This window comes from Mesocricetus auratus, unplaced genomic scaffold (assembly GCF_017639785.1).
Source record: "Mesocricetus auratus isolate SY011 unplaced genomic scaffold, BCM_Maur_2.0 Super-Scaffold_6730, whole genome shotgun sequence".
In the NCBI taxonomy this organism is placed as follows: domain Eukaryota; kingdom Metazoa; phylum Chordata; class Mammalia; order Rodentia; family Cricetidae; genus Mesocricetus; species Mesocricetus auratus.
The window spans coordinates 27,721,910-27,866,088 of NW_024429184.1; positions in this window are offsets into that span (position 1 = coordinate 27,721,910).

Sequence of the window (144,179 nt, forward strand, 5' to 3'; positions counted from 1 at the left end):
AGTTCTGGTCTTGAGTGGAGACATGGCAGTTTCACCTACTCTAAGTATTAGATTATTGTGCAATTACTCATCTCCTTCTTTAAGATGCAATGTACCTAGGGCTTTCAACCATGTTTTTATGAAACCACTCCTTAGGAAGTATAGTTGACCTACAGCCATAATAATAACCTGGAAGTAGTAATTATTTCCTCAGTGAGATAATGTACTTTTACTTCCTAGAAACTACTCTCCAATGCAATCATTCAACTAAGCTCTTAACACAAAGTTCTGCAAAATCTATCTACTGCTCAGAATCCTAACACTGAAAACCATAGTGCAATCACCTTTATACTCTCTTTCAGACACCAGCTAAAGCCTAAACCTGTTTTCCCTGACACTGTGGACTTTCTAGGTCTTTCTCTGGAGAAGCCCACCAACATCGTGACTAAAGTGAAACTGCTTGCAGATACTATTACTAAAAGGAAGCCTATTCAAAAGACATGGCTTTCTGTCTTTTTCTCTATCTCCCTCCTCCTTGACCCTCCAAAATTTACACCTTGCTGTACCTTTGTTTTCTCTCAAATGCTAAGTGTTCTCTAGGTGTCTACCGTATATCCTTAAATTTTCTTAACAGCCAGAATAAGAATCCAAAGAAGGATTTCCTAGTTTCCCTAGGATCATGGTGTCCAACATGGGGTTCTATAATGCTTCCAATGGCCAGATAAAGGACATCTGAAAGTTATTTGATACTTGTATAATTTTTGTTTCATTCTGTTATGAGACAGACAAAAGGATCAGGGGTGAGAATACTGAAGAGCCCCCAGAAATGGGCTTATTTTTGTTTGCTTTTCTGTTGCTGTGATAAATATCATGACCCAAAGCAACTTGAGGAAAAAAGGGTTTATCTGCCTTATAGGTCCTGATCCCAGCCCATCATTGAGGGAAGTTTGGTCATGAACTCAAACAGCAACCATGGAGAGAAACTGCTTAGCTGTTTGTTCTATTATGTTTCCTATACAGCTCAGGCCCACATGCCTAATAATGGTTCCAGATACAGTGGCTGTGCCTTTCTGCATCAATTAACAATAAAGAAAATGCCCTACAGGCTTGTGCTTGACCAATCTGATGGAGGTGATTTTTTGAGAGTCCTTCTTGAGGAGTGACTCTTGTTTACATCAAGTTGAACAAGCTAAGGGCCATAGGTAAAGCAACCAGGGAAGGTGAAACATTTGCTCTTATAATGGAAGTTAACACATTTCTATTAATCAATGAGCCTCCAAGTGGCCCTTGGCTTTTACCTCTCTTCTGACATGTCCTGCCTCCTCTGCATATGTCTGGTGACTCTGCCTTCCTTCTTCCCAGATCACTCTCTGTTCAGTAGTCCTGCCTATAACTCCTGTCTAATTATTGGCATTTATCTAAGAAAACGCAAGATTAGCAGTTACACTCACCTTTCCTATGGTAGATCATCTTATTAGGAGAGTATGAATTTTTCTTTACTTGAACCAGAATTTTCTGTTTTTGTCTTTGTTTGTATTTTGCTTTTTAGTGGTAAGTTGAATGAGAAAAGATTGACCCCAAGGACTAAGTAATTTTAAGAAATGAATTAATTGGTCTGATGCACCTAGTTTGGTGATCAAGGAAGCCATCAAAATGAAAATATAGATTACCATAGGGAAAAGAGTGGACAGTAGAATGACAGTTATTTCTAAATAATTTATGTGAGTTCAAATTAAAAAAAAACCTTGGGAGCTGGGCATTGGTGGCACACACCTTTAATCCCAGCATTCGGGAGGCAGAGACAGGTGGATATCTGTGAGTTCAAGGCCAGCCTGGTCTACAGAGCGAGTTCCAGGACAGCCTCCAAAACAATACAGAGAAACCCTGTCTCGTAAAACCAAAAAAAAAAAAAAAAAAAAAAAACTTTGGACATGCTCCTCTGTAGTGTTGCTAGCTATTATTCAATAACCTCTGAACACCGAACTGAAATGTCCCTGAAAACAAGTTTTTTATCAAGTATTCCATTTTAATCATTTTTAATCATGTCCTTTAAAGTCTGTGAGTTCAGGAACAGATTTATGTAACCACAGATACCCCATGCCATTTTCTACACTTTCTTCACTTTATTGTGGTTGGCAATGTTATATATAAGCAAAGAGATAATGCCATATTTCATTTGCTTCCAAATCGCAACTATCATTTAACCTGACAAATGTGTATAGCTTTCCAAGCACCACATGGCTTGTATTTGTGTATAAAAATTAGTTGAGCCCATATTGTCTTCAAATCCATGGGGTTGCTACTCAAAGGTGCCTCTGTGAATTTTGAAATGAAAGACAAGGAGTCACTGGCAGTATTTTCAGTACATTTATGAGCAAATGTGGGATAGCAGTGTGGAGATTATAGAGAAAGCATTAATGAATCATCCCCAGGTGATCTACTGATGACCCACAGGACTGCAAAATGAATCATATGACCTATTTTTTAATTAAAAAAATGTATTTTAAATGAATTATTTATGAACGAGTACAGCTGTAACCTTGATAATATTAAACTCTTCAGGGCTGTGGAAGGTATCTCATAGCAGTGACTCTTCACAGACAAACATACAGAATGCATTAATGTAGTTGGTTTAAAAAACACAAATTGGTCTCTGAAGAGGTGGAGATAAATGAGTCCATCAATTCGTATTGCCTTTTTGCCATAGCCAGCTACAAAGGCTTTGTAGCAAATGTTTTATTTGGGGTGACTTAAAATCTACAAACGTTAATGCTTCTGTCCTTCTGGTTCTGCAGTATGTTATTCCACACACTAGCACTGTATTTTCCTTGGGATAAAATTTATTTGCACAGCAATTTTTTACATCTAACAAAAACTGAAAATTAAGGGGATATTTGGAAAATGAAAGATATGTTTTCCAATTGCTAGTCAAAAAAGCTGTTACATTCATCAGGGATATGGACCAGTCAATATATGAGGCTACATGACAATCTAGTTATTTTTCTTATTTTTCTTTATATAAATGTGTTACTTGTAAAAGGAAACTCTAAAGATAGGAAGAAATCCTTGTCTAATTAAAAATATTTTAGTCAAAGGTTATGTCATATATGGACTAATGTAAGGAGAAATTTTAGTATGGAATGAAATGAAGAGAGGAAGTAAACATAAGAGTGGGAAAATTAGATAATCTAACGAAATCCAGAACACTTTCTTCCCCTTTTCTTTTGTCAGAATTTGTAATCAGAAAGGAATGAGGGAGAGCATGATATGGAAAACATGGCTAGAGGCTAAGGAGATGGATTAGTAGATAACATGATGGCTAAGAAGCTTGAGGGCCCAATTTAGATCCCCAGCATCTACATCTAAATGTGGTACAATCTCAGTGACACAGATATGTAACTTTAACTCTGGGATTTGGAGACAGGTGGATCTCTGAAGCTTTTTATCCACCTAGTCTAGCTGAAAAGACAAAATCCAGGTTCAGTGCAAAGTCTTGTTTGAAAATAAAATATAGAAAGCAATAGAAGATAACATTTGATATCAACCTTTACTCTCCACACATATAGTCATGGGCTTACACACTGCACACACATATACATATCACAAATACATCAAAAAATAAATGATAACTAGGACAGAATATATAGCTACTTCTAATTTAAAAACATAATAAATTAGAAACATCACTGATTGTTTTAAGTACATAGTCAAAATCAAAACATCCCAGAATGCTTCATATAAATTTCTTTCTTCACTCTTTGTAACAGAATACAGATTGTGATTATTATTTCGTTATAAATTATGCTAGATCTCCGAGAGGTTGGGTAACAATACAGTATGTTTAGAAGGCTTTAATGAGAGCAGAACTGAGATGAAGTCATGTAAGGGACCAGCCCATTCCCACTGCACTGAACAGCTTTCTTCTCATTAGTATTTTTTAAAGAAATGTGGGTCTATTTAAGGAAAAGCATATGTTCATAATGTTTGCAAGCAGCAGGTCTGCATGTACTCATAATTTTATTGTATGAAATTTGGGGACTAGAAAAATTGGGATGTTTGATACAGTTGCTTTTTAAGAATTTTATATTTTCTATTGATTTTTTTAAATTTATGTTTTTGATGGCACATGGAGATGTAGTGTGGCTGTGTAATAGGTTTGAGGAATTGCTTTTCAAGTTCTCAAATTAATCCAGGAACTAGGTTCACATTTGAGAGAAGGGTTGCCAGTAGTGACATTCAAATGTTATCTAGATTATCATAATTTCAACCAGTTTCAGACATGAACCCATGCATGTTTTAATCTTTGAAAGTAGAGATGTTTGAATTATAAGCAATTTTCACAGTTCATATGCATCATATCTTATAAGCTCCAGGTGTCTATATGTATACTGTAGGTATGGTCTGAACATAATCAGAATTATAAATTTAATTACTGTATTTTTCACATATTTAGAACTATTGATCTCTAATGTAAAGCCACTGCTAGCAGATGCCCTGGTTATTGATCAGTAATTGAGCACCCAATGACCAGAATGCTTGCAAGTTAGTTAGCACTAGTTAGATTTAACAGCTCAATTCTGCCCATTCCATTTTTGCTTTCCTTCCTAAGACTAAGATTTAAAGGACCCCTGCATAAGACAATGGCTGCCATAAAACAATCCCCTGAGAAAGCTTCTATTTACAACACAGTCGGGCATATCGATCTTTCAGTAAGACACATTCACTGTAATTTATCCTGTACCAATAACTGTGTTCACAGAGAGCAAAATATACGAATGAATTTACAGCTAATGAACTATATAAATGTCTAAGTAATTATTACGGACAGGCTTATCAGTCAATTAGAATTATGACTTTTCTCATCAAGTTTTTATACTATGTGAATACAAATTGCTGCTGTTCTATTGGTCCATAGTATTTTACAGTTATAAATATATAAAGACTCAATGAAATGTCAGGACCACTTAAAGACTTTAAGAAGGGATGCAATTATACATAAAGACAGACAAGATAAATATAAATATCAGTAAATGTCTCTGTAGGTCTGATGTCATATTGAAAGCCACTCTTTAACCCTGTCTTCCCCTCCAATCCTGGCTCTTTCCCCTATACCTACCTGTACCTCTTCCTCTCAACTTTTTATTTGGTTTATTTTTAACTTTATTTTACTATATTTTTTCTTTTATCAGGTAGCATACATTTGTAGATGTAACGATCAAGGAAAATTTTTATTACACATCCTCCTTCACTAAGAAATAAAATATGTCCATTATTCCTTGTAACTATATTTGAATTCCTTGGCTAAACTGTAGTTAGCCTTTTTTGCTATCCTGTCATTCTGAAGCATGTTAGTAACCTTGGACCAGCCCATTACAAGTGTAACATGAAAGAGAGACTCTTGCAAGACTTCCAGAGAGATGCATTTTAGAAGATCCTCTGAGAAGTCCAGTACAAACAAAATGGAGACACCAACAGAAATTCATCCACAATAGGATTCACACCTGAATAATCAACCCAGTAAATAAATATTTCCTTTATAGCTTTTATTTCATTTTCAAGTTTTTATGCAATAATTTGTATACAACTGTCTTTTTTACTTAGGTTTGTGATGTATCAGTCTTCCTTGAATACACATTATTTAATTCTTTCTTCTTGAATAAATATGTAAGATGACACATGATTAAGAATATGGAGGCTTAGTATAAAGATCTTTAGTTGAAGTTTTTAATTATACCAAGTTTTATTTTTTTTTTGTTTTTTTTTTTGAGACAGGGTTTCTCTGTAGCTTTGAAGGCTGTCCTGGAACTCACTTTGTAGACCAGGCTGGCCTCGAACTCACAGAGATCTGCCTGCCTCTGCCTCCCGAGTGCTGGGATTAAAGGCGTGCGCCACCAACGCCCGGCTCGTTATACCAAGTTTTTAATTAGATTATTTCTATAGTTCTACATGTAAGACTTTATATTTACAATTCAATGTGCATGTTTGTAAGATGGTCTTGGATAAGCATCTCTGCAGTAAAAGAAAAGACGTTTAATTCAGTAAAAATATTCTTAATTTTGATCATAGAAGAATTTATATTAATTGCTGATCTCCAGTTTGAAAGTGCACGTAAGGATGTGTTTGTGTGCATGTGACTTTATTTGTGTGTCTACACACATGTATATCCCTGTAGTTGTGAGTATGTATATGTGTACACACTTGTGAGTTTAAAGATAATCTTCTATACTCAGCATTTCTTTAGTGTCCACATAAGATAACATGTAAGAGTAATGTTTCACTAGACACAAATATCACTGGTGTGTATTAGGGGAAGTGAAAGTGGGGAGCAATGCACATTCATGAAAGAAGGTGATCCTTTTACCTCCACATATCATTGTGGATTAGAACTTGTCAGTATCAGTGCCCATGTTTGTAAGATGGGACTGGATAAACATCTCTTGTATAATAGTAATGGTGTTAAGCAACAAACTGTTCAAATATTTCTTTCCATGATCTTAAAGAACACCTAAGGGTAGACCAAATGATACTGTAATGAAGCCAGGGTCTTTTGAGGGTGTAGAACCTTCCTGGTACACCTGTCACTTCTGGGTCAATTCCTTATGGTTTGAGTTCAGCTATCATGATGTTCAATGACACTGAATGATTCTTAACACTAGGAGACACAGTTCATTGCCTTGGTCCCCTTGAATGACATGTCTTATCTATGTGCTCCCATCTCTGTAATGTTCGTAGGAATTTCAGCTTAAATTTTCTATAATTTGTACCACAGATCTGCATATGAATAAACAAAAGTCTGACTGATTAATTGGTATGGTCATGATTTAAAAACAAGGGGGAGTTGTTGAAGTCTTACAAAATTGACTCCTGAATTACAATTGAAATCTAGAAGGTATTATCCAGACTAAATTGGCATTCATGCTGTCATAACGTTCTCATAACTTAGTTTTTCTCATATTGGTATTTCTATCATTACAAATGTTAGAACACTGTTAAGGAATCCGTATTTGTTTTGCAGTTATTTACTTATGTTTTTGAGACTGGGATGCAACAAAATGTCGTAAATCGGGATACTAATGGAAAAATTCAGAAGGAATTGAAGGGAGAAGCAGAGCCAATCAAAACTGAACATTATAACTATATATATCTAATGTAACAAGGAACAACAGAAAACTATCAGCTATTCTGGGGTAGAAGAAAAATAGCCAATATGGAATGCTCGTTTAAATGAGATGATAAAACATTGGTCAAAATAAAAAATTACTTCTAAAAGACTCATGATTATGTTGCTGAAACTTACTAAGATATTGTAAGTTTAATTTTTTTACATATAACCTATAATATAATGAAGCATCCATTAAAATTATTTTCAATGGTGGGAATATTTTTGGTGAAAGTGTTAGGAGCCCAGAAATGTTGCTGAATAATTAAAGATTGCAGGTAAGCCCTTGTCTATTTTACTAGTGGTTGCCAAATTCATTTTTAATGCTTATGTGATTGGCTGTATATAAGAGCAAAGGATTACCATTCTACAATCCACAGCTCCAGAGAAGCTAGGAAACAAGGAGGAACCTAAGACATGGTCCACCAGAGGAGGAGAAAGGGACAAGAGCTCCTCAACAAATTTGGGTCATGCGGTAAGGGTATGTAGGAGAAAGAGGAACAGAGAAGAGGAGGTGGGGAGGATAGCATAAGGAATCAGGAAGATTGAGTTGCGGGAAAAATAGAGAAGAGCAAGAAAAGAGATACCTTAGTAGAGGCAGCCATTTAAAGAGATATCTGGCACTAGGAAAATGTCCAGGAATACACAAGGATGGCCCCAACTAATAATCTAAGCAATAGTGAAGAGGCTACCTTAAACACCCTTCTCCTATAATGAGATTGATGACTACCTTCAATGCCATCATAAAGGCTTCATCCAGTATTTGATGGAAACAGAAGCAGACACCCACAGCTAAGCACTGAGTCAAACTCCAGAAATCCAGTTGTATAGAGGGAGAGGTGATGAGTAAAGGGGTAAAGACCATGCTGGGGAAACCCACAGAAACAGCTGACCTGAGCAAGTAGGATTGTATGGACACCAGTCTGACAGATGGGGAACTAGCATAGAACCGAACCAGGATTCCTGAACATGGGTGTCAGTTGGAAGGCCTAGGCAGTATATGAGGCCTCTGGTATTGGAACCAGTATTTATCAATAGTGTATGAATGAACTTTTCCAGGCCATTCCTCATGAAGGGATATTCTCTCAGACTATATACACAGGAGAGGGACTAGGCCCTGCCCCAAATGATGTGACAGACTTTGATGATCTCCCATGGAAGGCCTCGCCATCCCTGAGGGTTGGATGGGGGATGTGATTGGGGGATCATTGTGGGGCATGGGAGGATGGGACAGAGAGGAAACTGGAATTGATATCTAAAATAAATTGTTTCTAATTTAAATAAAGATTTATATAAAAAGAAAAAAGCATACATTCAATGACATGTCACCATATCCATTGATTTCGCTGCAAATAGTCTTTTGTTTTTTATTCACAGGTTACCTATTTATATTTCAAGAATTATATGTATACCTCTCCACCTATGAAGCTTCCTTTGTACACCCTATCATAGAAGTCATTATTATATAATGATGTCATTGTGCACAGGAATACTGTATTCCATTTTTAGTATTCCTTTGTTCAAAATTTAATTAACATTTCCTCAGGAAATTCAGCAATTCCTGAGAACATAATTCACCCTTTAGTCATCTTTGTTTTATAATCTGTTTCCATTCACAAGACTGCAAAATTATCAATGTAACACAGTGAGGGAAAGAAAGATGACTGTAAAATATAACAAACATTTAGAACTCCATTCAATTACATAATTTTATGCCAAAATTTCAGACAGATTTTGTTTCTTTTTTTGGTTTTTACTAGACAGGGTTTCTCTGTATTGTTTTTGAGGCTGTCGGTCCAGCCTGGCCTCGAACTCACAGAGATCCACCTGCCTCTGCCTACCGAGTGCTGGGATTAAAGGCGTGTGCCAACACCACCCAGCCAGATTTTGTTTCTTAATGGTTTTTGGTGAAGAAAACATATTTTAATATACATTTGAATACTGTAGGTCTAAAAAGTTCCATTAGGGTTAGGGTTATGGTTAGGGTTAGGGTTAAGGTTAGGGTTAGGGTTAGGGTCAGTAAATATTTTACACTTGAGGTAGTCATAAGATATGTGTTTTAGCTAGTGTTACATTTAAAGGCACTAAAATTTTAGAAATTACATAATACTCCAAATATCATTCTGATGATCTGTTTTCAATTCTAAAACATAATTCTCCAGTTTTTGAAATATATACTGTGTAAGTTTTAAATTGTGTTTGTTAAATTTCATATGCTTTATTACACAATTATAATTTTTATCCTTTTACAATCCTTTAAACATGTACTTCTACATAAGATTCTTTTGAGCTTTTAGACAGTTGCATTTCTCCTATATTGTCATATGTGCATTATGATAGAGTCAAAGACAAAATTAAGAAACTAATTCTATTACCATAAGAGTTAATTCTATCAGGTGGGCATATAAGTAGTTTTATTTGAGTTATAATATCCCCAAGTTAACAGCTGGCTACAAAAGAACCAATGTTTATATTAAACTTTGGACTTAGATTTACATTCTTAGTATGTCATGTTTCATATTTAGATAACAACAAGTCACTGCCTTAGGATACATACCAGATTCAGAAGCCTCAGTGGCATCCTCATGAAAAAATGAGCAATTCTGAGAAACAGCAAAGTAAACCAATGAGTGGGCATATGATTTTTAAATAAAACAAATATATATATATATATTCATATTCTTAATTTAGGAAACACATCTTTTGTTCTAAAACCTACTATTTTCCTATAAAGGTGTTTGAATTCAAAACATCTGACATGTTCTCATTCTTAACAAAAAGTAAGGATCCACTTTGCCATACCTCATGGATGATATTGATACTAATATTGGTAGTTGTGTTGTAAGTTCAGCAGCAATGGTATAAAAGAAAGGTATTGCTGTCCCTCAAGTTAAATGTCAAAGAAAATACAAAAAATGAAGTAAACAATAAGTTACTAAACATGCATTTTATAGACTTAATTATATTAAAAGTAATTAAAAATAAAAAACAACATTAAAGAATAAAATAACCTTGCATGTTTTCTGGCTATGTTGGGCTTGTTGGTCACCTTAATGAGAAATAATATTTCCTTTTTGAATAATAGTTCTGGTGCTAATATTTGTTTTAAATATGCTGCTTTAGGAGAATAAGTCACTGCTGAATAATGTCAAGGATAATAAGTTGTTTGTAGTAGCAATTGAGGCACCAGTTGAAATTAGTAATTTAGAGCTAAATACAGAGAAAAATAAACATGGGTGATCCTGAATTACAAAATGTACAGTAATCTCAATAAAGAACAGGGCAAGAAGAAATGAGAACATTGTGGAAATTGGCTTCAGAGAAGCACTCATCTTTGGATATTGAACATTTTAGATAAGAAACCTGACACCTTGGCACATTAACATAGGTATGTTCTCAAAATTCCTATTTTCCAAAACTTTCAGCAAATGCAACTGCTTAACACAAATATCATGTCAGACTCCAATGTTTGTGGATGAGTGTATGCATTTCTGTTGATACCCTTCAACATGTTAGCTGCATGCATAGGACAAAATATGTCATTATATAATTACTTCTATGAAAGGGCATAAAAAGAATGCTTTATACAGACAGATCTTGAAATATAAATATGGTATCTCCTGAGAAAAAGAGTAAAAGACAATTTGCAACAGAGAAATAAATTGATATGGTGACATGTCATTGAACTTATCCTTTTGTATGCAACTAATTACATTATCCTAAAAAATGAATTCTACCACCATAAATAAAGCAATCTTCAACTATTCAGCAACACTTTGAGCATATCAATCAATCAAACAAACAAAAAAGATCACATGGAAGACAGAGAGAACCAGAAGTCACAATTTGTTCTGGGCTTGATAATTCATAGAAATGACAATAGGTTGCTTGAATTCTTCCTGTAGAAGAAGGTTTAGTTCATTGACACTTAGAACATCAGTAACCCAAGGACATTGGGAAGTAAAAGAAAAGGAGAAGGAAACACATTCCTTTAAAAAATGTTTCAATGGTATTGGAGAATTGTAACTGGAGTTTTTCTTGCCCCACCAGGTCCTTCTCAAGTTGTGCCACTCCCTGATTACTAAGCATTCAAATCTATGAACCTATGGGGCCATTCTTATTTAAATCAACACATATGTACCCTAGATTAATTTGGTCCAATAACTTTTCTGGTACTTTACGACAGTATCATAACTAAATTAGTGTGCAAAAATAAATGACAATTATCAGTCTAAATGGAAAATGACAAAGATTCCATCAGGTTGTAAAGAGTTAACTGTAATCACCTAAGGAGTATTTCAGCCAATTAATTGAAATTCTAATCAGAAGTGAATAAGAACTTTGAAATGAGGGCAGAGGGCACGATATAGATGAACAGACTAAAATACTGACCTCAAAATACATCAATTGATAAAAATAGAAAGTGTTTTATCTCCTCTGCTTCCTTTAATAACAGGGATCAGATCAAGAAAAAAAAGCTCCCTTTGCTCTTCTACTTCTTAAATCAGTAACTTCAAAGAATTAAGTCTCTGCTCACATCATTAAGAGATACAGGAGAAAGCTAAGTGAGCTTCGGCTTCAGTGTCCCTTTGTCCTTGATCAGCTAGAATCCTGATTCTATTTGTCTCTGTCAAGCTCATACATCCCTGTGCCAATATTCCAGAGTCCCTGCTTGGCCTGTGTTTCTGAGCTAACAGGATGTGCTTCTGAGAACTGACCACAGGAAGCTTGACAAGGCTGCCTTTCTGACAAGGTGAAAGATGTCATTGTACCTTCCATTGAGATCCTCAGTGCAAGGTCTTCAAATTTCAACTTTTATTTTTATAGTTACACACCAGGGACATCAGGCATACAAAAGGAATACTTGTAAACTGTGTGGAATTAAAAAAAAGTTGCTTTGGAAATATAGCTATCAATGTTTGTCTTTTGAAATTGCCTGCAGCACTATGTCAGGGACACTAAATATGTGTTTTACTGATTCATATGAAAATGACAAAAATAATTATGGCATGTTGAGTACAGTCCTCAAGAGATATTAGCTGGGAAATGGCATATATTAACAAAATGACTATTCACTGCCTAAGTAACTTTTAAGACAGGAAACATAAGCAAGACATGAGCAGAACAAGGTAGGAAATATTTTCATAACCATTCACAGAGAAAATTAATTTCTCTCAGTGATAATTGGAACATGTTTAATCTTTAAGATGAAGAATTGAACTAATGGCCTGGTCTTGACCCTGACTGAAAGAGTTGTATAGTAATGAGAGAGAGCCAATGAGATAGAGAAAATTAAAATTATTTCATAACTCATTTTTACATTATTAAAGCTATTTTGTACACTCTATTGTCCCAACATTGAAAGAATGCATTAATTATCTTTCATTGAAACAAAGGACTGTGCTTCTGACAAGAATTTAATGAATTTTGTTTCTAAGTTGTATTATGAAGATTCCAAGTGACCTCTATTAATGTAACAACTATTATTTTCCCATATAGATATCTTAGTGATATGAGAAAGTCAGATTTTCTGATAAACTACCAGAGTGTTTACAAATTCTGTTGTTTCCTCTGTCAGTAAAACTTGATATTACTGGAATCCTTACATTTTTAATCACAGCTGTAGTTACACTTACATAAATCTTGTGGATTATAACATAGAATACTTTATACCCTTGCTCCCCACCAATATTGCTACAGGGAACACTCTCAGAATCAGACTGGATAACCAAAAGGAGTATTTTTGTCATAGTGTGTGAGAGATACTTGAAGGACCATAGTTTACTGACAACTTACTCATGGGACGAGAGGTACTCTCAGTGTTTCTTAAAATATCTTCAACAGCAAAAATCCTTCAGGCTAATTTTCAGATAAGCATGGAAATCCTTCCTGTGATTTTCTTATGAAAACTTTACATTCTTCCCTTTTATCCTTCATTTTCTTTTTCTGTGCATTATTATATTTAAGCTTTCTGTGTCAGTGTAAAAAAGTAGACGCAGGTGATGAATGATAGATCAAAAATAATCTGGAATTTAGAACCACAAAAGAAATGGAAAATCCAAGTCCATCATCTCAACACATTTCCAATTTGACCAAGTTATAGTCATAAAACCTTTTGGATAATAGACCAAGTTTAAATTAAATAGTAAATGGAATTCTCTAGTACTTACTCTTTTGAAAATTAAGTATAATATCAAAGATATGTTATAAAATAATACTTGTTCTTGCTTGTTTAATAATTATTTCATAATATTCACTTCTCAAATGGCCTAATGTAGTATTCAACTCCCAATCTCCTTCATACCTTTCTGTTTTTTTATATAGTAATTTTTTTGTTTTGTTTTTTGTTTTACGAGGCAGGGTTTCTCTGTATTGTTTTGAGTAATGTTTTTTATTTAACTTTTTACCCACATTACTCTCAGTTCCCTCTCCCTCCCCTCCTCCCTGGTCCCCCATTCCTCCCAACCCCCATCCCACTCCATCTCCCCTCCACTACCCAGGGATGGTAAGGTGTTCCATGAGGGATTTTCAGAGTCTGTCATATACTTCCGAGCAGGGCCTAGGTCCTCCCCCATGTGCCCAGGCTGAGAGAGCATCCTTCCTTGTGGAATGGGCTCCCGGATTCCATTTGCATGCCAGGAATAAATACTGATCTACTCTCCAAGGTCCCATAAATTGCTGAGGCCCTTCTGTGACACCCAGGTTCAGCAGGGAGGTGTCTGGCTCAGTCACATGCTGGTCTTTCAGTCATCAGTCTGGGGTCTATGCATTCCCCCTTGTTTAGGTCAGCTGCCTCTGTGGGTTTCACCAGCCTGGTCTTGATTCCTTTGCTCATCACTCCTCTTTGCAACTGGGTTCCAGGAGTTCAGTTTGGTTTTTAGCCATGGGTGTCTGCCTCTGCTTCTGTCAGCCACTGGATGAGGGTTCTAGGATGGCATATAAGGTAATCATCAATCTCATTATCAGGGGAGGGCATTTAAGGTAGAGTTAATGCCAGTTGGTGTCATTGTTGTAGATCTGTGAATATCTCACTAGTGCCACATCTCTCCTCCAACTTATAATGGCTCCCTCTATTATGGTATCTCTCATTCTTCTCTCCTCTATTCTTGCCCTGGCTCAAGCTTCTTACTCCCCCATGTCCTCCTCTCCATTCCTCTTCTCCCCCTCTCTTTTTCCCATCTCTCTCTCCCTTCTCTTCCTCCCTGCTCCAAGCCCAATTAGGAGATCTCTTTTCATAACCTGACTACAGGTTACCATGCATATCTCCCTTAGAGTCCTCTCTGTTTCCCAGACTCTGGTGGTGGTATTGTAGGCTGGCAATCCCCTGCTCCATGTCTAAAACCCATATATGAGTGATGTTTGTCTTTTTATGACTTGGTACCTTACTCAGGATGGTTTCTTCTAGTGCCATCCATTTGCCTGAAAATTTCAAGATTCCATTTTTTTCCTGCTGAGTTGTACTCCATTTTGTCGATGTACCACATTTCTCTATCCACTTCAGTTGAGGGGCATCTAGGTTGCTTACAGATTCTTGCTATTATAAATAGTGTTGCTATGATCATAGTTCAGCAGATGTCCTTATTGTATGAGTGTACATCTTTTGGGTATATGCCTAAGAGTGGAATTGCTGGATCTTGTGTTAGGCTGATTTCCATTTTCCTGAGGAATCTCCATACTGATCTCCAAAGCAGCTGCACAAGTTGGCATTCCCATCAGCAGTGAAGGAGTGTTCCCCTTTCTCCATTTCCTCTCCAGCATAAACTGTCATTAGAGTTTTTGATTTTAGTCATTCTGACTGGAGTGAGATGGTATCTCAGAGTTGTTTTGATTTGCATTTCCCTGACAGTCAAGGGTGTTGAGCACTTTCTCAAGTGTTTCTTAGCCATTTCAGACTCCATACTGAAGGATACATCTTCACTTTAGTTCATTGGTAAAGAGCACTTGGAAATAAAAAAAATAATAATTGTTTTATCTAAATGAACAACCATTTTTCCTAGGGACTGTATTCTCTGCAGTTTTTGTTTTTCCACCATCTTTATAAGTGTAATATTTTAAAATATACATTTTCCCATGTTAGCAATGAACTAGAATATTCTATCTTTTGACAATGGTACTAGAACTTTCTCCGTACACTAATCTTTTGATTTCATGTGGTCATTAATACACATTCTATCAGATCCATATATCAAATCTTATGAAAGGAGTTTCTGTTTCTTACCAAGATGGAGTAACACTATTTGTCTCACCTCCCAACTTTGAATATCTAAAAAACAACATATGGAAACATATCTAAAGGATATTCATAGCAAAGATCAAAGGACAGTGATACCAGGGAAACAGGTGATAAACTAGGGAGGAAATTTGGTGTTTGTGGTGATTGATATATTGCTTGTGATTTATTAAAGCTTGCCTGACGGTTCAGAAAGCAAAGTCAGTCACAAACTATAAAACTTGTGCAGTGGTGGCATACACTTTAATCCTAGGACTCAGGATTAAGAGATAAATGGATCTATCTCTGAGTCCAAGACCATCCTGTGTTACCAGAGAGTGAATCAGAGCACAAGCCTTTAAACCCAGGATTCATGTGAGGTACTTAATACAGGAACAAGGTCTCAGAGCTGGCATTCAGTTTCCAGTCACATTGAGTATAGGAAGGCATTAAGTCTCAGGATTCTCCAGCCACGTTGAGGAAAACATAGCCATCTGAGATTGCAGTCTGAGGTTTGGTGGAGCAAGTATCACCTTTTAGTTTGAGGTAGAGGTAAGAACTAGTGTTGGGCTGCTTTGCTTTTCTGACCTTCAGCTTAAATTTTGAACCCCAATATCTGTCTCTGAGTCTTTTATTTATTGTGTTACAGATGGACAAGTACACAGCCTTGAGAATGCCTGGGGTTGCAGAATGTCAGGCAGGAGATATGGGGCAACAGTAAAACTAAGTAAGTTCTCAGAGCTGAAGATAATTAATCAATTTGAGGTAAGCAGATCAGAGACCCCATGAAGACAGAATTGTAATCACAGGAATTTTCAGAGATTCAATGAGAGTTCCTTTTAGTATTCACCAGTGCAAAAGTCTGTGACAAACTGCCCTTCAAGGAAATGATCACCCAGGGATCAGTAGGCATATACTCGAGCTCACATGACACTCAGATTGGCAAGTACCTACTAGTCTGACTTAAAAAACATACTTACAGATTTACAGATATGTGTGTACACATGTATGCATGCCTTGAGTCTTCAGAAAGTACTTAACAAAGTGAAATAAATATTCCTAGAGTAAGTGCTGCTCTGGTTCTCCCTGAGAAATTATGAGAACAAGTGTTCAGAGAGATAAAGGTATTTCTGACTAGCTAAACTCTGTTATGTAATGATATTTCAAGTCACACAAAAATTTACAGTAATTAGCTAGGTACAGTTTTCAATGTCTGGATTTTGATAAAAAGCTCCGCACAAAAGAAGCAAACCACATGTTTTATAATTAGAAAGATCAATGAATTAACACCTGCCCATTGAATAATTAACACAAAAGAACATATGGTAACATTCTTATTTAAAGGCATTTACTACTTTAAACAGGTAGTAGACATAACAAAAAACAATATTACATAGGAACAAGGAAAGTGCAACAATTACCCAAATCAAAGTTCTGTGCAAAAACATATGAAATGATGAATGAGAAATAAATATGTTGTTATTGGCATATTAAGGGATTGTTTCAGAAGAAATAGTACTGAACTTGAAGAAAAAACAATTAGTTGATAAAATGAAATAGAGAAAAGAATTATTTTTAAAAGAGAAATACATAATAAATTTAGAATATATTAAACGTCACAGTGATTCACATAATCGTTCTGAGCTGAATTATTTTTCCTTCCTTTCTTTTATTTTCTGTTTTTCAAGACAGGGTTGCCCTGTGGCTTTGGAGCCTGTTCTGGAACTCGATCTGTAGACCAAACTACCTTGAACTCACAGTCATCCACCTGTGTCTGCCTCCCCAGTGCTGGGATTAAAGCAAGGGACTGTATTCTGCATGGGCCTGGAATCAAAACCATGCCTCCTACATGGCAGGCAAGAATCCTATTACTGAACCACCCATGCCATTAACTATTCTCTTTCAAAAATAAGTTTGTGATTAGAAATTACTCTACTCTTTTATATTTAAGTATTAAGACTTAATCATTTAAAAGGTTATGGTTATAGTTATTGTAGTTGCTGCACTATATTGCTTGATAGCAATACTGTCTAGATGTACATTCCTTTAATATTAACATCAGTTTGGAGGCTGAAATTCAAGAGCAGCCTAGGCTATTCAGCAGTACCCTGTGTCAACAGTCTGAAAGGGGGAAGTGGGCAGTCTGGGCTGAGAATCATAAAAATGCACAGTTTACATGTAGTAAAATCTTATACAAGAAGTTCAATTACAATATTATGGAAATAAAACCACAAAATAAGCAAATGAAGAAGCTAAAATTGAATTATGCATGAGGAGCTCCAGTAGGTAAGATGGTAGATGAGGTCAGTCACCAAAGACTTCCTTGATAGGGTGAAACTTAATTTTTTTTGAGAGAGGTGACACTTAAGTTAAGAATGTGCTTATTCATATTTTCTCTGTTTTTACTATAGTTCCTTGGTTTTAGGGTATCAGAAGAGAAGCCTTTGGAGGGTCCTCACTCTTACCAGTCAGTAGTACTCATAAAGAGGCATGTTCTCATTCAAATGACTGACAGTAAGTGGGCCTTGGGCCATGACTCATACTTATTTAGTTAACACTAGCTGACAGCTGCACTCTGGAGGTCAGCCAAAGAAATTAAGAGAAAGAAGGGAGGCATCACATGAACTTTCTTTTTCCTGAAATATTACAATAGAACAGAGACATTAAATACAGTGTTTTTATAAGTTATGGCTCCATACAAACCACATGAATTTAGGATGTTATTCCACTATCAAAAAATGGTGAAGAAAAAAAGAGATTTCTCTGGTAACAATGGGTATATTCATTACTAACGACTCGTAAATTGGTCTTACAATAAAATGTTCTATGACAGTTATATTTTTCCAGGATGGAATCTGGATATGAGACAAAAGGGAGGCAAGTATTGTATTAAAAGCAACATAGTCTGGATATTTCAAATAGCAATACATTCTTCGCATCAGGTTTAAGTGCAATATCCAAAATGTCATCTTTACAAAAACTGTATTCTGTGATGGGAGATTGTTGGAAAATTCCATGCTTGTTACTTGTTGAGAATCCCTTATAGTATAGAGCTGGGGGTATGCACTGCAAAACACAACATGGAAGGCTCTTTTTCATAAATATTTTCAGAAATAAATAGAATTCTTTGTCTTATGCTGCCCTTATAATTATGATCAACTGAGTCAACAAAGGTAGAACAAAACCTTCCTGGCCTAACTATGTCAGGACTGGTGTCATTAGTCATTGGTGTTTTCCTTCCACTTCTACCCAATGGAATAATACATAGTCCTTCCAAATGATTAATTCCTGTGTTATTATACAATTAAGCCTGTATCTATGCTGGTCCTATTTCTGCATCTTTGTACAGGTTGTTAATACTCAGTGTTGCACTACTTATACTTTCTCAGATACATACTTTCTTTTCTTTCTTACACAATTATTTATTGGCCTAGCTGTGTACTAAGCACTTTTATCAGTGTAGGAGACAGAGTTAACCAGGGCATGTCATAGAGAGCCTTTTTCTGAAACCTTTAGTAAGAACAGATTACAGTAGTCTATGATGGGCACTCTGAAAGGGAAAGACTTCATGCCCAGCAGATAAACTTTCTTGCCTAAGAAAGGCAGAGTAAAAACGGCTAGAAAATGTGTTAACAACCAATAAAATGCTGTGTGAGTGACATAGACAATAATAAGATCATAAAAATGAAAGGGAGAAAATAAGGGAAAGAGGAAGTAATGGGAAGATGGGAATAAAAGCTATTGACTTTTGTCTTAAATATATGCAAGCTACTTGGTTTAACTAAAATTGATTATACTTGTTTCATATTTTCAAAGTTTGGTATGACTAGAATTATAGAACGGGCTGAAGAAATCTGTGACAAGGAATGAAAAACAGGTTTTGTGTTGGGCTCTAAATGAAGATGAATTATTATTATTATTAGTAGTAGTAGTAGTAGTAGTAGTAGTATTGTTGTTATTTTTATTACCAGTGTTTTAGTATTGCCAAAACTGCTTGCAGAAGATGTTTAAGATTCTTTGACCATAAGGAGGGAGTAAGTGAACAACCACAGTCATGTGATTTCCTTTGTCATCTCTATTTTGCTCTTCCATCTGTGTGATTGGAGTCCTACATGACTTAGAATGTTTGTTTCCATTTCAGAAGTTGTGGAAACTACAGTTGATTATCAGGCCTTACCCTAAGTGTTGCCTTCTCAAAGAGAAGTTGTGATAAGTAAGACAATGTAGCAAAGCACTAATTAGTCTTAGCCTATTGTTGTTATTATTCTTCTTCAATGCCTACAATATTATGATTATATACATTTTATGAACAAATCTGACTGACACTATTCTTTCATCCCTTGGGAATAAAATAAATTTAATAATTTATTTGGTAAATGTTCCTATACTTTTTCCATAAGCCATAGTTAAGGTTGTGTTTTTTTTTATTATGTTACTGAAGTTCAGAAATCTCAGTATCTACCTAGAATCAAAATTATGAGTCATAAACTCAGAGGTTAATTATGAGTCTTTATTACACAAAAGGCAATGAATTCATACTACACAAAACTTCTAAAGTGAGAAGCAGGTACATATCTGTCATTCTAGTAGATGAAGGCGGCAGCTTCAAAAATCCTGGACAACCTATAATATATAGACAATTTGAGATCAGCTTTGACAATGTAAGACCTTACCCCACACTAAAGAAAATAAATTAAAATAAAATAATAAGAGATAACTATCAATAAAAACCCATTAGCATATCAGCAGTTTATTTCATACCTAGACAAACTGGCTTGTGGGGTGCTTGGGCTAATCAGGGTGTTGATGCCATGAAGGCTTTCACAGTCTTGAGTACAAAACAATTTTGCTTTCAGTCTTTCATATTTAAAAAAGGAGATATTAAAAGTAATGACTGAATGTGACTATATAAAACTGCAAAAGTTAATAATAATAAGTTCAAGGTTCTCCCTAAATTTTTTTAAGGTAAACTATAGGCAGGTCAGATGAGAGCCTTCATTATATTACAGAATTAATCATCAAGGAATAAAAAATTGTTTACTCTTTTGCGAATTTTGAATAATGGAGGCGTTCAAAAGTAGAATCAGCCACAGATAGAATTTGACATGTAGTTTTCTCAGTTAATTGAAGCCAATTAGTTGAGAAATATTTTTCCCACAATTTTCAAAATGTCATCCTTGAGCTCCTCTTTATTTATCTGGCACAAGTCAGGGTGAAATAGACTGACCATGTGGGCTGACTAGAGAATCATAGCCATAGTGCCTGGATTCCTATCACTTCCATGCACTAACTATTCTGCTCTCTGCTGACAAAGCTGTTTATTTTTCGCTAAGTGCTAAATATTCATTTCATTTCTCATGTGCTTAATCCTCTTCAATCGCCTCCATTAAAAAAGGATTAGGCAATGCTAAACACAACAACAAATATTTTAAAATTTGTTTTTATTTTCACAAAAGCATATGCTTTCTGAATAACTCAAAGTTAAGGAAACAGCTTTAGACAGAGAACTAGGATACTATCTTAACTCTGACCTTGAGAATTATATTTGTTATATTTGTCAAACATAGTCACATATATAACTGACATAGGAAGAAGGTAATTCAAATACAAAATTAATGAGAAGCAGTAATATATTTCCACATTTTCTACATAAGTGTATCAAGGGTTATTCTTCAATATTTGTTATGTTGACACAGTAGTACACAAGACATAAAACTAAACACCTTATTACTGTCCTCTATGTCAGAACTACCTGAGAACATTCTTCTTGTTCAGCCAAGTCAACTGAAAATCCATGGTTTTATATATGTGCAGTATTTCCTTTGTCTTTCTTTCCTGTTATTTTTATTTGTTATATGTTTTATCTAAGTAGCTTGTTGATTAAATACATAGAAATATTTCTCAGTATTTGATTATAGTCTACTCCAGAGAACAGAGCTTTCCTAACTTCCTTTTAAACCTCCTTTTAGACTTTTCAAATTATCTGCATATCAAACATTAGACTATATGTGTGTGTTTGTGTGTTAGTGTATATATATATATATGTATGTATATATTTGACAATTAATGAGTAATGTAATTAGAATTTGGAAAACAATCATTTTGAGGTGATAATTTGATTTCCAAACTAAAATACTCTTAAGTAGCATACTAAATCTTGAAGCATCACCTATTGATTCTAGACTGGAAACTAAGATAACAATTCTAAGTTTTTGGATAGCAATCTTGTGTTGATGGATGGAACTTTTTCCCATTTCATCTTATCACTCTCCACAGTAAGAATTATGAATCCACAGCCAATCTGTAGAAGCTGTATGTCCATTGGGTTCTTATTTAGCAGCTTGAGTTCCAGCTCCACAAGTTAAGTCTTAATTGGGATTTTATTAAAATGAAGCTTTGACATACAGAGAACAACAATCCCCATAACCTGCTTGATTTCTGAGAACCAGGTGGGAACAATGCATTTTGCATTTAAATTTTGTGTTTGCTATTGATCATAGGCTATTAATTCAAAAAAAGAGTGGAAAATAAGTTGCACACTTTTCATTAAAGAATACACATGAGCAGTTCCTGGGTGTGTTCTTTGGACATTATTTCTTAATATTGATTGCCTTTTCTCTGTTTGGTTCCAATTTTCTGGACTTCATGTTGCTTCAGAAACACAATTCTTTCAGTTATTTTTTAATTTTTTTTCTTAAACCGAACTTATATCTAAGGTTTAACTCATTAGCCTCCTCCTTCAGCTTCCCACTATAGGGCTATAGACATATATTTGTATATATATAGTCAGCTCCCCCTTCGATGCATCTTTGGAATTTAAGTGATTCAAAAATATTTCAAATATTCACATTGTTTTAACAGGATGTTTTTACATTTTGTTTAGAAAATAGTATGTCTTCTGTGTATGATTTAACATTGGACAAAAAGACACTTCAGTCATTTGCTGATGTAAATATTCCACAATCAGTTCATTACAGTGGAACCCCTGGAGGCCCTGCTGTTTCTAATTGTCACTGTGATATACAGAAATAGGAAGGGGCAATTGCTTTAAATGAGACTAACTGTGGAGATGTAATGTAAAGGTATTCATTGGCAATCTGTCCAAAGTAAGCTACAGCCAACTCCTTTCTCTTATGAATAATATTTACTTTTTTCTTATATATTCACTGCTAAAACATATGCTTAGCTATCCTTGGAACCGAACAGTTAAATTGGACAAAGACAAATTTTAGTCAACTTAAAATTTTGAAAGAAATAAGAAACTAAAATATTGAAGCAAGTTAACTAAAATATTGAAAAAATATTGGTAAAGACGTTTAACTTATATGGAGTTCACTTATTGTTATTGCGCACATTAAGAAGATAATAGCATAGCTGAAAATATAGCAGAATCATCTGAGTACAATTCCCAGCACAGGAAAAAAAGTGATTTTGAAAATTAAGGACTTAACATATTTGCTAAAATATAAGCTGGAATGTAAGACTATTGATACAGTATAGTAAAGGGTTTCAGAGTGAGGTGACATGGTGAGTGTTTCAAGTATTTCTACTGAAAGCCATTAAATCTCATACAAAACAGTAACTTACAGCATAGACTTCTGTGATCAGATCATAGGGAATCTTATCTGTGTCCATTTATTTTGAATATTTCTGGAATTGCTAATGCTTATATCATGTGTAAGGAAATACTTTTACAATTTTTCATGAAAATAACTAAAATCAAAATCCAGTAGTAATTAATAAATAAAAATTTTTAAATTATATTTTGGAATTACATAGGTTTATGGAGTTTTGCGGAAAGACATTTATCTTCTCAAAATAAATTCTCCAGCTAGTATATTTTAAAATATTAAGTGGTTAAGATCAATATTTAGATCTTTATAATTTCATGGCTATAAGTTTTATTTTAACCTCAGTATTACTGAATGTGAAATATATAAAAATCATAAGACAAAAATTATAGATTCTGTTAAACACTGAACAATGTTTTCACATCATCTATATTTTACTCTATCCTATTAAAATACTTTGGAATTCTTTTACTTTTATAAACACATTATCATTCATAAATATATAAATATAATATTAACACAAGATTTATCAGCCTATATTAAATGATAATATTACATCCTTATTTCAGAGTTTTTTTAATTTGGGTGAATATGTGGCTTAAGATATTTAAATGTGGTACATTTACACAATGGAGTATTACTCAGCAGAAAAAAACAATGGAATCTTAAAATTCGCAGGTAAATGGATGGCACTGGAGGAAGCCATCTCTTAACTATTAACCCATAACTATTAAATTTTGTATTGCCATGAGGCCGTGGTTTACCCATAATCTGGCTTGTTAATCCTTTGAAGCTAAATGCCATCTGCTCTGGAGGCTTCTCTCTGCCACCTCTACCCAGCATTCTCTTTATTTTGTAGCCCCACCTATACTTCCTGCCTGGCTACTGGATAATCAGTGTTTTATTTACCAACCAATAAAACAAACATATATACATAATAACAGTCTAGATACTGAGCTGAGCATAAGCAAGCATTCAGGCCCACATGTGTTTATGTGTTTATGGTCTTAACTGTATATTTGGGTTGTTCCACAGAGCAGTGGATGAAACAGATAAGATTAAATCTGGGGAAACAGACAGTAGAAGTGGTCAGCTGGCTGGCTACCTGGTTTTATGGCAGGTATGGTTGATGTATTAGCAGGGGGTGCCTGCTGGAGTCAGGAACCTGGTATGTCACAGGTGAGGTGAGAGTAATGGGGTTAACAAAGAATATCTGTGGAATTACAGTGATAACCAAGACCTAAAAATCATACCTCACTGTCTCCTTCAATGAACTTAATTCACTGAATATAGTGTGAAAATTTACAAAGCTTTATAGATGTTCTGTTAGCATTAATATTTAAGTGTGTGTAGATGATTAGGGCTTTTTGATTACATCTTGTGTGTAACAAGCATACCCACAAAAAATGAATAAACCTGAATTCATTGAAAACACTTTCTTCCCCATTAAGAAGGTTATAGGAAAATTAAAAGTAAGGAGAAGAGACACAGCAATTTATCTGAACTATTTTCTCACTGTTGTCCAAAATAAAGAGCTAGCAAAATCTAACAATTAATAACCTGAAAGTCCAAGATTCTGTTGCTTTTTTTTCACTGAGTAGTACTCCATTTTGTAAATGCACCACATTTTCTCTATACATTCTTCAGTTGAGGGCCAGAGAAGCTAGGAAACAAGGGGGACCCTAAGAGGGGCATGCATGGTCCCCTGGAGAAGGGGAAATGGACAAGATCTCCTTAGCAAATTGGGAGCATGGGGGGAGGGGAGAGGGAGTTAGGAGAAAGAGAAGGTGAGAAGTGGTGGGGAGAGGAGGACATGAGGGAGCAGGAAGTTTGAGTTGGGGGAAGAATAGAGGAGAGCAAGGTAAGAGCTTACTTGAAAACAAGTCCTTATTGTGATAATGGCATCCACAACTGAAAAATACCCTACAGCTAGCATATGTTCTCTAGAAGTTTTGAAATGTTGTCAGGGTTTTACCCATTCTCTTTGGCAAAGGTAAGCAAATTATTAATTACTGAATGATCTGACTGATAAAATTAGTGGATTAGCAAAATATGAACTCTGTGACTTTTAGAGGAATGATGCTTCATTTTCCTATTTCTTCCATTAACTTTGATTTTTGAATTTCTTGTCAACTTGCTGTAACCCAAAATGCTCATGGACTTCCTCAATGAGGCATTTAAATGGCATCAAGTGAGAAGAGATCACAGAGCAGAATTCCCAGCTCTACACAACAATAGCAACGCTAATAATAGCAATAATTATCTTTTTCACAAAAAATGTAAAATACCATTGCATCTTGACAAAAATGATTTGTGTGCATAGTTTATATTAGTGCCTCAGAAGTGCAAATCAACATCTCAAGTAGAAGCCCATTTGTTTCAAATGGTAACAGTAGCAGAATTCATCAAATCAAATATTGACTCCCTATGTGTTAAAAGGACCAAATTAGTAAGTGGAAATCATAACTCTCAATGTACACTTCATGCATTTTAAGTAAAATTCTATGCCCTGCATTCATATGTGCAAACTACATGACAAAGAACAGTATATTTTACTCAGAAGAGCTAATATCTTGGACAGAATTAAACCTTTGCTGTTGTAGATACATAAGGCCTAATTATGAGAATAAAACTAAATCATTTTAACTATACTTCCTAGAAATAATAAACTATATGTAACAATTTTGTAAAGAAAGTAAAACTATTTCACTTTTCAAACATTTACTTCTATGTTCTTTTTCTCCTATTGCAGTGACATTATTTACAAGAGCAGAATGCTGTATCTGATTTCTCTTTTTCCTCTCATATTAGTGATTTGTATTGTCTGTGCAGATCATTGACTTTTGAAGGTAACTATACTTACCGTTAGCAATACTAACACCTTACAGATCATCGATGGTGCATTATTGAGAAGCCCAGCTTATAGCAGAAAGGGTGGATGCAACACGATTGGTATTATAGTTGTGCACCTTGAAAAATTGCTGCCAAAAGCATTGTCCCAAATAGGTAAGATTGTTTGTGTGTGAGATTAATTGCATATAATTAACTTGGGTTGGAAATATTGTTAGATAGCTTTGTAAGATTTTTGTTATAACTAGGATAGAAAATGATAAAATAATACCCAAAATTTATATATGTATTGGTTAAGTAAATATGTCAGTCATTTGTTATCAGGTGCTTCTTGAAGTTATATGCTTCTAATAATGTTAAGATAGAATTAACTGGACATGATAAAGACATTGATATATATCAACAATAATATATTTTAAGGTTTTTATATTTAATTATTATGTGTTGGAGTGGTTTTCCTGCATATTAGAGTATAACAAGGAAAAATAAAAGACCCAGAGACAATCACTGAGATTCAAACTTTTAAGTTGGTGATCAGAAGTGCAAAGTAGCACTCTACTAGCTCTTACCACTACATCAGGCTGAATGGGCTGGTCCTGCTACCTCTCCTCAGCATAGCTGGAGAATGAACTGAATACTGAAGACCCTGCTTCTATCTTTTATACCCCTGTAGTGTTGAGATTAAAGATGTGTGATCTGTTACTCTTTTAAACTCATCCAATGTCATGTATTCCTGGGTGGCCTTAACTTCAAGAGTTCTATCTCTTAATCCTGAGTCCAAGGGTTAAAGGTGTTAACCACCATTGAGCAATCTCTCTAGCCCTAAAAGGGTGCTTTTAAACAAAGAGGATACCAAATAATACTTCTAGTCTTTGAAGCTCCATTTGTTTGATTTTTGATAATAAGTTCTTAATGTTGTAGTATTTTATAGATGCAAAATTATTTTTCCTAGAAGATGCTATTTTCCAAACTTCTGCCTTCAATTATTATAGGTTTCCTGATTTTCTAAGAGGATTTTCATCCTATAACTTTCAACATGATTTAGTGTATCTTCATTGCATTTTCTTGTTAGATACAATTTCTCTCTTATTATCTGTGCGATACTGGTCAAAGTGCTTAGCAAGTCTGTTGTAAGATTAACTATGTAATGTGTTACATAATTAACACATACATATATGTGTATGTAACATGAGAAATAAATGACCAAGAGACAGATATTGGGGCTCAAACTTGCAGCCAAAGATCAGAAAAGCCAAGTAACTGGTTAGTAGCTCTTATGCTACCTCAAACTGAAAGGCGATCCTGGCTCCACCAAATTTTAGAGCGTAACCTCTCCTCAGTGTGGCTGTAGAATCCTGAGATTTCGATGTCTTCCTGTCCTCAATGCGGCTGGAGAATGAATCCCTGAGACTGACCACTGAAGACTTAGCTTCTATCTTTTATACCCCTCTAGTGCTGGGATTAAAGGCATGTGATCCCAGGTGCTGAAATCATCTTTGTGTGAGCTATTTCTCTTTACGACTGGATCAATCTTGTGTAGATGTGGGTAACCTTAGAATCACAGAGAATCCATCTGTTTCTTATTCCTTAGTCCTAGTACACTTCCACCTCCTAACTTCTGGCTTCTAGGTTAAAGGTGTGTATCACCACTGTCTTATCTCTCTAACTTGAAACTGACTTTACCTTCTGAATCCTCAGACAAGCTTTAAAGGTGTGTGCCACCACCACCTAACTCAGACAAGCTTTAATAAACCATAAATAATACATCAGCACATGTGTCCAGAATAGTAAGTTTACAATAATATAAAACTACAGCAAATGCCAACTCTAAGTACTAATAAACTGACATTCAAAAATATTCATTAAAGGATCATGAATTACTGTTTCTATAAAAGAGAGCTCTATATTCAGGTGTAGTAGTTATAAACATATATGTTTTAGTAAAGAGAGGGGCAAACACTTATATCATTGATACTTTAGAACTTGGATTATTTGGCATGATAACTCATAAATTATAGTGAAAATTGCATTAGCTTCAATTCTTTGCACCTCAATTCTGGGGTTAAACTGATTTGTTAAACATGTACTTGCATTTCTGTGTGAGATATTTTATTTCAGATAACAGTTTTATAATGCTCAATTAATATTTTGTTTTGAATTAAAATTCTTATTGTTGGGGATTGGGTCTCAGAAGTTATGGGCTGCTTGTGCTTGGCCAAAGGACAAGAGTTGGTTCCTGGCACCCACGTTTGGTGCCTCATAAGTGTTTGTAATGCCTTCTCTAAACATCAGGTAACCTTTGCTGACCTCTGCCAGCATGTAGCATCACAATTAAATTTCCACACACAGAAAAACATATGAATCCAATTCTAAAAATCTTTAAAAATACCTAATATGCTTACTAGTTCAGCATTTTGGATACTTGCTTACTTATTTTTTTGGTTTTGAAGAAAATTTCATCTTTGGCAAAATATGAACCATGTTTTACGTCTTTCTTCATAAAAGTCTTACTTTTCGGTTAAAGTTTTCTTTTGGTTTAATTAATATTCAGATATTTTTATTTATATGTATGAGTGTTTATTTTTGTGTGTATGTGTCTGTATGTGTGTGTAGGTCAGAACATTCAGGAATATTTCTTTCCTCCCACCCTGTGAGCTCTTGGTGTTTTCTTAGGTCTTCATGATTGGTGGCCTGCAGCATTTCTTTCTGGGTCTTCTCACAGGCCTGAGGTGAATTTTTTCAGTGTAAATTTGCAAGTATTTCTAAATAAATTGGTATTCAAATAAACTTGAGTTGTTTTGGGAATTGTATGCTCAAAATCTCAGCAGCACAAGTACAGGACATAATAATGATGGAGTACACCAGAAGAGTGCACTGCACATCAATTTTCAAAAATGATATAATTTTGCTTATGAATTAAGTCTCTAGGAATTTTCATACCAGGTTCAAATGACTTGTTCAGACCCAAATTTCAGCATAATTAGTTCACATGGAGAGATGAGTATCAATTGTGTAAAACATATTGCTGTGTCTACTTCAGAGTGTTCAGTAGAGTTTACCATGTCTTGTGGAAATATAAAGCACAAGGTGGAAATCAGTCTCCTTTCTCATTACCAATATTACCAATGATTCTTGTGAATAATTGATTTTTGCCTTATGGATACTGTGAATGCTATAAATAATTCACAGATCTTTGGATTTGGCTGCTATGATGCTCAAAGCAAACCCTCATCACAGCTCTTGCTCCATATGATTTCACACAATTCTTTTTTTTATGTTACTTCTCCTGCTTTTATCTATTTTTCTGTCATTTTTGTCCTTTTCACAAACATTCTCACCCTTCACTTGAATGTAATTTGCCTTTCTGTTCATTTTTCTAATAAGTTAAAAAACTTGGAATAGTATAAATTAGAAAGAAACATTAATTAGAAACCCGACTGAAAGGATACATTTATAGCCCTCCAAATGGTGAAGTAATTCAAGGTCCTGTTTGTTATTCATTAAACATCCTGAACTGGCACAGGTACATTATCAGCACATTCATAGTTTGGTTCTGAAAAGTTTTTTTTTTCTGACAATACCCAAATTTTAACTAAAATACTATTTTAATGCAGTTTGCTAAGCAGTTTTCAGATTCTGTTAATTAATTTGTATAATTCAGGGAGAATTTGGCATAGTTCCCTTTTCAGCATACAAGACATAGGTCAGTCATTCTTCTTGCTATTGATACACAGATATAAATGAGCTATTAATCACTTTTTGTAAGGATAAATTAACCTGATTAGATTTCTATAAATTATCTGAGTTGTTACCTGCCTAACTTGTTTTATAATAGTAAACCATTAATATTTTAGTTATTTTATAAAACAAAATTTCAAACAATATTTAATACTACAGAAAACAACAAACAAGCTCTAGTTTTCACAAGAAATAAACCAACTTTCTTTTATTAATTGAGATTTCCCCTACCTATGTAACCATACATGAGAATTATTTTCTCTTTTTATTCTTATTTGTACTTCCTCTTTAATGCCTTCAAGTCTTAGCTGAACTGCTAAAGTTTCGTTCACAATGAAAACAATGGAAATATCTTTTGTTGGTAAATGCCACATTAAGTATATGAAATATATTCTTTGAAAAGTTGTTCAATTTAATTTTGTGTATTTCATGTTTAGCGTACATTAAAATTATTTGGGAACTTAAACACTATGCATTCTGCTTGCTGAGATACAATATACTTTTATGAATAGTTTATTTGGGGTATTAATTTATGTTTATGGTTCTCATCAATGATAATAATAATCAATAGAAAATTGGTGAGGTAGTGTTAATTTAAGAATGATATTTATATTTATGAAGCAATAGCATCATCACCTTATATGCTTGTCACAGAATCTTTGTTTAAAGTATATAAACATGTGTACAAATAAAATAGAAACAAAGTCTATTAAATATGGTTTCTGTGCCTAGTTGTGTATATAATATACTGGAAGAAATAGGAAATTTGTTGAAAATATATATTCCAAATTTAATATGATGAAAAACTATTTACAAATTGGCATTTAAGAATAAGCAATTTAAAGATCAACAACCTATTTTAGTCATGAAATAAAAATGAAATACTTGGATAAGGAAATTTTAAGTTGTTTTGAGAATACACAAGACATATACCAATTTATAAAGTATAAATAACTATTATTTAAATTGAAACTAAGGATTTATTTGTAAATACCATATAATTAAGAAGTATCCTAATAAACAGATATATGCATATATATGAACTAAATTGACTCACTTTATAATGGAAGATACTTCCTATTCCAGGTAGAGTATTATAACTTGTTAAACACCCAGTGCCACATATGAGCTGCATCTTTTTGAGTTGTTGGTCAGTGGATTCCCACAGACTACTCCAAACATTATCAATTATTGTGATTTATCTTCATAATTTAATAGTAAGAACCTATTGGAAAGACTCCACATACCTGAGATATTAATATTGAGGGCTAGAGCTGGTAACGACCAGGAACCTGTAACTCTACAGGCTAGCTTTCATAGTACTGGAAGATTCTGTGCTTGCTAGAATGGGAGAACACTCTTCAGTAGTCTTACTCCACTGTGAACTGCAAACTACAGTAACAACTGTACTGACAAGATAAGCACTGGTACAGTACTGGCCTGAAAGTCATAGGAGCAACCAACCACTTTCTGATTAGATCCAAGTCAACTCAATAAGATGAAACCCATGCCTGGAACTATTAAATGAACCAAAATGTTTGTCTGGCTATGCCATTGGCACTTAGATGGCAACCTATGCTATTATTTTGCTAAATGAACACCATATTGAATTACCTCTAAAGCTGATATCTGTCTGTCTATCTACCTATCTATGTGTCTATCTACCTATCTATTTATCTTAAGCCTTATAAGAGAAAATTCATTTTGTTGTAGATCTTAACTTATATAGAAACCCACAAAAAGTCTGTGTATAGAAAATAGGAGACTGTCAGGTGCTCATTTATGAATGGTACATGATTAGCATCCATTTTCCACCAAGGCCCTGGGCTCAACACGGAAGATTGTTGAAATGACTGACAGATTGTAAAAGATTAAATTTCTCTAGCAAGACATGCTGAACATGACAGCACAGTTTCACACATTAACTAACACTGACGGGGATTTCATGTACAAGACTTACTCAAAATCAAGTCAGTCAAAATCCCCACATTCTTATGGTATCATGAAGTTCTATTTTCTGAGGAGCTACTGGAAATTTATGGTTGACAGAGTAAACAGGGTAATTTGTGTTCAGTAATGCAGTTCTTGAAAGGCTACACATGTTCCAGTAGATACCTTCACAGTCAGAACTAACTAAACTTAGTGTATATTTAAAGAAAAACATAGAGCATGAGCACATATATTTGAGAAGGAACATGAAGATTAATAGGGGAGGTATCAGAAAGGAAGAAATGGAGGAAAGGATTTGAATGAACTGAATTATATATGTATATGACCTTGAAATAAAATATCTTTTAAAATATATGTCCTAGAGATTTTTGTTTCTCAAAATAAAGACTTGTTCTCTCTTAAGATAGACAAAGAAGGAGTTCATAAATTTTATTGCCTGTTGCAGAAAACTAAAGGATGGAGCAAATCCTGCAAAAGTCTGTTGCCCAATTCTCATTGCATATGGCACTTAGCAATGGGCACACCTCAAACTGTATTTTTGCTGTAAATGTTAGCATTTAGAGTGGCTATAGATGGTTAGTACAATGTTTAATTCTCATGTTTTTGAGCAAAATATACTTTACTATGAAATTTACAGAAACATGAAGGTCCAATGGCATGTTGTTTTTTCTTTCTTTCTCTGTATGTCTATATGTATATGTATTGAACACCAGTGTGTGCCCACATGAAGGACAGATTAAGAAAGTCTGTGAATACCCAAATAAAAGAATAACAGACATTTATTTGGGGGGCACTCATACAATGAAAGTAAATATCTGTTGTGGTCTTCTGCCACTGGAAGCACAGGATGCTGCAATGTAAATTCTGAGACCATCACCCAAAGAAAGAGAGGCCTCTCTTCGTCCTTATAAAGGATCATGTGCAAACACTGAAGCCACACTCAAAGGCCAGTATCTCAAATATATAGGCAGAACAAGATGCCACTGTACTTTTGCTTTTTGTCTGAATACGAGGATTTTAAGCATGATACAAAAAGTATATGCAGTGATAATAGATATCAAGTATAGTCCAAGAGAAAGAAAGGGAAAAACAGCTGGGCATTGTTGGAGTCACAGGGATCCACTTGCCTCTGCCTCCTGAGTGCTGGGATTAAAGGCATGTACCACCACCACCTGGTTTGAAGTGTCTTAAGATCAAATATTTATGCTTAGTACATCTCTGAGCATCTAGAGAACCTGACTACTATACATAGGTATTGGTGACAATAACTTGTAACTCTCAAAAACATATATTGCTTATTTACTGAAGTGTCACATATGAAAATAAACAATCTTTGAACAGATGTGTAGCATGAGAACAATGACCTTGCAATTTTTAACTATATATATATATATATATATATATATATATATATATATGTAGATATCTTGATCAGAGGCAGAACTGCATGGTGCAATATGACAAAATATCCTAAACATGTACCAATATACCAAATATCTTAAGCATATGTAAGAACATACATACATACATCCAATATGATAAAAATAACTTTCCATTTGTGTGCGAAAGCATCGTAAACAGAAAGAGGACCCTGCATAATACAACAAATATGATTTCAAAGTTAAAACAATATACAAATTACCTAAGACAGGAATACAAAATTAATTTCACGTGTCATTGCATAAGAATCTGTATATCAGTATGAATTGTCTATAGCTGATTGTTGCTAAAATAGTTCACAAGGTGCCACTACATGCACATGGCTGTGCAAATACACACACCTTGTGTACACAGACAGAGGCTAGAAGTAAAAGTTAGGTATCATTTCCCTCTGGTAGTCTCAACATTATATTTTATGACAGAGTCTCTCACTGAACCCACAAATTGCTGTTTGGTTAGACTGGCTGTTTCAGAACTGTGGTTATAAGTACACAAACATGCTGGGCTTTCATTTCGTTGCTAGGATCTAAAGTGGTCCTTATACTTACACAATAAGCACTTTATCCACTAAGAAATCTCCAAGATCTTCACATGTTTACCTATCATATTTGAAATGAGCTTGTCACTGACAGGCCTAGGGACACTTTACGATAGCACACAGGTTTGTTACATGGAACATTAGAAGTTGCTAGCTTTTTATGTGCTGAAATCATGGAAGCATACTTGTGGAACATTGAGTGACTTCTCTTTAACTCCTTTGATTCCTTTGGTTCAAATCTGTAGTAGAAAAGTAATTGTTACCAATTAGTGTGATTAAATTAGATACTGAGACTAGGGTGTGAGTTTCCAGTTGTTTCAGAGGATATACCATAATCCTAGAAACATTGGCTTCTAACTATGGAGCTAACTGGGACATGTGGATTTACCCTAATAGCCATACAAGATTTCTAAATATAAAGTATTGGAGGAAACATGAATATCTACAAAAATGCATTTTAGATTTGAAAGTCATATGGGGAAGAAGAGGAAGTAGAATTGGAATTGCCACTTGCCATATGTTGAATGGTAAGCATTCTATTAGTTATTATATAACATAATAAAATCACTTCCATTTTCAAATGATATAAGTATACAATGCATACTGTATTCTACTTTGTAGTGACCAAGTAATACTAATTTATTAATGAAAATAAGGCTGATTTGGTTTGTGCTATTCTACATCGTCAAATTGTCATAGCCTATAAAGTATTTCAGATCTTTGTTCTTACTTTCAGAAGTCACTGCAACACTCAAGCTTGTTATAATAATGGCCATCCCAGAAGAAAATGAATCACTGACTGGAATTTAGTAGATTCTTTCTTATTAGGGAACTCATATACAAGTAGATTCACCCCCACCCCCACCAGAAAGTTACTTTGGATCTGGTATCTGGCTATTAAGGTTTTGAAATTCTCATCAATACAGCCATCCGCTTCAACATGCACAACACACATTGGTATGTTATAGATACTTGACTTTTTCTACTTCCATATGACATATTAAAGCAGTTGTATTATCTTAATTTCTGTTTTCCTAATTTTACTGAAGGCATTCATCGTAAAATGACAGACATCAGGGGACAACATGGATGAAACACAGCATAAATAAATACCTCAGAGTTCATTTGTAAATGACAGATAATTAACCTCTTTTGTTTTAAGTTCAGTTTTATTTAGCATCTTTGGGAACCACAAATTTTTCAAGCAAAGTAAACTCAAATTTAAAACTTCCATTTCAACAAAAAATAGTATTGATTTTTTGAAGGACAAATATAAATTTGTCCATCATAAAACACATTTTGTTGTTTTAAGTTTTACAGAAGTAGAAAATCATAATAAACTTTCCTGTCGTACAGTGAAAAGGTTATTTTCTGATGTGTGGAAGAATTTGAGAGCAAGAGACATATTTCTGCCCTCTGTGATAGAAAACGGAGAACTCATGCTGGTTAATCACTTGTTCTTAGTCCTAGCTTGCTGTCTTTATCGCAGAAGATCTTAAATCTTTTGTTTATACTTTTGGAAGTTGGTCACCTGTCTTTACAAAATTGTGATGTTACTTTCCTTGTGGCTTTATTGACTGAGCATTGAGGAAGTTTATACACCCTCTCCTTCCTTTGTGACAAACATCGATCTGAGAAGCACAAGATGATGCACTCCTATGTTTCAGTCTGATCGTTCACACAGGCAATTTCTGTAATCTTGGTCTTCAGACTCTCTGTACTATTGATTGTTTCCAAATGACTGCTGGGTAGGAGTTGCAATGTGGGTCAATGCAGAACTATTTCCTAGACTTAATTTAGTAGTGTTGTCTTGAGTTCAGCAATTGAAAGACATCCCTGGTCGTGTGAGGTGATGTGGTTTATAAATGACTACTTTGATCTGCAAGGAAGAATAACTTTCTCAGGAACCTGGCCGATAAAGTTGTGGAATTGGAGATAAGTCAACAACAAAACTGGTTATTCATTATTTTTGTGTTTGTAAATTATTCTGTACAGCTTATTAGCTCTGGCTTCTGCTATACTTACATAGTCATGTTTTAAGTGTCTGGAACTTGGAATCTGGCTCATGAGTCACATGGAAGTTCTCAGGCTCTGGGATAGCAAAGATGCAATAGCCCTTAATTACTCTCATTTAACCATTAAGTCTCCTTTTCAAGGTCTCTGTCATTTGCCTGGTGCACTCTATTAGAGTCCCACATGACATGGGACATCTGGAGAGAGGCCTCTGGTAAATGTTGGTGTCTAAGCTGGTGAAAGAGTGCAGGTGTAGGACAATGACAAACAAGTTAATGATGGTGAAGTGCTGAGAAAATCACTCCAGAGAATGCTTCACAATAGGACCACACTTACTCATATCCAAATGAGTCTAATCAGACACATAAATGTACTAATTAGTTTATCTCTGAACATTCAAAACTTGGGCATTTCTCAAGAATATTCTAAAGTAATTATTAACCACAAATTATCTTATTAATTTCATAAACTTGCAGTGTAAATATTTCTAATCAGACTCACATAAAGCTGAACTTGTGAAGTAGGACCTTTAAATTCCTAGCAATTCATTATAGCATAGAGAGTTCTTGTAATCCTCTGCACTAAAGAGAAGATATTTAAATACATAAATAATCAATATAACTTCACTGGGATAGTTCTTTACCTTTTCTTTAATTGGAACTATATTATAATTTTAAGGATAAAATGAACAAGCATTTGATAAGAATTGGAAGATACGTCTGTTTATTTATATAGTGTTATTTAAAAGAAACTCTGCCGTCCAAATCCTGCCTTAGCGACTAAATCTTTGATAAAGTTTTTACAGGTCATGCCTGTAATCCCAATAATCAGGGATTTGAGACAAGGGTCAGGTACAGAATGAGAATCTTCCACAAAATGAACCAACAGAACAAAAACCAACCAACCAAAAAACAAAACAAAACAAATAAAACCCAAGCTTAGTGAATCAAAACGCATGTGGGTAACAGACTTAAAGACTAAGCTTGCATTAGATGTGTTCTGCCCTTTGCCAAAGCCGCCCTGCTGCCCTACTTTGTCATGACACCTTCTATAATGTTATTAGAAATTTAAATATTAGTGACAGTATTCTTACCTATCCATTGGAGAGCAATCACATTTCCCAAAAGCTTTGGGTTTTGTGAGAGGGAAAACAGCAACAGCAAAGACAATATGGACAAAACCAAAATGTGTTCTGTGTGTGTGTGTGTATATGTGTTTGTAACCTGGAACTAATTATTATACCAAAGTTTATAGCTACTTCTTTTAAAATGTTAAAAGAAAACTTAAAATAAGAATAGTCTAGCAGTTCAAATATGCACTGCACAAGTACACACTAAGAGCATTTGTAGAATGGATTTCTCTGTGTTACAACACTGATTTTATTTTTATGTACAAATCATCTAGTTCTTTTGCCAATTTCTCAAGGGTGTGGGGGCATGTGTGTGCGTGCATTCTTGCATGTGAGAGTGCAATTGCACATGCAGGCCAGAGGTGGATGTCAATAATCGTAATTGAAAGCTCTTCTGCCTTAATCATTAAGGTAAGGTCTCTCAATAAACTCAGAGCTGACAGATGTAGCTACTCTTTTTAGCCAGGTTGCTCTTAACTCTAACTTTTCAGGTTGGAATTTACATTATTTCTGGGTATCTGACTCTGTTCATCACACTTGTGTGGCAAGTGCTTACCCTCTGAGACATCTCTCAAATCTGCTGTAATGTTCTGAGTTTGTTTTTAAATTATTTGTAATGGTGTGTGTGTGTGTGTGTGTGTCTGTGTCTGTGTCTGTGTATGTGTGTCTGTGCACGCACATGCGCATGTGTGCCTGTATTTCATCTATGGTCTTTATTCCTAGCTTCCCTCCATCCCTTCTTAAAATTCTATAGAGAATTGCAAATATAATTTGTCTAAGTTAAAAATTGTGTTAGATGATGAAAATAGAGAAGGGATAACAGTTCTAATTTGCAAAGGTTCACAGTCTAATGGAGGAAAGAAGCAATTAAAATTAAATGAAATAAATTAAATGCTATAAATTTCAAAAACGTATAAAGTCATGGGTTGTGCAAAATGGATAAATAACACAGATTCAAGATGACAGTGGTGTTGGTAGGGATATTCTGCTAGGGTTTCAACTTTGTGTAGTTTTCCTTGGTTATGTGCTGAAAGCTGAGAAGCAATATGGTGGTGAGATGTAATGGAGGCTTTAGGAACTGTTATCTATAAAAGGCAGCTCAGATATGGACACTCAGCATATACTTCCACACTTTGTGAAAGGATTACATCTACTATTTTGTGTTTTGTTTTTTCTAGGTGAATTTTGTATTGGTTGATTACTGATTGAATCTTTATTCCTACTGAGCCCCATATATGGACTCAACTCATAGGAACAACTCTCCAATTTGATGACACCCTTTTCTTTGACTTATAAATAACCTCTTACATCAGAAAGAAAGCAAACTTAAGCAATATCTCCTGAAAACATCACTGCTTTGCTATTAACTGTGAATGGGATGACAACTAGTGAGAGCAGAAAAGAAGGCAGGAAATAACATCTGGTAGTCACTGAGATAAAGAGGGACACATGCATCTTCATGGCAAATATTTAATTGAATAAAGTATGCAAGGAACATCTACTGTCAAGGTTTGTATACTACTTGCTTGTAATTATTTTACTATAAGTAGAAGGCAACATGTTTTATCATAATTATGATATTCATGTCTCAGTTCAAATATTTGCTGTCTAAAATTATAGACATACTGCTTTGCTAGGTTCTTGTCTCTACACTGTGGTATGGACAAAGCAAAACACTGCCTTAAAAGACTTTTGTAAAGACTCCATTTGCCATATATAAAATCATAGCATCTAGTAGCTGGGATTAAATGTTGCAGTGTAACATTTATTTTTAGGTTGTTTAAATATTTTGCTGACCTCACAAAAGACAACAATGAAGGAAATGGCCTAATTAAAGTAATACATGCCTAAATATCTAATACTCAGAAGTATTAGCAAAAGCATCAGTGTCATAAGGAGACGTGATCCAAAATATTAAAAGGCAGGTGATACAAATTTGGAACCAACTGCTGGCTCAAAAACAATAAGTTCACAAATGACTCCATGGCTTCAGTTGATATCAGTGATAATCTAAGACAGTGTGTCACCAGCATTACAGCAATCTATAGAATATTAATCTTAGTGTAGATGGAGATGAGTAAAAGTAGCTATAATTTTCCCCAAAGTAATTTTATTATAAAGGTATGTTTTCCACATGGTATGGGGCAAGTATAAATAAAAGAAATTTAATAAATTTTCCATTATTTGTAGGCACACTGAATAACATAGTCTTGCATTAATTCTCAAGTGTCTGTAGTACTGAATTTAGTACATAATCTTCTGTTCAACCAGCTTTGATTTATGGGATGTAATAGGCAAGCTTCCTTCTTGGATAGACATAGATGCTGACCATCAATTCTGCCATCTACCTGGTTAGACAGTTATAAGTGCACATGAATACCAATTTTCTCTGTCACAAAGGCTTTCCATTTCAAGAAATCATCCTAAAAAAAAGAAAAGCAGAAGTCACCAGATTTTCATGTTTTCCCTCAGACATTACTGACTGTTCCTCTTTACACTATACTGTTCGAAGCATACATTTAAGAAGGCAGATTTAAACATCTTTTTGTGGAAGTCACATAATGAATGCATATAAGGGATATAGTCATTTGAAGCTATTTTTGCCTTTTGGATACCGCACAGGCTAGGAGATCTGGTGGAAATTTCAATTATATTGTTCAGTAATTCTTTCTGGAGCTTCCAAAATTTGATTAATATTATATATAATCACCAATTCCAAATGGAAGTTTTGGAAATTATTTGAAATGTTTTCTTACCACAAGTAGGGCTGTGAGTTTATATTCTCAAAAATTTCTCAAATGAATGTTTAAGCTAATGTTAGGGCATGGAACCAGGCTTCCTAAATAATGCAACCATATCTAGTGATCATGACATGCTAACTTATCAAGTTTCCACATGCCTTAGTGATGCACATAATAATTGTCTACATATAAGAACTACTGCTAACATTCTGAGCAAAAAAAAAAACTAAATGTAAACACTGGAGGTATCACATGTAACCAACTTCAGGATTTACTATAGATGTCACAGTGACATAATTAGCATGACAATGGGTCTAAAATGGACATGCTGATCAAGGATGGCTCAGGGATAAATGACCAAAGTTGCAATGAATCTGAATTTAGATACAGCTGGCAAAAAGTACATTATTTAAAAATTATGTCCTCCCTAACATTGGTGTTGGACTAGACATACACACCTAGAAGATAAAAGCTAAATCCCTATCAATTTCCCTATATAAAAATCATCTCAAAATGGATCAATGATTTTAATGTAAGATCTGAATCTTTGAGAGTGCAAGCAGAGAGTGTACAGGGAGTGCTACAAAATGTAGAACCAGGCACTGTGTTTCTCAATAAATCATGAGACAGGAGTTGGGACTGACAGATTTTAGTAGATCAAATAGCAAAGCTTCTGTACAGTAAAAGAAGTAATTAACAGAACAAAAATGGGATAACTTATATAATGGGAGAAAGCCTTTTCAGGCTATTCATTTAACATATGATTAATATCCAGAATATATAGTACCAAATATAAGCCAGGTGGGTTGTTGCATATTTGTAATCTCAGCACTTTGGAAGTTGAAACTGGAGGATTAATAATTCGGGTCACCATTAACCACATAGCAAGTTTTAGCACAAACAAAAAAGATTCTAAGTATCAAAATAACAATACACCAATCAAAAATGGACAAAGAGACTGAAAGAACACTTTCAAATCAATAAATATAAATTTACAAATTTACTTGAAGAATTTATTTGACATACTGGATTATAAGATGGCTTTATAAAGAAAATGTAGATTTTTATCAAACAATTCTGATGATAAAAGCTTCCTGATATCTGATGGGGGAAGTCCATCTGTGCATATGTTAATAAAGACTGTTTGCCAATAGGGAAGCAAGATAAGTGAGATAGGAGTTGAGGAAGATTTTGGGAAATAAAGGAGCAGTCAGTCATGATGTAGGTCCAGACCTTTTCTCTAGTAAGAGAACACCATGTGGAAATACTCAATTAACATTTATGGGTTAATAATTAAGTTGGAGCTAGCTGATAAGAAACCAAGCAAATGGCCAACAGCTTCATAATTAATATAGTGTCTCATGTGTTAATTGGGGGCTGAGACTGCAGCGGCTGGCAGGAAGACTACATGTTAAATATGGTGTCTGAATGGGATATGAATTTCCAAGTAGAACGGCAAAAGTGTAAAAGGGATTTTAGAAACAAAAGAACAGAGCGAGGCATGGCTTCTTGTTAGCAGCATTGTTCTCGGTTGGGTTCCCTTTTGCCAAAGACAAGCAGAGACTCACTTGGCTCCTTTAATGAAGTATTCCTGACTCAGCATAAGCGGCAACTAAAACAAACCAAAACAACAACAAAACTCCGCAGAGCTCATTTAAGAGGTGCTGCCAATAATTGACTGGTGTGCACAGCTAATGGCAGTGGGAGTAACCACATCTCCAAGCTGACATAGACTTGGGCAGTGAGCACACATCCCAATGCTGGCAGCAAACTTATGCCTGCCATGTTGGGAAGTCAGCAGATGTTTTCACTTTAACTTTAGCAATGTTGTTTAGCAGACAACAGACACGTGGCCAGAAAAACATAAAGATTTACAGTAAGGTCAGATTCAGATGAAGTAAAACCTCCAAAAGTTTATAGTATGTTTAAAAACATACATAGGCTTGGGAGAGTAAAATAAACAGGATATGAAAAATATAAACAAAGAGAGTAGCTGGGTGTGGTGGCACATGCCTTTAATCCCAGCACTCCAGAGGCAGAGGCAGGAGGGTTTCCACAGAGAAACCGTCTCAGAGAAAAAAAATAAATAAATAAAAGTAAAAGATAAAGAGTAAACATGTAAAACATGGAAAATACACAGACAGTCTGGATACTATATGCTATTGTGTTTTTCAGTTGTTCAATTACTAAGGAAGGAACACTTGCTAAAATATACTTGATTATTAATGCTGCCAAATTAATCCAATTTATATATTTTAAAATGCTTTGACTTCAAAATTTAACTACATGTTACTTTGGAATAGAGATTTTATTTGTGTTTCCAGAGAAAATGGAAAGCTATGGATTCCTTCCAGACTTCTGTGTTGTGATAAAGCAAGACCTCCTAAAGCACTGTCCCAGGCAGGCCAGCATCTGAAACAGGTGGGTTGATACAATGGTACAGACTACAAAAACAAGGACTTGGACAGGTTTCTATGTTTTCCTATAAACCCCATGGTATGGACAGCCCTCCCAACCAGCAGGAAGAAGTTTGGAATGAACAAAGCCCAAATTCCAAAATATTGTTTATAAATGTTTGTTTTCATTTAAACGGGGCTGTTTATAAATGGTTAATGGTCACAACCAATCTCTTTTTAATGGTAAAAGGGGATTATGGTATAAAAATGAATACTTTATCTTGGAATGGAATTTCAATTATTGCTACAAATTTAAGATCAATTTTGTGATATAGATATAGATATAGATATCCTCTTGTTTAAATATTGTGTTTATACAGCGTTTCAAAAAATCTAATGTGTAATTAAATACAGATTATAGATAGTTACCTATAATAGTCAAAACTTATAGTTAGGTTAGTTAGTTAGCTTTTCTAGATATACAGAGATATATTAGAGATGGATAGATAGTATTCAAACCTGTCAAAGACCTTCAGAAAATGGCATTTAAAGCCAGGCAGTGGTGGCACATGTCTTTAAACCCAGCAATCAGGAGGCAGAAACAGGAGGATCTCTGTGAGTTCGAGACTAGCCTGGTCTACAAGAGCTACTTCCAGGACAGTATCCAAAGCCACAGAGAAAACACTGTCTCAAAAGAAAGTGGCATTTAAAATGGTTTAGGACTTTTCTTGACAATTAGAAATGTCTACTCCTGGCAGCACCAATTATGTCTGAGAGGAAGATGGACATTGAAGAAATTTGTTATGGAGTTTGTTTTCAATAGGGCAAGATTAGCCATTTGGACAAGAAAATGCTCTTACCTGGACTGTTTGACTGTTGCTGTATAAACTGGATATGCAGGACCCATAGGAAAGTGAGTGCTGCACTTGGACAGTCCTACAGGGTTCCTGCTTCATGGAAAGTCTTGCAGACATTCTGCAGGACACAGATAAATGACTGAGAAACTGCCAAAGCAGGTGGACAGTTTAAAATTTCCTGCTTCGCTGAGAAGTCTTGCAGACACACTATGGCCTATGGACTTAGGATGGATGCCCCAACATTACAGAGGACTTCGGGTGACTGTCCAGGTAACAAGATGTCTCTGTCAGTTCTAGGATTATATATTATCCTTCCGTGGTCTTTGATGGAGTTGAAGACAAATAGTTATATTTATAGTTTTCCTTAGTTATGATAAAATATAAGCTATATATAAGACATTAGACTCACATGGATAGAATAGCTAATAAAATGCTTTGTTTAAGTCTTACTAAATATTAATGGAAAATATTTTATCTATAGTACTTGCTTGATAACTGATATATATATACATATATACATATATATGTATATGTATATATTGACTGTGTTAAAGTTAAAAGCCTTCTTTTTACTTAGACACTTGGGTCCCACTGCTTTCTCAGTGACTAATGGGAAGACTTCACCTTTAAGATATCAGTTGCTGGGAACACATACTTTAAAATTATAAAGATACTGTGTTTCTCCTGTAGTTTATGGGTATCCACTAGAAATAATGTATACACACTCTTGTGACTTTCCTGTGGCTAAAAACTGGCAGCAAGCCATACCCCATTTTCATGCTCATGGGAAGATTACACTTAGCACTAGAATATTACTGATAGTAATTATCAAGAATTACGCATAGATTTAGATGAATGTTGTTAAGAATCAGGATCTTTTAATTTTATTTTATATATTTATTTATGCTTAATTTAAATTAGAAACAACCTTGTTTCACATGTTAACCCCATTTCCCTCTCTCTCCCTTCATTCTATGCTCCCTGTCAACCCTCTCAAGCCCCCACCCAATCCCCACTCCACTCTCCAGGGAGGACAAAGCCCTTCATGGGTGATCTCCAAAGTCTGTCATGTCATCCAGAGCAGGCTGAGAGAGCATGCCTCCATGCTGAATATTCTCTAGCCGTTACGATTTCTGGTTTTCATCTGGGTTCGACACCTGGTGTGGGGATATGAGTTCTTTAGTTGAATGTGGAAGGATGTATTGGTTCTTTGGCTAAACTCAGGTGGTGCATTCAGGAATCAGGATTTTTAAAAGTGAAGATTGGTGTATGTCAATGCATATGCATTTGATGGAGAGAGGAAAGCAAAGTAGTGCAAAATAATTATTGATGGTTTAAAATTTTCTAGTAAATGAATCTTTTGCTTAACACCCCTCCTTGCCTTGTCTCTTTACGAAATTATTTGAGAATTGTGGGAAAAAGTAAGAATCTGTTTGCATATTGCACTCTTTCTTCACATTGAACTAATTCAAAAACTTTGCAACATATATTCTAATATTTACGGAAATAGTTCTCAGCCTAAAATCTTTTTAGAAGATTAGGCTGAAATTATCAGGGTTAAAGTGCAAATGAAACAGAACTCAAACCTCAGACACATATGACTAGATATACTACTCTTTAGTCACATTTTCCTGGCTAAAATTTAGAGCACTTTGAAATGTAAATACCTAGATATTAGCGTGGCAGATTTTTTTAGCCAGTCATTGTAAAATACTAAAAGCAATATGACTAGTAGAAATAACTAAGGAAACTTCCATATAAGATGGCAATGTATTCTGCTAACTGTAAAATTTGCCATGATAATACACAGCCAGCTCCTTTCCTGTAAGAGAGGTCTGTTAAGGAAGAAATTGAGCCTAGGTAACTCTTTGTAGGAAGCAAGCTGGAGAGAAAAAGACTCAGAACCTAGCATCAAATTATCTGCAATTTGAGATGGCCTGGATGAGTCAAGCTGCAATGTAAGAATAGGAGAAATATATTGCTATTGGCACCCAGTAGGCTTTCGGGTGTCATCTTTATTCAATGCACAGCTCAGTGATCATGTTGGCAAGACTTTACTCATAGCATCTGATATTACTAGAAGACATGGTCACAGAAAAACTTATCATCCTCTTGATCTTGTAGTCTTTCTGTCCTGTCTCCCATACTGTTCCCTAAGTATTAGGAGTATGCTATATATGTATGTATTGATACTGGACTCAACAACTCTGTGTTTTGATTGGTTGTAGTTTTATATAGTGGTGTTCATATGTTGCGAAGAGAATTTTTCTTGTTGAGGGTGAGATACCCCCAGGGCTACACTGAGAAAGTCATTCTAAAATACATAAATGATTAAATAAATACCTCTAAAAATGTTATCATGGATCAAATGAACTCAAGAAACTTCTATTTGACTTTATTTCCAAGAATTTCAAAGTATTTATTCTTTCAGCTTCCTCTAAAGTAGATTACATATGAGTACACAAGGTAAGAATTAAATAAAGAAAAATTGAAATAATTATTTGTATTCTGTTTGATCACAATAGAGTAAACTACAATCGCAAGAAAAATTGTAAAGTTTATATAAAGTAATGGAGATTAAAAATGAAATGTGCTTTTTTCTTTAGCTGCTCTTAATATTTTCTCTTTATTCTGTAGGTTTGATGTCTTGATTATTATATGGTGAGGTGACTTCTTTTTATGGTCCAACAACATAATAAAAATGACAACATTGCCAAAAGCAGTCTACAGATTCAATGAAATCCCTATCAAAATTCCAGCACAATTCTTCACAGACCTTGAAAGAATAATAATCAACTTTATATGGAAAAACAAAAGGCCCAGGAGAGTCAAAACAACCCTATACAATAAAGGAACTTCAAGAGGTATCACCATGGAGTACTATTCAGCAGAAAAAACAATGGAATCCTGAAATTTGCAGGCAAATGGAAGGCACTAGAAGAAGCCATCGTGAGCGAGGTAACCTAGTCACAAAAAGAGAAGCATGGCATGTACTCTCTCATATATGGATTTTAGACATAGTTCTTGGGAGTCCCATCCTACAATCCCATAGCCAGAGAGTCTGGGAAACAGAATCTTCATTCAGTGGTTGATGGAAGCAGAGGTAGACTCCCACAGCTGAACACTGAACTGAACTCACAAAATCCAGTGACAGAGAGGTAGGACTGATGACAAAATGGGTTAAGACTGGGCTGGTTTAACCTGACAAGGGTTAGCTCTTGAATTCCCAGACTGATGCCTGGGAATCCAGCATGGGACTTATCAAGACCCCCTAAATATGGGTGTCAGTGAGGAGGCCTAGGTAATCTATTATTGAGGATTGGGTAGTAGATCAGTATTTATCCCGGGTATACATCTTCTTTTCCAATTTGTATTCCCTTCATCTCCTTTTGTTGTCTTATTGCTCTAGCTAGAACTTCAAATACAATATTGAAGAGGTACGGAGAGAGTGGATAGCCTTGTCTTGTTCCTTATTTTAGAGGAATTGTATTGATTTTCTCTCCATTTATTTTGATGTTGGAGATTGGTTTGCTGTATATTGCTTTTATTATGTTCAGGTATGTTCCTATTGTCCCTTATTTCTCCAGGACCTTTATCATGAAAGTATAATTGATTTTGTTAAAGGATTTTTCAACATCAAGTGAGATGATCATGTGGTTTTTCCTTTGCAGGTTTTTCATATGGTGGATTACATTGATGGATTTTCATATGTTGAACCATCCCTGCATCCCAGGGATAAAGCCTACTTGATCATGGTGGATGTCAAACTTTCACTATTTGCAGATTATATGTTACTGTACATACATGACCAAAAATTCTACACAGAAATTTCTATAGATGATAAACACTTTTAGCAAAATGGCAGGATACAAGATCAATTCAAAAAATAAAATCAGTAGTACTATTATATATAGATGATAAATGGGCTGAGAAAGAAATCAGAGAAACATCACCCTTTACATTAGCCACAAACAACATAAAATAGCTTGAGGTTATACTAACTAAACAAGTTAAAGACCTATATAGCAAGAACTTTGAGTCTTTAAAGAAAGAAATTAAAGAATATACCAGAAAATATAAAGATGTCTTATTCTCTTAGATAGGTAGGAATAACATAGTAAAAATGGCAATCTTGCCAAAAGCAAACTACCCAGTACCCATCAAAATACTGGCACAATTCTTCACAGAGCTTGGAAGAACAATAATCACCTTCATATGGAAAAACAAAAGACCCAGGATAGCCAAGACAACCCTGTACAATAAAGGAACTTCCAGAAGCATCACCATCCATGATCTCAAGCTCTATAATAGAGCTATAGTCCTAAAAACAGCTTGGTATTGGCATAAAACTAGACAGATAGACCAATGGAATCAAACTGAAAACCCTGATACTATCTCACACACTTACAAATACCTGATTTTTGACAAAGAAACTAAAATTATACATTGGAAAAAATAGAGCATCTTCAACAAATGGTGCTGCCATAACTGCATACTGGCATGTAGAAGACTACAGATAGATCCATGTCTATCACCTTGCACAAAACTTATGTCCAACTGGATCAGAGACAAAAACATAAATCCAGCCACCGAAATTCTTGGAAGAGAAACTGGGAGGTAACAGCTTACTGAACATAACACCAATAGCACAGACACTGAGATAGAGTTAATAAATGGGACCTCCTAAAACTGAGAAGCCTCTGTGAGGCAAAGGACACAGTCAACCAGACAAAAAGGCAGCCCACAGAATGGGAAAAATTATTCCCTAATCCCACATCTGACAGAGGGCTGATCTACAAAATTTACAAAGAGCTCATGAAGCAAGTCTCCAAAACACCAAAGGATCCAATTAAATAGTGGTGTCCAGAAGTAAATAGAGAATTCTGAATAGAGGAGTCTAAAATGGCTGATCAACATCCTTATCCATTAGGGAAATGCAAATCAAAACAACACTGAGATAACATCTTACTCCTGTCAGAATGACTAAAATAAATAACACCAAGGACAGTTTATGCTGGAGAGGATGTGAATAAAGAGGAACACTCCTCCACTGCTGGTGTGAGTGCCAACTGGTACAGTCACTTTGGAAATCAGTATGGAAATTCCTCAGGAAAATGGGATTCAATCTACCACAAGATCCAGCAATTCTATTCTTAGGCATATACCCAAAAGATGGGCATTCATACAACAAGGACATCTGTTCCACTATGTTCATAGCAGCATTATTTGTAATAGCCAGAACCTGGAAGCAACCTAAATGGCCCTCAAATGAAGAGTGGATATAAAAAATGTGGTACATTTACCCATTGGAGAACTACTCAGTGGAGGAAAAATAAAAGAAATGAACAACAACAACAACAAAAAACAAAAAGCAAAAAACCCAACCAATGTAATGTTGAAATTTACAGGCAAATATACAGCACTAGAAGAAACCATCTTGACTGAGGTAACCCAGTGACAAAAATACAAACATGGTAAGCACTCACTCCTAAATGGGTATTAGACATGAAGCTGGGGATTGCCAGCCTACAATCCCACCACCAAAGAGTCTTGGAAACAGGGAAGAACCTAAGAGAGAAATGCATGTTACCCCAGAGATTGGGAATAGGAGAGGCTCTCCTGAGTGGTCTGGGAGCATGGAGAGAGGAGGCAGGGATCTGGGTTAAAGTGAGGGGGAGAAGGGAGAGGAGGGCATGCGGGAGCAGGAAATTTGGGTCATGGGAAGAATAGACTAGGATGAGAGATTCCATAATGGGGAGTGTCATTATAGTTTTGAGGAGAGATCTGGCACTAATGAGATTTACAGAAATCTATAAGGATGACATAAAATGGCATTCTAAGCAATATTGGAGAGGCTACCTTAATTGCCTTTACCAGACAATGAATTTTTTTAAATTTTTTATTATTATTTTAATTTTAAATAGCTTGTTTCACATGTCAATCCCAGTTCCCTCTCCCTCCTCTCCTCCCGCACCGCTCTAACATCCCCCCCAGACTCCCACCCTATTGCCACTTCCTTCCACATAGGGGATATCTAGAGTCTGTCATTTCACTCAGGGCATGGTCCATGCACTGTCCTAAGAGTCCAGGCTGAGAGGGCATCCCTCTTTGTGTTATGGACACACGATGTCTATTTGTATGCCTGGGATAACCACGATCCACTGCCCAGGACCCATAGGTTGCCCAGGCCTCCTCACTGACTCTCACATTCAGGGGTCTGGATCAGTCCCATGCTGGCCTCCTAGCTGTCGGCCTGGAGTCCAAGAGCTTTCCCCTGTTCAGATCAGCTATCTCTGCTGGTTTTGCCAGCCCATTCTTTGCCAATTTGCTCATCACTCCTCTCTCTCTGTCACTGGGTTCTTTGGGTTCAGTTCAGTGTTAAACTATGGGTGTTTGCCTCTGATTCCATCAGTCACTGGATGAAGGTTCCAGGGTGGTTATAGACATCAAGTTCATTATCAGGAAGAGGAAGAGAGTGTAGGTCTTGGGGGAACAGGAAGGTTGAGTGGAGGGTAGAATAGGGGGAAGAGGGAATCTTAAGTTAGAAGACAGATCTGGCACCAGTGAGACCTCTAGTGATCTAAAGGGATGATACCAACTGGCAAGCTAAACAATAGTGGAGAGACCACCTAGAATGCCCAGACAATGAAATTGAGGACTACCTTGTATGCCATCCTAGAGTCGTTATCCATTGGCTGATGGAAGCAGAGGCAGACACACACAGATAAACACTGAACTGAGCTCCTGGAAACGAGTTCCAGTGTGAAAGATGTGATGAGCAAAGGGGTCATGACCTGGTCAGGGAGACTCACAGAGACAGCTGACATGAGCAAGTTGGAGCCCATGGACCCCAGACTGATGGCTGAGAGGCCAGAATGGGACTGATCCAGACCCCTTGAACGTGGGTGTTTGTGAGGAGACCTCACCAATCTTTGGGACCTTAGGTACTAAATCAGTATTTATCCTTGGTATCCAAGTGTATTTTGGGAGCCTATTCCAAATGCAGGGATGATATCTCAGCCTGGACACATTGGGGAGGGTCTAGGCCCTGTCCTGAATGATATGACAGACTTTGGAGATCCCACATGAAAGGCCTCACCATCCCTGGAGAGTTGAGTGAAGATTAGATGGGGTGCTTGAGGGGCTAGTGAGTGGTAGGGGAGGTGGGGAGGGCGAGGGAGCTTGAATTGATAAGTGAAGTAAGCTTGTTTCTAATTTAAATAAATAAATAAAAGTATAAAAAATCAGAAAATTGGAGATATTTCAAGTATCTATATATGATGAACAAAACCAAGCCAATTATCAATAGACAGAGAAATCACTAAAATCTTTGCACACAGAAAGCTAGTAATATGACAGAGATTACGTTTTATAATACATAATATTTCAAGTACCTAACTATTGAGAAAATAAGTAACATGAATTAAAAAATAAGTAAGTAAACTAAACAGGAAATTCTCAAAACAAGAAAGGAAAATGGGTGGGAAACTTTTTAAAAAGCTCTCAACATTCTTGGCCAGCATGAAATTGCAAGCTAAAAGTACTTTAGGATTCCCCAGTACAGAGCCTACTATTGTTATTCTGTTAAATGATCATGGTGTAAAATTGCATTGTAGATATTCACTTTTATATCCATACACTTGGGCTGCTCTGAATCTCTGTCAGAGAAGCTTCTCTGCATTGGAAATGAAAGGAGTTATGCATGAAGGGTGAAAGGGCTGCTTGTAGGATAATTGGTGCTATGATTTTTGTTGGTTTTTTTTTACATCCCAACCAAAATTTCCCCTCCTTCCCTCCTTTTCCACTGCCCTCTAACTCCCCCATATCTATTCTTCCTCATCTGTTTCTCTTCAGAAACTGGCTGGCCTCCCATGTATATAAGTCAACCATAGTACATTCAAGTTGCTGTGAGACTAGGCACCTCTCTATTATTAAGGTTGAATTAGGTAGCCTAGTAGGAGAATTGGGTTCCTAAAGCAAGTAACAGAGGCAGAGGCAGCCCTTTCTCACTGTGTTAGGAGTCCCACCAAAGACCAAATTACACAACAGTCATGTATATACAAAGGGCCTACATCTGTCGTTGTTGGTTCAGGTTCTGTGAGCCCCTATGTACCCAGGTTAGTGGGGTCTATGGGATTTCCTGTGGTGTCCTTGACCACACTGGCTCCTAAAATCATTTCTTCCCCTCTTCCATGGGATTCCTGGAACTCTGTCTAATGTTCATTTGTGGCTTTCTTTATCTGTTTCCATCAATTGCTGGATGAAGCTCTCTGGTAACGATGAACTAGACACCAAACTATGATTATAACAGAATATAATTAGGAAGCATTTCATTAATTTTGTTGTTGTTGTTTACCAGTCATGTATGGTTCTATCCTAGGTCTATGGGATATCCAGATTCTGGGTCATGGCCCTCAGCTCTGTCACATGTTATGGGTCAATTTCTGTGCCATCTTTACTCCACCATATCTTGTAAGCAGGACAAATTGTAGGTGGAAGGGTTTGTGGCTGTGTTGGCACCCAACCACCGGATGTGGTTACAGGAGTTGGTTCAGGCTCCATATCTCCAATTCAGAAAGAATCTTACCTAGTGTCACCCTCATAGATTTCTGGGAGTTTGCACTGCAATGTGCTTTTATCTCATCCCAAAAATACCTACAGATTCAAGTCGTCTCTCACAGTGCTCTTTACCTCCATCGTCCCCACCACCTGATTCCTCCTGTTCCCATCCCAAACCTTCTCTGCATCCACTGACAATTTCTATTCCATTTCTCCTTCACAATGAGATTCATGTATCCCCATCCCCACTTGAGCCCTCCTTGTTACTTAGCTTCTCTGGATCTGTGGATTGTAGCACTGTTATCTTTTACTTTTGGGCTAATATCCATTTATAAGTGAGTATATGTTTGTCTTTCTGAGTCTGAATTGACTCACTTTTTTATGCTTTAAATGGGACATATTCATTAACTTCACAAAATCAAGGTCAGGAAATATTGTGGAAAATGAAGTGGAAAGACTATAAGAGCCAAAAGATGGGAAGTATGTTGTTAAATACTCTTTGGGATACAACATAGTAATTCAACCATAAACTCACAGGAGCTGTCATTACCTGCAAGAAAAAACACAACGTCAAACAAGCCAAAATAGTTTAGCTAGTTGAGATAGATGATCTGTAGGAGTTGTTGACAGTATATTTATGTGGAGATTGAGAGAAATTTTTTTGGAAGTATGGTTTTCATGTTCCAGTAGTGGCCATAAATTCATCCACAGATGAATTTTAGAAGAACATCAGAGAACAAATGCCACTATTTTCCAAGCTACTCTATAAAATGGCAAAGTAAAGTCACATTAGCAAACTTGTTATGAAGCTAGTTTTGACATGTGTATCATTTTCCTTACATGACTTATCTTTATTTTCAAGTTCATTCCTGATAATATTAATTGATTATTCCATAATTCTATATTTAATTAATTTAAAATACACTAAATATTTATTACTTTGGTGCTGATTACTTAATTTATAACACAAAATTGCTCACAGGTGCCAAGGTCTTAATATAATAATCTTTTAGCTATTCCAGGTACCCAGCAAAATACCTCCTGTGAAGAATAATAACTGAATGCTGTTTTTTCTATGTATTTTTATGAAATCAGGGTGACATATCACTAGGGATTCTCTTCAAGTCTCTACCATTGAAGAGAACTTGACAGATGCCACATTTGGGGAAGTATTAATCTTTTTTTATATCCCAGAGGGAAAGAAGCTATTGAAAATATTATGACTCCCATTATCCAAATACTCTAGTCTGCTTTTTATTCACCCACACTTAACTCATAGACATAACATTACAAAATACAAAATTAACTAACTAATTCAGCAAGTATTTACTGATCAATTTCTTTGCAAAAGAGGCACTTCTAGGATCTCATACACAAAATATAGGAAGACAAAATCTATCCACTTTACAGCTTATATTATAGAATATTGCTTTTCTTGAACATTGTGCAGCATTGCATAAAAGTACAGTATCCTGCCTTTGTAGAACCATGACATGTCAGAGAACATATTTTGAAGTCAAAATGGTAGAGGAGACAGCAGATGCTTTTATTCAGAAATATTTCTTAAAATTTTATTTCCTAATATTATTTCAAAAGAACAAAAATGGTTGATAGAAAGGAAAAGTTGAAAATATGAAAAATAGTGGGTAGTTCTGCAGATAAAACCAGAAATGGTAGCATACTTCATTAGAAAATATTACAGTTCCAAGATGACATGCAATCAAATGTGAGTCAAGGACAAAATCTGAGCTGTGGAGTGTGGTTGTAAGCACAGCAGTCACCATGAAAAACTATAATTTTCTCAAAAGTTTAATCATATCTATCATGCATTCCAACAACGTTACTTCTAGGCATGTGCCAAAAGACTGAAAAAGACTCAGACACATTTGTCCAAATATGTTGACAAAAGGAATGGCAGAGATGAGAGGGAAAGAAACCATGTGTCCACTGATGGATGAATGCAGTGACAGGCAGGTTTACAAACTTAAATGAAATTTTATTCAGTATAAAAGTAAATGAAATTCTAATACATACTACAAGGTGGATAAACCTGAAACATACTGCATTTAGTGAAATAACCTAGAAATATGCACAAAAGTCAAGTGTTCTAAGATTTTCCTTTTATGAGGCATTCAGAATGGTGAATTTATGGCGAGAGGAGTGACATGATGGCTTCTAGGAAAAATAATTAGGAATTCTTTAAAAATTACAAACTTTCAGATTACAGTAAAATAAAAAAGTTATGTTCAATGATGATGGTTGTATAACAATGTGATGAATAAAATTAACACCAATGACCTATGCATTTGAAACATATCTTTACTTTATAACTGTATTAGCAATATATGTATAATATCTTACCACTCATCCAATAATTCCAGCCTCTAACATGAGCAGATATTTTCTGGGAACTGACCTTCCAATCCTGCCATGAAAACAGGTGGTTACAACTTCACCTCTACCTCCTCTCTCCCAAATTCAACTGCCGTTTGTCAACCTGAGCTCTGGAGCAGAACACCTGTTTTGAATGTCTTTTCTCTCTGTTCCTACTTCTGGTGGATCAGAGATCTTCAAATCCAAACTTTCTTCCAAACACTTACCTCATTTTCTTGGCTACCAACTCCAGGAGGCACTCCCTAGAAACCTGAGAGACACAGCAGCCAGCAGAGCAGGTATAACTGCAAATCTACACCTCTCCTTATTCTCCACCAGATCCAACTCCCCCATCTCATCTCCAGACATCCTGCTGCAGTCCCTCTTTTCTGTCTGCCTCCATCTATAAATGGATCACTTAGATCTACTCCTTTAACCTTCCTTTCCCTGGTTTTCACTTGATGTCCCCTACCCCTGAACTGCAACAGGCCTTCCCAGGGAACCTGAGGGGCACTAATCTGGGAAAGCAGGTGTGCTAACTGCACATCTTCCTCTCTACCTGCTCTCCTCTAAATGCAGTCTCCCAGTTTTATCCCTGGGTTTGTAGCAGACCACACCTCAAGACTACCCATCCTTGCTGTCTGATCTGCATTGTATCACACAGTTCTTCCATTCTATATTCCCTTCTTCCCACTGGATGCTTTATTCTATCCTGCCACTCCTGAAGCTATCCCATTTAATGGACAGGCCACTTCCAGCAGGTGAGAAAGTGGCAGTCTAATCTTCATTGTCTCCCTCCACTCCTCTATATTCAATTCCCTAGTCTCTTTCCCAGCTTTGCTAACAGAATACCTACTGTGATCTCCTCCACCTCCTCCCTGATTATCATCTCCAAGAGTCACTTAGAACATCTCCAAAACCTCCTTATTCCCACCAAATCCAACCCCCAATGTCACACCCAGTTTTGCAGCAGACCCCCTGCTGAGGTCTTCCCTTCCTCTCTGCTCCAGGGAAACACAAAAATCTTTTTCACCAAATTTCCTTGCCCCTAATTGATGTTCCAAATGACGCTGTAATGATAAATGGCACACTTACTGAAAGTAAAACTAAGTATTTATTGTAGAAATTACTCACAAGATACCATACAAGAAACCCAGATGAGCCCAGTAGTTTTCTGCTGCCAAACTGGAAGCTGAAAGCCGGAAAAAGAGACCAAGACTTACATTATTCAATCTTTTATGCCTTCCCCCGTAACACCCCCTAGCTATGCCCAAAAGTGGGCCTGGCTAGTGACGTAGTTCACCGCCTATATATGTATACGTCTTTAAGTCTGTCCATATACGTCTTTAGTCATGCCTAAAGTACATATGGTTAGAGGTGTGGTAAACTGCTCTTTTATTACCTCATCTGTATGTGCCTCTAGTAAGTCACATGGTTAATGGCGGCATTGTTTTCCTCCTACACATATTCATTACTTTATCCTGGCCCCCAACAGGAGTATGCATTCTCTGGAGAAGCAAATAGACAAGCAAGCAGGAATAGGAGCTTCTGATCCTCACTCTTTCTGTCCTCTCTTTTCAATCATCCTCCAGTCTCCACCTCCACTTCTGCAGCAGCCCTTTTGGTCTCTCCTCAGTCTCTGCCTCTGTCACTTGAGCACATCCTGATGTAACTACTTTCCTGTGTGTCCTTAGTGATCCCTCTCCTAGCCCTTCCCTATTCTCAAGTGTTAAGTTTCCAAAGTTGTACAGTGGCTGTACAAGTTGGCACTCCCACCAGCAGTGGGTCTTCTTGGACTCCAGACCCACAGCTGGGAGGCCAGCATGGGACTGATCCAGATCCCCTGAGTGTGAGAGTCAGTAAGGAGGCCTGGGCAACCTATGGGACCCTGGGCAGTGGATCAGTGTTTATCCCTGGAATACAGATGGACTTCATGTGTCCATAACGCAAAGGGGGATGCTCTCTCAGCCAGGACTCTTGGGGGGGAGTGCCTGGACCCTGCCCTGAGTGAGATGACAGACTCTGGATATCCCCTATGTGGAAGGAAGTGGTGATAGGGTGGGTGGCAGGGGGAGACGGTGGGGGTGTGAGGTTGGAGGGAAGGGAGAGGGAACTGGGATTGATGTGTGAAGCAAGCTATTTAAAATTAAAATAATAAAATAAAATAAAATAATTCCTAGAAACTTATTTTACCTGGAACCAACCAAATCCCCCTCAGAAAAGAGAGGACAAAAGAAACCAAGCAAGAAAACTCACACTCAACAGAGACAGTACAAGATACTAGCACCTGGACTCACAACCTTCCCAAGTCCAGATGCATAGAAACCAGTATGAAAATGCAATAGGTAAATAGCCAGGACTTAAGTTTCCACTACATAGCAGTAACCCTACCAATGTAGGACCTGAGATTTACAACAGCTGAAGCACAAGACAAAAATTTTAAGATAATCTTTATAAATATGATAGCATATTTATAATGAAGAAATTAGTAAATCTCTTAAGGAAATTTATTTAAAGAAACAGTGGAAGGAAATAAATAGGTCATTACAAAACCTAAACATGGAAACTGAATCAATAAAGAAAACCTAAACTGAGGGAAATCTAGAAATGAAAAATTTAGCAATTTAAACGGGAACCTCAGAGCCAAGCTTCTCCAACAGAATACAAGTGACTGAAGATAGAATCTCCAACATTGAAGATACTGTAGAAGAAAAGACTTCTTTGTTCATGTTAATCTAGAAAACGATACAACTAAAAAACTCTGGTAGAAAACATGCAAGGAATCAGAGACACTAGGAAAATAGCAGCACTAAGAATTATAAGAATAGAGAGAGGAGAGGAAACCCAGGTCAAAAGCAAAGAAATATTTTTAACAAAAATCACAGAAGAAAACAATTATTAACCTAAAGAAGGAAATGCCTGCCCAAGAATAAGAAGCACACAGAGCTCCAAGGTGACTTGACCAGAAAAGGAAGTTCATTTGATACATAACAATGAAAATAATGAATGTGAAGAATATAAAAAGCAGTAAGGAAAAGTGACCAAGTAACATTTAAAAGCAGACATTTTAGAATTGCACCTGACTATTCCCTGGAGGTTCTAAACAACCGAAGAGCCTGGATAGATGTGCGGCAGACTCTCAGAGACCACAGATGCCAGTCCAGAATAACTAATCCCCGTAAAACTTTAATCACTGTATATGGAGAAAGTATGACATTCCATTAGAAAATGAAATTTAAGCAATATCTATCAAAAATCGAGCCCCACAGAAGGAACTAAAAGAAAACCTCAAACATAAAAAGATTGTCTACACCTAAACACACACACACACACACACACACACACACACACAAACACACACGACATCAACAAAATAATAGGAATCAATAAAAATTTCTCATTGAAGTTTCTCAACATCAATGCTCTCATTTCTTTAATAAAAAGATGCAGACCACAAGATTGTTGTAAAAACAGGATCTGCCCTTCGCTGCATCAAAGAAACTTAAACTTGAAGAAAGATATCACCTCAGGGTAAAAGTATGGAAAAAAGATACTCCAAGCAATTGGACTTAACAAGCAAGATACTGTATCCATGCTAATATCTAACAAAACAGACTTCAAACTAAAACTAATCAGAAGAGACAGGAAAGGGCACTATATACTCATCATAGGATAAATTCAACAACAGATCATTTCAATTTTTCCCATCTGTGCACTAAACACCAGGGCACTGGAGTTCATAAAAGAACTGCCTTTACAGATTAAATTATATATTGACCCTCACACAGTGATAGATGGAAACTTCAGTGCCATACTCTCTCTAATAGAGAGGTCATCTAGACAAAAATTAAACATAGAAATACTAACGCTCACTGACATTATAAAGTGTAGCACGATAAGCAAAAGACCCAGAGACTGACTGATATTGGTGTTCAAGCTCCAAACTGAAGTTCAGGAAAGCAAAGCAGCTGGTCACTAGCTCTTTCCTCTACCTCAACTCAGACCAAAGGGGCAATCCTCAGACTGTTCCCAACTTCAGATTCACTCAGACTGCTATGCTCTCCTCAACATGGCTAGACACCAAATCTCCACATGAGACCCTTTGCTTTGTATACCTGCCTAGTGCTGGGCTTAAAGGCATAATCCCAAGTGCTGAGATAATCTTTGTGTGAGCTGTTCTCTTTAGGACTGGATCAAATTTTGTGTAGTCAGTGTAGCCTTGAACTAACAGAGATCAGTCTACCTCTTAATCCTGAATCCTGTGATTAAAGGTGTATACCACTGGCCGGGCGTTGGTGGCGCACGCCTTTAATCCCAGCACTCAGGAGGCAGAGGTAGGCGGATCTCCGTGAGTTCGAGACCAGCCTGGACTTCCAAGCGAGTTCGAGGACAGCCTCCAAAGCCACAGAGAAACCCTGTCTCGAAAAACAAAACAAAACAAAAAAAGGTGTATACCACTACCGCCTAGCTTCTATAGCTAACTACTGTGCTGCTTTGCTATTTTGATCTCCAGTGGGTTTAATAAATCATAAGCAATATATCACCACAATAAAGCAAATGGACTTTACTGAAAATTCCACAACATTTCTCCCAAACACAATAGAATATACCTTCTTCTCAGTATCTTATGGAATTTTCTCTAAAATTGGTCATATAATTGGACATAAAGCACTTCTTAGCATGTACAAGAAAATCAAAATAACATTCTGAATTCTGTCTGTCCACCATATACTAAATCTGGATATCAACAACACCAAAAAGCTTTAAAAACTCATGGAAACTGAATGACTCACTACTGAATGAAAAGTGAGACAAGATTTTAATTTTTAAAATAATTTTTTAAAATTTATTCTGTTTCTCACACATCTTATACCTTGATCTATTTCATTCCCTTTCCTTCACATCACCTGCCATCCCTGCATTCCACCAAAAAAAAAACCCACAATTCAATAGGAAAAATAAAATAAGTGGGAAAGAATTAAAAATTTTATCATGGGAGCTACAGTGTGTCACAAAAACTTCTGTTGTATGTCCCTTTGTCCATACATCCCTATTTACAAGCGTTCATTGAAGAGTCATTGGTCTATTTCAAGGCCCAGGGTCTCTAACACATGTTCGATGTTGGTCTTCCACTAGGACTTTTCCTAGACATCCCACTGCCACCATGTGTTGTGGAGATCCTGCAGCTTTGGTTCTATGTCTCTTCACGTTCTCCAACAGATCATAGATGGGGTGGATGTTGAGGCTTGCCAAGTCATAAACCTGGGTCTCAGCCAGGGCAGGAGTAGGGTTGGTCCACCAGATGGGAAATGGGGACAGCAATCCCTTGCTCATGATTTCTGGACTGACTCTCCCACACTTGAGCTAATAGAGTTGGCTCTATCGTGCCTCTCTGGAGAGGTTCAGGACCTGCTTTCCTGAGAATTGCAGCTGGTGGGAGTCAGGAACAGCTCTTCCAATCTTATGACCACAGTGCCAAGTTTCCCACCTGCCTCAGGCATTTGTTTGGGGGAGGGGCTTCATTCCCCCACCCATGACATCACAGCTCAAATCAGAAAGAGGGACATCTCTCCCATGTTCACATGTTTGGGGCTGGCTCACCAGTACCATCACTACAGGGTTGTTTCTATTATCCTGCCCTTGCAAAGGAGGGGCACGGCCTGTCTCTCAAGTGTTCCAGCTAGTGAGGACAGCTCTCCTGCTTTTATGGTCACAGGTCTAGCTTTCTAACCTGCCTCAGGAATTGATGAGTAATGGTGGGTACGGCATCATTCCCCTACTCATGCTGCCACAAAACAGTTGAGAAGTGGGGACATTTCTCCCATGCTCACAATTTGGGGGCTGGGTTACTCACACTTACGCTCTGGAAAGGTACAGCGCTTGCTCTCCTGAGTGTTGCTGCTGGCAGGGGTCAGAGACAGCTCTCTCACTCTTATGACGATGTGGTCAGCTATCCCACTTGCCCTAGGAGTTTCTGGGCAAGGAGGGAAGAGAGCAGTTCCCTACACTATGCCCCCACTATCCCATGCTCACAATGTCAGGGCTGGTTCACCCACACCTGTGCGGCCCTGTTGAGCTGCAGGACTCACTTTCCAGTGTGAATTGCAGCTGGTCAAGGGGTTAGGGCCCAACCAGCACCCTTCCTCTCTAATCTCTTAGGATATACCTATGTCCTGAACCCCCCCCCTTTCTTCTGTAATACACCATTCTGTACCTCAGCTCACTCTAATAGTAGTCTCTGGTTGGTGCTAAGAAATACAAGGTGGGCCTGTGTTTTCTCTTTGGAACCTGAGGTAGGCAGTCCCTGTCCTGAGTGTGGGTCTCCTTGCTTCATGTAAGTTGCCCTGACAATGGGCAGTCCCATTGTTCCTCATCATAAGGAAATCATCTGGCTGCATTCTGTTCAACCCAGACACATGTGTGTGTGGCACTTGGCTAGAGTTCTGTTGCTGGCCAGGGTTAGAATCCCCTGCCCCTGCTCAACTGTGTTGTGTTCACTGATGATTTACCTCTGGCTTGAGTCGGTGACTCCTCATTGATTATACCACCTGCAGACAGGAGAATCTGTGGGAATGCCATCTGTGTCCATGCCCAATTCCAAATTTTGTCAAATTATGAAAAAATTGAATGTATTACAACATACCTAAATTTATACGGTACCATGGTGCAGTTCTAAGAGCTAAATACTTAGTACTATGTGCCTATATTAAAAATGGAGATATTCTATATTAGCAACTTAACAGAACAATGAAAGCAGTAGAACAACAATAAAAAACAATAAAATTACAATTGAAAGAACTAAATGGCAAGACTTAATCAAAGTCAGGGATGATTAATGAAATTGAAAAAAATATAAAAATGATAACAGAACCATTGAAACAAAGAGTTGGCTAGAGAAAATACCCTCTCTCCACATCCTCCCCAGCATAAATTGTCTTTGGTGTTTTTGATTTTAGCCATTCTGATAGGAGTAAGATGGTATCTCAGAGTTGTTTTGATTGGCATTTCCCTGATGGCTAAGGATGTTGAGCACTTTCTTAAGTGTCTCTTGGCCACTTTAGCCTCCTCTATTGAGGATTCTCTATTTAGTTCTGTACCCCACCTTTTGATTGGATCCTTTTGTGTTTTGGAGACTTGCTTCTTGAGTTCTTTGTAAATTTTGGAGATTAGCCCTCTGTCAGATGTGGGGTCAGTGAATATATTTTCCCATTCTGTGGACTGCCTTTCTGTCTTGTTGTCTGTGTCCTTTGCCTTACAGAAACTTTTCACTTTTATGAGGTCCCATTTGTTAATTGTGGATCTCAGTGTCTGTGCCACTGGTGTTATTTTCAGGAAGTGGTCTCACGGTGGGGGGGTGCAGGAGGAGGGGAGGGAGAGGGAACTAGGATTGACATGTAAAACAAGCTATTTAAAATTTTAAAAAAAGTTAAAAAAATCAGAAGACTTAAAGATCTCCCATGATTATGGGTAAGTAGGATTTATATACTAAAAATTATCATCTTATCTAAAGCAATCTACCAATTCAATGAAATCTCCAACAAAATTCCAGCAAATTCTTCACATATCTTGAAATGACACTTTTCAGCCTCATACAGATACACAAAACTCTCAGGATAAACAATACTGAAAAAAACAAAGAAATGCTATCAGGATGGCAATATCACAAAACACACACATTGATCAATGGAATCTAACTGACATAATTCTCCACATCAATGTGCCTCTGATTTTTTGAAAAAATAAAAGCAGAAATAGACATTCACAAAAAGATAGCATGTACAACCAGTGGTGTTGGTCTAACTATATAGCTACATGAAGAAGAATTGAAGTACTTACCAACCCCCTCCCACACACACACACAACGGAACCAAAGATCTCACACAAAGCTGGATATACTGAATCTGATAGAAGACAAATGAGAGAATAGCTTTACACTCATAGGCACAGGAAAAGTGTTTCTTAACAGATCACCATTAGCAAAGGCATTAAGATCAACAGTGAATACCAGGACCTTTTGCAATTGAAAATATTCTGTGTGGCAAAGGATACAATCATTTGGACAAAGTGATGGCATACAAAACGGGAATAAATTTCTGACAACTACTGATCTAATAGACAGCTAGTATCCAAAATATGTAAAATAATTTAAGAAACTAAGTATCAAGAAGCTAAATCACTCAACTGAAAATGATCTACAGATCTAAACAAATAATACTCAAACAAAGCAACTAACAGATGAGAAACGCTTAAAGAAATGTTCAGTATCATTTCCCATCAGGAAAATGTAAGTTTAAAGTATTCTGAGATTCCATCTTACAGCCAGATGTAAAAGAAAAGAGAGAGAGAGCAAGTGGGAAGGAGAAGGACAAGGAGGAGGAGGAGGAGGAGAAGAAGAAGAAGAAGAAGAAGAAGAAGGAGGAGGAGGAGGAGGAGGAGGAGGAGGAGGAGGAGGAGGAGGAGGAGGAGGAGGAGGAGGAGGAGGAGGAGGAGGAGGAGGAGGAGGAGAGAAGGAGAGGAAGGAGAAGAAAGAAGAAAGCCACCATGTGAGTGCTGGAAATAAGCATTGTTTTCTTATCGAGTTGAGGGAAACTTAAAAATTGATAAATTCAGCACTGCATTTTGTTTTAGTTAAAATATAATTACATCTTTTTTGCCATTTTTTCCTTCCCTCTAATCTTCCCCATGTCTTCCCTTCCTTTGATACTGTTGGTCCCTTTCTCTTTGATTATTATCTTTATATGTGTTTTGTTTGTTTGTTCCCTTGTTTCTGGAGTAGGGGTTTCTGTTTGTGACAGTCTTATATTTCCAGGAACTCAATTTGTAGACATACCTGGTGTTGAACTCATAGAAATCTGTCCGCGTTTGCCTCCTTAGTGCTGGGATTAAGGGCATTTGTGAGCACACCAGGCTCATTTTTTTATATGTTTTAGTACTGCATCTATGTATGTGATTTCAGGGCTTACTATTTGGTATTGGATAAGCATTTGAGTCTCATCGCTGAAAGAGATTAATTCTTCCCTTCGAAATAGTCATGAGTTCCCTTTACCTCTTTGTCTATGCAGTGGAGTTCCTTCCATATTAGCATGTCTGCTAATTTTTTCTCTGTTTAGGTCTTGTTTAAAAAACCATGTTGTTGCATTATCACAGGCAAAGTACACAGTCAACAAGACAAATAGGCAGTCCACAGAATGGGAAAAGATATTCATTGACCCCACATCTGACAGAGGGCTAATCTCCAAAATTTACAAAGAACACAAGAAGCCAGTCTCCAAAATACCAAAGGATCCAATTAAAAGGTGGGGTACAGAACTAAATAGAGAATTCTCAATAGAGGAGGGTAAAATGGCCAAAAGACACTTAAGAAAGTGGTCAACATCCTTAGCCATCAGGGTAATGCTAATCAAAACAACTCTGAGATACGATCTTACTCCTGTCAGAATGGCTAAAATCAAAAACACCAAAGACAATTTATGCTGGAGAGGATATGGAGAGAGGGGAACACTCCTCCACTGCTGGTGGGAGTGCCAACTTTTACAGCCATTTTGGAAAGCAGTATGGAGATTCCTCAGGAAAATGGGCATCTATCTACCACAAGACTCAGCAATTCCACTCTTAGGCATGTATCCAAAAGAGGCAAATTCATACAACAAGGGCATCTGCTCCACTATTTTCATAGCAGCATTATTTGTAATAGCCAGAACCTGGAAGAAACCTAGATGCCCCTCAACTGAAGAGTGGATAGAGAAAATGTGGTACATTTACACAATGGAGAATTACTCAGCAGAGAAAAAAAACAATGGAATCTTGAAATTCGCAGGTAAATGGATGACACTACAAGAAACCATCCTGAGTGAAGTAACACAGTCACAAAAAGACAAACATGGTATGTACTCACTCATATATGGATTTTCGACATGGAACATGATAGTGCCAGTCTGCACTTCCACTGACAGAGAGTCTGGGAAACAGGAAAGAACCTAAGAGATATGCATGGTACTCCAGAGAAGAGGAATGAGGCATGATTGTCTGTACAGATGGGGAACACAGCAAGGAAGGGGAGGGGAGTGGGAGCTGGGAAGAAGAGAAGGGGATAAGAGGAAGAGAGAGTAGGTCATGGGGGAACAGGAAGGTTGAGTGGGGAGTAGAATAGGGGGAAGATGGAATCATAGGTTAGAAGACAGATCAGGCACCAGTGTGACCTCTAGTGATCTAAAGGGATGACACCAACTAGCAAGCTAAGCAATAGTGGAGAGACCACCTTGAATCCCCATTCCTGATAATGAACTTCATGTCTATAACCATCCTGGAACCTTCATCCGGTGACTGGTGGAGGCCGAGGCAAACACCCACAGTTAAACACTGAACTGAACCCAAGGAACCCAGTGACTGAGAGAGAGGACCGTTGAGCAAATTGGCAAAGAATGGGCTGGCAAAACCAGCAGAGACAGCTGATCTGAACAGGGGAGAGTTCTTGGACCCCAGACTGAGAGCTAGGAGGCCAGCATGGGACTGATCCAGACCCTCCGAATGTGAGTGTCAGTGAGGAGGCCTGGGCAACCTGTGGGACCCAGAGATAATCAGTGTTTATCCCTGTCATACAGATGGAGTTCATGTGTCCATAACACAAAGAGGGATGCTCTCTCAGCCTGGACTCTTAGGGGAGTGCCTGGACCCTACCCTGAGTGAAATGACAGACTCTAGATATCCCCTATGTTGAAGGAAATGGCGATAGGATGGGAGCCTGGGGGGGATGTTGGGGGGGGTTGGAGGATAGGAGGGAGAGGGAACTGGGATTGACATGTAAAACAAGCTATTTAAAATTAAAATAATAATAAATAAGCCATGTTTTGCATTATCGCAGTGCCCTTCCCTGTAATTTCTAGGAAACATATATTTGTTTTTATAATATAAACATACTTTTTCATATGTGAATTCCTAGATGTACAGATATTTTATCTATAGCAAATTATCATATATTTATCTTATGTCTAAGCATGTATTTGAGGAAATTTTATTTTGTTCCGTTGTTTGATTCCTTATTGTTTTTAACTTCTTTTAGCAGTAGGGATGAATGTATTGACAACAAAATTAAATTTTGCATGTACCTAGCTTCACTCAGGTACTCCTTTCACAACTTGCTTTGTATTCATTTGCTTTGGTTTCTAATAGAGACTTTATTGGCACATGAGAAAGTACTATTCATGTTGTTTTTTATCCATCATAGTGACAGGCTCATTGGCAGGAACATGGCCTTGGGAACTTGAATTATCACTAGTAAAAGGCTCTATGTCAGATGTGGGGTTAGTGACTTTCTTTTCCAATTCTGTGGACTGTCTTCTTGACTGTGTCCTTTGCCTTACAGAAGCTTCTTAATTTCAGGAGGTCCCATTTGTTATTGTCTATCTCAGTGTCTTTGCTACTTGTGTTATGATCAGGAAACGGTCTCCTGTAGCAACTCGTTGAAGAGTATCTCCCAATTTCTCTTCTAAGAGTTTCAGTGTGATTGGATTTATGTCGAGGTCTTTGATCCATTTAGACTTAAGTTTTGTAAAAGGAGATAGACTTGGATCTATCTGCAGTCTTCTGCATGCCAATACCCAGTTATGCCAGCACCATTTGTTGAAGATGCTTTCTTTTATCCATTGTATAATTTTAGCTTCTTTGTCAAAAATCAAGTGTTCATAGGTGTGTGGGTTAAAATAAAGGTTTTCATTTTGATTCCATTGGTCTACATGTCTATTTTATTGCCAATACCAAGCTATTTTCAGGACTATAGCTCTATAATAGAGCTTCCATTGAGAATTCAGGTTTAATTCGGATAGGTCTGCCTTTGTATGTTACTTGGCCTTTTTCTTTAGCTGCTCTTAATATTTTCTCTTTTTTCTGTAGGTTTGATGTTTTGATTATTATATGGCAAGGTGACTTCTTTTTCTGGTCCAGCCTATTTGGAGTTCTGTAAGATTCTTGTATTTCCATAGGCACATCCTTCTTTAGGTTAGGGAAGTTTTCTTCTATGATTTTGTTGAATATGTTTTCTATCCCTTTGAGCTCAATGGAAACCATGAAAGCCAGAAGATCCTGGATAGATGTCCTACAAACGCTAAGGGAACAAGGATGCCAGCCCAAACTACTACATCCAGCAAAGCTTTCAATTACCATAGATGGAGAAAACAAAATATTCCATGACAAAGACAGATTTGAACAATAGGTATCCATGAATCCAGTTCTACAGAAAGTGCTAGAAGGAAAACCTAGATCCAAGGAAGATAACTACACTCTTCTTCTATACCTATTATTCTCAGGTTTGGCTTCTTCACGGTGTCCCATATTTCCTGGATATTTTGTGTTAAGGATTTGTTGGTTTTGAGATTTCTTTGGTTGACGACTATATATCCTCTAATTAGTCAACACCTGAGATTCTCTCTTCTATCTCTTGTATTCTATTGGTGATACTTGCATCTGTAGTTCCTGATTGTTTACCCAGGTTTTCTATTTCGAGCATCCCCTCGTTCTGTGTTTTCTTTATCGTTTCTACTTCAGCTTTCAATCCTTCAACTGTTTGAGTTGTTTCCTTCATTTGTTTGGTTGTTTTTCTTGGTGCTCTTTAGATTCTTTGAGAGATTTGTTTATTTCTTGAATTTTCCCCCATTACATGTGTTTTTATTTGTTTTTTCTTCTATTTCTTTAAGGGATTTCCTCATTTCTTCTTTGAGGGTCTCCATCATCTTCATAAAATAATTTTTAAGGTCTGTCTCCTCTGCTTTGTCTATGTAGTGCTTTTCAGGTCTTGCTGGTGTTGGTTCCCTAGATTCTGGTGCAGTCATGTTGGTCTTTCTATTGCTGAGTGAGCTCTTATTCTGTCTTCTTCCCATCTCTTCTTCCAGTGGGTGCTGGTTGGGTCTTTCTGTCTCCACTGGTCTCCTTCTTTCCTGAAGCTGAAGTTGGGGATGGTGACACTGAAGCTGAAGCTGAAGCTGGGGTTGCGGGAGGTTGGGGCCTGGAAGGGCTGATGCCTTTCCTGAAGCTGGGCTCGCCAGAGTTTGGGGCCTGGAAGGGCTGATGTCTTCCCTGAAGCTAGGCTTGCCAGAATTTCGATTGTCTTTTCTTGGTACTCTTTAGATTCTTTGAGAGATTTGTTATTTCTTGAATTTTTGGTTTGCTTTTCCCCCCATTTCATGTATTTTTTGTTTGTTTTTTCTTCTATTTATTTAAGGGATTTCCTCATTTCCTGTTTGAGGGTCTCTATCATGTTCATAAAATAATTTTTTAAGGTCTGTCTCCTCTACTTCGTCTATGTAGTGCTTTTCAGGTCTTGCTGGCATTGGGTCTCTAGATTCTGGTGGAGTCATGTTGGTCTTTCTACTGCTGAGTGAGCTCTTAAGCTGTCTTCTTCCCATTTCTTCCATTGGGTGCAGGCTGGGTCTGTCTGTTTCCACTGGTATACTTTTTTTCCTAAAGCTGAAGCTGGGGACGCTGGAGAATGGGGTCTGAAGCTGGGGACGCCAGAGGGTGTTTTCTGGAATGACTGGTGCCTTTCTGAAGCTGGGGACACTGGTCGTTGGGGTCTGTAAGGACTGATGCCTTTCCTGTGTGGGTGGATCCTCTGGATGCCAGGAGCTGGCTCCTGGAAGATTGATGGGGTGGGTGATGGGTGGGGGCGGGGTGGTCCCTGGGGGACCCAAACTCACCTGAAGCTGGGGATGCCGGTGGGTGGGACCTGGAAGGGCTGATGCCTTTCCTGTGTGGACAGGTCCTCTGGATGCCAGGAGAAGGCCCTGGAAGATTGAGGGGATGAGTGATGGGCAGGGGATGAGGAGTGGCCTCAGGGGGACCCAAGGTTACCTGAAGCTGGGGACACAAGAGGTAGGGGTCTGGAATAACTGGAGCACTGTATTATTGTTTGTTCACTTGTTATTATTATTCTTTTTAAAGAGGGAAGTAAGCTATTTTCTGGGACCTACAAAGACAGTTTGACTTGGATGATTAAGTTGATTATTCACGTGAAAAAATAGCAGATATGAAAGAGAATATTTATATTCTACATATTTTGAAGAATATATTGTCTCTCAGATTCATAAAATGTGTACAAATAGTACACTTTCTGTTATAATGGACGAAAAAATAGAAACTAGTGCCCACAGTCGATGGAAGGTAAGCTGAGCAGAAACTTCAATGTACATTCTCTTGCCCCTTTAACTTTAATGAGTTTGCAGTGAGCAAATGAACAAAACATGGCCTCACACAGCAACAACAAACTGCATTTGGAAGTTTTGTAATAGGTAAGATGAAGAAAGTCATACTATTGTCTTCCCTTTTATTGGAAGGTGTTCACTTACCGGCAGGTTAAACACATTGTAAACACTATGTTTCATCTTTAAGGTATGCCTGTGAAATTTATTGTTTATATAGAGTACATTCATAAATTACCAGATAATGAAAATACAATAAATAACCATTATTATCATATTATTTTATAATATGAATCATTTTAATTTCATTACAATTTAATTTTTGTGTGTTCTATTGCTGTTAAATAGAAAAACATCAAAATGTGATAAGTCATTAAATGACAGTTTTATAAATTACACATACAGATAATTTAGAAGATCTTCACTAAATGTATGAGGGAAAATGACACTTTCTTGCATTGAGATTGTATTTTAATTTTGCTTCTCTATATTTTTAATTTTTCTCTAAAAGTAAAATAAGCAGCTTAAGTAATATAGCAGCATGGTGATTTTAATTTTGTTGAGCTGATAGTACAGGGTGTTCTTTTGTAGATAAAAAGTGGGGATATCGGCAATGCAAAAGAAGTCATAAATGGACACACAGTTTACTTAATATATAATTCTTCCTCTCCTTTAGCTTGTAACATATCTAAGAGTTGGATATTTCTATTCTTCTATGCATGCCAGCATGCAATAAATACATCCTTTCTAGCAGTGGTCAAAACTCATGCTTGGTTGCTCAAGATGGTGTAGATGGACATTTGCCTTTCCTTCCAAATAACAGACAAGAGAAACTAAATCAACTAGGTATGTGCATCAGTGTATCAGTCAGTTTGTATGTCTCTATTGATTGAGAAAATCCTGTTTCTCGTCTTTCTATGCACACATCTCAGTTTTTAAAGCAATGCTTTGGAGAAAAATTACATTTGTCAAGTAGACATGAAGTTAAACCAGTAGTCACAGGAGCAGCAAACACCTTTTTAAATAATGTACTTACACATAGGAAAGCGTAGTGATTTTTATGAGTGCAGGCAAACACTTAATTATTTATTTATTTAATTAAAATATAATCACATTTATGCCTCTGTATTTTTCCCTCAAACCCCTCCCATTTCTTTCCTTGCTCTCTTTAAAATTCATTGTCTCTTATTCTTTAATTATTCTCCATAAATATGTGTATGTGAATAGATACATAATTGCAACTTTTTGTGTCAATGTAGTGGTTTTTAGTGATTTGGGGGAACTGACCACCTGGGATTGAAAAACTATCAATTATGTTAATTTACACTTAAGTAATTTAATTTCTTTAATTATATTTATTAAATGTACAGACTTTCCCAATTTTCTAATATTTTGTTAAGAAATATTATAACCACTCATAAAAATCTTACAGAATCATAAATTTTCCTGCATCATGATTCTATAACATTGAGTTACATGTGACCTCTAATTTGTCTATATATTGATTACTCTGATCAAATTGACTTGATCAAGACAACACTATAATAATACATATTTCAGTGTATATGAACAAAATCCAGCACTTTGTAATTCTTTGTTATTTTTCCTTCCAACTGAAAAACTTTTGAAATTTATTTTTACTTATTTTATTTTTAAGATTATAATATAGATACATCATTTCCTCCTCCCTCCTAACCCTTTCAAATAACCCTGCTTACTTTCAAATTTCTTTTATTTTTCATTAATTTTTGTTGTAGACTTATATGTTTATGCATTCCTAATATAAAACCAACAAAGTCTGTATAATGTTACTCAGATACATGTTTTCAACGCTGGCCATTGGTATCTGACAACCAGTTCATGAGTTTTACCCTGGGGAAGACTATTTCTCCTGGTCTAAGCATTAATTATATTCCTTAGGTTGTCTGTTTAGCATTGAGGCCTACTGAGCATCTACTTGGTCATGTTAACGTATCTCTGGCTGTCCTCCTTATTCAGCTTACGTTTAGACAGCAATGTTACAGAAAATCCATGTGTGTCACCTCTTAAAATTCATTTTTCCAAACATTTTTCCAACTCCTAGTTCTTCAAAATAAGATAGCAAAACACACTAAAATATATGGCCTTAATTTTTGTTACAGAGATAGTTACTATCATTTATATCACATATCACACTTGGAAGGATGTAGGGTAAATTGTGTGTTTACAGACTCCCTCCAAACCACACCATAAAACTGCAAGAGGGTATGTATTGGACTGTGTCTGACATAAACAGTGAAAGCTAATGGAGGTCAGGTGGATGCAACAAGAGATTAATATCCTGTTGAAGCTCTGCTGTTAAGTTGGAGCTTCAAAATGTATTTGGTTAAAACTTGCCAAACCTAAACAGGATATAATTCACTTTGGACTTGATGGAAAATTTTCCATCACATACTATATAAAACTATTGCATATTTATAACTTGTAAAATGAATTCTATAAGGAATGCTACTACAAGTGGTGATTCAGAATGTAGTAGATGTTCATGGATTAAAAAAAATCTTCCTTGAAAAATTAGTTCCTTCTACCCACAAAAATATGGCAGATACATATACATGCTGCAATACATAGATTCACAGAATTATGAACAAGTCTGTAGAGAAGAACAAGTAGAATATTTAAAAGAAATTTCTCAGTAAGTTGAGATTGTCATCAAACTATGAGTATCAGAATTCAGGTTGTCCAGAACACATAATGTTGATTATGGTAGAAGGTATCTATAATCCAACTCTTAGAAAAATAAACAAAAGGCAGAGACAGAAACCCCCCTCTTCAGTCTCCAGATAGCTTGACTTGCATAGCAGCAAACAGTATGGGACCCTATCTCAAGAAAATAGGAGCTGAAAACCAACATCCAAATGATCTACTGACTCCAGTATATACACAGAATATTAATTTATTAAACACTCAGTTAAGTAATCAGTAAATAAATCAACATTTTCAAGGCAGTGAAGATCTTTTCCCATTTTGTAGACTGCCATTTTGTCTTGTTGTGTCCTTTGCCTTACAGAAGCTTCTTGGTTTCAGGAGGTCCCATTGATCTCAGTGTCTGTGCTATACTGGTGTTATCTTCAAGAAGCAGTCTCCTATGCACAATGCCTACAAGAGTATTTCCCACTTCCTTTCCTAAGAGATTCACTACGGTTGAATTTATATTGTTGTCTTTGACCCTTTTGGACTTAAGTTTTATGCATGGTGATAGATAAAGATCTATCTGCAATCTTTTAGATGTCAGCATCAAGTTACCAGCAGAGATTCACAGCTAAACACCGAACTGAACTCATGGAATCCAGTTACAGAGAAGGAGGAGTGATGAGCAAATGAATCAAGACCATGCTTTGGAAACCCACACAATCAGCTGACTTGAGCAAGTGAGAGCTCACAGACCTCAGTCTGAAATGTGGGAATCAGCATAAGACAGAAATGGGCCTCATGAATGTGGGTGTCAGTTGGGGGGCTTGGGCAGTCTATGGGGTGTTTGGAAGTGGAACCAGGATTTATCTCTTGTGCACAAATGGGATTTGGGAGCACATTCGCTATGGTGGGATATTTTCTCAGGCTAGATACATGGAAGAGTGCTTAGGTTCTGCCCCAAATGATGTGATAGACTTTGATTATCCCCCATGGGAGGCCTTACTGTCTCTGAGAAATGGATGCAGTGTAAGATGGATGTTGGTGTGGTACATGGGAGGATAGGAAGGAGAGGGAACCGAACAAAACAACATTTTTTTGTGTTTCTTCCATTTGCTATATTACCATATCTTTTATAGTTATCTAATGTTGCTGGATTTTCTTAACATTTATTCAACATGCTGTGTATCCTATTCCTAGCTGTTATCATGAAAAGCTTTCATTTTAATTGCTCCCTTCTTCATATAAGATAAAATTTATGGGAAAACATGTGCTTTTTCTTCCCTGTTATACACCTTTATCTTCATTTTAGAAGAGTTAATTGTTAAATTTAGGTTGCCATGAAATTTATCACAAGGCAGAGATTTCCTTGTTTTCTTGATCATACAAATTCATTCCTCCCCTATTATCAACATTACCAGTATTTCCATGTCTTAATAGCTCATTTCGTTTTAATTTTAAATTCGATTGTCCAAATCTGTAAAGTTTGTTTAACTATGCTCCTTCTGAAGAATATTTTGCATGCTTTCTTATCTAGTATTAGTTTTCTGTGCAACTCTCCCTTATATTATTGTTCTAGAGTATCATCTAACCCACTTCTAATCAAGTACAACTGTATTGACTTAATATTACTCAAAATCTTATCTGTGTATTATTTCCAATCCTGAACCCTCTGTGTCATCTTAATTTCTATGATAGATCGTTATCATTTTCCATTTTTATGTCACTTTTATCTCTGCTCTTCCACATAAGGTTTTATTTCACTTTAACAAACAAACTTAGATCTTGCTAGGTAAGCTCCATTTCAGGTATGGGCTTTCATCTCAGATGATTTTAGTCATCCCTGGTCTTTTAAATAACATATATAGTACTGTAACATCCTTCCAATAGGTATTGCTTACAAGATTTTTCAATGTAATATAAAAATACAGTTTAGTTTTAGAAGCATATGTTATTTTATATGTGTTTTTCTATTATGTCCCATCTCAGTAAATGACATCACCATGTTACCACTTTCTAGTTTCTGTTTACTCAACAGCTTCTAGATAAAAAAGACAAGTTAACTTAATCATTAACTGTATTTTATGATATGTGGTACTTCATGGTAAATGTATAGACTTTCAAGTCAGATCTCTGGCCCTTAAGTAATTTATGTAAAATTCAAATTGATACCTAGGTAATGATTAATAAATACAGAAATACTTATTGCTATTTTTTGGCAAATGAATTTCTATAATAAGTTATATATGTATTTATATCATAAAAATGTAGCCTCCTGGAACTGGAGAGTTGGCTCAGAATTTAGAACAATTGTTGCTTTTTTTAGAGGACCTGTGTTACTTCCCAGGAGCCACATTGTGGCAAACAGCCCACTGTATCTCCAGTCCCAGGCAATCAAATTGCCTCTTTTGGTCTCCATTAGGTGTTAGAATCAATTAAAATGCCACAAAACATGTAAATAAAAGCAAATAGCTATAACAATATACAGTTATCTATCCTTGAAAACACAATCAAATATATATTAATCCTATAAAATTTCTGAATTACTAGTCAAGTGGAATAATCATTTATAAGTGAAAAACTCACCTTTTAACCTTTTGTATGTTTTTAGTTTTACATAAAAATGCAGCAGAGACTGATTGAGTCTCAGTGTCTCCCTTCATATATAAATGTGGTTTCTTATATATCAGTGGTTTGGTCATTATTGGACATGCACTAAGACATTAGTATCACGTAATTACAATAGTTTACAACGTAGCTCAAGTTCACTATTGGCAATCTATATTCTATGAGCTTGAAGAAATTCATAGTAGCCTTTTTCCTCAATTGTTGGATCCTGAACACAGGACATACTGCCTTTCTTCTGTGCTCTGTCCAATCTCATGTGACTAAAACTACTGACTACAATCAGTCATGCTTTTACTTTCTCCATAATTTTTCCTAATCCATATTAAAATACATTAAGTCTCCACCTCTTTAGATTAGATATCAAAATATGCATTTGAATTAACTGTTCATGTGTTCATAATTTTAGTTTAGTCATTTTTATTGTTCAGTATTATTACATTGACCATACATATCATAATTTATAATTCCATTCCTAAAGGAAACCTCAGATGTTTCAAATATTAGTAAATATGAATTAACCTATAATCATTTGATCATTTTGTGTTCACAAGAATATTTTCAACCTATTTGAATACATTTGAAGAAGTGTGGTAGCTGAATTTCAAAGAAAACTGTGCTCACTTTTTATGAGATACTGAGACATATCTTATACAGTGGCTGTACATTTTCACATTTCTAGAAGCAATGAGTTAGACAGTTGTTCCCACATTGGCTATCATGTGATGTCAGAAGTATTGGAATGCTGGCATTATTACAGGTATGTATTGATATGTCGTTTTTTTTATACTTCATAATAAACTATAGTATAAAGCAAATTTTCATATGATGAACTTGCTAGATATGTACATATTTGTTTAAGTCTTTTTAGTTCCTTTTGTACAATACAGGAGGACTAAGATTATGACAATTTGAAATCACACTCTAACTTTATTTAAACTATACTTTTAAAACAAATGGAGGATATATAGATCTCCATTGGATATGTTAATGCTACAGGTAAACATAGCTTAGGTAATTAATGTAAGAATGTGTTAGAATCAATTTTAATAATCTTATAGATAATCCTCCTAGTAAACTATTATAATTATAGAGGGGTAATATTTGCAAACATTTGTTTATTTATTCTTATAAGGAAGCAAAGTATGATAATGTCTCAAACACTGCATGCCAACCATGGGTCTATACTTTAAGAAATATATGTCAGTGGAATCTAGAAAATTTATAGCAGTAAATGTTAGCATACCCAGAGGAGCAAGCTCTACACTGCCTATTTAAATGATAAGATTCTAGTGTTAGGTTGAAGATAAGTAGTAAGAAAAAATCAATGCTCTCTACAGATATATGATAGATTTTGATAATGATGATAGCGGATATGAAAATATATATAAATAGAAAACATACAGATTGATCAATATAAGGAAAATAAAGCTTATTCAGCAAATGCTCCACAAACAAACACAAGAATGGGAACTATAAAAGAAATATAAATATAAATTATGGGTCCTAAAAGTCAATGTTTAAGAATTTATAACATCTAAGGTTACAGACATAGGGTAATATATAAACATGTACTTACGAATTTTCTCAAAAAAAACAAAAACAAAAACAAAAACAAAAAAAAGCCGGGCGGTGGTGGCACACGCCTTTAATCCCAGCATTTGGGAGGCAGAGGCAGGCAAATCTCTGTTTGAAAGATGAAATGGAGACAATAAAAGAAACACAGTCTGAAGGAATGCTGAAACTAGAAAAGGTCAGTAAAAAATCAGGAACTACATATGCAAGCTTAACCAACAAAATAAAAAAGTTGGAAGAGAAAATTTCAGGCATTGAAGATTCACTAACACAAAATATACAGGAAATATGGGACACCATGAAAAGATCAAATCCAGTAATAATAGGGATATACGAAGGGGAAGAAACCCACCTGAAAGGTGCAGGAAACATATTAAGCAAAATCATAGGTAAAAAATTCCCAACCTATAGAAAGACATGTGATTGGAAGTAAAAGAAAACTACATAACACCAAATAGAGTGGACCACAAAAATGTCCCCTCACCACATATTAATCAAAACCAAAAACACAAAGAATAAAGAAGGAATATTAAGAGCAGCAAAGGAAAAAGACCAAATCACATATAAAGGCAAACCTATCAGAATCACACCTGAATTCTTCATGGGAACTCTGGAAGCTAGAAGGTCCTGGACAGATATTCTACCATCACAAAGAGACCATAGATACTGGACCAGCTATAATATACTCAGCAAAGCTTTCAATCACTATAGATGGAGAAAACACGATATTCCACAACAAAACTTGATTTAAACAATGCATATGCAATAATCCAGCCCTAAGGAAAGTACTGGAAGAAAGCTTCAACCTAAGGAAGGTAACATGCTCACAAAATCATAGGCAATAGATAATCCAACTCTACAAAAGAAAAAATGGGGCAAATCCACAAGCAATAAGACCACAACCACCAAATCAAAAACAAACAAGAATTAACACTGAATGGTCCTTCGTCTCCCTCAATATCAATGGTCTTAATTTGCCATTTATAAAAAGACAGGGGATAACAGAGTGGATAAAAGGACAGAATCTATCTTTCTGATGTATATAAGAAACATACCTCAACTTCAAACATAGACATTACCTCAGAGTAAAAGGTTGGGATAAGATTTTTCCAATCAAATGGACACAAGAAATAAGTTCTCTTATTATCGAACAAATTACACTTCAAACTAAAATCAATCAAAAGAGATGAAGAAGGTAATTTCATATTCATCACAGGAAAAATCCATCAGGAAGAAGTCTCAATTCTGAAAATCTATGCCCCAAATAAAAAGGCAAACACATTCACAAAAGAAACATTACTAAAACTAAAATCACATAGAAGACCTCATACACTTATAGTGGGAGACTTCAACATTCCATTCTCACTATTTGGTAGGACCATCAGACAGAAAATTAAAAAAGAAACAAAGGAATTAACAGAAGTTAAGACCTGATTGGATTTAGCAGACATCTATAGAACATTCTATCCAAACACAAAAGAAAATACCTTCTTCTCAGTGCTACATACGACATTCTCTAATATCAACCACGTACTTGGCAACATAGCAAACCTCAACAGGTATAAAAAAATTGGAATAACCCCCTGTGTCTTATCTGACCACCATGATTTAAAGTAAGAATTCAACAAAAACACAAATTGCAAAAAATGTACAAACTAATGGAAATTGAAAAATGTGCAATTTTACCATTCTTGGGTCAAAGAGGGAATAAAAATGAAATAAAATCTTCCTAGAATTCAATGAGAATGAAGACACAACATATCCAAACTTATGGGACACTTTGAAAATAGTACAAAGAGGAAAGTTAGTAACACTAAGTGCACATATGAAAAAACTGCAGAATAGTCACAGTAGAGAATTAATAGCACAACTGAAAGCTCTAGAACTGAAACAAATCAACTCACCTCAGATCAATAGACCTCAGGAAATCATCAAATTGAGGACTGAAATCTATAAAGTCTAAACAAAGAAAACAATACAAAGAATCAATGTAACAAAGAGTTGGTTCTTGGAGAAAACCAACACTACAGAAAAAACTTTATCCAAACCAACAAAAGACAGAGAGAGAACATGCAAATTAACAAAATCAGGAATGAAAAGGAGGACATAACAATGGACAATGAAGAAATCCTGGGAATCTTCAGGTCATAATTTGAAAAAATGTACTCCACAAAATTTGAAAATTTAAATGAAATGGATAATTTTGTGGATAGATATCACTTACCAAATTAAATCAAAACAGATAAGCAATTTAAACAGATCTATTACCAATAATGAAATAGAAGCAGTCATCAAAAGTCTCCCAACTAAAATAGGTCCAGGACCAGATGGCTACAGTGCAGAATTCTACCAGAAATTCAAAGAAGAGCTAATAACAGTACTCCTCAAAGAGTTCCTCACAAAAAAGCAGAAGGATCATTGCCAAATTCTTTTTATGAGTTTAAAATTATATTGGTTCCAACGCCACACAAAGAAACAACTAAGAAAGAGAGCTACAGACCAATCCCTCATGAACATTGATTCAAAAACACTAAATAAAATAATAGGAAATCAAATCTAAGAACACATCAGAAAAATCATCCACCATGGTCAAGTAGGTTTTATTACAGGGATAAAAGGATGCTTCAAAATATGAAAATCTATCAGTGTAATCCACCATATAAATAAACTGAAAAATAAAAAACAGATGAACGTCTCACTTTATGCTGATAAAATCTTTGACAAAATGCAATTCCTTCATGATAAAGATCCTCAAGAGATCGGGGTCAACAAGAACATATCTGAACGATATAAAAGCAATATACTGTAAAGCAACAGCCAACATCAAATACATGGAGAGAAACTCAATGTGATTCCTCTAAAATCAGGAACCAGACAAGGCTGTCCGTTCTCTCCATATCTCTTCAATATTGTACTTGAATTTCTAACTAGAGCAATAAGATAACAAAAGGAGATCAAGAGGATACAAATTGGAAAAGAATAAATCAAACTTTCAGTATTTGAAGATGATATGGCAGTCTACAGAACTGACCCATAAAATTCTGCAGGGGAACTACACAGCTGATAAACACCTTCAGAAAAGAAGCAGGACCTTCAGAAAAGAAGATTAACTCAAATAATTTAGTAGCCCTGTTATATACAGACGATATACGGGCTAAGAAAGAAATCAGAGAAACATCACCCTTAATAATACTCACAAACAACATAAAATATCTTGGGATAACACTAACCAAATAAGTGAAAGTCCTGGATAACTAGAACTGTGAGTCTTTAAAGAAAGAAATTAAAAATAATACCAAAAAAATGGAAAGATCTCTCATGTTCTTCGATAAGTACATCCACGCAATGGCATACTACTTAGTGGAAAAAAAACCAGTGGAATCTTGAAATTTACAGGCAATTGGATGGTACTAGAAGAAACCTTCCTCAGTGAGGTAACCCAGTTACAAAAAGGCAAACATGGTATGTACTTACTCATATATGGGTTTTAGGCATGAAGCAGGAGAGTGCCAGCCTACAATCCCACCGCCAGAGAGATCAGGAAACAGGGAGGACACTAAGAGAGATATGGATGGTACCCTAGAAAAGGGGAATGAGCCAGGATCTCTTGAGTGGACTGGGAGCATGGGGAGAGGGGAGAGAGCGCTGGGGAAAAGTGAAGGGGAGAAGAGAAGGGAATAGAAGTACATGGGGGAACAGGAAGTTTGAGTCCGTGGAATCATAGAGGAGAGCAGGATGAGAGATAATACAATAGAGGGAGTCATTATAAGTTTGAGGAGAGATCTGGCACTAGTGAAACTTCCAGAGATCCACAAAGATGACACCAATAGTGTCTAACCAATAGTCTAACCAATAGTGGAGAGGCTACCTTAAATGCCCTTCCCTGATAATGAGATTAACGACTCTTCTGTATGCCATCCTAGAGTCTTCATACAGTGACTGATGGAAGCAGAGACAGACTCCTCCCAGCTAAACAATTGCAGAGAGGGAGGAGTGGTGAGCAAATGGGTCAAGAACCAGCTGCTGTTGAAACCCACAGAGACAGCTGACCTGAACAACTGGGAGCTCATGGACACTAGACTGGTGGTTGACAGGCCAGCATGGGACTGATACAGACCCCTTATATCAGTATCACTGAGGAGGCCCCTGAAATCTTTGGGACCTCCCGTACTATTTCAGTATTTATCCCAGGAAATGGACTTTGGGATCCCCTTCCATATAGAGGGATGCTCTCTCAGTCTTGACACATGGGGGAGGGCCCAGGCCCTGCCCTCGATGATATGACATACTTTAGAGATCCCCATGAAAGGCCTCACCCTCCCTGGATAATGGAGTGAGGATTGTAAGGGGGGGGGTTGAGGGAGTTTGGAGAGTCATGGGAGGGGGGAAGGCAAAGGGAGAGGGTGGGAACTGATATAGACATGTTAAGCAAGCTTGTTTCTGATTTAAATAAGAAATATATATAAAAAAACAAACAAACCAAAAAAGAATTTTCTTATAAACATATAATGAAATTCCTTCTATTTGAATAATATTTAAAATTCTAATAAGTGCTCTAAATATTTACAACTTGAAGAATAATAGATATACAAATGGATATTGATAAATGCTATCCCATATTTAATGTTGCTTCAAGGATGGATTCCTATTAGAGGCACAGAGAGTTCCCATAGTAACAACACACAGTGTGGTGAAAAAACTCTTGGACCACAGAGGCTGTCATTCTCCGTTTTACTGTCCTTCCCCTAACACAGGTCGGAGGCAGCCTTATTAATATGATCTTTAAAAAATAGCAATAACTAACATGAAGGAACTCTGGAATAACGTTGATGAATGGGAGGAGTTTCCTTGTCTGTTAAAATAATTTTATTTTTGACTTTCTTTAAATTATCTGGATAATTGTAGCAAATGGTCAGTTCTAAATGCAGTTACCATTAAAAAAGAGCACCATTTGGTAGGAAAGACAAATGAAGGCACTGGAACAATAGCAAACTGTTAATGCATTCCTCTCTGGTTGTGTATTCCTGGGTCAAATCTCAATGCTGGTGGGGGTGCAGAGAAAACTTTCTTTCAAAGACACACATGCACTCACACTGTAATATTGCTGTTATACCACAAGCCTGAGATTTTGAATCATTTATACACATTCTCTGGTTCTCACATTTGGTGAATCAGAACCTTTAATATATCTTTTTCCCTTAATATGTCCATCCATTCTACCATATTGTCTCCTTCAAACATCTTTCCTTGATTGTTTCCTCATATAGTTTTCTAGTTTTTGAAGACTTCTTCAAACAATGAAGGCAGAATATATCAAAATTTTATCAAAATTCTTTGCCTGAAATTCATAAATATATGAGTTATGTGTGGTTATCATGTATCACACCAGATTTATAATCAATATGGTTTGTACTTTCCATATATTATTTTAATGCAATTATTTACTAATTTGTGGTAGATATATAAAAAGTTAAAATGAGAGTTTTTAAAAAAACCCTTAATCACATATTGGGTACTGTGTTTTTTAAATTATAGTAAAGATATCAGAAGGGTTCTATAACAGTGTGCCTTTGGGGAGTAGAGGATTTTATGATTTAGTTTTTAATGACCCTTATGATTTCTGAGAGGAGTCATCATTTATTAATAAGGCACAGCTGCCATTTAATAAAAGCCAACTTTGCTAGGTGAGGTCAGTGACAGTCTACTTAATGGCTTCCTTGGTAGTTTTGGTCACATTTTCTATTAAGCTTATCCACATTTGTGGTCATTTTTAATATTTTAACTAACCCCGTTGAGCAAGGGAGTAGAGTCAGATTATAAGACTAGATACTTTCTTGATTTTTTTAGTCCCAATGTGAATCTGAGGTTGTCTTATTAACTTTGTAAGCATATCAAAAAAGATTAAATGATTTTAAAGTGAACAGTTTGAAAGTTTTATTTAGAACTTAACAAAATTATTTTAAGACTACTATTATTTTGATAGGATATATAGTCATAACAATAATGTCACTTATTTTTTCCTTCATTTTTCTGGACTATTTATATCCCAGTAGTACAAAATTTACCTTAGCTCACATGGTTGTAACTTTCTCTAAATGGTGTATTTTCTTTCTTCTCATTAACTATATTCTCGCAAATGTTCTCAAATTCAAGTATTTCTTGAAGGGATGTACACACTCATGGTTTCCAGAAAGGATGAGCCATGAATACTCTCTGACTGACTCCTTGGTAGTTTGGTTGTGGTATGTTGCCAGAGGAAGTGTGTCAAGCATTCCAGTTGTTGAAACTTGTGTCTACTGATTCCTACACTGTAGATGCTCTTCCTTACCAGCCATCAGCCCAAATTGCACTAAGACAGCCTGCGGAAGTTATGTATGGAAATGTGAGTTGCTTTTTTATTATATTCTGATCAGAAATGGAGCGTGTGATTTATAGGCAAAGGAAAGCTTTAAGTTTCTCACTGTGTTGGCAGTCATGGGTATATTTATCATGGGCACATCAGGAGATGGCAAAATCTCTCAGAGAATTATGGTGATTCTGAAGATATATGTCTTAATGAACATGTAGAGACATGAAGTTCTACTGATGCATGCCACTGCAACTTGAGGTTGGCTATTATGACTTATGTTCTAACTTGGCTGAAGTACACCTAAATTATTTTGATTCATCAAGCTGGTTCTATGACTTTTTCTCTTTTAAGATAAATGTCTGTATTTGTTAGTTATAACATTTGTATAAAGTGTTGACAATATAACTCAGGAAATACAGTCTCTTCTGCATGAACAAGAATAGAATAATTCAAATCCCCCACATAGAACTGGTGTGGCAGCCTCCTGTAATCCTAGTTCAAAGAAGGACTCAATATTCTCAGGACAATAGTACATAGACTAGCCAGCATTGACAAGCTCTGTGTTCCGTCTGGCACCCTACCTCAAACAATAGAGTGTAAAGTGATTGAGAAAGACAGACAATGTCAACTTTGAGCTTCCATATGGACCCACACACATGTGTGCACACATATATAGTCATATATATTTAAAACATTTATACATTCATGTATAGCACACACATATGCACACAAATGTATATAATGCATTAAACTGCATACACTGATCATATCTACTATTATAATAAAAGTTCTTATTTTAATTTAAATACTACAGTTTTTGTTTTTGAAATAGTATTCATAATTAAGAATAGCTGTCATTGTTCACTAATTTCAATGTTCATCAAAATGGTGGGTTTTTTGTTACATTAGATGGCACCACAGAGGAAGTAGGAAAACACAGTACTTCATCTAATTTCACTTACTATTTAAAGAATTATAAAGCTGCAAGCTTTCCACCCTTTCCTGTGTCCTGCCTTAACACCTGCATAACATAAACACCAGAGTATTCATGGAAATGACGCTATGGCTTCCAATGTGTATCATATTTTATTTGCTGTTTGTAAGTAATCTTCTGTTTTCTCCTCAGTGCATTGCTTTAGATTTTAAATAGCATATGGCCAGAATACAGTTCTTTTTCTTACTTGAATTTCTAGGTCTGCTTTGTAGCATAGGTTCTGTGAGAGATAATGTAGTGTGATACTGCTTCCTCTGTGGACAACAATACATCTTATAGGAGAAAAATTTGACTTAATATGTATTATTGCACTTAGCTCCTCCAGGATAAACAAAAATACATGCCCCTGATGTCAATGCCCCAATTCTTACATTACCTGCTGTGCTTGAAAGATATGCACTGGTAGGGGACACAAACAGCAGTAATGGTCCCAAGACATGATTTTAATATTTACCTTCTGTGGGCAGGTTTGGGGATATTCTTTTGCTCTTAATGAGAATTAAAAGTAATCTGGCTTCACCTTACTGATCAAAATGTTAAGATTATTTTGAATGCTATGCCATATGGCATCTAAATAATGGTAGAAATAGATTGTTGATCATCAGATAAATTATCATTACAATCTCCCCATTTATATCAGAGAACAGACCAGTTTCCTTCAGAGCAGTTTCCTCTAAGGAAAATTTTCTTGGTTTCTAGAGAAGGCATTAAAATCTTATGAATTATTTCTGTTAAACTACAAACAGAATGCAATGCCTATAATGCTTTCCAAAGCATATGCCTTCAAGCATTTAAAACTTTTTCAATATCCTCTTGATTCAGAACACAAAATGACTGCTAAGAATCACAGAAATAACATCATTTTATAAACAATTGCACATATACATCATAACAATATTCTCATATAGCAAAGAATGACTTCAAATCTCTGCCTGGCAATGACTCCCGTGGCAGTAGACACAGGAATATCTAGTTGATTCCTTACCATATAGTCTTACAGTGATTTACAGATTGCATTGATCATTGGACTTTCATAGTAAGTTTTATTTGAAGAAAATAAACTAAGAAAAAATGAAGCAAATTTTAGACACATGTGAGTCTGAATTGCCATGTTATTCCTATTATTTAATATATTATTGCTATATTTATTCAGAACAGTGCCTTTTATACACCATATGGATCACATTAGATTTGTCTGTTATTTTATGCTTTTTATACAAGTAAAATATTTTATAATGTAAATAAACAGAAACAAATGTTTACTAACTTTAATTGAACTGACTTTTAATTAAGTATAACAAAATATCATCCAGTGAGAATAGATGATATTTTTTACTCATTGATTAATAAAAAGCAAATTGATCTTTAGATATAAATCCTATAATTTCTGTAGAGACACCAATTTAAGTCCACAGCATGCTGTCATATTTAACTGCATAATAAATTATTTGGAATTTGGATGAGTTGGTTTATTTATTTCAATAAATAAGAACTCAACATAGTGAAAAAGTAAACTCTTTGGTTTTGTTTTTCTTTTCTGTTTCAAAATTTGCTCTGTCCTTTATAAGCTACATATTCTTACTGACTCTACATTTTCTCTTCTGCTGTGAAAGCTATGTTAAATTATTTAATTTTGTATTTATATGGAAATTATAATATATCCTATGCTCTAACATGGAACTATCTCTGGGCCTAGAGTCATTATTAGTCCTTGTAACAACAGGACAGATAGTCATTGCCACACTAAATCATCTTGACAATGTGCCATAGAAACCATGGTGATGAATGTTATAAATTTCTCTTCAAGTGTTGGACTTTACTACTCATGAAATGACAAGACATCCATTCTGTTTCTCTAACCAATAAAAATATTGGTAGGTTGTGATGTAGTCAGGTTTTAAAATAAATACTTTTATTAATTCTTTGAACATTCCATAACATGCACTTTAATCACATTCACTTCCAGCTCCTCTCCTTAATCCCTCCCAGATCCATTCCTATCTCTCTTCCCTATCCCTTTTTCCTTTTATTTAATAATCTATAAACTCCAAGGGCTATCGATATACCTCTGAAAATGGAGCCATTCACTGGAGTGTGGTCCACATACTATGAGCTCAGAATTCATCAACAATCCACAGATGGAGGTGAAGGCTAATAAACATGTATAACATATTTTCTGCCAAGAATGGGAGCTTATATGTTTAATAACTTGGTGATCTACATAGGATCTGTATGGCAAGGTTACACTAACTACCCCAACCCTTATCTTTAGCTTTATTTTGCCAATCTATCTATAGTGCTTATAGACCTTCATCTTGAGACTGTTTCTCAAGTTAATCTATAGAACCTATCTTTATAGAAGATGTCACTTATGCTTTATAAGAGTTCTTATGTAGTCATTTTCAGGTCTCCCCAAAACCTGGAATAAAGGTCATTCAGTATGTGAGTATGTTCCCAGCACAACTTATCTTCTCCCTATTTTAAATCTCTCTAGCCCAGAGGATGGTATTCATTTCCCTTCTTCTACCTTCTCATGCCTATATATACCTGCCATTTTAGCCTTGTGCTCTCTTGATCAATGGTCAGCTTGCCTTCTCCCCTCTTCTCTTTCTTCCCTCTTCCACTCTCCCTCCTCCCCTTCTTTCTCTTCCCATGACCTAGTGCAGTCTGGAACCTTTCAGATGCCTCTGGCTAAACTCTCCCTCATGTCTACACTGTTTCTTCTCTTCAATCATACCTTGGGACAGTCATGTCCTCATTTTCATTCAGTCATATCTTAAGTCTTGTTATGCACACAGGATTAAATCAATTATTGCAAGAAAACATTTTTCCAAATTGTGTTGTCCTCAAGTATGTCTGAAACAAAATAGCTGGTTTCAGACTCTCACAGTTTAAACTAACAACTGATATATTGAGTCATGTTAAACCTGATGTCCTCCTCTCATTGGCTATTCTGTTTGCAGAGACTCCCATAAGTGGCGCCTATTGGGGCCAATCTTATTCAAATCACTACACTGATTTTGATTTGAACACAGCCTTTTAATCAACCTGGAATTGCAGAAATTTTAGACAGGTGACATAATTTGGAGGTGGAAGGGGTATCATGTTCCTTAGTCTTCTTATTTAGAGGTACTAAGCATGCAAACCTGTCTCCTGGCACAAGACATTGAACTTATATCTCCTGGTATCCAGGTGCATACTCTGTGATAGGCCCTGAACTAAGCAGGCATTGTTTCACAGAATTCATGAAATAAATTAACAACGCATCTTGGGATGGGGGTTGGCAAGAGACACGAGGAAGTTTGGTTCAACACAACTCAGTAGCCAGTGTTAGTTCTAATATTGACAGACTTGTACTAGTGAAATTATTTTATGAATACTTAAGCACAGCACACAAAGATAATAATTGCACATGCACATCAGGGTTTAAAACATGACTAAATCAATATACTAGTAATATACTAGTGACATATGCCATAAAGATAGATTCTCTAAATTAACTCAGGAAGGTGAATAAAGACAAACAATCTCATGATAAGGATAGCACTGTAGATTGAGATGAACAAGCTCAAAATTAGGGTCAGGGGAGACTGTAACCTGGCCATACAGATAGTGCAAAGGTCACCAGGCTATTAACCACATCAGGTCCAAGATTTCTTTGTAGAAAATATGTTATAAATCTCTCCCTTTGAAGAGACAACCCTGGGTATTTTTCAGTGTGCTATAATTTGTGGTTGATTCTAGAAAAAACAGTTGTAATACGTTGATGTCACTGAAATGGTTTAGCAGTTATTAGTGCTTGCAGTTCTTCCAGAAAACTTGACTTGATTCCCAGTCAGTCAGGCTCACAATAGTATGTAACTCAATTTCTAGAATATATGATGTCCTCTTTTAGGTGCCATTGCATATACACATATATAAACACTTAAAATAAAGACTCATACACAAATAAAATAAAAATAACTCAAGAAATCATCTCGGAATCACTATGAAGGATGTTACTGAGTTATATCCAGTGCTTGATAGGGTAAGTGGCTGTTTATCCATTTGAATAGTCTCAAGATTAATATCTAATGAACAAAAATGTTCTTACTAGAATATTTACATTCAAATTCAATAAGTACGTTATCGCCTACTCAGTTGTAGTTTGATAACTCAAAGATTAGGTCAAATTACCTTTTGCATAAGCACAAAGATATTTTAAATATGGTTAGAATATATGCATGGGTTGCCTTTGCAATCTAATTGAAAGGAACCATCTGCTTTTAAAGAACTAGATCTAACTTAATAGCTCAATGCTTAATTTTTTGAATATTTAAAATAGGGCACACAATTTTCTGTTGAATACCTTTTTTTTGCTTTCTAATGCATTTGGGATTATAATATAACTACATTTCTCCATTCCTTTTCTTCCTTCCAAACCCTCTCTTCCTGTTATTTTTCAAATTCATTCCCCCTTTTCATTTACTTTTTTATTGAATGAAGATTGGATTTTAAAACTCCATAGTATAGTATAAGTTTTTCTTATATCATATACTGTGGTAAAACAAAATCATTTTAGTGGTGGAAGCACTTTCAAATTCTAAACATCATAACAAAAACAGCTAACACAAAACAAACAAAAATACAATAACCAAAAAGAATTCTCTTACCACATTTTGCTTTTTATTTTCCACAAAGATTAATTTTAGCTTTCTTTCTAAAATTACCTTCATTTGTAAATACTGGTTGTATTTATATTTCTTTATTCTTTTATTTCAATGGAGTAAAGGAATACTGTTTATTAGATTACTCTCTTATCATCTTGGTACATGTAAATTGTTATTTATTCGTGATAAGTTACATACATGAATTACTGTATGATAAAAGGTCTTTCTTTAACTTTCATTTTTATTATAAAGAACACTGATTTAAAATATCTGGACTTTTGTCTGTTTGTTTTAGTAAAGTTTAACAACATGTACTACTTTGACACTCTCTGTAACTAGAATAGTGTGTCTGTGAGAGATGCGGTGCATACAAGTTATACATGGTATTGTGTCTGTGACTTTATGGAAAGCTGTATTCTTATGTCAAGATAGTCACTTTAATGGTTATTAACATGCAAATGTAAAATATGGTACTAAATTTCCTGAGAAAAACATAGAAAATCACTATTCAATATATACCCACAATTATGTATGAGACATATAAATATGATATCTACCTATATAGACATGTATGCATTACACACACATACACAGTTATGAATTACACACATACTACACTACTAAGTTTATAATACTATCCAGAAAGGTCAAAGAACATCTAGTTAAAGCCCAATGCCAGGCATAAGAACCGTCCTTTTGAATTGCTGGCCAGGGGACTTCAAAAGCCTTCCCAAAACAATAAAGGTCGTCTCTAGTGATGTTTTCCTTCTAGAAGTTTGAAGTAAGCCTCTATTGCTGAAAACACTATGGACATTTTTCACATAGGATTTAGAGAACTTAAGCTGTAACTGAACCAAAATTTTCTGCCTTGTAAAATGCCTCCTTATTTATTTTCCCTTTATTACTAAATAAAATTTAATTGTTTACATATGAGAAACTTCATAACTCATTTGTCAATTTATGAATATTTAATTTATCTTGTGTGCATTACCTATTCAGATAACACCGCTTTATTTTTCTTTCTCTGTATTCATATTGACTGAATGGAAAACAAAAAAGCTCCAACAAAACTTGGAGCTACAAGATTCTTCCCCCTCCTGAATTTTAATGAATAAACATATATTTTAGGGCTACATTTCCAAGCATGGTACACTCTTTAGTGAAGGAGACTTGTTAAATCACAGACAGATAAAGGATAAAATTGGCATCTTGAGAGTCTGTGACCCCATGCCTGCTTTTAATGGTTTATCATTTTTCCCTTTCCTGGAATTTGCTAGACAAAATACACTATTCATTCTTCACCAAAATGGGGGTTAATCATAGGTAAAATTTTCCTAGTAGATGACAAAACCTGCATCTCGATGAAACGGGTTATTAAGTGAATTATTTTTTGCTGTTTCTATAAAGACAGCTTATAAAAATTGACATTGAGCAACTCAGAATTTTACTTTGTTTCCTAAACACATAGATGCACATATTTACCAATACAAATAAATATAAGGCAGTGTTTTTCTCTGCTTGTTAACTTGGTTACTGAAATAGCAAGATGCCAGTGTAAAATTAAAACAAAATATAAATGATTCAAATTAGGCCATGTGGGTGTATCAGTGAATTTGGTGGCATTTGTTGCTCTTATTTTGATAAACTGCTCTCCCATAAAACCAAACTGGAATTCTAAGAGATTTTCCTGGAGAGATTAACGCAGAACGTAATAATTCCCTAGTATCTGCTTACACAGTTAACTTGCTATTCTCCTACTGTGCTCATTTGAACAAGGCAAGTAAGAGTAGGGAAGATTATAGTAAGGCACACAGAAATGGGTAAAAGCAAATCTGAGTTTATGGAGATTCAGGGAATGCTATGAGAAATAGTTTGATTTATCCTGCATTCTTTCCTTTCTTTGAAAATTGATGTTTTTTCTCATATAAAGTAACCTGATTATGCTTTCTACTCCTCCCATTTCTTTCCCACATAACTTCCCATTCAGACCCACCTTGTTCTGTCTCTCATCAGAAAACAAATAGGCTTCCAAGAGATAATGATGAAATAAAGTTAAGATTAAACAAAAACTGACATGTGAAACAGGACAAAACAAACAGAAGGAAAAGAACTCAAAAGAAGACCTAAGACACAGAGACCCACTGGTTTAGGCCCTCAGGAATTTCGTAAAAACAAAATATACTGGGAGTCATAATATATACACTAAGAACTATAGGAAAAAAAGATAAAAATATGTGAATAAAAACAAAAACAATGAAAAATATTTTTCAAAAGCTCTGAAATAACATTATGAGAAAAAGACTACCATCCCTGACTTCAAGCTCTACTATAGAGTTATAATCCTGAGAACAGCTTGGTATTGGCACAAAAACAAACAGGTAGACCAATGAAATTGAATCAAAGACACTGATACCAACCCACACACCTTTGAACAGCTGATCTTTGATAAAGAAGCTAAAACTAAACAATGGAAAAAAGAAAACATCTTCAACAAATGATGCTGGAGTAACTAGATGCTGGCATGTAAAAGGCATGTAAAAGATAGGTCCATATCTATCCCCATGCACAAAAAAAAAACTTAAGTCCAAATGGATCAAAGACCTCAACATCAATCCAGCACACTGAACCTCTTAGAAGAGAAAGTGGGAAGTACCCTTGAACAAATTGGTACAGGAAACCACTTCCTGAACTATATTCCAGTAGCATAGACACTGAGATCGACAATTAATAAATGGGACCTCCTGAAACTGAGAAGCTTCTGCAAGGCAAAGGACACATCAAAAAGACAAAATGACAGCCCACAAAATGGGAAAAGTTATTAAACAACCCCAAATCTGACAGAGGGATGGTCTTCAAAATTTACAAATAACTCAAGAAGCAAGTCTCCAAAACACTAAAGGATCCAATTAAAAAGTGAGGAAGGGAACTAAATGGAGAACTCTCAATAGAAGAGTCTCAAATGCCTGAGAGACACTTGAGAAAATGGTCAACATCCTTAGCCATCAGGAAAATGCAAATCAAAACAACTCTGAGATACCATCTCACTCCCTTCAGAATGGCTAAAATCAAAAACATTAATGATAGTTTATGCTGGAGAGGATGTGGAGAAAGGGGAACACTCCTCCACTGCTGATGGGAATGCCAACTTGTGCAGCTACTTTGGAGATCAATATGGAGATTCCTCAGGAAAATGTAAATCAGCCTACAACAAGATCTACCAATTACACTCTTAGCTATATACCCAAAAGATGTACACTCATACAATAAGGACATTTGCTCAATTACGTTCATAGCAGCATTACTTATAACAGCGTGAACCCGAAAGCAACCTAGGTGCCCCTCAACTGAAGAGTGGACAGAGAAAATGTGGTACATCTACACAGTGGAGTACTTCTCAGCAGGGAAAAAATGGAATCTTGAAATTTCCAGGCAAATGGATGATACTAGAAGAAACTATACTGAGTGAGGTAACCCAGTCACAAAAAGACAAACATTGTATGTGTTCAATCATATATAGATTTTAGACATGGAGTAGGGGAGTGCCAGCCTATTATCCCACTACAAGAGAATCTGGGAAGCAGGAAGGACCCTAAGAGAGATATGCATAGTAACCCAGAGAAGGGTTATGGGAGGAGATCGCCGAATAGGATTGCGAGCAGGGGGTAGAGGAGGGGAGAAAGAGATGGGAGAAAGAGAGGGAGAGAAGAGGAGGGGAGAGGAGGACACTTGGGAGTAGGAAGGTTGAGCCAGGTCAAGAATAGAAAAGAGAAGTATGAGAGATACCATATATCTCCCCCCTGAACCTGGGTGTCAGAGAAGGGCCTTGGCAATTTATAGGACCTTGGAGAGTAGATCAATATTTATTCCTGGCATACAAATGGACTCTGGATTCCACATGGAAGGATGTTCTCTCAGCCAGTTCACATGTGGGAGGACATAGGCCCTGCCTGGGATTATAATACAGATTCTAAAAATCCCTCATGGATGGCCATACTCTCTCTGGGGTGTGGAGGGTTGGTAGAATGGGGGGCCAGGGGAGGAGGGGAAGGAGAGGGAACTGAGAGTAACATGTGTAAAAAGTTAAATAAATTGTTATATAAAAAAATAAAAAAGATGTCATTAAATTCCTGTTTTGCTGTCATCCACTGCCAGATGTGTGTCTTACTCTTAAGAGTATTTATCCATGTCATATAAACGGATATTGAGTGTCCATACCACAAAGAGGGGTGCTCTCTCAGTCTGTCTCTTAGGGGAGGACCTAGGCCCTGCCCTGAACTAAGTGACAGATTATGGAAATCCCCTATGGGGACAGAAGTGGGGATAAGGTTGGAGCCTGGGGGTGGCTGGTGGGGGAGAGGGAGCTGAGATTGACATGTGAAGTAAGCTTTTTTTCTAATTAAAAAAATGTAATAAATTTAAAAAAAGAGTAGTTTGTTTCTCCAGTGAGACTCCCTTAGAGGAAACTAAATTGTCATTTGCTAGTGGTTTTCAATCATAGCTAGACAGCTTCTTAGCCTAAGGAAGGAGGCATGTGTCCACCTCTCCTTTTAGCTCTAGGATGCCATCTGGTGCATAAGTGGGTAGGTCCTGTGCATACTGAGTTCATATGTGAATTGATCCTGTTACTCTGTTGCTGTAGAGACTCTTGTTTTCTTGAGGCTCTTCTGGCTTTATAATCTTTCTGCCTCCTACACACACACACACACACACACACACACACACACACACACACAAACACACACACACACCTTGTTTGTGTGTTTGAAGCCTCTCACTTCCTGCATAAAGTCTTGCTTGGGTCTCTGTATTTGCTCCAAACTACTGTATGAGAAAGCTTCTCTGATGATGAAGAGCAAGGTAATTATTTATGAACCAGTTTTCATGACATTTCATTAAGAGTTTCATTATCGGTGTGTTTTTTGAAAAATATTTACTATTATTATTTGTTGTTGCTGTTATTGCTGTTATTTTCCCTATGCAATCTTTGGGTTATCTAATCATAGGTCCTTACCACTCAAACAGACTGAAATCAGATATTGGTTTGTTAGTCCCACAAGCTTTGTGCCACTGTTCATCTAGTATATCTTGCAAGTAGGACACAAAACCAAAGGGTGTGTGGCATGTTTAATGTATATTTTTCTCTTTTGACAATGTTCAGAGTGCCTACCTATGTCAAGTACAATAACATAAATAGGGTGAAAGCTCTTTAGGTACCATCTCAACTTCTCCAGATCAATGAGCTGTGTAGGTTTTGTTTTAGATTTGGGAGACCAATGCCACTTTGTGGAGAGCAGCTGATTGCATAGGCAACAGGCTGTGTTGTTTTGAAGTCCCCTTGAAACCTCTTTAACCAACAACCTAATTACATTCAATCTTATGCTTGTACTGGAAGCTTCATTTTGTGACAAGACATGGATAGTTGGGGCTCTGTCTGCCCCATTATTTGGCAATTTCAATGAGATTGAATTCACATATGTATATATATTTTAAGAAGATTTTTGCTGTATTAGGTTTGCATGCTATCCCTTAAATGGCTCTTTACTTTAGCTGTATTTCCTTCTATTCCCTCCCTCATGTCCCTCCTCCTTCGCCTCTTCAACCTGATCCTTCTCTTAGAGTTCCCCACTCCATAATGATCTAGTCTATTTCCTTTCCTAGAGACAGCTATGTCTCTCCTCCTCATCATCAAATCCCTTACACTATGCAGAAGCCCAGTGATTCCTTGGATTGTAGATTGGTTTTCATTTATGGAAAACCTAATATTCACAGATAAATGAATATATACTGTATTTGTCTTTGTGAGTCTGTTTTACGACACTTGTGATTTGCTATTGCAATGATGAAACATACCTCCTGTCCTGGAAAAATTCACTTTGCGATTGTGATTAAATCAATTTGTCCTTTGTTGCACACGTTGTTAGGAAAGTTGGTGAGGAGGGGTGATTGCTGTGAGCTATTCTCAATAGCAGACCCTTGGTGATGAAGGTTGCACTCTTCCTTATTTGCTGAGGATGTAGATTCTTTTTTTAAAATATGGACAGCTTTATCATTAGAATGCTTATTTTAAAGTGATGTGAGACTCAAGGCAGTATCTATCACTCCATAATATAATTTTCTCAGAAATGACTCAGTGTAGGTAACATAAACATGAATCATGGGGCAGGTTTCAAAAAGCTATGCCAAGGTATACATCATTGCCATTCATGCTCCATGATACTCAAATGCTCTTGAGAAGTCAGAAGGTGTTTCACGTTTAAAATCTAAATACTCTTACTATTGAAAGATGACAAGGAAAATGTAACGTATTTTCTACAATTATGAGATATATTTGTATCCAATCCTCATTGTCTCTCTTTAGCCAAAAGAGGTAAGGCAAAAGTGACAGAAAAAAGAAGGGAAGAAGAGCAAAGAGCCACCAAACAGTGCCTGGTAGAATCTCTCTGGACCTCTGAGGTGGGGTTTTCACTGTTCTCCATGCTCATGCTTCCCAAGAAATTTACTTAGGAAAAGGGACAGGCAGAACATCCTGAGGCATTCACTATGTATATCCTATAATACATCATGGCTTTATCTATTATTTTAAAGCTTTGTTTGAAAATTTTTGTATTAAGAACTTGAACATGCTTTTGTGATTTGATTCAGCCTTAGATTATACAGACTTCAGTTATTAAATAAGTTAAAATTAAAAGAACTTTTCTGGTCAAATGATTTTGTAGACTCTTCCATTTCATCAAATAATCCTGACACCATTTTAATTGATGCAACTTGTTCTTCTGAAGACAAACATGTTGATAGGGGAATTTTATAAAATGTATTTGGTATCTAGAGATTTGCTTATTATAAAATGGTCAATATTTAAATATCACAATGCAAATCTTTCTGTATGACTATGGCCTTGTCCTTAGTACAAATCTCATAGTATTCAAGATAATAGACCTGTGAGTTTGATATCCTTTGTTGCTTATCAAATTCTCCCACTTAAAAAGATTACTTATTACCGATTTATAATGTTAGCCACATGTGAAGAAGCCCATGGGTTCTTGTTTTGGAATTTTCCTGTAATTAATGAATCATTTTACTCTACTGAATGATATACAGAGAAACGTTTTGAAGATTAAAGGCAGTTATAATATCTGAATGAGATCAAAGAATGGAAAAAAATCTATTAGTCATTTTCTATGAATTCCTTAAATAAGGTTCTAAAGGCACTGACTTTATTAGAAAGAAGAGAAAAAACTCTGGTTTCTAGTACAGAGATAGTTTTTGCAGTACTGGAAATCACCTGCTGTCTGACCAAGCCTTTATTTTTTGCACCTTGTCCTTTGTGATTGATTATCTTAAAATTATGAACAAACCACAGCAATTTTGATTTATATGACTAACATTTGAATATCTTTTTGGAGAAGGAGGTTTTTACCCATTATCTATCAAATATAACTCAAATTAATTTCATATAATTGTGAAACACAATAAACACTAAGATTATAAGTAACTGAAATATCATTATGAGAGTTGGCATGTGTAAAAAAGTCACACAAATTGTGTTTTATGATGAGAATGTGGGAAATCTAACTATAATCAATTCATTGTTTTTCAAGAGTTCCCTTTGCCAGGACAACTTATACAGCAATGGAAATAAAAGCTATTGTTTTTAAGGAAATATTTTAACTGCTTATTATCCATTAAAATTAATTATTAAAAGTGTTTGAGACTCATAAGTAAATGTACTACTTTCAATAATTTTGATATTTAGATATATTAAATAGTTTCATTAATTTATTTTAAAAGAAAATGTATTTTTACATTCCACATGGTTTTTCTGTGCCATTGTTTTCTAAATGTCCTCATTTTATTGCTTTCATCTATAGTGCAACATTGTCCTCGTGGCTTACCATTCAGAATGACAATTATCAGTTTACTTCTAACAAATTATGCCTTAAAATAATTTACTTTGCGAATTAAACATGGCTTTTCAGAAATACATGCTCTACTCAGAGAATGAGTTGAATTACAGATGAAGACAATTTTCATCAACTAGTACAAGACAGAAGTGCTCCCATGAAAAATATCTCCTGACTCTTCTGAGTGTCATGGCAGCAAATTAAGACCATCGATGGGTTTCAGAATGGTTCACGGTAATTGCAACAAGAGACAGAATGTGATAGACAGAGACTCCAAATGCAAAGGAAATCAGGTTTTCTGATAATTAGACTGAAAGATTCTTCTCTCTGCCTTTCTAATCATATATTTGGGTGTCTTTAAAATGAAACAAAAAAGAGAGGTAAATAATGCTGCATTCCTATTGCTCACTTATAATCATTTGTGTTTTGATTAATAGCTATAATTTTGCTGACAGTTTCTGAGAACTAATTTTTGATTATATCAGAAAATAATACATCTTCATTTGGAAGGTATTTTCTTAGAAAAAAAACTTTTCCTTGATCTGTATCTAGGCATATTTTTCTTCTCTGTACATAGATAAGCTTCTCTAAGGCACTCATGAATATTTCCGTGGCTCCCATGGGGGTCTGACATTTCAATGTTTCCTGCTGTGCTCAAGAAGGAAGCATTTCAAAAAATTAAAAGCACTGATAAGCAAACCCTTCATTAATAAAACAGACGATTAAGTTTTCAGGTCCTGTACTTAAAATTCCCCTATTTTATCTAAAATTAATTTGCAGGTACCTTGAACGCTTTTGAAGTATGAGGAAAAAAAGGAAATAAAGGAAGATGAATTTAAGGGCAAGATTAAAAATAAGACTTCATCTAGAATACATCTCTGCTCTACAGATCATTTTTCTTTTATTTAATAATTAATGCCGGCTACACCAGCATGTTTAAATCCTCAACAGATAAGAAATAATTAAGTTAACACCACTCAAAATGATATGTAACATCTCAATCAGTGAGAATTTTTAAGTGATAACAAGAATGAAGCTATTGGAATTTGCACCATAGGACTTCTTTTTTTTTCTTGAAAGTTAAAGGCACAATTCCATAGGTACAGCAAAGATGGTACTTCTGTGAAAGTGGATCACCTGATAAAGCAAGCCCCACTGCTGCTGCCACACAGGGTTTGCTATTCTAAACTAAACACACGCACATGCACATGCACACACACACACACACACAAACACACACACACACTTATGGCTATGTATGTATATGTTGACATCCCATAATTTTGAAATAAATTAATAATAAATTATTTGGGTTTGGTAAAGGCTTTTAATTGTTCCAGTACCACCTTCAATTTCAAAGAAATCTGTAACACGTGCACATTCATAGTCTCTTACTAGCTCCTGTATGCTCATTTTCGTTCCCTCCTTCCTCCCCTCCTTCCTCCTCTCCCTCTCCCTTTCCTGGTCCTTTTTATCTGCATTCACACATCCCCTTATTGTCTGTCAATTTTCTGGACAACTCTGTCCAACTTTGTAACTTTGGAAACCACGCATGTACTTTTTACTTAAGTAAATACACATTTTATGGATCAGCATGAGTAAAGAGTGTATCACAAACAAATGAACAAATAAAAAAAACACTAAGCAAGCAAATAAACTAACAAACAAAAAACAAGCAAATCCCCCTGTTTACCTGCAATTACAAACCAGCAAATGCAATCATTACACAGTTTTTGACAGTTGTCTAAGGGTTTGTTTTGATCATTTTCATACTTAAATTTTTCACCTCCTTTCTATGAAACATGAAAAAAATGACATGAACCCTCCAAGTTCTCTTTACTGAAAGCTGCCTTTAGTCCCAGAATTCATACTGAAACCTTATCCCACGCCAGACAGATTGTGAAATCAGTGTAGAAGAAAATGATATAATCATTGTTTTTACCTTTCCAAGAAAGAAGGCCTAGGAATTCCAAATTCCTATCCCAGCTGGTGAATTTCTAAAATGATTTAAGTTTTGATTACCCTCCTAAACAAAGACTTGTAATAGTTCCAGAATCCCCTTCAAGTTCAAGGAGATCTAGGACGCTTGCTTATATAAACCAATCTCTAGATTTGATCCCTAGAGAAATGGTTAAAAGTGCACATCAATCTAAACTTACCATATTACATCATAATTATTATTTGGAAATGGTCAACTATTCTCAAGCCAAATCCAACAGAAGCTGAATACTTGGGCAATTTTAAAGAGTGGGCTGGCGCTCAGGCTCACTATCTCCATTTTAAAGGGTATGAAATAAGGAACTCTGGCCTTTCACAGTAGGTCACAGCAGACTAGATGGCATGCTGTCAAGTGTAGTCACAAAACCTGGTTGGACTCCAAGCAGTTGCATCGTGGAGGGAAAGGGAAACTTAAAGAGTTCTTTTGCCTCCCTAACTGTTTTGTTCCAGGACCCTTGTTCTGGACTAGGGATTCAGTCACACCTTCCAAAAGTAAGTCATGTTGAATACAGATGCAATAGCAGTTCAACTTCCTTCAGTTATTCAAGTTTTTCCCACTCTATGACCAAATCTTAGAGATACTTAACCAAGGTGGTTTTCATAAGTATCTCAGGACCCATTTTCTCGCTGTCATCACTGGACTATGAAGCACACAATTATTCTTTATATGTAAAGTCAGTCCAGGTATGAAAAATGCTTAGTACATCCTTTATAGAAAAGATTTTCTCCTTTCTCCACCTGATTTTCTGCCCTCACACTATGTTAGACTTAAAATTGTGCTTATCAAATATATTTTAAGATTATTTTAATTGTAGTTATTTATCTAAACTATTTACTTTTATAAAACTTATTAGTAATTTTGATTCATTAGTAGCTCCACTCTTTTCCTGAGTATCTTTTAGAAGAAAAAATGTAAAACCATTTCTCAAATAGTGTTACAAAATTATTCGGGATTATGCTTTTTTAAGTGCTAACAAATACACATATGTGAAATTAGAGGAAGCAAAGGCATTATTAGTCATGGTACTGTAAATAAAAAATTACCTACCCAATAGTTCTTTGTGTTTGCTCATGTACAAGAAAGAAAGAGAGACACAGAAAGAATATGTGACACCCCCCCCCACACACACACACAGAGAGAGAGAGGAGAGAGAGAGAGAGACAGAGAGAGACAGAGACAGAGACAGAGAGAGACAGAGAGAGAAAAAAAGACACAGAAGAATTTTAAGCAACTGGATCACCTGTTTCTCTACAGGGTCTAAAGCTTCCTGTTAAAGGAGGCATTCAAAGGCCACTTAGAAGCAGGGCTTTTCTTTCTTGAAAAATGTCCACCTGTTTTCTCTTAGGACACAAATGACTGAATAAGGTCACTTGCATTAAGAAAGAACACACCATGTTGACTGTTTCTCTCACCTCAACTGTGAAGCATCTAAGGTAGTATTTTACTACATATATGGATACGTTGTCTCAATAATATGTCATACAAAATTCTTCATTGCATAAAATATTGAAATAAGGACATTAGCACATTTATAATATTCCATTTTAGTGAAGAATTAGCTACAGAAATAAAATTAGTTTTAAAAATGTGGTGAGTGCATAGTTCAGCTGATAAAATGGTAGGTTCATAACTAGAAATAGAGAAAAACATATTAGTAAAGATTAAATTTTCCAACTTGAGGCTTAGTAACTTGTATACACTGATCATGGAATTCAGTTTCTAAAATGGGAAAATTGGTGTTAACTTACATTCACAAAACCAGTACGATTGTCTAATTGTTATAACTTCTTTGCACACACCTTAAACTCCCAAGAATTAATGATCCACACAGAGCTATGAATACTGTGTCTCTTTTTCTGTGCCAAAAGCATGGCCTTTCTGTTTAAATTATAATTTAGAGTCTTTTGAAATGCTATTTCTTGGAAATCTTCCATAAATGTTCATGAATAATATGTAGTTGCCTGTCATCTTCTACGCTATCAACATATGGCGCATATTCTTAATGAAATAGGCTAAAGTTATTTAAAATTTACATAGTTGTCTAGTTCTTCAAATGACTCCAGTCTCTTTATGAATATACTAGTTCCTTAGTCCAAGTGAGCTCCCCAAATTAGGAGTGCCAATCATTTGGAAACTTTGAAAGAAATGGAGACTCTCAGATTGTTCTCATGCCTTCTAAAAAAACTACATGCACTATAAAAATCTTGTAATTCAATGATGTTAAACCTTTAAAGACACTAGTTTAGATGTTAGTATTAACATAAGACTTTACCACGATTTCTGTATCAGTAAAAAGATCATTATTGTCTTCTAGCAGAGGCTTTCGTTTCCTCCAATTGTGCATCCGAAAGATCTAACCCTTTCTCAGATGTATTCATACTCACATTAATTTTTCCATAGATTTTTAAAATTCTTCATAATTTCCAGGTTACAAGTTTAATGTCATTTTTTCATACAAGTCAAATTTGACATATGATAATCCATAAAATATATGTAACAATAGATTTATTTTTCCCTCTCACGTATCACTATCCAAACAAGTATTACTGATCAGATTAAGTGTTTGTGTGTTGTCCTGTGTGTTTTAGTTTGTTTTCCAGAGTCACCGACTAGTGCCCAGTCAAATGGTAGGACTTAGAAAACATTCAATGTCTCAAACATAAAAAGTCGAAATGCTTACTCCTTTCTCTCTTTGCCATAAAACTCAATTCTTTGGTTCTAGTAGACCTTAATCATCATATATGCAGTGATTGCCTCCTGCTGCACAATGTTATCATCACTGTCTGATCCAGAACCTGGTCCCTGTCAGGCCTTCAATAAATATTTATTGATTTTGTAATAGAGTGATGAATGCAATTAGATTAATAGAAATAATACATTGTTAAGGAAGACACAGTTGGGAAAACAAAAGTTATCCTAGCATTTTGTCCAAAACCTGCTTATTAAAGGAATTATCTGATACAAAGTTTTCCTCCCTCTTTCTCTTAATTAGAAAATGGTAAGAGGGAATCTAATTCTTCAATGTAAGAAATACAACTTTAGAGGTGATAGATATTTTGAAAGTAAATACACTGTGTCCCTCACCATGCACTAATGTAACCATCAGGAGGAAAGTGCTGTTCAGAGGCAAGGATAATGAGATTAATAATATGTTGCTAGTGGAATCAGTGGAATGCTACTGTGGCTACATGAGATAGTTCTGACCCTCCTATGTTCAACTTAAATAAAAAACTAAATTCTTCAGTCTCATGACTAAATCTTTGCCAGTCCTTATTGAAGGAGATCCTTGGCCAGGGTTAAAAAAATATCTGCTTGAATGTGGTCAAAGTTTCCACTTTAACTTTATGAAATATCGACATATTTGATATTTTCTTCAGTTACTTGCAGGGGGCTTAGTTTTAATATCATTTTTCTTACCACATTAGGTATTATTTTTACATAAATTGTTTAGCAGCAGGATACATATTAAATCCTGAAACATGCTGTATTCTTAGTATTACTGAAAATAAACAAAATCACACAGATGTAACATTTATGAAAAATGACACACTTTCTTATATGTGCAGCTGAAAAAACAGAAGTTTATTAAAGAAAACAAGAGTTTCTTTTTAGTACAGGAAGATAATGGTCCAAATAAACATGAACGGGATTAGGTATTTGAAAAGAAACTCTGGATCTTGTTATAGATATTTTCAACAGTTCTGGGGACATGTCTTATGATAGACTTACTGTGGGTCAGCCCATATTTGTAAAATACTTTAAAGTTAATACCAGGTACAGATTTTACTTACTAGATATTCATGTGAAAATTTGCATTGGGAAATAAATGAGAAGTGGCCACAAATCTGCAGACTGTTAAGGAATGACTGATTTCAGCAAAATACTGTAATCAGCTCTATGAAATGTCTATCTCTAGGCACTATAAAATGCCCATCACTATTGCTCTTTTGTGCTTAGAGAAATATATTAGAAAGGCTACCAGATTATCATGATCTAATTAACTGGAATTCAAACTGGAGTGGTATTTTATGTACTCTAAATTATTGTGCACTTGGGTTTGGCTATTTCTAACACAAAATGATCAGTTCTTAATTTTTGCATATGCTTACCAGTCACATTTACTAATTTTTGAAACCTATTTGAACTGGCCTTTTCTATTACAGTTCAACAATCTGTAATGTTATCATAGTGAGGAAAAAGGCATTAAGAAAGTATTGACACATACTTATATACTTTTCTATGTCCAGCCTAATGTATCCATGACAACAATTTACCTGCCAACTCTCCCTGAAAAAATGATTTTCATAAACCATAGTGTAGTTGAAGTATGTTGCATTTCATTTTCATGTTAGTAAAATGACAATTTACAGACATTTACTTCCTTGACTTATTAAGTCAAATAACAGCTAACTTTTCTCAGATATTCAAGTTTGAGAATCACAGGATTGATATTTCCTGCTGAAGATTAGGGCATAATTAATAAATTTTGCCTATGAGATATGAGAAGGTCTTTTGTAACATGTCCATTTTGAATAATGTCTTTTGTTTCTTAGGTCACAGCTATTCTTCAGTTGTCAAGGGGAAGTACGTTAAGTGTGCTATTGAGACTGTTTTTATTTGTCTATACTCTTCTAAGTTTCAGAGGGATGTAGTTGTGCTCTTTTGACCCACCATTCATTTTGAGCACATTACAGAAACCCCTGTTTAAGGTTACACGGTCTTAAACCTGTCCAATGTTGTTTTAATACTTTCTCAAAAAGTCCTATGAGAGCTGGAGTTTGCACATTTAATTGATCAGAAAGTAGAGAAATTCATAGAAAATGATGGTAAATATTCTATTTCATGAGAGCAGCAATGGAGGGTTCCCTTGTCCTCCCTTGCCCTCCAGCATGCTCAGCTGAAAAGCACTCAGAACTCCAGTCTGCCAGGAATAGAGAGATCTGGGATTCATTTTTAAATTTCTCCCCTGGGATTGAGATATTCTCTCCTAGAAAAGGTCATATATCTGTTCTAAATCTACTCTTTGGGTATTTTAGGCCTATAGAGCTACATCAATATGTATTTCTGTATGATTTTATAATTTGATTCTGATAACTTCTGAAACTTGTTAATTCTCAAGGTCATACTGTATTTCAATTTTGTCCTTCAAGGTACTAAATAACCCTTCTGGTCTGATGTTATTAACTAAGTAAATGAGCATGTTTTGGGATGATTGGTTGAATTGCAAACCAGCACTCATCCCCCCACCAACTCCATTTGTCATGTTTCTGTCTGTAAGGCTCAGCCATTTGGGATACCACTGTGACAAGTTCCTAATATATTTGTCCAGTTTCTTGGATTTCTCAATTCTTTCTGGATGTATGAGTGAAAGTGGGGTTTGAATGAGTCCACCAGACCAAAGATAAACAATAAGAAGGTATTTATTAGGGAAGAACTTACACAGATAAGAGTAAATAACCCCTATGGTCTTCCTGCCCCAGAAGATGAGTCTATGCCCTTTGAATGCTCCCTGGAACCCAAGAGAGAGAGCTGTCAGTCCTTACTTTACCTAATAGTGGGTCAGGTCTGCACTTGAAACCACACCCAAAGGGTGTGGCCACCACCACAATTTCACTAGCAAGCCAAGATGCCACTACATATAAGGATACCAAACTATTTCAAAACCTAGAGATGTTTTCAATTGTTTTATTTATTGGTGAGATTATGAGAATAGCCAAAACCTTCAGGGAAATACAATTTAAATTATACTAATTATTGATTATTAAATTCTTTATAATTTTAACATTTGTAAAGGTAAATCACCAGTCAACATTTTATCAGTAAAATTATTCTCAGTACTTGATAATTCTTTTCTTGCTCATATATATATATATTAAACAAAATGTAACATAAACTAAAGTGTTCATTTATTTTCCAATTTGTCAAATTAAATATTCTTTTTCTGAACTCTTGCTTTAAGTTCAAAATGTAAATGCAATAAAAGTTGCATCTCTTCACATGTTAATCCACAAAGATATTTCATATTTACATAAAACACTTTCACATTTTATATAGAATAATAATGAGATTCTAATACTGTTAGTGATGAAGTAATTCCATTTGGCAAAACAACTTTTACTTTTTTATGAACAGATATACTTGCAGTACATGTTTCATGGATTCATAAAACCTCATCTTTGTTTTTTTATGTCATTGTAGCTATTTGTTAATTTGGTTTGGTTCACTTAATTTACTTTCGTTCATTAGGATTTGTTTTATTTTTCTCTAAAATTCCCCATTTTTTGTGTGGTTGACTGCTGTCTCTCTCCTGCAATGTGAAGGGTGATTTGGTCTGTGTGTCCCTTACAAGTTTTAATTTTGATTTTTTAGTTGGGATTTGCCTAAAACCAGGCTGTCCAAGTCGTCACATAATATCCTGCCTATTCTCAATAAATCTGACCTAAACTTCACCTTGTTCCGTACCACTGCAATTAATTTAAGCTTCTAAGCATTCGCGTGCTACCACGTTTTGTTTTCTAGATGGCTCAGAACAAAGGTTGGGTTGGAAGCTATCCAGTGCAACCGATTTATATTTAATTAACAGCCAAGTTAAAAGAGAGGGCAGTGCCCAGTAAGCAGACAGAAAGTTGTGGCTGTCCTGAAGCTGATAAGAAAGAAACTGGTAGTTTTAAATTGAGATCACTACCAGTATCGCTGTGGGTTTCGGGAGTGACAAACTGTAGTTACAGATTCCAACAGCCCGTGAGTCCCTGATGAAAACCTCTTCTCGGTCCCTAATGCTTTATGGGAGAGCTGCAGCTACTTGGAATATTTTTCAAGCAGAAAGCCATCATCATGACAACAGCAGAGTAAAAGAGGGCAAAAAAAAAAAAAAAAAAAAGAAAAGAAAAGAAAACAGAAAAAAATTCTTTCTGGTAGGGAAATAAAGACATCTTAAGCTTGACTTCAAAAGCTCTCTACAGCAAACAGTAGCTGTGGAAATAGTGTTTCATCTTTGCCTCTGGGATATTATTAAGCTTTTTTAGTAGCTCTGACTGCGGGAGAAGGGATTACAGAAGATGCCGCTGTGTGGCTGCCTGCCATACAGATATCTGGAAAAGCTGGGATCATGGATTTGTATTCAGGCCTGTGATTAACAACCCCAAGAAACTGACCTAGTAATGAATACCACCACAACATACTCTGTCTCATGCCGTACAAACAAAACCATGCAAAATACTTCCATTTCTTGCTGAAGTGTCAACGACTTATCTTTGGTCAAAGTTTGCAAATCACACTGGGAGCAGTTTAAACACACCTGCCAATGGCATGTATAATCCAGCAAGGCCATTCACACTGCTTTAGCTATAGTCATGAAGACATTTCCACAATGAGAACGCACTTCGGAAGGTTAAAGCTCCATTGTATAAAAATCCACTAAAAACTGCAGTGGCCTGTGCGATACTGGTGAGGACCTGATGCCATTTACCCTTAGAACAGAGATTAAGAAATCAATAAGAATTAATAATTAGTGTTGCTCTGTCAATAGTGTTTACTTCATTTGGCCGTTTCATGTTTCTTATCAATATTGTTGTTCACCTGGATATAACTATCTGTTTGGTATTGATCGATAATTTGTGATTTTGCAAAAGAAATGGCAGACTAAGCCAATTTTTTAAAGTAAATAAGCAAATGCATCATGCTTTGAAACATGTCTTCAAAGATTTGCAACTAAGATTTGGTGAAATTTATTTTCTAAGAATAAATAATTGTCACAGAATGATTAAACCACCTAAGAAAACAAAATTAATGATGGCTAATAAATAAGTATTATGTGTCTTTACAGTTGGTATTTTATTCTTATAGATTATAATTTCAAAATTAATCTAAATGCTAAGATATATGTGTGTGCATAATATTGATAATAGATAAAATACATTTATCACGCAAATCTTTGTTCTTAAGATTGTAAGAACACAGAATTGTGTCAGACAGTTGAGATGCAGCCACAAGGTATTACCAAACAGACAGGAATTATTTAACCATGCATGAATGCTACCTTCATTGGTTTTGACAAAAGCTCATGCATTAGATCATCAGTCTGTAGACAAAGTCTTAAAACTTCTAATAATTAAATCTCCACAGGACAAGATTATATCACAATTTGGCCATTCTATTGAGATTGTATGACTTAAGCGTTAGGGTACATTTATGTAGTTATATTTTCCCTTAATTTTAATTTCCTTCTGCTTATTTTAAATTGCAATGAATTTACAATCTTTACTATCACTTACCTAGTAAGTCTACCATAACTGAATTTACCCTGAAGCACTGTGCTCTTAAATAAAAGCATTACACATGTATAGTCTTGTCTTTTTCTGTCTTACAGACTTTACATAATCCATAAACACTAAGACCTGCTCTTGCATTTAAGTGACATAAAATAGAAATTCAAAATAAAAGTGAAAAATAAGAAGATATTTAATCCACTAGCTGAAGAAAACAGTATATCTTTTAAATAAAATATTGGCTCTAAACTACATAAATTTACTGAAATTATTATGAAATTGTTTGAATGTGTAAAGTTTATTTTGTCAATCAGCTGATTGAGAAACAAGTTCAGTAATGTTTTCAGTATCACTCAACTAGATTAAATGATTTTTGGAAATGCATTAAGGCATATAAATTTGAGATGATAATCAAATAATCTTGAGTAATTTTCAAATTGTACCAGGGTTTTTTGAAAAAGTTTCAAGTTTCTAGGTTTCTTATTGATGAATAACTCTTTGCCTTCCACCTCTTGACATGATATTTTAAACAGCCAAGCAGCATCTTGGTGAAAAATAAATATAAATATAAAATGAGCAAACAATCTGATGCCCGGAAAGATGCACATATATATTCAAAGGAGATAGCTCTTAGCTGTTTATTTTATAGTATATTTTGCATTTGGCCTAGTCAACAAATAGACAAAAACCAAAACTAAAACATTGCTACATAGGTGAGTCCCCTTAGTTCAACTTCCTGATGAAGTTTTAAATTCGGGCTTCTGTAGTCATGACATTTTACATGGTAACATAGTGGGGATGAATTTCTGTTTTTCCAAAGTGTTGTGAAATGATTCTTTGTGTCAGGAAAACAAAACCACACTCTGTATTTGATTCTGCCCAAGCTGTTCAGCTCAATTGCATTTATGCTGTCCTGTGAGTCCTGGCCTGATGGTGTCCTTGCTGCTTGGCCTCACAGATTCAGAGCGCTCACCATAGGCAGCCTGGTTCAAGGGATTTCATGTCTGGGATCAAGGCATGGTGCAAGTATTTTATGGCTCTGAACTATAAAACTTCAGAGAAAGGTGCTTATTTGTATGAGACACTAGGAAATCCAAGATATATAATCAGAAGTGCAGACTCCATCAGCGGTCCCCTGTTTGGCTGAGAAGGTCAGAAGTCGGGCTGATGAAATGTAAAAGGCAGAGAGTTAAAGTTTTCCTCCAGCTGTGATCAGATGTTCACAGGAATCCAGCTGAGGTAATCTTTAAAGGAAACATGGCAGAGCTTTGGAGAGCCTTGTGATCATGACCTACCAGTAGCCAATAGACTCATTGGAGGGGCCAGTACATGCTAGCCTGTGGTCAATTTTTATCCTTCTATTCTTAGATAGTCTAAAATTATAGACCTTAATCTCTGAGGAAGGACTGTAACTCTCACCATGCAGAGGTGCCAAAGCTATGGCACAAGTAATTTTGTCTTAAAGTGAGGAAGAAAGGACTTACTTTGTTGTATCTTCTATCCTGTTCCAAAGTTCTCCTTTAAGGTTATTTATAATCTATAAAACGATTACCAACAACATAAGATTCAGTTATCATCAGTAATGAGAAAATATTGTAAACAGCCCCTTCTTGTTCATTTAAACACATTTTAATTTATTTTCCTTATGTATTTCCAATCACAGGCATATAGAGAAATTGAGAATGTGAGCCTCTAGCCTCTTGATTCTTGAGGCTGCTGTTCCATTGTGTACTCACAGTTCTGGGTAACAAAGGGTTATTGTAGTTACAGAGTGGACTTCTGTACTAGGTGCAGCATAGTTAACATTTCAGAGAATGAATAAGAGAGTGACTAAATTACTTGCCTTTCTGCACAGACAATGATCAAAAGAAGCCTTCCCAAGTATTTAATATAAATGTTACTCATAGTATATGCTAACCATTACTGTCAAGAAGAGAAGAAGAACAAAAGAAAGAGGGCAGGGTAAAAATAGGGAGAGAACTGTGTTTATTATTTTCCAGTGTCTAAGGTAAAAGGAATGTTGTTGAGTTTGGCCAGGCCTACTGTGACATTAAGCTTTTCCTTATAGTTTTATATAGTTTTCATTTCTTTGATATTGTAATCATATCATACCTCTTCTTTGACCACCAACTCCTGCTGTATGTCCCAGCCATGCTGTCTTTCAAATTCAAGGCCTCTTTTTCTTAGATTGTTTTTATTGTTGGTAGTGGTGGTATTTCTCTTTGTGTGTGTATGTAGTTTGTTAGGAATAATTGTTATTCTCTGGCAAGTAACCAAAGTCTACACAGAAGGTAGTTTGCCCTGATTTTATGTCTTTGGAAGATACGGATACTCAAACTGTTGTTCCTCTCTAAACCCAAACTGCTCACATAAGCCTTTTTTGCAGCTTTCTTTGGGACTATCTTCCTAACAGATATTGTCACACAAAATCAAAAATGTATTTACTACCCTGACCCATGGGCTGATGCAAGAGAAAAGGTCAGAACACATAATGTATGCTACCAACTTTGAATGTTTCAGATTGCAGAGTTTAGATAAATGATCCCTGTGCATCATCAATTGTAATATTGCACGAGTTTTGTTTGTGTGTACAGTATCCAAGTGCACATTAATAACTTTTCTGCTGAAGAGATAAAATAATTCAACGTGAAATCTTTTAAACTTAGTACAAACAGAAACAACAACAACAACAAAAAACTCCAGTCAATTTTATATGAATAACACAAGTCTACAGAAAGAGGACAAAGCAGGAAGAACTAAACAAAGAAAGGTGAAATCAATGCATGCAACTTTTTTTACTACATAATAATACTAAGGAGAACAGAGCTGCAAAAATGAATCCCGACCCTTTCTTTCAGAACACAGTTTTATAAAATGTGGGTTCAGACATTCTGAATTTGTTTTATAGGTATTGTCAGAATGAACAAATGAGTACACAATACTGTAACTGAGCTAGGGCTCTTATTATGAAAGATGAGGGAGGTAACCAAGTACAGCCATTTGAATGGCAGGCAAGAACAAAGGTGCAGCTGCAAAACACACCCTGCAGGTGTTAAGTACATATATACCATATACATACTCAGGTATTTATTGGGATATTAGTTCTCTGAGGTCCTAAGATATTCCAGTAAAAATCAAGGCAGATCTTGATTTGTAAAAAATCAAGGAAGATTAGGAAGATTTTTCTAGAGCTAGAAATTAAGAATGAAAAAGTTTTCAGGATGTAAAAAAGTACATGGTAATAATTGTGAACAAATAAAACAACTAAGGGCACAAACCAATGCTCTAGTTTTGTGGAAATTTTGGCAATACAATCATTATGGTAAGCTAATATTTTGAATGAGATATTAATTTGTATGTTCACATTAACATAGAAAGATATTAGAAGAAAATGATTATAGGTGATATATATGTATATTGACATAAAGATGATGAATTTGTACATACATAAAGAAGTAAAGGGAGAACAGCAATTTTCTAGTAAAGTATCAACTAATAAATTAGAAAGAAACAATAAAGTAGAAAATATGTTTCTGGCAAGAATTATCAAAGAATGTTAATTGTAGTCATGAAGACTTGTGAATAATGTTTCCTTGAGGACTAATACTATTTTGTGAATCTAAAATTAGCAAAATAAGATGACTGGAGACTTGATGTCACTTTTTCCCAATGAATCCAAGTGAGAGATTACTGGCATCAATAACCCCCACATTCTACTAATACTTTATATTAACAGAAGTAAATTCCCATTCTATTCATGACTTCTTAATCTTGATTAATTTTAAACAATATAAAATCTGTCCAAGAAGCAACTACAGCTGAGTTTTATTCATAGGGAAGTACTTTCTTCAAAACTATTAACCTTTTCCTTCTCAGGAGATATCATTTAAGTAGATGGTAGGTTCACCTAGTAGAACCACATCATACAAACATCCATCCAGGTTGAAAAATGAAACTTCTGTGTTTCACAATTTGGGAAAATTCCCAGTGTGGTTGCAGCAACCATCACCATCATCTCATTTATAAAACTCCTACCTTGTATCAGGGCATTGGAGCCTCAAATCAACAGTAAAATTAATCATTTGCTACAAGTTATCTCTTTTCAAGAACACAGATGTATAGGCTTGTTTCACAAAGAAGAGAGACTTTATTCTGCTGACTTGAATCTTTGTGAATGGTTTTAGTTTTCAATTAGTTACATCTAAAGACATTATGATAATATGCAAGGTTAATGGATTCAGAAATTTACACACAAGTTACTTTGTTTATCTCTGAAACAGCATTGCAACACATGGACTGCTGCTTATTTTAATGATGGCTACAATCCCATCTGTCTTTGTTGATGTGGAAGATTTAGATCCTAGGGAACTAAGAATATTTTCATTAAAAACTAGAAATCTGTGTTTTTTACATTTTCTTTTTTACAGTTTAAATTAGAAATAAGTTTGTTTTACATGTCAATTCTAATTCCCTCTCCCTTCCCTCCTCCCCTGCCCCCCACCGATCCCCTATCCCATCCCTTTTCTGCTCCCCTGGGAGAGTGAGGCCTTTCATGGGGGATCTTTTAAGTCTGTAAAATCATTTGGAGCAGGATCTAGATCGTCCCCCATGTCTCTAGGCTGATAAAACATACCTCTGTGTAGAATGGGCTCCAAAAGTCCAATCATGTTCTGGAGATGAATACTGATCCACTACTAAAGGCCCCATAGATTGCTCAGACCTCCAAACTGACATCCTATGCTGGTTTCCCAGTTATCAACCTGGGGTCCATGAGCTCCCTGTTATTCAAGTCAGCTGTGTCTGTGTGTTTCTCCAACATGGTCTTGACCCCATTGCTCATCATTCTGCCTTCTCTGCAACAGATTCCAGGAGTTCAGCTCAGTGTTTAGCTGTAGGTGTCTGTTTCTTCTTCCATCAGCTACTTGAAGAAAGCTCTAGGATGGCATATGAGGTAGTCATCAAACTAATTATCAGAGAAGATCATTTAAGGTAGCCTCTCCACTATTGCTTAGATTGTTAGTTGGGGTCATTCTTGTAGACCTCTGGAAGTCTGGACTGGGGAGTACCAATTTCAAACATAGACTTAGAATATTTTAGGAATGGATCTTACTTTTCTTATTAGCAGAGACTAAATTTGGGGCAGACATAAAAGTATCATACTACTTGTCTGTTTTTGAAACAAGAAAATAACAAGAATATGGGCATTCAGTTTCCTATAAAATATAAAGTAATGACCACTGTTACTAATACAATTAGATGACCATTCAGGAATAGTCTTTTGTACAATTGTCACATAGTCTTATTAAATATTGGAGGAAGGTCTTATAAATCTCACACTGACAATGCGTCTTTACAATAACATGTGATGAAGACCATGGTGACATGTCCAGCATGAACTACACTGAGAAGAAACCCAAAACTAACCTTAATATGAGGACATTTTAAGCATTATTTCATAGAAATAGTTTCAATTCTGGGTACATTGTTCTATATGTTTTTGAATGTGTAAATATTGGTGTAGCATATTATATCCTACAATAGACTAAAGGAATTCTGACAGACCAGTATAAACACAAGCTTGGATTTTGCTAGAAATTTAAATGTTCTGCCTAAAGTGCATGCATGCTGTGCAATAGGTAACAGTTTAATTATAAATCACTTTGAAATTTTGGTTTATATTATGGAATAATCATGGTATCTATAAAATTACTACAAAACATTCAGTTCCAAAGAAATGTAGGATGAGTATTAATTTTCTATTAATCAGTTAATATCTTATAATATAAATCTATTACTGAGTGGTAGATCAAATGGAAAGAGCCAATAATTAACATATCTGAAGACATTCGTCAAAATAACACTAAAAGACAAAATTTGTGAGATATTTTTACTAAATAGCAGTGAAAGTCAGTAATCACAATCAGAAATATGTAATATAATTGGTAGCAACTAACCAACTATAGAATAGTATAAAATGACACAAAGATATTTTAAAGAAAATAAATACAAATTATATATAATCATATGAAGACTAAGTAAATGTTTCTATTAGGCAGAAATTTTCAAACTAAAATAGCTAGAAGTTACTATGGTTTACAATGAGAGAAGCAAGAGAATTAAGTTCATATTTGTGCACTGTACCTGTCTCATAACCATATTCTGTTGTCAGAGGTTGAATGAGTGCAACCTTTTAGAAACCAATTTATCAGTTTAATCCAAAGATGGCAAAAAGGTCACAGCCTTTCATACAGTACTTTCCCTTTTGGAATTCTTTTCTAAGGAACTAATAAAAATAGTCTAGGCCAATGTTTTACTTCAAAAGAAATTAAATTCATGACACATTTATAAAAACAAAAATATTGTAAGCAAAATATATAATGTTTGGATTAAGATGTTTCTTAAATAAATTGTAATGAACCAGGGAGAATCTTTGGTAGTAGTAAACTTATATTTCAAAAAGTATTTAGTAGTGAGGAATAAAGGAGAGCAAGAAAGAAGATACCTTGATAGAGGGAGCCAGTAAAGGTTTAGAGAGAGGTCTGGCATTCCATGTGATGCCTATTTGGGATATTTCCCTTTTATATATTTTGCCTGTAGGGAGATGTAATTAATAGATTCCCAGATGTTAGTGCCATGAACTTTTGTCAATTTTTACTTACTATTCTCAAGGGAAAATTGTAATCCATAACTTCTCAATATCATATTACCTGCTCTGTCATTAGCATATCCCATATAGTGCATTTCACATAGTGAAATGTGGAGTACTATACAAACCAATATTGTATCCATCTTTTTCACTGGATCTGGAAAACAAAACAAAACAAGAATAAATAGGGGGGTCTCATCTTTTCTCACTTTAGATTTTCATTAAATCTCAAATTTGTTGTGTTATTGCTCCTATAGAAGCAACAGCTTCTCCTCCTCTTTCTCCTCTTTCTCTTCTCCCTCCTCCTTATCCTTTTTCTCTTTGTCTCCCTCCTCCTTTTATTCTCTCTCCTTTTGCACTTGCATTTTATCATTTTAAAACATTTGACTTTATTCAGTGCAAATGTGGAGGCAGTCTTTGCACCTTTTCTTCACATGAACACAAACACTGGTACATTGAAGCCATCAGTTGTATAATAGCTGACTCTTAAAGGATAAAAAAGTATTATTTTATTTTATAAACTCATCACTGTATACTGAAACCATATATGCCCATTAGAATAATAAAATAATGTTTGAAAAAGGTAACAGGACAAGCAAATTGCAATATATATCATACCTAGGCAGTGTAAAATACATCTCTTCTCTGTAGAAAGGAAGACATGTAACAATTCAATGATGACATCATTCACTGACCTGACATCATACCACTGGGTGTGTATGCCCAAAGGCCAACTGGCATAGAACTCTTGACTTTTGTTGGGACTTTATCTTAACACAGTTCTCACTGCTTATGACCAGAGGTGAATCACTTGACCACCCTTTCACCCATCCAGACTGAGTTCCACCCTTCACCACTTCAGCTCAGTTTAGCCTCAGGCAGAGTTCAACACTCAGCTCTGCAGTGCTCATGGCTCAATTCTTGTTTATAATAGCTATAATTGAGGTTGTTAATATCTTAGGAACCGCAGTTACTCTCTTTCAGACTCTATTTGGTTTCTACCTCTGGTTGAACTCTTTGAATTTTGCTGGAGCAATCTTAACTCTTTTGCAGCCATTCTTTTAGCAGAATGTTTATATAGTATAAAGACAGTTACTCGGTCATGTGGAATCTGTGATATCAGAATTGCTACTAGTAATTAAGACAAAATAAAAGTGCCATGGTTACTAAGTCCAGGAACCATGATAAATAAGGAACACTCCACAAATTGTAGTCAGTGTGAACTTCATAGCATTCATTGAGTTTATTGTTGTTAGGTAAAGTCTGAGTTAAAGACAAACATTTATATTTCTGGGATAACATACTCATAGTGTATAAATGTGGACATTAAAATATGTGTTAAGTATTTATATCTGTTCTTTGTCTATGAAAGGAAAATGCAAATTTTTTAGTTAGAGTCAATCTTATTTTATTTATTACAATGATATTCAGTTCTATTCAATTAAATTAAATTATTTAAAATTAAATTGAAATTATTGTGGTTCATTCTTCTTTACAATTGGATAAAATACCATGGCATATATGAGCCACATTTTCTTTATTCACTTATCTGTTGATGAGAATACTCAATATATTGGCTATAATGTGAAATGTAGTGAAGATGTGCATCTATTTCTGTGGTATGCCGAATTAGTGTATTTAAGTATACACGATGGTGAGGTATAGCTAGAAGATATGAAGGTTTAATTTTCAGTGTTTTTGAGAACACTCCACACTAACATCATACTAACTACAGTAATTTTCATTCCCAACAACAGTATATTTGTTCTCATTTTTCCAAACTTGATTGAGGCTTTGCTGTTATTTACTTGACAATGGCCATTTTAACTGGAGTAAGATAAAGTTTCCAAGTAGGATTAATTTAAATTTGTCTTATAGTTAAGTTTATTGAGCTTACAATTGTCTTTTAAAATACACATTGTTCCTTATAATGTTCTACATTTAAAAACAACCTCTTCAATTTATTAGCTCATGTATAAATATGATGCCATTTATAACATCCACATATTAATAGTCTGTCTTATATAGATTGGACAAAAATATTAATTTAGTGAGTAAGTGGTAAAAGCTTGACAACAATCAATAAATTAATGAACAAGCTTAGGCCAATTAAATTGCACTAAGATTACCATCACATAATATGCAGCAATATAAAGAAATTAAGCAACAAGATTTATATACCTCAAATAGGTGGTTTAAATCTAAATACTTAGTATATAAGCAATAGTTGCATTATGTATAAACCCAGGATAGGCAATACATTAGAATCAATTTGAGAATTATTTATAATATTTCAATTATAAATATTGTGGTACATACTTAGTTGTATGATCAACTATTCTGAACTGTTTCCAAAATCAGTATAATTTCTGTTTGAAATTTTTCCAGTTATCTGCCATGGCTTATAATGAAATGCAAGAGGAGTCTGATTAGAAACATTGTTGTGTGCATCCAAATTTTAGGAGTGAATTGTTTTATAAATCACAAGTTCAGTTAATTTAATTAACTCTCATCTGCATCTGAGCAATTCTTTTCATTGTACTAAGTTGAATTCATCATTCAGTCAGAAAAAATTATATATGAAATGCTGTAATTTTTCAGAACGAGAAATTTCCATATACATAATAAGTAAAGGATTCATACCATGTCCCAGAATCACCATTTAAACTTTCCATTGTATATTACAAAATCACTTCAAATTGGGCCATGGTAAATCATGTTGTTGCCACAGAAAACCTACAGTAGTCAGAGAACATTTTACTCAAAGCTTCTCCAATGTATATATTCTCAACAAATGAATAGGGACTTTCAAGGTTAAAGAAGCTCTGCAAATATGGTAGTTCAAAGCAGACAAGGCAGTTGTGTTATGTTCATATTATCAAGGCTTTCCCAATCTACTTCCCTCTGTATATGTATATTAACTATCTTCTTGCCCATTTTGATTTCTATTTCATGTCTTTATAGAAGATAAGTGTGTCTTTTTCAAAAGATCAGCAGGTCTCTGAGGGAATACATAATTGCAGAAGCAGAAAGTTACAGCCACATGAAGTAACTTCTGCAACACTGCTATGGTGGAATTTCTCAAACAGTTGAATTCAACAGTCCTATAAAATTGACCTCACTAAAATAGCAATTTCTACAGGATGACACATACGATAATCAAGTAAGTAAATATAACACATTTTAATCTTATCAATGTTAATAGTGTTTTATGATAATTAATTCAGTCTTACTAAACAAAGAGGAAAATTAAATACTAATTTTGCCTTTTAGGCAAATACATAATACATAATCTAGAGTTTCATTCTATTTGCATTTCAAACAATTTTTAAAAAGTAAGATTCATCATCACTCTAAGGAAATAGTTTGCTAATATAATATGATAGCATGAAAAATCACTTATCTATGCTCTCATCTGTATTTATTCACACATTCTTGTTACCAAAACCAGTACTCTTATGAGTAATGCGGATATTCTTGGATTTTCGTGTGCTTATTTTCAAAGACACAAGTTCTCAGCAAGTATGACTTCCACAATCTAGTCTTCCCTCAAACTATCACATTCATTTAAATTGATCATTTCTCTTTCATTTTCTCAGACACTAATGGATTTCTCAGAATATTTTCTCTTGATTATTAATTTAACTTTTCTTAATGACTAGTCCTTTTCTTTATCTCCTCAATTACGGACCTTAGTTCTGCTCCTGCTATTTTAGGTTCTCTGCAGTAACTTGATGTCACATGCCCATCATTTCCCACTTTTGTGCTTCAAAGTTTCACCTGCCATCCTTTATATAATATATTTGCTTTCAGACTTTCAGTTCCTCTCTCTCTGAGGTCCGTAAACCTTCAAGGGTTGGTTAATTTTCCAAGTATTTCTTAAAATTAAACAAGAAAATTATTTATTGTGTCATAAGAAATTGGGTTTTCTATGGAAAACTAGAAAGTGTATGTTTCTCTTTCCATTTGTCTTATTTTCTTACATTAATATGTATATATATGCACAGAAGTAACTGCTATCATATTCTAATTTTTCTTATCACCAAAGGATAATATAATTAGTAACAGGACATTTATTTCTTTTATAGTTTTTATTTAATTTAGAAACAATCTTATTTTACACATTAATCCCAGTTCCCTTTCCCTCCCATGCTTCCTCACTGAACTCTCTATCCACTCACTAAGGAGGGTAAGGCCTTCCATGGTGGATCATCAATGTCTGTCCTATCATTTGGCTCAGGGCCTAGGACCTAACGTTTATACCTAGACTGAGAGAGTATCCGTCTCTGGGGTATGGACTTACAAAGTCCATTCATGCACTAGGGATAAATACTGGTTCAAATGCTAGAGGCCCCACAGACTGCCCATTTCTTAACAGATAGAGTTTATTTTTGAAAGTTTTGAACATACTCTTGAATTTTATTATTGGTCCTTGTAGGCATAAGCTGTTGATATAAGCTTAAGGTGCTCCATATATATATATATATATATATATATATATATATATATATATATATATAATTATCCACTTATATGAGAGACATGCTGTCAATTAACAAAGTAGAGGGCCACTGACCACAATATGGATATACACATATTCAGCCATTGGGCATACACACATTCACCTTTACTACACACACACACACACACACACACTACTATAGTGGTCAGTATTTTATTAATTGATGAGTAATGTAGATTATGAATTCTGTTTTCCTGTCTTGGGGATTTTGTTGTTGTTGTTGTCATTGTTGTTTGCTTTTCTGAAACAAGATTGCTCTAGGCTAAAGTTGGCCTCAGCCTCAATCCTCTAATCTCAAATTCCATAGTGCAAGGATTACAGAGTTGAATTAATATATCCAACTAGAAAATTCTATGCACCAGAATGTTTGCCATTTTGTTAGAGACTGGGGGATAGAGACACTTGTATGGTTGTGCTATTATTTTCAAAAAAATTATTAATACTAAGGAAATACAAGTTTAAGTTTATAGTTTATATACTTTATGGATACATTTAAATTACTAAGCATGGATTAAAATCATACCTAGAGGACTCTGGACATATTTTCATCTATCTACATTTCATATAAATATACATATCATATTATTCCTGGTATAAAGATCTCAGTTATATTTTCAGAATTCCAGAGAAAATCTTTTTGAAGTCACACATAAAGATATTATGCACTGTTAACATAGATGTCATCAATCAACTTATAAGGCTAACATATATATTATTATTTTGCTTAATATATTATTGTTCTAATTGAAGTTTTCTTGTGTATGTGGTCTGTATGTGTAGGTGTGGTCACATATGTGTGACAGGATTTTCCTTCACTGATAGATTGTAGAGACTGAACTTACATGGTCAGCAGGTAAAGGACCTTTACCCTGTGAGCCGTCCAGCTGAATCCAGGGCATATTTTTTTAAATATAGTTTTTATTTTTAAATTTAAATTAAAATTAGAAACAAGTTTGCTTCACATGTCAATTCCAGGTCCCACTCCATTTACCTCCCCTCCATCCGTACCCTCCCACCAACACCCCCAATATCCCCTCATTTCTCCAGGGAGGGTGAGGCCCTAGACCCTACTGCAAGAGTACAGGGTGAGAGTGCATCTCACATTGTTGGATGGGAGTCCAAAGTCCATTTGTAGACTCGGGATAAATACTGATCTACTACCCAAGGCTCAGTAGATTACCTAGGCCTCCTCACTGATGACACCCACATTCAGGGGGTCTTGATCAGTCCCATGCTGGATTCCCAGGCATCAGCCTGGGATTCAAGAGCTAACCCTTGTCAGGTCAGCTGTTTCTGGGGGTTAAACCAGCCCAGTCTTAATGCCTTTGGTCATCAGTCCTCCCTCTTTGTCACTGGATTTCTTGAGTTCAGCTCAGTGCTTAGCTGTGGGAGTCTGCCTCTTTTTCCATCAGACACTGAACGAAGGTTCTGTTTCCCAGACTCTCTGGCCATGGGATTGTAGGCTGGCACTCCCCAGATCTATGTCTAAAATCCATATATGAGAAGAGTCCATGCCATGTTTCTCTTTTTGTGACTGGGTTACCTCGCTCAGGATGGTTTCTTCTAGTGCCATCCATTTGCCTGCAAATTTCAGGATTCCATTGCTTTTTCCTGCTGAATAGTACCCCATTGTGTAAATGCACCATATTTTCTCTATCCACTCTTCAGCTGAGGGGCATCTAGGTTGCTTCCAGGTTCTGGGTATTACAAATAAAGCTGCTATGAACATAGTGGAACAGATATCCTTGTTGAATGAATGGGAATCTTTTGGATATATGCCTAAGAGTGGAGTTGCTGGGTCTTCTGGTAGATTACCATTTTTCTGAGGAATCTCCATACTGATTCCCAAATTGGCTGTACAAGTCGGTACTCCCAACAGCATTGAAGGAGTGTTCCTCTTTCACCACATCCTCTCCAGCATAAGTTGTCATTGGTGATTTTAATTTTCGCCATTCTGACAGGAGTGAAAAGGTGTCTTAGAGTTGCTTTGATTTGCATTTCCCGCATGGCTAAGGATATTGAGTACTTTCTCAAGTGCCTCTCAGCCATTTTAGAACCACTATTGAAAATTCTCTATTTAATTCTGTAGCCCACTTTTTAAATGGATCTTTGGTGTTTTGGAGACTTGCTTCTTGAGTCCTTTGTAAATTTTGAAGATCAGCCCTCTGTCACATCTTGGGTTAGTGAATATTTTTCCCATTCTGTGGGCTGCCTTTTTGTCTTGGTGACTGTGTCCTTTGCCTTACAGAAGCCTCTCACTTTCAGGGGTTCCCACTTATTAAATGTTGATCTCACTGTCTGTGATACTGGTGTTATGTTCAGAAAGCTGTCTCCTGTACCAATTTTTCTAGGGTACCACCCACTTTCTCTTCTAAGAGGTTGAGTGTGGCTGGATTTATGTTGAGGTCTTTGATCAATTTGGACTTAAGTTTTGTGCATGGCGATAGACATGGATCAATCCAAATTCTTCTACATGCCAGCATCCAGTTATGCCAGCACCATCTGTTGAAGATGCTTTCTTTTTTCAATTGTATATTTTTAGCTTCTTTGTCAAATATCAGATGTTCATACATGTGTGAGTTAATATAAGGGTTTTCATTTGATTCTATTAGTCTACCTGTCTATTTTTGTGCCAATACCAAGCATTTTTCAGAACTATAATAGAGCTAAAATCAGGGATGGTGATGCCTCCAGACATTGCCTTGTTGAACAGGGTTGATTTAGCTATCCTGAGTCTTTTGTTTTTCCATACAAAATTGATTATTGCTCTTTCAAGGCCTGTGAAGAATTTTGCTGGTATTTTAATGGGGATTGCCTTGAATCTGTAGATTGCTTTTGGCAGGATTGCTATGTTTACTACATTGACCCTACCAATTAAGACTATGGGAGATCTTTCCATTTTCTGAGGGCTTCTTTAATTTCTTTCTTTAAAGATTCAAAGTTCTTGCAATACAGGTCTTTCACTTGTTTGGTTAGAGTTACCACAAGGTATTTTATGATGCTTGTGGCAATTGTAAAGGGTGATGTTTCTCTGATTTCTTTCTCAGCCGTTTTTTATCATCTGTAGGGCTACTAATTTTCTTGAGTTGATCTAATAGCCTGCCACTTTGCTGAAGGTGTTAATCTGCTGTAAGAGTTCCCTGGTAGAGTTCTTTGGGTCATTTATGTAAACTATCATCTGCAAATAGTGAAAGTTTGACCTCTTCCTTTCCAATTTGTATCCCCTTGATCTCCTTTTGCTGTCATATGGCTCTGGCTAGAACTTCAAGTACAATATTGAAAAGCTATGGAGAGAATGGACAGCCTGATCTTGTTCCTGATTTTAGAGGAATTGCGTTGAGTTTCTGTCCATTTAGTTTCATGTTGGCTGTTGGTTTGCTGTATATAGCATTTACTATGTTTAAGTATGTTTCTGTTATCCCAGAACTCTCCAAGACCTTTATCATGAACGGGTGTTGGATTTTGTCAAAGGCTTTTTCTTTGTCTAGTGAGATGATCATGTGATTTTTATTTCTCAGATTGTTTATATGATGAATTACATAGATGGATTTTGGTATGTTGAACCATCCCTGCATCCCTGGGATGAAACCTACTTGATCGTGTTGAAATATTGTTTTGATGTGTTCTTGGATCCAATTTGCCAGTATTTTATTGAATATTTTTGCATCAGTGTTCATGTGGGATATTAGTCTGACATTCTCTTTCTTAGTTGTGTCTTTGTGTGACTTCGGTATCATGGTTATTGAAGCCTTGTAGAAAGAGTTTGGCAAAGACCCTTCTGGTTCTATTGCATGGAATACTTTGAGAAGAATTGGTATAAGCTGTTCTTTGAATTTCTGGTAGAATTCTGCACTGGACCTGGGAATTTTTTGGTTGGGAGACTTTTGATGACTGCTTCTATTTCCATAGGGGTTATAGGTCTATTTAAATTGCTTATCTGTTCTTGATTTAATTTTGCCAAGTGATAGCTATCCAGGAAGTCATCCATTTCCTTTAAATTTTCGAATTTTGTGGAGTACATATTTTCAAAGTATGACCTGATGATTCTTTGAATTTCTTCAGAGTCTGTTGTTATGTCCCACTTTTCATTTCTGATTTTGTTAATTTGCATGTTCACGCTCTGCTGTTTGGTAAGTTTGGACAAAGTTTTGTCTGTCTTGTTGATTTTCTCAAAGAAGCAACTCTTTGTTGCATTGATTCTTTGTATTGTTTTCCTAGTTTCTACTTTATTGATTTCAGCCCTCAATTTGATTATTTCCTGGCATCTACTCCTCCTGGGTAAGTTTGTTTCTTTGTGTTCTAGAATTTTCAGCTGTGGTGTTAATTCTCTAGTATAACTGTTCTCCAGTTTCTTCATGTGGGCACTTAGTGCTATGAACTTCCTCCGTAGCACTGCTTTCAAAGTGTCCCATAGGTTCAGGTATGCTGTATCTTCATTCTAATTGAATTCTAGGAAGTCTTTAATTTTTTTTTTGTATTTCTTCTTTGACCCAGGAATGGTACAGTTGTTCATTATTCAATTCCCATGAGTTTGTAGGGTTTCTGCAATTTGTGTTGATGTTGAATTCTAATTTTAATGCATGGTAGTCTGATAAGATGCATGTAAGTATTCCAATTTTTTGTAGCTGCTGAGGTTTGATATGTTGCCAAGTATGAGGTTGAATTTTGAGAAGGTTCCATGTGGTGGTAAGAAGAAGGTATATTCTTTTTTATGTGGATGAAATGTTCTATAGATGTCTGTTAATCCCAGTTAGGTCATTACTTCTATTAGACCCTTTGCTTTTTTGTTGAGGTTCTCTCTGTTATTCCTGTCTAGTGGTGAGAGTGGTGTGTTGAAATCTCCCACTTTATATGTGATTTACGTTTTAGTAATGCTTCTTTCACGAATGTGGATGCCTTTGTATTTGGGGCATAGATGTTCAGGATAGAAACATCATCTTGGTGGATTTCACCTGTGATGAGTATGTAATGAACACATTCATCTCTTTTGGTTGATTTTATTTTAAAATCTAATTTGTTAGATTGCTACCCATGCTTGTTTCTTTGATCCATTTGATTGGAAAATCTTTTCCCAACCTTTATCTCTCAGATAATATCTGTCTTTGAGGGTGAGGTGTGTTTCTTGTATGCAGCAGAAGGATGGGTTCTATCTTTAAATCCATTCTGTTAGCCTGTGTCTTTTTATGGGTGAGTTAAGGCCATTAATGTTGAGGGATATTAATGACCATTGATTGCTCATTTTTCTTTGATTTGGAAAGGTTGTTGTTGGTGGAATTATGTGTGGAATTTCACCCCTTTGTTCTGTTGCTAAAGTGGGATTATCTAATGCTTATGTTTTTCTGGTTGTAGTTAACTTCCTTGTGTTGGAGTTTTCCTTCCAGAACTTTCTGTAGGGCGGGGATAGTGGATACATATTGCTTGAATCTAGTTTTGTCATGGAATATCTTGTTTTCTCCATCTATAGTGACTGAGAGCTTTGCCGATTACAGTAGTCTGGGCTGGCATCCATGGTAGAATATCTCTCCAAGACCTTCTGGCTTTCAGAGTTTCTGTGGAGAAGTCAGGTGTAATTCTGATAGGTTTGCCTTTATATGTTATTTGGCCTTTTTCCTTATCTGCTCTTAATATTCTTCCTTTATTCTGTCTATTTGGGGTCTTGATTATTTGTGGTGAGGGGACTTTTTTTGTGTTCTACTCTACTTGGTGTTCTGTAAGCTTCTTGTACCTTCATTGTCCTGTCTTTCTTAAGATTGGGAAAGTTTTATTTTTGATTTTGTTGAATATGTTTTCTGCTCCTTTTTATGTGATTTTCTTTGCCTTCTTCTATACCTATTATTCTTAGTTTTAGTCTTTTCATGGTGTCCCATATTCCCTGGATATTTTGTGTTAAGGATTTGTTGGACTTAAGATTTTCTTTAGTTGATGAATCCATTTCTCCTACTGTATCTTCAACACCTGAGATTATCTCTTCCGTGTCTTGTATTCTGTTGGTAATGCTTGTATCGGTAGTACCTGACCGTTTGCCCAGCTTTTCTATTTCCAGCCTTTCTTCAGATTGTGTTTTTTTATTGTGTCTATTTCAGTTTTCACCCCTTGCACTGTTTGAATTGTTTCTTGCAATTTTCAGTTCATCTTTTCATACGTTTGTTGCATTTTATGAATTTTTTGGTTTGTTCTTTCTTCCATTTCTTGCATTTTTTGGTTTGCTTTTTCTTCCATTTCTTGTATTTTTTGGTTTGTTTTTTTCTTCCATTTCTTACTTTTTTTTCTTCCATTTCTTACAGTTTTTGGGTTGTTTTTTCTTGCATTTCTTGTGATTTTTTGTTTTGTTTTTCATCCATTTCTTTGAGGGTTTCTCCTATATCCTTTTTGGGATCTCTATCATTTTCATGAAGTTGTTTATAAGGTGCTAACCAGTCCAGTACTCTGTAGTTCTTCTATTCCTCATCCTAGTTCTGATCCTGTGGTTGGAGAAGAAGCCCAGGAATCTGGGGTGCTTAGCCTCCTAGCTGGTCCCCTGTTCCCTTTGCTGGAAGAGAAGACTTGGGGTCTGGGGTGCTCCTGCCAGGATGGGAAGCTCCTTGGTGTTCCCCAGTCACTGGAAGGCATGCCCCGGATGCGGGGCCTTCTTTACCAGGAATCTGGGCTGCTTAGCCTCCCACCTGGTTCCCTGTTCTCTTTGCTGGAAGAGAAGACTTGGGGTCTGGGGTGCTCCGGCCAGGATATGAAGCTCCTTGGTGCTCCCCAGTCACTGGAAGGCATGCCCAGGATGCGGGGCCTTCTTTACCAGGAATCTGGCCTGCTTAGCCTCCCACCTGGCTTCCTGTTCCCTTTGCTGGAAGAGAATACTTGGGATCTGGGGTGCTCTTGCCAGGATGCGAAGCTCTGTGGTGCTCCCCAGTCAGTGGGATACATGCCCAGGATGCAGGGCCTTCTTTACCAGGAATCTGCTGGTTTCCTGGTCTTGTTGGTGGAAGAGAATACCTGGAATCTGGGGTACTTGTCTCCCGCCAGGATTAGAAGCTCTGTGCAGTTCCCAGGCAATCAACAAGCACTGGAATGCAGGCTGGAAGCAGGGACTGTCTTACCTGGTCTTGCCAGACCAGCTGGTCTCTTGGACTCCTTGGTGGAAGAAAAGACCTGGGATCTGGCGTGTTTGGCTCCCGCTGGGATGGGAAGCTCTGCCCATGACATATTTTAAAGAAAATATTTTCCTTCACAAATAATTTGTCACATCTTTGATAATATTAAATTGAAGAGTCGTCACAGATATAAAGGATTTCTGTTAAACTTGTATTCTCATCTCTATAATAAGATGTTATTTCCACCATTGTACCAACAAAATAACTCAAAATCTAAGTACTACACATCAGTTTTCTTTAACATGATTAACTAAAAAGACACTAAATAATTAAGGGTGAAATAATCAAAGAAACAAAGTATGCAGAATAGGCAATCCAAAACAAAATTTTAAATTTTAATATTGACATCACATGTTCTGAGGAAAGTGAGAGAAATCAACATGATGAGCTTGGCCAAGCAGGCTGTTATTAGTATAGATACAAATCACACAGGACTTAGTCAAAAAGGCATAAATCATCACTGTAGGGAAAACACAGATACAATTCCTCTTCTCCCTAACAAAGGATACGAATTGACTTCCAAAGAGTGACAGAGTTCTCATCTGAGTAAGCAATGAGGCAAATAACAAGAAAACCTTCCAGAGTAGGCTACCACATTTCTATCATAGAAAGAAGTGAGGGAAAGAACTCAGGAAGAAGAACCTGGGAGCAAGAAATGATGCAGAAACCATGAAGGTATGCTGTTTCCTGGAATTCTATTAAATATTCAATGTCACTCTAAAAATTCAAAGTCTCTCTAGATGCAGCACAAACTAGGAAGAAGTACTGAAGAGGTAGAGGCATAAGGATCACAATTTGGAAGCCATCATGTACTATATGCTATAAAAAGAAATAAATCCTTTTCTCTCCAAGTTGTTTATGGTCATGATATTTTACTTAGCAATAGAAATGCTAAGCTAAAGTACATTGTATTCCAAATGTATTTCTAATCACCTTTTTCCTTGAATTCTTTAAATTTGCCTACCTTAAGATATAGTATTTCAGATGTGACTTTCCTGAGATTTCCACAGGAGCTCGAAGGACAACAGCCTTACCAAGAATAAATGCTGCAGTCTTCATTGTCTAGTATGCTATGTCTCCAAGGCCACAACCTCATAAGGATTTCTTACTCTCAGTAGCATATTCAAGTCTTTTCTTTCTACTTTATCAAGTCTTCTGTTGCAGAGTTGGAGAGCAGGCAGGTCAGTTTTTCATATGACAGATGTAGAAGGAGGTTCAACCATATTCTACATAGTAGGTTCTAGGCAAATATGCACAGCAGCATAGCATATCCTGTCTTGATGAGCAAGAACCAAAAGATAGCAACAATAGTTTAATCCAACAATATATGAAACATAAATCTTTTATACTTTTTAATTAAAGCTTAATGTTTTCTAAAATGTTGGAGAGACTTGGTATCTTTATAAACTTTTTCGGTAATCATAGGAAAATTATTTCAGGTTGTTTTGCATTCTGTTGGTGACTTACATGGGAAGAATTTTCATGTGAATCATCCTAAGCATATTTCTAAACTAACTGCTTTATCACTTCTGTGAAACTACCTTTATAGTAAGAAAATGGAAAAATAAGAAAGTACAGTTTTCCCAATAGTTTATCTTTCTGAAATAGGTAAAAGGGATTTACAGCTAGTGCCTGAGGGGAAGAAAATATAGTCAAAAAGTCAGATAATATTTTAATGAAAGAAAAATTTGCAATATTCTCTGAAGATGAACAAATTATTGCTGTGAAAAACCAGAAAATATGGTATGTTTTTAAACTTCATGAGCATAGGAGTAAAACAGAGTGATAGCTGCTATCTGTCCTCTGATGTGTAGTAAAACAAATTCAAATTAAATGTGAGTACATTGTTGGAACTCAAATTTATGGAAACGTGATGAACAAATTGAAAAGGAAAAAGTACTTAGGACAACATAAACAAAATTCTAAGAACATATGTCTATTCATGGCTTTTTATACTTGTCTGTTAATTTTACATCAACTATAAACTTTTTCAGTGTCAGATAAGTAGTAGGAAAACTGTCAATTATTTTGGAAACAGAAGAACTTTTGAAATCAGAATTTTATAAAAGTATTATACATTTACATTAAAAGTATATATATATATTGTGTGTGTACACACACATATATATAAAATTTTCTGGGTATTAATGTGTCTATTTAAAAATTCTTTTTTTCATGTTCAATTGATCTCACATTATAAAAGGGGATCAATGGAATATTCAATGATAAATATTCCAAGAGCAGCTAAGAAGGGAAAGCAATAAAGAAGAGATGTAAAATAGCAGACATGAGAAACAGAAAGCCACAGAGGCAGAGAAGAAAAAATGCATCCCAGACTGTGAATATTGACTTCTTTGCAGTATCAATTTGGTAATGAAGATCCGTAAGCTACCTGGTCTCAGTGATTATTTGCATCTGAAACAGCTGGTGGATGCTGGTAGCAAAGGGTGATAGCAATAGAAACATGGACAGACTCCAGCAGTTAGACAAGGATTCTCTTGATGTCAGAGCTACATACATGTGAAGGATGTCTTCTCTTTGAGGAAGTGTCCTTACAGAGTCACCCAGAGTCTTACTTCTCAGTTGATTTTAAATTGTATTACATTGACAATCAAGATTACCCGTTACGGAGTTATTAATTTACTTTAATGTGTTTTTCATTATTTTAATTCACCTTCATATATAAATAACCCCAACATAGAGCATATAATAAAACTGGAGAAGAGAAGCATTTCTAATAAAACATAGCACTATACTATTTAATATTTCATTTTGGACATGCTTTTGAAATTTTTATAAACCATACTGAAAAGACTTATAATTAATGTCCAATCTGAACTTTCTATACTGAGAAAGAGCATCATAATACATGTATTAATATCTGTTCTAAATTTTTTGGTACATGTTTTGCATGTTTACTTTTATTTTATAAATATTTATGAAAAATTTTAAACTGTAGGGTCAAAGCAAAACACTCATGTGAAAAGCTACTATTGTATACATTTCCTAAACACTCCCCCCCACACACACATACATACTCAAAGAGAGGGAGACAGCTTAACTTGGCTTGGTCTACATGGAGGGGTGATAATGTTATGTCTTAGATCATTAAACCAAAAGATTAGGTTCACATGTGTGCTACCTGCCTTCTGGATTTTGGTAAGGGCCTTCCTACAGATAACCAAAGCAATCAAAGTTACTGTTGTGGCATGGATGCCTCCCAGACCTCGAAATAATTACCTATTGCTGAAGATGCCAGCACTTTGATCACAAGATATAAGGAAATCTAGCTGCCTCCATGTTGTCCAGTGCACTGATAACTAATACTCATTGACAATTTGAATGAGTTTGAAATCAGCTAAAACCCAAGCTGCTAGAACCTCCTGTGAGGAGATTTGTCAACCAGATTATTTCAAGAAGGGAGCCCCAATCTAAATCTGAGACACAGTAACTTAGATGAAATGGCATGGAAAAAGACACTTGGCGGCTGAATGTTGGTGGCACATGCCTTTAATAGCAGCACTTGGGAGGCAGAGACAGGTGGATCTCTGTGAGTTCAAGGCTGGCCTAGCCTACAGAGCAAGTTCCAAGACAGACTCCAAAAGCTACACAGAGAAACAAAACAAAACAAAAAACAAACAGAAAAGACACTTGGCTTTTGCTTTCTTGCCTTCAATTTCACTGGCAAATTCATCTATTCTGTTAGTAAGGCATTCTTTGCTGTTAGTAAAAGCAACTTCCTAAGGATTCCAATGTAGGCTAAAGACTAGCATTCTTCCAGGAATCCTTCAAGACTTAAGCAAAAGATTTTGACTGCTGAGTTATTCACCCTCGTTGACTGAACAACTTCCTTATTTCCATTCTTTATCTTATGAGATTGCCATTTTTGGCACACTATATTCTGTAAGCCATTCTAATAAATCCATTTAAGACACGCGCGCGTGCGCACACACACACACACACACACACACACACACACACAGACACACACGAATATTCTTCAACTGTGGACCCTGGGACCATGCAAGCTACAATGCTAACTTTCCTGAGTGAATGTGTACATGGATAAATGGTGACTAAAATATTATAGAGGTAACCAAACAGCTTTCTGTTTAGAATTAAACTCCACTCTTCCAGAATGAACTCACATCTGTTACTGTAAGCTTAACCAATAACTGCAGTTTGGGATGAGATTATAGTATCAAACAGATCTCTAAATATATTAATACCATGCCTATCTCTTGTCTCATGAATGATGCTTCCATTTTGAGATGTATTACAGTTAATAGAAAGACACTAAATGTTCAAAATGTGAGAATAAGTTTCTGTTGTATGCTTAGCCCTAAATGGGAAATCTGTATCACACTATTTTCCCCAAGGTTCAGGAAATAAAACATTTTAGACAAAGAGGCAAAACCATTTTTTGGAGTTAGAGAATCTGCTAGGAAACAGCATGGCCCGTCATGACTTCTTGACATGACAAGTGTATTGTCCCAAGGAGGTTTCTCATGTGAATGGCTTTGTACTCATGCACCCTATTGGCACCTCTTATTGAACAAAATACCTTATAATGAAAAAAAGAAGACATGAAGTAAGGAAGGGATCAAGGATAGAGGGTAGTCTGAAAGGAACTGGGAGAAATTATCAAACTAGATTGTATATATTTATGAAATTCTCAAAGTTTTTATTTGAAAAATGTGTAACAAAACAAATTAAAGACCCAGAGACAGACAATGGGCTTCAAGTTTTAAGCTAACGATCAGAAAAGCAAAAAAGGTGACCATTAATTGTTAGCTCTACGTCAGACTGAAAACCAGTCATGGCTTCACCAAACCCCAGACTAAAATCCCAGACTGCTTTGCTCTCCTCAGCATGGCTTAGAGAATCATGATACTGAGGACCCTGCCTCTTTTATAGCTCTCTAGTGCTTGGATTATAGGTGTCAGCTCTGTTAGTCTTTTAGACTTATTCAATCCTATGTAGCCCTGGGTGTCTTTGAACTCCAAGAAATCCATCAGACTTTGTCTCCTGAGTTCTGGGATTAAAGGTGTGTACCACCATTGCCTGATCTCTATAGCTTGAGGTTGATTTTGCTTTCTGAATTATCAGGTAGGCTTTAATAAATAATATCCCGCCACAGAAATTACTTGTTAAAAAGTAAACAGACTGAACAGACCTGACCTGAACAAGAATAACAACAATGACTCTTGATAATGGATGGAAAAAAGCCCATGAGACCTCAACCCTACATAGAGAAATATACTCAACTGTGGAAAGCTGGGAACAGGAGAAGGGGTCTATTCCAGGAAAGAACACACCAATTATTTGTCCAGTGACAAATTCCATCCCTGAAATCATACATGGAGGTAATATATGGATCAATGTGAAAACACGCATATAGGCAACACTGTATGGATCAAACAGGCTATACTTAGAATATATATGTAGACACACATGTGCATGCAATAACAACTAATGAGAAAAGAAGGCCATAATTTTGAAGGACAGTAAGAAGGGGTACATGGGAATATTTTAAGAAAGGAAAGGAAGACAGAACTGTTGTGATTAACTTTTAATCAAAATGCAAAAGAAAAATAGAACAAAAAGTAACCTAATTAAGAGAGTGAACATTTCCACACCTGAATCTTTAAAAACTGATGATTAAGTTTAAATGTAATTACATATTTTGAATTTTATAATGAGATTTGTTTAGATATCATAAATCTTATGATTCAAAGTTAAGTATATCTTTAAAAAAGCAAAAATTTCTAATTAATGGAGAGTATATATTGACAAAAGTGAATCTATGGATTGTTATATTAATGGGGTGTATTTTATTCTTTCTTCTATGTTTCTTTTGTCATTCAAAGTTGTGAAGTTTAGTCACATTACTTACAAATATTTATAATACACCTAACACACTTACTGAACACAGCTCCAAATAAACAACTTTGTGATAGAAAAATAAGTAGAGGAAAGTGCCTCTCAAATCAAGAGAGAGATTGGAGCACATTTTTTACTTTAAATGACATCCGGCTTTTGCTAATGTCTGTCTTGAAATTTTAAGATTACTTGCACCCTAAAAGACACTAAAAGTTCAAGCTCGACATTCCTTTGTGATCTGATTTCTAAATTGTTGAAGTGTTGTCTCTCTGGGCTACTGTGTAATTTGAATGTCTATTGGACGCCTGCTGTTCATCTTGCCACATTCCTTGGTTTAGACCCAAAAGAGTTAGAATGTACAGTAGAAAAGCAAGTCTTTGTAAAATTTTACTGATGTGTTTTAAGTATAGAAGCAGACATTTTTAGTGTCTTTAAATAAACTTTAAAGATGCCTAAAGTTTTAATGGAAGCCTAGAATTTATGATTGTCGTCTGCGGGATTCTTCAAAACAGGTAACTGAAATTGCAGTGTGACTCATAATTGATTAGGAAACAAATATTACATGATATCAATAGAATAGGAAATGAATAAATCTTTTACAATTAAAATAATATTTAATGTGTAACAAGTCTGATATTCTGTCAACTTTCCTATTTAAAAATTTCACCATTTAAAAAATAGCTGTTATATTTATATATATTTATATATTTTGTACCCAAAGGCAAACTGAGTTATAGGGATTTCTCCAACAAATGGTAGCCCAGCCAGCTCTGGGAAGAATAGAGGGGGTAAAGAGGAAGGGAGTAGGTCATGGGCGAACAGGAAGTTGAGGGGATGGGGGTAAAATAGGGGGAAGAGGGAATCATAGGATCGAAGACAGATCAGGCACCAGAGTGACCTTGAGTGATCTAAAGGTATAACATCAATTGGCAAGCTAAGCAATAGTGGAGGGACCACCTTGAATGCCCATTCCTGATAATGAACTTGATGTCTATAACCATCTGGGAGCCTTCATCCTGTGACTGATGGAAGCAGAGGCAAACACACAACTAATCACTTAACTGAACCCAAGGAACCCAGTGACAGAGAGAGAGGAGTGATGAGCAAATTGGCAAAGAATGGGCTGGCAAAACCAGCAGAGACAGCTGATCTGAACAGGGGAGTGCTCTTGCACTCCAGACTGACAGTGGGGAGGCCAGCATGGGACTGATCTGGACCCCCCAAATGTGAGTGTCAGTGAGAAGGCCTGGGCAACCTATGGGGCCCTGAGCTGTGGATCAGTGTCTATCCCTGGTATACAAACTGTCTTCATGTGCCTATAGCACAAAGAGAGATGCTCTCTCAGCCTGGACTCTTAGGGGAGTGCCTTGACCCTACCAAGAGTAAAATGACAGACTCTAGATATCCCCTATGTGGAAGGATTTGGCAATAGGGTGGGGGGAAGGGGCGTGCAGGAAGAGGGGAGGGAGAGGGAACTGGGATTGACATGTAAAACAAGCTATTTAAAATTAAAATAAAAAATGATAAAAAAAAGAACCAGGTAACTCATGGTTCTCTGTTGTTGACATCCATATTGTGATTGTGGTTATTGAAATTTCTGGTGCCATATCAGCAATATATGTTTGTGCTTATGCTTTTTTAATTCCTCTAAATGTATAAATTATGTTGTGTATTAGAACACTTCCATTACAAATTTATTATTTAAAAGAAGACAATGTATTTTTATAGTTTTATAAATTTGTTTCACTTGACTTCTGAAACCATCATAGAAATTATGATTCTTGGCACTTTTTGATCTATTATAATTTAAAACTGATTTATAATTGTATATTTCACAATGAAAAAGCACTCTAACGTTCTCTCTGTTAATCAGATGTTATTCTTTATATAATAGACTATGCATATTTTCTATTAGAGAGTTGGCTGTGATAGCATTTATTTTATTTCTCGTAGGAATGTAGTCTCAGACTATCATGACAAGAAGTAATAAAGTTATAGAAAATCTATCCACAAAATAAAACTCACCTACCTTTACCCTAAATGTTGGGACAAGAGCAGGAATGGATACATGTATATTCACTCTGTGTAAAGAATGGGGTGAACGAACACTCCTATTTCCATTTACAAAGAAGCCGACCCCATTCATGGAGCTACAGTCTAGTGACCTGATTACAAAATAAAGAATTCATATAAAAATAGCATCATTTTTTGTGAAATTGTATTTAAACATAATCATTTAATAATGATTCAAATGCTTAGACTATCACATAAATCATTAAGAAAAAAATAACCCATAAACACAATGATGTTTCATCTCTCACCTATCACCATAAGGTATTTTTCAGAAAAGCAAATTCTGTTAGAATGAAGACATAGTGGAGTACCTCTATCCTTTGGTAGAATGTAAAAATTCCATTGAAAAATGCATAAAGTTTTCTCAAAAAAAATTTAATTAGTACTACGATATAAAGCCATACATTCTAATTTTGGAAACTTTCCTCAAATAATTAGAATCATGTTCTCCAAAGCTATGAACTTTCATTTTAATGCAGCATTTTCAAAATAACCACAAAGTAGAAAAGTGAAACAGTCATAATGAGAATCGATAAAGTGTGGAAGAGATTTCTAATAATGTAAACCCAAAGACCAGACAAATTTACAGATGAATTCAATCAGACCTTTTTAAAAAAGAAAATGAATGCCCCTGAAATATAAAATAGAAAAGGACAGAATATACTAAGACTCGTTCTACAAATTAAGAATCATTCTGTAGCATGATTCATAAAAGCCCAAAGACAGATATTGTGGTTCAAGCTGAAGATCAGAAAAGCAAAGTAGTAATGCCACTGGAGAGTTCTTACCTCTACCAAGGCTTAGACCAAAGGGGGACGATTCTGACCTCAGAGTGACTGCAGACTACAATGCTCTCCATCAAACTTCAGACTGCCCAAAGACTACACTGAGTTCCTCCCTTATCGTCCTCTCTAGTTCTGGGATTAAAGGCGTGTCATCCTAAGTGCTGGGATCAAAGGTGTGAGCTCTGTTTGTCTTTTAGACTGATTCACTCTCATGTAGCCCAGTGTGGCCTTGAACTCACAGAGATTCCTGTGCCTCTGTCTCCTGAATGCTGGGATTAAAGGTGTAGTCGCCACTGCCTTTCCTCTATCACTACCTAGTGGCTTAGGTATGAGCTTAAGTAGAGACTTAGTGTGAGTTGCTGACTAATGGCTCAGATTTTAACTAACTGTGTAGCTAACTAGTGGCTTAGCTCTGCACTCTGGCCTTAAAGCAAGCTTTATTTATTAGATTACAAGCAAAGTATCACTACACAAACCCAGTATAGCCTTCACACCAAAAGTGGATAAAAGGTAAGGAAATGAAAACACTTAATCAATGACCAATGAACATAGATATTAAAATCCCCACAAGGGGACCTGCGTGTACTGATCTAGGTCCTCAGTGTGTGTATGACAGTAGTGTAGCTTGGTCTGTTTGTGGGGTTCCTAGAAGTAAGATCAGGACCTGTCCCTGTTACTTGAGCTAGCTTTTGGGATCCCAATCCCCAAGTTAGGTTGACTTGTCCTACCTTGATGCAAAGCAGGAACTTGGTCATGACTCAGTTTGTTGTGCCATGCATATGGGAGGCCTGCACATCACATCACTGAATAGAGCCAGAGGAGGCAGTAAAAGGGAGGTGAGTGCAGGAAATGGGAGGAGAGAAAGGAGTGAAGACTGTGGCCAGTATGTATAATAAAATTTAATAAAATATTAACTTAAACATAATTTAATAACATACTTTAAATGATTTGTAAATTCCTCATTCACATGAGGAATATGGTGATCATTTTGCATACCCAAACTCTTAATGGCTTTCCAGCACAGAAATGGGACAGAGGCCAAAAACCTGAGCAATTACTTCAAAAAATGCAGAAATAGGTTTTCACAAAATTTCTTATATTTTCATTTTAAAGAATGACATGATTACTAAAATGATCTACAAATTCAATGCAATCTTCAACAAAATATCAATGGTAATTCTTCACAGAAATAGAAAAAACTAAAATAGAAATGATAGACTGTAAAACAATTCTAAGGAAAAATATTGGTGCTAGAGTTATCACAAGTCTGATTTTAAAGTAAACACCAAAGCTATAATAGTAAAAACAGTACAATAGGAGTTTGGCATGCATTTGTGCTTGGGCTCTATAGAGAGAATCCTTAATCTCCAAAACAAACTGTCCTCTAAAACCAGAATAGTGCTAGCTCAAAACCAAACATATAGACTAGTGGAATAGAATCAGTGGCACAGATATACAATAATTTGTTCATACACAGATCCCTCACTGTTAACAAAGTGGTAAAAGCATAAATATGGAAAAATGATATACTAAAGTGGTCTTGGAAAACCTGGGTGTCCTATGTGCATCTATACATTAGATTCTTATCTCCTACCTTATAAAACATTAAATAAAAGTAGACCAAGACTTCATTGTATGATCTGAAGTTCTGAAGCAACCATAGGATAAATTATATACATGTAAGCATACACATATTATATATATATATACATACATACATACATAATTATGGGTATGTTTAAGGACATGCTGGATTCAAGCAATCATACAAAACTTGACACAGAAGTTAGTCTGAAGTTTAAACAAACATTTGCACAGCAAACAAAGTAAGAATGAATAGACAGCCCATAAAATGGGATAAAATCTTTATCATTATACAACAGATCATGCATAAATAACGAGAATAGACAAAGAATTAAAAACGCAAACTACATAAGAGCAAATGATCCCGTGATTACATGAAATGGATATTTTTAACTGCTTTGAATATATTTTAATTTAAGTGTAACTATATCACTTGCCCTCTTCACTTTTCTCCATCCAAACCCTAGTAAGTTTTCTTCTTCTCATGCCTTATCCACCAAGTTCAAGTACAGAACCGGCTTTTTGTTTATTATTATTGTGAAACACATGCATATTGATGTGTATGTGTGCTCAAATAAACAGAAACAACTTACTGAGTCTGCTTTGCTGTTTGTGTGTTGATGAGTTCAGTGCTGACTTTTTTGGATTAGAAAACCAGTAAAGGAGCTCATACTTGGGAGATGCGGATTCTCCCTCTTTCCAGTCACTGCCTTCCCACAAGCAGTGAATAATCGGGGTTCCTTTTCGCTGCCACCTCTCTATTATTTGCTGTCTGTTGTTTATTTTTCTTTTTTCTTTTTCTGTTTGTTTTTCTTTTGCCATTCTAATTTGGATGAGATGAAATCTGAAAGCTGTTTATTTTTCTATTGTTAAGGACAATGAAGACCTTTTGAGGTATTTCTTAACAAGTTTTATTTCTTCTTTGAGAACACTACATTTGATCTGTAGCTCAGTTTTTTAAAAAATTGGATCATTTGTTCCCTGGATTCTGTTTTTGTTGTAATTTAAGTTTTAGTACTTTATGTATGCATGTATATGTATGTATGAATTTATTTACTTCTTTTATAATCTTCACTCAGATATAAACTGGCAGAGTCTCTCCCATCATTGGGTTCTTCACTTGATTTGTTGTTTCCGTGGTTGTGCAGCTTCCCGTTAGTTATTTATGAGTTCCCACTTCTTAAGTGTTACCCATTACTGGACAAATGAAGTTCTGCTCATAAAATTCTACACCATACCTATATTTGTAGAATATTGCCTGTGTTTTCCTGTAACAGTTTTAGTCTTTCTAGTTTTAAATTGAGGTCCTTGATACACTTGGAACTAATTTTTTGCAGGTATATAGATAGTTACATGACTTAATTTTAATTTTCTGATGTAGGCATATAGTTTTCCCATCACTATTTCTTGAAGATACTGATCCTCTTCAATATATGTACTTGTCTCTGTCAAATATCAAATGGCTACTATTATGAATATACATGTTTTGATTGTCTATTATATTACCTTGTTCCTCATGTCTGTTTTTGTGCCAATACAATATTGATTTTATTACTAAGACCTACAATATTCCGTGACTAACATAATAATAAATTATGTAGTATTCTTTTGCTCATGAATGCTTCAATTATTCAGGGTCCATTCTGGTTCCCTGTGATTTTTTTAGAATTATATTTTTGTGAAGAATTATATGGTTTTTAATATTGTGATTGCACTGAATGTGTAAATTGCTTTGGGTAAAATGACCATTTTTATTTTCACAGTGTTATTCATACCCATCCATGAACATGGGATGTACTTCCATTTCTAGTGTCTTTTTCCATCTATTCCTTCATAGACTTGAGGTTTTCATTATAAAGTTCTTTAAACACCTTAGGTACACTTATTACATGGCACTGTATGCATGTTGTTGGTGTATATGACCCTCTTGATTATATAAGTTGCCTTTGTATGCCTATATTTTGCTGAAATTGTTGCTCATGTTTAAAAGATTTATGGTGGAATAATATCATGTTGCCTGGAAACAGGAATAGTTAGAATTATTTTCCTATTTGTGTGTCCTTAATTTTCTTCTCATATTATTATTCTAGTGGCCGCTTCAAAAATACTGTGCAAAGGAGTGGGGACAGTAGGCAGCCCTCTCTACTTAATTATTTTAATTGGATTACTTCAAAAGTTTTTTCCTTAAGGTAATTTTGACTGTTAAATGAAGACTTTATCTTTTTTGGTGTATTTACCTTAGTCGTATTCTCTCTGGAACTCTTATCATGAAAGTGTGTCAGATTTTTGTCAATTGTGTTTCTATTCACAAATATTTATAGAGATGATCTCATATTTTCATCCTTAAATCCATTTATAATTTATTATATTTATTGAATTGTGTATATTAAACAAACCATTATATTTCCAGATTAAAGGGCAATTTTAAGATAGTGGTTGTTAGTCTAAAAATACACTTGCATTTGTTTTACCTGTATTTTTTAAATTTTTTTGTTTTACTAGTATTTTACTGAGACTTTTTTGTATCTGTTATTATCAAGTATTTACATCTACATAGTTTTATTGTTGTTATGATTTTACCTTGTTTAATGGTTAGAATAATACTGGTTTCAAAGAATTCATTTAGAAGTGGTCCTTCCCTTTTTTTATTTAAGAATTTAAGAATTGTTTGTAGTTCTTTGAAAGGTTGTCAGGATTCTGCTATGAATACATATATTTTATTCAGAAGGTGCTTTATTTCTGCTTCAATCTCCTCTTTTGTTATGGATCTATTTATGTTGTTATTTTATAGGTTTAAATTTGTAGTCTGTATGAATTAACAAATTCATGTATTTCTTCTAGATTTTCCTACTTAGTTTAAATTAGGTTTTTAAAGTATTGTTTAGATTATTCTGTATTTGTGTGTGTGTGTGTGTGTGTGTGTGTGTGCTTGTTTTTATGTTTCACTGTTCATTTCTAATTCTGTTAATTTGGGTTAGTATTTTCTTTGGTTGGTTCATTGAGCCAAGGATCTGTCATTCTTGTTTATCTTTTCAGAGAACCAGGTTTTATATTAGTTGACTCTTTATAATGTTTTCTTTGTTTCTATTTCATTAATTCCAATTTTGATTTTTATTATTTCTTGCCATGTGGTGTTTTTCCAAAAATTTCAGCTTTATCATTAAGTCATTCATTTCTGCTGTTACTGATTTTTTTTAGTGTAGGCAAATAGGGCTATAAATTTTCCTCATAAAATGGCTTTTAATGTGTCCCAGAGATTTTGTTGTGCTGTGTTTTCTTTTTCATTTAGTTCCAGCAATATATTCATTTATTTCTTGATTTCTTCATTGACCCGTTCATCATTTGGTATGCGTTGCTTAATCTCCATGTGTATAAAGTATTACTGGGGCTTTGTTTGTGATAAACCTTAAGTGCTATTGCCTAATGGTTGGATATGATACATGAAATTAATTCAGAATTTTTGTATATATTAAATTTTATTTTGTGTTCCAGCATATGGTCTGTTTTAGAGAAGTTTGTATGTGCTGCTGAGAATTATGGTCATTCTTTGGCATTTGGGTAGAGTATTCGATAGATATGTTAGACCCATTTTAAAATTTTTTCTGTTTTTTTTTTTGAGGCTATAATATAGTTACAAAATCTCTCCCTTCACTTTCCTTCATGCAATTCCTCCCACATGTCCCTTGTTACTCCTTTCAAATTCATGTCCTCTTTGTTTATTATTAGTACATGAATGTATATGTATGTATATGTATGTATTTACAAATATATGCCTAAATATAAACTGCTCAGTCTGTCAAAAGTTGTTCATATGTATGTTTTCAGAGCTAATCATAGGATAGATAATTGATCTCTTCCTTGGGTGAGATTATTTCTCTACTCTGGGCATTCTGTAGTTCACTGTCATTCTTTGTGTAAAGTTGAGACTTTTTGGACATTCCTTCATCCACTTTGTCATATATATTGTGCTGTCTTTGTTTAGCTCATTTGGGCACTTATGCTGGTTGTTTTGTTTGTGTAGTTTCTGACATGCCTAGGTGACATAATCTCACGGAGAACGTCCTTGTCCTCTAGGTCTCACAATCTTTGCATTCCTTATTCTGCAATGTTCCCTGACACTTTGATTAGATAGTATTTTGCAGATGCATCTACTGGGACTGAACAGCACAATTCTGTGTTTTAATTGGCTGTTTTATTTATTTATTACATTTTATTATATATTTAAATTAGGTCCAAGCTTGCTTCCCATGTTAGTCCTAGCTCCCTCTTCCTCCCCTCCACACCTATTCCCCGCACCAGCCCCACCAGCACCCCACACAATCCCCACTCCATTCTATAGGGAGGGTAAAGACCTCCATGGGTGATCTCTAGAGTCTGTCATTTCAAAGTGTCCAGATTGAGAAAGCATCCCTCATTGTGAGATGGGTCCCCAAAGTCCATTTGTGTGCCAGGGAAAAATACTGATCTACTTTCCAAAACCCCATGGATTGCCTGAGTCTCCTCATTGACACCCACATTCACAGATCAGTCCCATGTTGGCCTCTCAGCCATCAGTCTGGGGTCCAAGCTCTCCCCCTTGTTCAGGTCAGCTGTTTCTCTGGGATTCGCCAGCCTGGTCTTCACCCTTTTGCTCATCACTCCTCCCTTTCTGTAACTGGGTTCCAGGAGTTCAGTTCAGTGTTTAGCTGTGGGTGTCTGCCTCTGCTTCCTTTTGTCACTAGATTGAGGTTCTAGGAAGGTATGCAAGACAGTCGTCAAAATCATTATTAGGGAGGGGTATGTAAAGTAGTCTCTCCACTAATGCTTAGTTTGCCAGTTGGTGTCATCCTTGTAGATCTCTGGAGATCTCACTAGTGCCAGATCTCCCCTCAAACCTAGAATGGCTCCCTCTATTATGGTATCTCCTTTCCTGCTCTCCTGTATTCTTCCCCCAACTCAACCTTCCTGCTCCCCCATGACCTACTCTCCCTTCCTCTTCTCTCCCTCTCTTTCTCCTGGCTCCTTTTTCCCTCCCCCCCCTGTGCTTCCAATCTGCTCGGGAGCTCTTGCTTCATTCCACCTTCTGTGGGGTACCACACATGTCTCTCTTAGAGTCCTTCCTGTTTCCCTGCCTTTCTGGCAGTGGGATTGTAGGCTGGCCCTCCCCTGATCAATGGCTAAAATCCATATATGAGTGAGTACATACCATGATTGTCTTTTTGTGACTGGGTTACCTCACTCAGAATGGTTTCTTCTAGTGCCATCCATTTGCCTTCAAATTTCATTTATTTTTTTAATGGTCACTGTGTGTTGCAAAGTAGTAATGAGGACTATATTTTCTGCGAGTATAACTACAAATGTTTAGGTTGTTGTTAAAAATTATGTGAGATTAGTTGAACAGTAAAATTGTAGTTGTAGGGTCTCCTCCAAGTTCCTTGAGTTCACTAGTGTTCAGTAGTTAGCTAGGTTTCCATTTTCAAGAATGATTTTCCTTTTGTTAAGCAGGTCTTAAGTCCAATTATAGAACATTTGGTTACTGCATAAGTGAGCATGCCTCTATTGTACTTTTAAGGTTATCATGCTAGTAACTGTGGCATTATAGTTGGGTATGACTGTTGGTTGTTTTCCTCCATTGGAATTCTTAAAGCTGGCATATGTTACCATGAAGGCTAATCCTCAGAGTAGAGGCAATCAGGTGAGTTCCATCTCAAGGCCTCTGGGAATTATTTCTGTAATGCATTTGATATAAGGTGTCATTTAGTTCTGTTATTTCTCTTTTTTTGGTCCAAATGACAAAGCATTTGGAGAAATTGGGCTGTATCTTTTTATTGAAGAGTTGAGGTCATCGATATTTATGCTGAGGAATATTATTTTAAGATATGTTACACTTGCTTATGCTGTGGAGTATTTGTTTAATGATACAAGGATGGGTTACATTCTTTTATGTTGCATTAGTTTAACTCTGTAAAGTTGTGTTATGTTTCTTTTCTATAATACCCTATTGGTCTAACAAAGAGATGAATGGCCAAGGTAGCAGGAGAGAGATAGCAGGGCTGCCAAGTAAAGAGAATGTATATTGGGAGAAATCTAGACTCCAAGGAAGAATGATGAGGAGGAGCAAGAAAAGAAGGAAAGGATGCCAGAGGATAGACACTTAGCCACATAACCAGCCATGGAGTAAGAAGGAACAAAAATATATAAAATAAATAAAGGTTAAAAAGTCCATATACAAAATATAGTCAAAGAAAAATGGGATACTTGGAAAATGAAAGTTAGGAAAACTGACTAGAAGCAAGCCAAGCTAAGGCTGGACATTCATAAGTAACAATAAATGTCCATATATTCATTTGGGAGCTGGGTGGTAAGCCCACAAAGAGAAAAAAAAACATAATGAAAGGTGTGTGTAGATTGAATTTGATATATGCTGAATTGTGTTCTTTGTAGTTCATTAAATTATCGCTATTTATTTTCTTTCTAGAATTCCTTGGTGGGTTTATATCTGTTTTCAAATTAATGACACTTCCATTAACATTTTTAATATAATTTTTGTTTTGGTTTCACGAGACAGGGTTTCTCTGTATTGTTTGGGACGCTCTTGGACCAGCCCCAGCCCGGGCCTCGAACTCACAGAGATCTGCCTGCCTCTACCTCTGGAGTGCTGGGATTAAAGGCGTGTGCCACAACCACCCGACATAAATTTTCATTTAAATTAGAAGCAATATTATTTTACATATCAATCCCAATTCTTTCTCCCTCCCATTCTCCCATGTCCCCCACCAGCCCCCCTTCCCATTCCTAATCCAATCCCTAGGGTGAGTGAGGCCTAACATGTGTGATCATCAAAGTCTGTCACATCATTTGGTGGAGGATCTAGGCTCTCCCCTGTGAATCTAGGCTGATAGCTCTGTCCTTCATGGGTAATGGGTTCCTGAAATCCATTTGTGCACTAGGGTAAATACCGGTTCCACTGTCAGAGGTCCAATTGAATGTACTGGCCTCCTAACTGGCAGCCACATTCAGGAGGCTTGGATCAGTCCAATGCTGGTTCCTCAGCTGTCAGACTGGGGTCCATGAGCTCCTGCTGCCTAAGTATTCTGTTTAGTGAAATTTTTGGGCGGCCAGGATCATGCATAATTATCCTTTCTCCTTCAATTTTGTTATATGATTTGATGGGTACAAAAGTCTATGTTACAAATCATTTTTTTAAGAAATTGGAGTATGTTGATTTAAATTAGTTTGTCTCTCAGAGAAATAACATGTTTTCTTATTTGGTTGTGAGGGTGTTTAATTGTGTTTTTCTTTGCTTGTTTTCAGTGACTATTTTTTACTTTTTGCCATATATCTAGTTAACAATGATATGCCCTGTTTCTCTTTTTGTCTAGTCTACTTGTAGTTCTGTGTGTTTTTTGTATATGTATGTTACGTCCTTCCTTAGTCAGGGAAAGTTTTATTCTATGATTTTGTTAAAAAATTGGTCTATACTAAAAACCTGAGATTACTCACCCTCATCTATATGGATGACTAGAAATTGTAATTTTTATGCTGTACCACATTTCCTGTATGTTCCTTTCCTGTGTTTTCTAATATTTTTCATGTGTCTTGCCATGTTTTCTAGTTCCTTTACTTTGGGTCCTAATAATCTATCTTTCACTTTATTTCTTTTCCTGGCAAGGCTTAATCCTAAGTTTTCTAACTGTAATACTGAAATTTTCAATGCCATCTTTATTTCAACTTGCATTGTATTCAATATTCCTATTGCTTTATTGAATTAATTTCTCAAATGATGAACTATTTTTATGATTTCATTCAGTCATGTATTTGAATTTCCTTTGAACTCACTCAAGTGTTTACTGTTATCATAATGGAATACAGTGAAGGTTTTTTTCATGTTTTCTTTAAATGCACTTAATTATGTGATAAATTTAAATATTTTTCTATGAGATTCTGTATCCTTGGCTTCTTAAGCAGTTCTCATTAGAAATAACTTTTGTTCCATGTCTGGCAGACCAAACCATCCATAATCTGCTGCCATTGCACTCTTAAACCTGCCTGTATCCACCAGGAGAGTTGAGAATTGAGCCTTCTCTGGCCCCACCATCTACTCCCCCCTCCTTGGAGTGTCCAGGGAATACTCTATTAGGCTGATCCCAGAAGACCAAACCATTCAGAGTCTGCAGCAACTGGAGTCTTGAACATGCTTGGACTCACCAGGAGAGAGCCTTGGCTCAATACCCACTGAGACAGGAAGAGACCTCCACCCACTGGGAGAAGTAATAGGAAGATGACAGCATAAAACACATTCAACAACAGAAAGACAAATATGACATTACTAGAGTCTAGGAATTCTACAGCAGCAAGAACTGAACATCCCAACTAGGATGAAGCAGAAGAAAATGACCTTAGAAACAGTGTTATGAAGATGATAGAGAGTCTCAAAGAGGAAATGAGAAAATCCATTAACGAAATGGATGAAAAAACAAACAAAAAGTATAAGAAACGGTGGAAAAGACAAACAAACACATACAAGAAATAAACAGATCTCTTAAAGAAAGCCAGGAAAGCCAAGAAGAAAAAAAAAGCACAATCAAACAAGTAAAGGAAACAATTTAAATAGTTCAAGACTTGAAAGCTGAAATAGAAATAATAAAGAAATCACAAACTGAGGAAATGCTGGAAGTGGAAAAGCTGGGAAAATGATTAGTAACTACAGATGCAATCATAACCAACAAAATACAAGAGAAGGAAGGGAGAATCTCAGTTGTTGAAGATACACAAGAGGAAATTGGTTCATCGACCAAAGAAAATCTTAAGTCGAGCAAATCCCTAACACAAATTATCCAGAAAATATGGCACACAATGAAAAGATCAAACATAAGAATAATATGTATAGAAGAGGGCAAAGAAACCCAGCTTAAAGGTGGAGAAAACATATCCAACAAAATCGTAGAATAAAACTTTCCCAACATAAAAAGATATGCATATGAAAATAGAAGATTACAGAACACCAAATAATAGTCTCCTTGCCCCACAATGATTAAACACAAAACATGCAGAATAAAGAGAGAATATTAAGATCTGGAAGGCAAAAAGGATAAGTAACATATAAAAGTAGAATTCTCAGAGTTACATCTGACTTCTCCATGGAATCTCTGAGAGCCAGGAGGTCCTGGGTAGATGTTCTACAAATGCTAAGAGACCATGGATCCCAGCCCAGATTACTATACCCAACAAAGTTTTCAATCACTACAGATGGAAAAACAAATATTACATGACAAAGCCAGATTTAGGCAATACATATCCACAAATTCAGCTGTACAGAAAGAACTGGAAGGAAAACTCTAACCCAAGGAAGTTAACTACACTCACAAAAATATTGGCAGTAGATAATATCACTTTACCAAATGGCAAAAGTAAAAGGGGGAAGGGGAATCCACACCTAATGCCACCACCAACAGCAAATCCAAAACAAACAATAATCAACAATCAATGGTCATTAATATTCTGGAATACTGTTGCCTTAGCAAACTTATAAAACGACACAGGTCAGCAGAATGGATACAACGACAGAATCCATCCTTCTGCTGCATAAAAGAAACATACATCGACTTCAAAGACAGACATTGCCTCAAAGTGAATGGCTGAGTAAAGATTTTCCTATCAAATGGACTTAAGAAACAGGCTGGTATAGCTGCCCTAATTTCCACCAAATTAAATTTCAAACTAAAGTTAATCAAAACAGATGAAGAAGGGCATTTCATATCCATCTCTGTAAAAATCCATCAAGATGAAGTCTCAATTCTGAATATCTATGCCCCAAATACAAAGGCACCCCACCCACAGTTGTAAAAGAAACATTACCAAACTCAAATCACACATAAAACTCCCACACAATTATAGTGGGGGATTTCAATATCCCACCATCACCCATTGACAGAAGTACCAAACAGAAACATAACTGACAAAGAATTTAGCAGAGGTGATGACCCATTTCATCCAAACATAAAAGAATATACCAGCTTCTCAGTACCACATGGAACCTTCTCTAAAAACAGCCACATACTCAGCAACAAAGCAAACCTCAACAGATCCAAACTAAATTGAGAAACCCACTATTTCTTATCACATCATCGTGGTTTAAAGTTAGAATTCAACAATAACACAAATTCCAGAAAGTCTAAAATCTCATTGAACTTGAACACTCCTCATTTGTATCACTTCTGGGTCAAGGAAAATATAAAGGAAGAAACTAAAGACTTCCTAGAATTCAGTGAAAACAGAAACATATAATACCCAAAATTATAGACACATTAAAAACAGTGCTAAGAGGAAACCTCATATCAGTAAGTTCCCACATGAAAAAACCAGAGAATAGTCACACTAGAGAATTAACAGCACACCAGAAAGCTCTAGAACAAAGAGAAGTAACTCATCAAGGAGGAGTAGATGCCAGGAAATAATCAAATTGAGGGCTGAAATCATTGAAGTAGAAACAAAGAAAAAAATATGAATAATAAACTACACAAAGAGGTGGTTCTTCAAGAAAAACACCAAGATAGACAAACTTTCACCCAAACTAACCATAAGAGAGAATATGCAAATTAACAAAATCAGAAATGAAAAGGGGTACATAACAACTGATACTAAGGAAATCCAGAGAATCATCAGATCATAGTTCAAAAAATGTATTCAACAAAACTGGAAAATGTAAATGAAATGGACAATTTTCTTACTAGTTATCACTTACTAAAATTAAATCAAGAACAGATAAGCAATTTAAATATACCTATATCCCCTAATGAAATAGAAGCAGTCATCAAAAGTCTCCCAACCAAAAAAAGTCCAGAC